The sequence below is a fragment of the Chionomys nivalis genome, chromosome 1 (assembly GCF_950005125.1).
Source record: "Chionomys nivalis chromosome 1, mChiNiv1.1, whole genome shotgun sequence".
Classification (NCBI taxonomy): domain Eukaryota; kingdom Metazoa; phylum Chordata; class Mammalia; order Rodentia; family Cricetidae; genus Chionomys; species Chionomys nivalis.
In genome coordinates, this window is record NC_080086.1 from 178,892,409 (window position 1) to 179,036,587 (window position 144,179).

Sequence of the window (144,179 nt, forward strand, 5' to 3'; positions counted from 1 at the left end):
GTGCTTCTTCAACAATAGGATCTCACCATATAATAATGATGGGTAGCTAGGAGCAATGGCTATTGCACGTGCTGTTTTGGAGACCTCTGTGGTCTCCCTGACTTATTGAGAAGTATTCCCATGCCTGGCGCTGAAATTTTTATTTGATAACTCACTTCTTCTGGAATCAGCATTGTCCACACACACAGGGTACCTTAGTTCAAATGTTTTTAAAATTATATATTGAAATTCACCTTTTATCTAGTAGATTTCATAAAGCTTTTTATATACCCTCACTTTTGATTAACTGTCTCCCTACCCCCACCTTCCCCCCACCATCATCCTCGATTGAACCTTTAATCTCTATCCTTTCACTCATCCTCATGTAGCATATTTTCTACAGCTTCCTCCAATTCTATTTCTAATTGGATTGTGAAATCATTGTTTTTTTAATATATATTTTTCATACCCCTGCCATTAGGTTAGTTCTCTACCATGCCACATAATGTCCCCTATTCTTCCTTGATCCTCCCCTACAGAGAAAATTCTAAGAATAATTAGGACAGTAGATGAACCTACAAGAAGACAAATTTCAGCTTATTGTCAATGAAAACATAAGATGAACGGAGAGGAAAAGAGTTTTTAAAATCTGGAAGGAGGAATGAGCCATCTGTCATTAGAGGAATCCAGCAGTGTGTTGAGAAGGAACAGGTTTGTTTTTTTTTTTTTCGAGACAGGGTTTCTCTGTGGTTTTTGGAGCCTGTCCTGGAACTAGCTCTTGTAGACCAGGCTGGTCTCGAACTCACAGAGATCCGCCTGCCTCTGCCTCCCGAGTGCTGGGATTAAAGGCGTGCGCCACCACCGCCCGGCTCTAGGAACAGGTTTTGATATACATATTTCCTTAGGACTTAGAAAAAATTTCCAAACCAAAAAAACTATGTTTTTAAAAATGTCCAGGAAATGATATTAATATGAGACATTTACTTGAGAATTTATAATGAGTTATTATAGAGGAATTATTATGCAAATAACAAGTCATAATTAATTGCCCCCCAATAGCACTTGTCTTATCTCTACTCAACTAGAGGATTCCTTGCCTGTCAAGTTGGTCTTTCACTTTGAAAGAGATAGTATCTTGTGAATAAGAAAAGGCACTTACTAGAAAGACTTTACTTAGTCCCATTTTATTAGTTGCTAAGGTAGTCTATGTTCTGTTGATTTAACAAGATCCCTGAGGCTGGTGACTCTTTATAGAAGTTACAGTAGGACACTCTTTGGAGATGCAGAAGTTCAAGAATATAAAACCATTTTGGTTTGGCTTCTGATGAGCCCCATGTGATGGAAGATAAGTTAACATGCATAGGAGACAAGTCACATGAACACAGAGAGGTAAGACATGCTGGTGTACTTGACAACAAATAAGTCTCATGGTCAGTATTCCAGTCAGAAGAGATTAGATTCTGGCAGGACCCCATCCTGTCCTGGGAATGCTAACCTAGTCTCTTAAGGAGGACTTTATATGTGAGTAGTTCTCATAACTTAACTGACTCTTGTTGATTTCTACCTGTTAAACATCTTGTCACCACCTCTCAATATCGTTAAATTGGGGACTAAACGTCCACATTTGAACTATTGGGGGTACGCACTAATCCAAAGACACAGATGCCTAGTTCCCTTTCAAATATCCCAGAGCTCACACTGGTCTTTTAACACTATTGTTTGTGCATTCAGGTAAAAAATATATACTCGGCTGGATCCTCAGGACTTTTCAGCTATAATGAATGGTATAATGGTATAATCACACCGTGATATAAGTCAAGAAGAAAATGTTCTGAAATTTTATCTTTGTAAGTCTATGATGAAAGAAGAGGAATTTGCCACCAAACCAAATAATAAAAGAATCCAAGTGGTGAAGAACAGAGAATGCTGTAACTATGCCAACAGAAAATTACTGCAGAAGGGCAGCCTGGCCAGCTTCCATCTTCATGTTAATAGCATATTGTCAAATATTCTACACTTAGGTAAAAAATAATTTTTGAAAGCGATCGGTCAGCTTGACTGCAAGGCAGACTGTGTCAAGGCCATTTGCTACACTTAAAATCACCATTAGGAACCTTAACATTTTGTTTTCATCATCATCAAGGATAGGGAATGTTTCAAAGGAACAATATTTTTGGCAGTCAAATAGGGGAATTTTTTTCCTTCTTTCCTAAGAGAAATAAACAAACACATTTGACTGAGAGCAATAATGATTTTGTAGCCGAACTGAGCGTGTCTTGGATGGGGACAGGGATGTTTTGGCCTCACTCATTTCTTTAAACAAGTATATCTAGTTTTCCTCAAGAGTTGGCGCTGACTGAATCCCTATATCTGCATGAATGGAATCTTCTGACTTCACAGGAGGGGTGATGGCTTGGATAAGCTCAAGTTGTATGGTGGATCTAAGTAATCGATTGCTAAGAGTCTTCAGTTTCCTTTGATGAATGCACTAAACTTGTATCAATGCTCTAAAACATTACAGACTTTATTTGCTTCCTCATCCATGTGCAAATGCAATAAACATTGCATTCAGGAGTCCTGGGTTTGCATCTGAATACACTAGCAGCTTTCATTAAAACTGATACACTGACCACCGAGACTGTTGTAATGTGAATATTATACCAGGTATCTAGGGAAAAAAGTAAGACCACAGTGTGCAAAAGGCAGGAGTGCTATCCTTGCACTTCTTAGGGTAGCTTTACTCTCTTTTCCTCTTTAATCTTTTACTTGTTTTTCTAAACAATTTGGATAATACGTTGTTCATTAATTTATTTCTTCATTCCTATATCAGATAATTATAAATGTCTATTCTATGAAAAATGCCCACTTAAAAATATTCATAAAGAACCTATGCTCTACTCTTCCTCACAGATAGCTAATCAGACTACACACACACACACACACACACACACAACTTCAGCATTGAAAAGATAAAGCCAACTACCTGGGGCTGTGAGATCATGAATCCATGAAAACCAATTACTGCCACTTTACCAGGTCACCGTAATTCCTAAATACATTCCAAAACTTCTTATAGTCATAGATATGTGTAGCTCTCATTACCCCTCACCCAGAGAAATTCTCTTTAAAGCAAACCAAGACCGTTACAGAAAACTACAGTGGGTCATAATACAGTGATACGTGGACCTGTGGAGACCAGCTCCAGTGGATACAACCACAACATAAGGCCTGCGTTGAAGGCACAGGGAATATCATGGAAGGAGGGGTTAAAAAAGTCTAAGAGCCAGAGAACCAGGCTGTGAGATTGTGTCTACTTCCTCTACAAAACTATAGATAACTAATGACTACTGAGAGAGTGAGAATTAGTCTTTTCCAGAGATGAAGTTCCTAATTCATTATTCAGCACACAGTGGTCAACCCTAAATTATATACACACAGGCCACATTGAATAAACTCAGCATTTATGTATTTGTGTGTGTATATGTCAGATTAATAATCAAAAAGAGGTAGTCAATTTGAGAGGAAAAGAAGGAGAGGGCATGTAATGGGTTGGAAGAAAAGAGAAAGGAGGAAGTGATGTAATTTCATTTTAATCAATTTTTGTAAAAGAAAAAAGTTAATTGAAGAAACAATAGGCAGATTTTATATAAAATGTCTGTCCATAATAAATAGAAGAAAACACACTAAACCATAAATAGTAACTATTTTTTTCAGCTATTTAATGAAAGGATTTAATATAGATTATATTGGGGGTCACTTTACCTCATAGAATATAATCAACTTTAGAAACATGACCTATTGTAAAACATTCAGATTAGCAAGCAAATAACATCTTCTGTATTGTATGACTTTAGTTCTACCAATGACATTGATTCTTCAAACTACAGCTTCATCTGTTGGCATTATTAGCTAACAGCGCTTTGGGTTTACTCTGTAGGTAATAATTAATTGCATTTATTTACAAATCATAATGCCAGTGACTCTAGAGAGAAAATAGGACACTCTATAAAGAACACATTCATCTAATTTTATTTAATATTCAAATCTCTGGGCATATGAGCTAACGTGCATTTCTTATTACCCCTTTAGAATGAGCATTAATGCTCCAGAATGCACTCTCTTCTTCCCTTCCTCCATTTTTATCATCTCTGAATTTCTCACTTCTAACATCCAGTGGTACCAAAATAAAAATGAGGTAAGAGGTGGTTCAGAAGAAACATTTTCTCAAGTTAGCAGAGGAAGTGGCCAGTCCTGTGTTGGCCCTGGTGCTAAGACAGACTAGTCACTGAGTCTGTCTGAAGAATTTCTCTTTTGGAATTTGCTTCTCTTCTCGGTTCATAGAAGCCCAGGTCCTTGCCTCTCAGGACACAGTTCAATCTTTATCCTCTTGGTCAGTTATTTACTTCATGATTATTAAGGTAGTGGTTAATGAATGATGCCAACTTAAGCATTTGGGGAACTTATATTTAAATCTATAGTCTACTTGGTTGACAAATAATTTATCTTTCATTTTAGGAAATGGGATGTGGGCCTAGAAATTTGCCAACTATTTTTTATTTATTAAAAATTTCCACCTCCTTCCATTCTCCCATTTCCCTCCCACTCCCTCCAATCTCCCTCTCCCTCCCTCTCCAGTCCTAAGAGCAGTCAGGGTTCCCTGCCCTGTGCGAAGTTAGTTTTGAAGCAAGAAGACAACTCTATTGTCTGTGTTGCCTAGGCTGGGCTTGAACTCAAAATTCTCCTATTTCAGTCCTCCCAAGAGTTGGAGCAAGTAATTATCAGCCATGTAACATCACTGTCTATGTTTTGGTTTTGTCAAGAGGATTTGGTTCAACTTAGAGCTTTGATGCATTAACCCAAAGTAATTGAAATTAGTAAAACATGCCAAGGTAAATGCCAGGACTACTAGATGGTGGTAAGGGGAAAATGTCTTGTCTTAATAGCTTGTAAAATGCTTGGAGATTGGCTCACATATTAAGACTTCCTTTTCCCCTTGCGATGTCTAAAAGCTTTGAAATTTATAAAGATGTTTGGAATATATAAATAGACATCTCAGCTGGTGAGATGGCTCAGCAGGTAAAGGCACCTGGTACTGAGCACAGTGATTTAAGTTCAGTCTTTGGTATCCACATATCCAAAAAAGAGATCTGGTGTCTGCATTTGTCCCCTGATCCTTATACATGTTCCATGATGTATATGTGTTTGTACAGTCATACACACACAAAATAAATAAATTTTAAAAATAAATAAAAATATTAACACCCATCAAGAATGACATTCAGTTTTGGGGCTAGTGGAAGCTTAGGAACAAATGAATTCCAGGAGAAATCTTAGTTTTCAATTCCCTGAACAAAATTCTCAATTGAAACTGACTAAAATTGATAGGCATTCTATACTCTGAAAGTTCAAAGAATTAATACAGCAGCATGACTGAATGAAGCAGATGCTGATTCACTAAGAATACAAGCCTTTTGACTTTTGGTGTGTTTTCCCCTCCTTTGCAAGTGTACATTAGCATACACTTAAAAAAAACTTAGAAGCCTTTGAAATGCCATGTATCTTTTGAAACATGAACACTCTACTGATCGACACCTTACTATATAAGCAATGTGCCTATCTGGCTTCATTTGATTACAAGCACAGGTAAGCACAGAGATGACTACCCACAGAGTATGTACTTATACGCAGAACTTTAGTAGAGACAAGAGAGGCAAATGAACACCTCCCACTCAAAAAATTAGTAGTCTTACTGAGGATTTAAGATTCATATGCATTAGTAAAATAGTGAATGGCGTAGTTATTCTACTTCAGGGACATGAAAGAGATTTAAATCAATATTTCCAAATATTAAATCAATGATTCTCAAATTTTAGGGCGCATAAATATAGTGATGAGGCGAGCAGGCCTGCTTTTCGTCCCACCCGGTTCCTGCACGGCTAGCTTAGCCCCAGAAATAATTACACTGAAACTGTGTTCATTTAAACACTGCCTGGCCCATTAGATCTAGCCTCTTATTAGCTAACTCTCACATCTTGACTAACCCATATCTAATAATCTGTATGCCACCATGAGGTCGTGGCTTACCGGCATGAGTCTAGCCAGCATCCATCTCAGGAAGGGGAATCATGGTGTCTTCCTGACTGTGCTTTCTTCCTCCCAGAATTCTATTCTGTCTATTCCACCCACCTAAAAGCTGACCTATCAAAAGGCCAAAGCAGTTTCTTTATTAACCAATGAAAGTAACACATAGACAGATGACCCTCCTACATCACATAAAATTACATACAAAGCTAAATAAGCATGAAGAGTGTCAAGACTCATTTTGGTTCAATGCTACAGTTATTTGCATTTATGTCAAGTGCTCCAGGATACATGGATGCATTTGGCCTAAGAGGCTTCCTGGGATGGACTTGTGAAGATGGACTTGTGAAGATGGACTCATGAAGTTGGGCACAGATTAGAGTCATCATTATAGAGAAGCAAAATGAAAGTGAATTAGTAAGATCAAATTTGAAGTAAAGAAGGAATGCATATTCATAGCAGGAAAGGCTCCAAGAAAGGCACATATTTGAAAATGAATGTGTCATAAGGAAAAGACAACCAGAAAACAGGTTTGAGGGAAACTCACTTCCTCTCTGTTCCCACTGATTGTCTGCACCACTCAAGTGTGATGGGCAATCAAACTCCTTAAACCAGATGGGGAAGGGGCTTCTTCATCTGTGTTCAAACCTTTCATCTCACTTGTGTTATCCATAATGCCCAAGAGTAAATGACAAAGGTATAATCCTTAGGCTTACCAACCCATATGCAAAGTCTCTATTTGTTTGTGAGCTGAATAAAGAGACAATATTGTAGATATTGGGTATAGTTTAAAAAAGAAGAAGAAAGCATTTCCTTAGGTGTCAGAAAGGGTTCGATTCAAGTTATTACTATACCACTTAATTCCTGGCACATTTAATCTGACCTCCTTGATTCTGAGTTTCCACAAAACACAGATGATAATAATAATAACAGCAAATAACAATACAGATGTTCATGACTGTATTTGTGTATGTTCTTGCTACTAGAGAGTGAACCTGGAGTCTCATGCTTACTCGGCAAGGACTCTACCACTGAGTTACTGTCCTACACCAATCCCCCTTTTTGCTTTTAAATACACAGACAGGGTCTCACTATATTTTCTTAAGCTCACTTTGTAGCTTAGAATGTACTTGAACTTACAATCTTCCTCCCTGAGTCTCTTGAGTAATTATATTTATAGGCCAGCATCACCTGCCTGGATTGTATTAGGTTTTGGAAATTAAACAGGGTAGAAACTACAAAATCCCTGGAGCATAGTAGAATATGGTGTACAAGACAGTAGTATTAGTCGTTTATTTTTATATTTGAACAGAATGTGTTTTAAAATAACTAATGTTCACCTGATGTTACAATTTAATTTCTATACAACACAATTACTGTGTGTTAAAATAACACAACTGTAGTATGTTACAGAAGTTTAGGTTTCTCTGCTTAAAAATGAGGCAAACTAACACAGGAAACTAACTTGTCTTTGACTTTAAAGTGATTAACACCAGGGCACAATTTGCATTCTCTTAAGATACATTCTTTAGAAGCTCCTAAATTCTTGACTATTCATTCATTGGAAACTCCCGAGTGACATTGGTCACCTACTAATCCTTTGAGTTGACTGGAAATTACTTTGTCAGATCTTTTCTGTCTGTGACAGCTAGAGAACATAGCTGAGCATTAGGGGAATGGCTGTATCGTAGACATGAAGCTAAGGGTGGATGTTCTGTAACTATGGGCTAAAACTTCTTGTGTGGACGCCCACCAAAGGCCTGTCTAGCTGTAGCTTCAGGCCTCAGAATGAGGGTCCTGAGAAACTTCCTATGGGGAAAGACTGTCCCTGGAAGAGAGTAGAGGCACAGAGAAGCACCAAATGCTCTTCTTAGCCTCCTTGTCACTGAAGCGTCACCTCTCCTAATACTGCCTAGGCCCTCATTTCTGTCAGATGACACACAAATGCCACTTCATTTTTTGATATCATTTCACAAGTCATATCCTCTGAGATGAGACAGTGAAGTTCACATGCTCATACCAGGTGGCCTAAGAAAATCAGAGTAAAGGTTTTCCTTTAAATATTCAAAAAAAGGAAAAGCATGTGATAAACTAGTCAGGGCCTTCATGGGAAAAATAAGTATAATCCTGAGCAACTTAGCTGCTTTAATCTGTTCTTAATGTTCTTTATTATTGCTACTTTGTGGGTTGTCACAATTGTATGACTATCATCATTCAGATGGCAATCACCCTTTCTTTCATCTGTGAAATTTTTTGATATCGTACACTATTCTTATTCAGAACATTTTTTTTATTTACTTGTCTAGTTTTCTTGAATCACCTTCTGTGTAATTTGGCTGAAAATATATCATTTTAGAGGGGAAATTTTCTTATTTACATTATTAATACAGGGATTGTTACTGAAAATAATTTTTTGCCTTGACAGAAAAATAAAACAGAGTAAACACCACTATGGAATTAGAAGTCTGATCTAAATAATAACCATATGTTATATAAGAGTGAAGTCTGTGTCAAGAGAAAGCCACGATAAATTACAGGAATTCTGGGTAAGTGCTTTGCTGATGTCTGGGGCTGAGTGCACAGTTGCTTAGTTGAACCTTAGTGGCTAATAAATTTACAATTTAAAGCACACCAGACAATCCCTAGTCATCTCCTCTATTCTATGTTGTAACGGTTTTCGTCATGCACACATGGAGGCCCTCGCACACATACATACGTGCACACACATATCTTGAAGGACCCCAGTGAATTATCTCTGTGCAGCTCCCTTGGCAACTATGCAGCTAATATTAGGGCAATAATATCAATTCAAAGCCATAACTGTCTTAAATGTGAGGGTTTCTAGAAGGTTAATCTTTGTTTCTTACCAAAAAGTGGTATTAGGATCTCTAAGAGACATGGATTATCTTGCGTTCAAAGTGAAAGGAAAAATTGTTATCACTGTTTTAGAATGCTGACTGGGTACATGACCTGGGAAGCCCCAGGAAACCTTGTCAGCACCTAACACCCTTTCTTTTACTCACTCCCCCGTGCTGAAATCCCTGCTGTTGGAGTTGCTGTTTCACCTTAGACACGAGTACGCTTTCTTAGGCAGGGCTCTGGAGATCTGGAGACAGTCTACGGAGGGATCTCAAGGGTGGCAGCTCCAGCTAGGAGAAGCCAGGAGTCATCCAAAGGGGCAGCGGGGATTGAGAATGGACGCTCTCGGTTAACGTTATGATCTTACCTTCCCCTGGTCGCTCCAGGCTACAGTCCAGTTACTGTGTGCTAAGAAAGAGAAAAGGAACTAGTATTGCCTTTTACAAATCACATAAGCAAATGGTCTTTGAGTCCTCAAGCACTCTTGGGCTTATCTCTCTGTTTTAATTGTGATAGTAAAGCAATAAAAATGAGTTTTAATTTTAACTAACACTGCTCAGTCTGAGGCAGTAAGTCAAGATGATCAGGTAGAAAATTATTAATCCAAGCTGGTTATTTAACATCTGCCTGGGGGTGAAGAGGACACTGTTGAAGGTACCTGCTCAGGACAATGAAACTCCTCAATTATGTTTTGGTCTATCGCCGCTTTCTCCTTGTGATTCTCTGTGTTCTCCTCTTATTGCCACTCCCTCTCGTTGTCCGCACCAAGGTAAGTAAGCCTGGAGCTGAGACTGGCACATTTATTGAGCTATTTAGGTTGTTCTTCAATATTGATGACGGTCTGGTTAAAAACTGAATGAACGGTAATAGTTTATGTTTCGCTTTGTATTATATTTCGTCTATTTTCTTTGTTTTCAATAGTTAATCTTATTTGCTTCTCGGCATTATTAACTGGAACAATTAAGTATAGCAATCAACAGGAATTGTTTTCCACTTGTCAACTAGATGAAAGGAAAAACAAAAGAAACACAGCCCTTTAGAGCTTATCTTTCAAGTTATCAACCAATGAGGAGCATCGTGGATAACATTCCCTTCCCCTGAGAATAAGCAATCATAAATCTCTGTATAAAAGACTATTAGGGATGTCTATTCTTGTGACACTGTGACATGATGCTCTTGTCATCTGCAAATGTGCTGTGTTGTATTCATAGTTATTCCAGGATACAGGAGGCCCGTGGGCTGCGGGTTAGACAGCCCTGGGAAGAACAATTGGCAGCACAGGGTCTAGAGTCAGCCGCAAAACTTCCCAGAAATTTAATTTCCTCCTAGAATAGAGACATCAAAATTGTGAAGTTGTTTTCCAGGTTAATCAGAAAATGTAATAAATCATCGTACCATGCTTTGATATTTCAGATTTTAGTGTACTTACTTCGGTGTGTTTATGAATATCTTTTGGCTTGCTTTTGAAAAGAACCAGTCTATTAAATCCAGAATATTAAACTCAGTGAGTTTCCCATGTTTTGGTGACGTGAACTGAACTAGCAAACAGTGAGCAGAGTGCCTTCTCTGTGCCAGGTACAAGTGCAGTTTGGTGGTAGGAGAACAGGTGCTCAAGAGAGAATCTCTGCTTGAGATGCCGTATTTAGCGCTTGCAAGCTGTGTGACCTGAACCACTTACATAACCTCCCTGTGCTTCTGTTTGCTCATAAGAGTGGGATCAAAGCAGGCTTGTTGTGAGGATAAAATGAACAGGAAGCAAGGGCCTCCCAGTCTCCTTTCCTGTGTGGCCTGGACAGCTAGCGCGATTCTTACCTCCTCTGATGTGCAGTCCCTCCACTCAGTGGAAGAGAGCCTACCCGATGCTCTTTTCTCATGGATACTGTTGGATTAATAAAATGAAATAAGTAACTGTTACACAATAAACACTCCAGTTCCTCTCACAAATCTTAGCCCCCTACCAAGAAATCTCTAAAGAAGTTTATATGCAGTAATAGAGTGTTTTATATTTAGCCGAGGCCCTCTCTACCTGCAAAGTCACCAGAGGAAGGTGTGGGTGTGATCTGCCAGGCAAGATCTTTCGACTGCAGCTCCCTACACTTGATTTCCACCCCTGAGACTAGGCAGCTGTGTGACCCCAGTGGACAAACCGGACAACAGAATTGACTCACACATACAGGGCTCTAATTTAGCTCCTCCCCATCACGTCTGCAAGTCTGTCATTCTATCTAGTGTGAATAATAACCTCTTCTAAGCCCCCTGGTCTTATGAATTTCCTGATGTGTGAGAATCTTCTCATGGGCACATTTTGATTCACACAGGGTGCTTGCCATACTTGAACATTTCTGCCTTAGTCTCAACATCGGGTTTTACTTATTGTAGAGAACACAGGAAATTAAACTAAAGTCAATTTCATGCCATGGCCGCACATCTGTACTGCTCCTCTGATGTACAGATGAATCTCACTCTAATTACCAACCGTAATTTTAGAGAAAATAAATATAAGCCCACTGAGAAAGAAAACAAATCCATAAATAAAAAGCTATAGTGTGAATTCATGGTTTACTAACTGGAAAGTACATTATTGCTGAGAAATGTACTCATTGATTTTTCTTTTCCAAACATGGAATGATAAGAGTATATTACATCTATGCATTAGTCCAAGTACACTGTGTGCCAAGCGAGGAGCCCCAAAGCACGCTGTCCTTGTGTGTGTGTTCCTCTGTGTTCCTTCTCATCAACTCGTTTGTTAAAATTCATTTAAAGTTAATGGGAAAATTTTTCCTCACACAAAAGCAGAATTTTATTTTTTGACTATTTTGAATAGATATTTTATTATTAACCAACTTCTACCTAAACATACCTAAAAGAGCATTATTTTAACTCTTGAAATGAAAGCAGGCAAGAGGTAGGAGACTTGACAGAGGCTTACACTGACAAGAATGTGAATTGATTTACTGGTAACATTTTTGTTACTGAAGTAAAGGAGCCTGCATTTGGAGAGATACAGCAGTAAGGTAACAGAAAAATTCAAGCAAAACAAAGCCCACATTTATCTTTAAAAACACAATGGATGGCAGTGACACAGAACCAAGAAGCAATGAATATTGGCTGATATTTTAATTCTTCTACTGATTACTGGTGCTTTTAGGCACTGGCCTTGCCTCCTACCTTGACTCTGTTTACAGCAGAGCAAGTGTCATCAACAAAGGGACCCTCAGAGAATTTTTAAGCAACCTTAAGAGGGAAGGAGAAAGGACATTTCTGCAGAGCATTCCTCCGGTCCAGGCATTCTGCCAAATGCTTTGCTCAAATCATTATATTTAACCTTCTAACAAACCAACAGACGATGGCTGACATGCCAGAGCTCTCGTTTTACATCTGAAGGAATCCGTGCTCAGATGCTGAATGCAACAAAAGCCGAGAAGCTTGTTTTGAACATGGGTTTTTTGTCAAAACTCAGAATTCAAGTGTTAGCAGGTGTTTTGGACTCTTCTCAATTTTGTGTTTTTGAAGGTTTATTCCCTGTGGATTGTTAATCATTTATCAACAGCTCAGGCGGTTCTAAACATGATAATGCCTTCAATAAGTCAAAGAGCAAAGGAGGTTTATCCTAACCATTTCCTTAATTAACATTATGCCTTTAGAGGCTTCAGATAGAAGAATGGCATTGATCCCCAGTAGCGGGGAAAGGTCTTTTGAGAAATGAAGCAATGAACTAGGTGTGCGCCATGTCCTAATGTCCCAGAGTCCCAGCTGTATCACATGGTTACATCTGCTTGTCAGGTTATGGTGACTCTTTCCCTTCCAGGGTTCACTATGACTCATCCCATTGGGTTGGTATCTTCATGCCATCTTGTTGAGTGAGAACTCGAGCCCATGTTTTTCAAAGCTTTGATTGGAAAGGTAGTTTATAAGGAAGAAGATTGTGCCTTATACCTAAAGCTTCTGGATATAGGCTAAACAGAAGACCAGATTTATTTCTTACCAATTGGCTATTACTCTTCTTCATTCACTCAAAATTACAGAGTAAAAATAGAAAGAAGAACTAGTAAAGAGCTTGTCATGATCTGGTTGCTCGTGTTTCTAAACAACATTCATCTGAGTCCTTTGACTGACCAGTAATTTTATTTATTTTATTTTTTTTTTAATTTTTTTTTACTTTTCCATTCAAAAATTTACACTTCCGCCGGGCAGTGGTGGCGCACGCCTTTAATCTCAGTACTTGGGAGGCAGAGGCAGGCGGATCTCTGTGAGTTCTAGACCAGCCTGGTCTACAAGAGCTAGTTCCAGGACAGGCTCCAAAACCACAGAGAAACCCTGTCTCGAAAAACCAAAAACCAAAAAAAAAAAAAAAAAAAAAAAAAAAATTACACTTCCTCCCCTCCTCCAATTGCCCTCCCTTTTCCCCACTCACCCTCCTCCCTCCATCTCTCTCCTTAAGAGAGGACAGGAAACCCTGCCCTGTGGGAAGTCCAAGCCCTCCCTGCTACATCCAGGCCTAGGAAGCTGTGCATCCAAATAGACTAGGGTCCCAAAAAGCCAGTACATGCAGTAGAAATAAGTCCCAATGCTTTTATCAATGGCTTCTCAGTCAACCCCCATTGTCAGCCACATTCAGAGAGTCCTGTTTGATCACTTGCTCTTTCAGTCCCTGTCCAGCTGGCCTTGGTGAGCTCCCATTAGATCAGTCCCACTGTCTCAGTGGCTGGACCAACCCCTAGCAGTCCTGACTTCCTTGTTTGTTTTCTTCCTCCTTCTGTTCTTCAACTGGACCTTGGGAGCTCAGTCCAATGCTCTGATGAGGGTCTTTGTCTCTATCTCCATCCGTCGCCGGACAAAAATTCTATGGTGATAGTCGAGATAATCATCAGTGTGATAGTGGGGCAAGGACAGTTCAGGCACCCTCTCCTCTGCTGCCCAAGGACCTAGCTGGGGACATCCCCATGGACACCTGGGATCCCCTCTAGAGCCAAGTCTCTTGCCAACCCTAAAATGGCTCCCTTAAGGTAGATATCTTCTTCCCTGCTCCTTTATCTGTCCTTCCTCCATCTCTACCCTCCCACTCCCCCAAGCTCTCCCTAGTCTTTCCCTTCTCCCTTCTCTCTCCCCCTCTCCCCTACCCCCACCCGCACCCCTACCTCTACCCCCATGCTCCCAACTTTTGCCTGGCAATCTTAATCCCTTCCAATTTCCAGGAGGATCTATATGTATCCTTTTTTGGGGGGGTTCACCCTGTTATTTGGCTTCTCTAGGTTTGTGAAACTATAGGCTTAATGTCCTTTGTTTATGGCTAGAGTCCACTAATGAGTGAGTACATACCATATTCATCTTTTTGGGTTTGGGTTTCCTCACTCAGGATAGTATTTTCTATTTCCATCCATTTGTGTGTAAAACTCAAGATGTTATTTTTTTTTTTAATACTGAATAGTACTCTAATGTGTATATATTCCACACTTTCTTTATCCATTCTCCCATTGAAGGGCATCTAGGTTGTTTCCAGGTTCAGGCTATTACAAATAATGCTGCTATGAACATAGTTGAACAAGTGCTTTTGTTGTATGATAGGGCATCTCTTGGGTATACTCCCAAGAGTGGTATTGCTAGATCCTGTGGTAGATTGATTCCCAATTTCCTGAGAAACAGCCACACTGATTTCCAAAGTAGTTGCACAAGTTTGCATTCCCACCAGCAATAGGCTATCATTGGTGGTTTTTAATTTAGCCATTCTGACAGGTGTAAGATGGTATCTCAAAGTTGTTTTGATTTACATTTCCCTGATGCTAAAGAGGTTGAGCATGACCTTAAGTGTCTTTTGGCCATTTGAACTTCTTCTGTTGAGAATTCTCTGTTCAGTTCAGTACCCCATTTTTAAAATTTGGTTAATTAGAATTTTAATGTCTAGTTTCTTGAATTCTTTATATATTTTGGAGATCAGATCTTTGTCTGATGAGGGGTTGGTGAAAATCCTCTCCCATTCAGTAGGATGCCTTTTTGTCTTAATGAAAGTGTCCTTTACATTACAGAAGCTTCTCAGTTCCAGGAGGTCCCATTTATTCAGTGTTGCTCTTGTCTGTGCAACTGGGGTTATATGTAGGAAGTGGTCTCCTATGCCCATGTGTTGCAGACTATTTCCCACTTTTTCTTCTATCAGGTTCAGTGTGCTGTCCAGTAATTTTAATTACAAGTGAATCTCTGCATCTCTATTGTTTCCATAATGGTGAGAAGTTCAATTCCAATGTATTTCTGTGAGTGCTCCTTCAATAAATTATATCTTCTTATGAATCTGAAGTACCAGAAACATTTTTAAATTCTCACCTAAACACAAAGGTTTCTTCCCCAATTAGTAGTTACTTCTCAGTAAACAAACTTCTAATGCAACTGCTATTTATTTGAATTAAATAGTCACAGTGAATCTTTTTCTCATTTTAGAGGAGAAATGCCATAACTATTCCCATACAGAAGTCTGTTAGTACTGACCTAGGCAGTGTGCCACAGTTTCACTTATATTCTCCATGTAACTGTATTCATTTATGACTATTTCTAGAACTTTGCTAATTTTAATCTTTTCAGTATGTGTTCAGTTTTATTTTCATTCTTATTTTTACAGGGTTTTGGCTTTTCTTGGTATTACTATTTATGAAACAAGTGACAACAAACAAAAAGATTAAAAGGAAGCCTGGCTAAAAACATAGCTCAATCAATGCAGTGTTTGATATCATCCATGAAATCCTGAACTCAAGGCTCAGCACTGTGTATACAAGGTGTGGTAGTCCATACCTATAATCCCAGCCTTTGAGAAGTAGAGACAGGAGGACCAGAGGTCAAGGTTAAGATCAGTTTGAGCTTCTCTAGCTGCTGTCTCTATAGATATGCGAATAGATAAACAAGCCCAGATGGTTTCAGAAGCAGTAGGAAAAACCTGAGCAATCATATATTATTTTGTTAGGGGCATTTCTCCGAAGTATGCCTCACTCCATCTAGCTGATGCACTGACTAGGAACCTTTTTCACAATAAAGAAACAGGGAAACAATTGTATGGGTACTGAGAAACATTTACAAGGTGATGAATTGTAAAATGCTGGTCACATTTCAGTTTTCTTTTTGGGTACTTTTGTTTGGGGTTTTTTTTTGGGGGGGGGAGATTTTACAGCAAGATAAAATCAAAGAAAGAAGAGAGTGGGAGAGTCATGATACAATACTAGTCCCACCCGGACCTGTGTGGCCTCTGGGATGCTTTCCCCTCTGTCACTCTTCCATTCCTGAGTATGTTGTCTTACCATCTAGATTTCCCTCTTTCTGCCCATCTTCCTCCCATTCTCCAGTTTCATTGTATTTTCCTTGAGAGGACAATTTTCATCCTTATTTTTCTTTTTTTAAATTTTTATTTATTTTTATTACTATTAGTTAATTAAAAATTTCCACCTCCTCCCATCCTCCCATTTCCTTCCCGCTCCCCCCATCCTCCTTCCCCTCCCTCTCCAGTCCAAAGAGCAGTTGGGGTTTCCTGCCCTGTGGGAAGTCCAAGGTCCTCTCCGCTCCATCCAGGACTAGGAAGGTGAGCATCCAAATAGGCTAGGCTCCCATAAAGTCATTACATGCAGTAGGATCAAAACTCATTGCCATTGTCCTTGGTTTCTCAGTCAGCCCTCCTTGTCAGCCACGTTCAGGAGTCCGGTTTGATCACATGCTCCATCATCCAGCTGGCCTTGGTGAGCTCCCATTAGATCAGCCCCACTGTCTCAGTCCTTCTTCCATAAGACTTACCTGAGTACTGACTTAAAAATATAAGCTGGATACAGCCAAGGATCTTTTCATCCTAATGACCATTCATACCTATCTTTCACAGTCACTATGTGCAGTCCCTAGAGTACCAATGGATATTCCTGCCCCTTTCCCTTTGTGCATGCTGCAATCTCTTCCTGGAATGCTCTTCCCCTTTTTCCTGCCCTCTTTGAGAAGACAGGCTCAGACTGGTGCAGATTGAGAATCATTATGACTACTCTTGTTTTAATCATAGCTGTGTTGGCCCCGTTGTAGTGTGTCTTCCGTGTGGCAGTTCCCTTTCCTCTACAGACTGTAAATGCTCTAGGAGAACCATGCAGATTGCTAATCTGTGTCCTCTAGCCTCAAATGCAGGACTTGTCACATAGATAGTACATGACAATGTTGAGAGAGCTGATAAATTTTCTCATGAGGCAAAAGGATTTGAGATTTAAGTTATATCTAATAAGAGAAATCAGATTCACACTTTTTCCATGAGCTATAAGGTGAAAGATGTTGATGGGAGGAGAGAGCTTCTAACATGGAGGAAAAAGTAGTGAAGAGACAGATCAAAACATGGATAAAACAGGAAGATTCCTGGGCATTATGTTTTTTAATTTTTAAATTAACGTGCAATGTATTAGAAACACTATGGCATTTTCTTCTATTAAAATACACTTTGTTAGGAAACAATATTGTCACTGAATAGTGTTTCTATCAGATCTTGACAAGATAGGCTCATTTTTTTTTTTTTTTTTTTTTGGTTTTTCGAGACAGGGTTTCTCTGTGGTTTTGGAGCCTATCCTGGAACTAGCTCTTGTAGACCAGGCTGGTCTCGAACTCACAGAGATCCGCCTGCCTCTGCCTCCCGAGTGCTGGGATTAAAGGCGTGCGCCACCACCGCCCGGCAAGATAGGCTCATTTTGAATTAAGCCATTGTTTCCACATTTAAAACCACGCAAGTGTTCATTGAGATGCAGCTTCTCTGGGCCTGTAATTGTTGCTTGCAACAGAACCCATGATGGAGTCTTAAGGTGTCAAGAAATACAGGTCAGTTGTTTTAAGCTCCTGAGACATATGAATACTGACCATAGTTTAGCCTTTCCTGTCTTCCTTTACTTAGATAATTTTGATAACTTTTCTAAGAGATTTTAAAATGCTACCCTCGGCCCATTTCCTCATCTTTAATGTGAAGAGGATTCTCTTCATAAAAAGTTTCAAGTGTTTTCTGTAGATTAGCTGCTGTAGGTTCACCTCAGATTCTTTTGTAAAAATCTCAGCTTCTGGGCATCATTAGCAAAATTGTTGGGTGATTCTGATAGTAATTTTTGGATTGCATCCTATTGCATAGAATGCAGAACTTTGGTTATTTCCAATTCAGTGGCGTTGGGGTTGGGTGAGAAGAAAGTTATGTCTTTAGGGTGTTCTCTAGGTATCGAGGGTGGATGTAAAGGGGAATTTAAAAATATTCCTGGTGTGGCATAGTGGGACCTCTAATTACAGGTCTCTGCTATCCATTTTAAGTCTAAAATGTAACAAGAGACGCTTACTATTTTTTCTTCACTCTATAGTCGAGCTCCATACTTTCCATCTTCTAAGACAGGGATCTTTTAAAGTATATTAAGTTTTTGATTAATATGGATTGAGCTTTGAGCTACAGCCACTGCTGTGGGACAGGTGTGTCAGAAACCATGCAAAGCTTCTTCAAGCGTTGCCAGTAAGAACGCTTTCTTTGTAGCACACAAACTCAGGATGCATGATTCCCCTCCCTTTGTAATTGCTTTGTGTTCTCTTTGGGAAACCAGTTGTCATGACTGAGACCTTGGAGGGTCTGTATTCCTCAAGCTCTGATGGAAGGAGAGAAACTCTCTTTCCCACATTAAGGACACTGCCATCAGCCAAAGTACTCCCCAGTTATCAGTATGTGTCATTTAAAAAGAGAAGGAATGAAAAAAAGATATTTTAAAAGAGAATGTATATTTCATTCTCATCTGGAGCCATCATTGAAAAGAGAACCAAAGTGAAATTTTTAAACCTAGTAGCCACATTTCGCAAGATAACATGACAGAACTTTGTGAAAGGGGAAAAATGCAAATTGCAATGTCATCCCTGCATTGCCTTGGCTGCTCTTAGCTGCAGTGAATGAGACAAAATAGGGCTAAGATGCTCTTAAATCGGGACTGAGAACATGGGAGAACATCAGCTGTGGGGACCTCACTTCTGCAGATAAATATTTTGGTCATAATTCTTTTGCTTAGAGAGATGAGAACTCTGGGGGAAAATGGAAAGACATAATCTCAGCTTGGGGACAGTCACAGTCTCTGGGGCCAAACTAGAAGAAGAGAGGAAAAAAAAGAGGGACAAGGTAAAGTGGCAGAGATTCCTATGCTAAGGGACCTTGTACGAGAATGGACAACAACTGTTTTGTGTAAGCATCAAAATAAATCATTAAGCATAATAGTAGAATGACTATAGAGGACCCATGGTCAAGAGTTTCCACAAATAATACTAGAGTCAGATCTAGGTCAACACCAGGAAACTAAGGGCTGAAGAGATATTGTGAAACCCATGAAGGACAAGGAGAGTAAGACCGACCATTGCTTCTAGTACACGGGAAGCAGGCACTGCCAGTTCCCCAGGCCAGGAAGAACCACACATCAGCTCCCTTATTTAGTCAAACATCCCATTTGGGTCATACTTAGTAGAATTAGTACTCTTAGATGACAGGATCTTGTTTAAGGACTAATGGAGACCAAAAGTGAAACTCCTATGGTGGGAATATAAATATAGAAAGAGAAAGCACAGAAATAAAGCAATTATAAAGTTCTTTTTGTCTGTGTGACTAGGGCTGACCACTGGGTACTTCTTTTTGTCTGTGTGACTAGGGCTGACCACTGGGTACTGGAAACCAATTTGAGGGCTCTTCCACAGGGAAGACTCTTCCTTCTGTTTTCTGCATTCCTTAGTTGCCTACAAATCTTTGTCTAGGGTTGAAGCACCATGATCTTTCCCACTTCTCATGTAAACATGTCTATTGTCATCATGCTTGTTCAGATACTGATTAGACAGCCTTATTGATGAGACTTCATGGATGTAGCTTCTTTGACTTTTCTACAAGAGAAAAATGTCATAGCAAACTTTCTGTTTCTCTGAATCTTACAATCTTTCCACCCTTTCTGCTATGATCCCCAAGCCTTAGGCGCAGGAATTGTACTGTAGATGGATTGCAGGTAGTATTGATATATTCAGGAATATAACAGTATGTTTATAAGTGCAACAAAAATTAAAGAAATAGAGGCCATTAAGTTGAGTGATAACAAAGTATTATGAAGGAAGTATGTGGAGAGTATTGGAGGGAATAATGTGAAGGAGAAAAAGACTGAAATTATATTTTAATTAAAAATATTAAAAGTATATAAATAAATAGAACAATTCCTACTCATAATACATTTGAAAAAATCAAAATTGAAAGCATTGCAATAAAGAAGACTGCAGAAATCAATAGACAGGTGACCACATCCTAACTGCAATAATTAGGAATTCAGCAAAACGATACATATACGAAGAGAGATATTTTTAAAAATAGAAATACAAAGCATGGCATATCAATTTAAGGTAGGATTGATCTCCTCCCTTTGTAGTAAGGTGGGGCAAGGAAACCCAGTATGAGGAATAGGCTCCCAAAAGCCAGTCAAAGCATTAGGGACAGATCCTGCTCCCACCGCTAGGGGTTCCACAAGTAGACCAAGCTACACAACCAAGGCACATATGTAGAGGGCCTAGGCTGATCCCATGCAGGCTCCCTGGCCTGGTCAGTTCAGGCAAGTTATCTTAGCTAGGGTCATCATTGTAGATTTGTGGAAATTTCCCTTGCATCAGGTTTCTAGCTAACCCCAACTCGATATGCCATTTTTTTAAACATCTATGGGAGGCCTGCCCCTTTCTTAACAGCAAAAGAGGAGGGATGAATTGGAGATCAGTGATGGGGGGAATGGAAGAAGAAGACAGAGGGCAAACTACCATTGGAATGTATAATAACTGAATAAATTTAATACAAAAGTTAATTGTAGGAGAAACCAACCTACCAAAATTAAACCTATTTCATGAAAAAAAAATTGCCAACTCTTTTCATTTACTATTTCAGACTACATTTAACTGTAAGCAACTGATGGGAACTATGAAGAATGAAAGTAAAAAAAAAAGAGAGAGAACGCATGTGCTACAAATGTAAAAATAAAATAGAAGTAGCAGTAAGAATGGATGACTGTTAAGAATCCTAGGTAGGTATGATAGACATGAATAAAGGTAGTCCTAGAAATTGAAAACAACAAAAACAAATAAAAAATCATAATGGGTGTTGGGGGTTTTGAGTTGTCCTAGGTAACCAATTTCCCTAGGGAAATGTCTGTGCTTTGGTTGAATTCAGTTCTCATCAAAGATGAATCTTACATATCAACTATTGCAAGCAATTTACTGTGACAACATCACACACAGTAACATGAATAGCAAGAGCATGACAATGTCGTGGTTCAGATTCAGCCAGGAGGTGCACTGATTAGGAAGACTATTTTTTTCTTATGCCTAAGTACGCTGGGGTACTTTGGCAGGTGTTTCTTTTATAAAGGGAACTTATGACATTCTTAGGGTGAGTTTGTTTTTCTATTCTGTGTTGTGTTTGCCTTGTGGCCCGAAAATCCCTTTGCTCCTTTACAGAAATATTGGTAGCAAAATATGAGGTAACAATAGCCCTACAAGACATTTGAATTGACCTCATGTCCATCATTAATTTTAGATTTTTTTCAAGATATACTACATTCTACATTCTGACTTTAAGGGGTCCATATTCCAGTCTGCCGGCACTTGAAAACATACCCCAGTGGTCTGTCAAATATTAAGGACTAGATATTGGAAAGTGAGAACACCTTGCTCCAAGGGCTGTGAATGAGAGTGTTGAATGTCCTGGGGGTCATGAGGTCAATCAGGAGAACAAATCAAGGGACAGACAGGCTTCTTGGGTTAGGCAACTTTGCTCTAGGTTTCTTAAGTATTTGACAAGAATCATCTACCCACCAACAGGAGGAAAATCTCAAGGAACAAAATCCTTCCAGAATGTCAAAGGAGAGCTAAGAATAATAGTATTATCTAAAACTATGACCCCCAACAGTCAGTAAAAGGGCAATGAAGATTTCTAAAGCTTTGGATGTCAACTGTATCAGGTAGCGCATTTATTTTAGCATGGTTATTTTGGCTTCCAAGAGTTATCATTTTCTTTTTCTATTTTTTTATTGTTTATTTATTTATTAAAGATTTCTGCCTTCTCCCTGCCACCACCTCCCATTTCCCTCACCCTCCCCCATCAAGTCCCCCTCCCTCATAATCCCTAAGAGTAATCCGGGTTCCCTGCCCTGTGGGAAGTCCAGGGACCACCCACCTCCATCCAGGTCTAGTAAGGTGAGCATGCAAACTGCCTAGGCTCCCACAAAGCCAGTACGTGCAGTAGGATCAAAAACCCATTGCCATTGTTCTTGAGTTCTCAGTAGTCCTCATTGTCCATTATGTTCAGCAAGTCCGGTTTTATCCCATGCTTTTTCAGACCCAGGCCAGCTGGCCTTGGTGAGTTCCTGATAGAACATCCCCATTGTCTCAGTGTGTGGGTGCACCCCTCGTGGTCCTGAGTTCCTTGCTCATGCTCTGTCTCCTGCTCTTGATTTGGACCTTGAGATTTCAGTCCGGTGCTCCAATGTGGGTCTTTGTCTCTGTCTCCTTTCATCGCCTAAATGTTTTTCTTTGGGTTCACCTTCTTAATTAGCTTCTCTAGGACCACGCATAATAGGCTCAACATCCCCTATTCATGGCTAGAAACCAAATATGAGTGAGTACATTCCATGTTCCTCTTTTTGGGTCTGGCTCACCTCACTCAGGATAGTGTTTTCTATTTCTGTCCATTTGCCTGCAAAATTCAAGAAGTCATTGTTTTTTTACTGCTGAGTAGTACTCTAATATGTATATATTCCATAGTTTCTTCATCCATTCTTCCATTGAAGGGCATCTAGGTTGTTTCCAGGTTCTGGCTATTACAAACAATGCTGCTATGAACGTAGTTGAGCATATTCTTCTGTTGTATGATAGGGCATTTCTTGGGTATATTCCCAAGAGTGGTATTGCTGGGTCCAGGGGTAGGTGGATCCCGAAATTCCTGAGAAACCGCCACACTGTTTTCCAAAGTGGTTGCACAAGTTTGCATTCCCACCAGCAATGGATGAGTGTACCCCTTTCTCCACAACCTCTCCAGCAAAGGCTATCATTGGTGTTTTTTATTTTAGCCATTCTGACAGGTGTAAGATGGTATCTTAAAGTTGTCTTGATTTGCATTTCCCTGATCGCTAGGGAAGTTGAGCATGACCTTAAATGTCTTTTGGCCATTCGAACTTCTGTTGAGAATTCTCTGTTCAGCTCAGTGCCCCATTTTTTAATTGGGTCGATTAGCCCTTTACGGTCTACTTTCTTTAGTTCTCTATATATTTTGGAGATCAGACCTTTGTCTGTTGTGGGGTTGGTGAAAATCTTCTCCCAGTCAGTGGGTTGCCTTTTTGTCTTAGTGACAGTGTCCTTTGCTTTACAGAAGCTTCTCAGTCTCAGGAGGTCCCATTTATTCAATGATGCCCTTAATGTCTGTGCTGCTAGGGTTGTATGTAGAAAGTGTTCTCCTGTGCCCATGTGTTGTAGAGTACTTCCCACTTTCTCTTCTATCAGGTTCAGTGTGTTCGGACTGATATTGAGGTCTTTAATCCATTTGGACTTGAGTTTTGAGCATGATGATAGATATGGATCTATTTTCATTCTTCTACAGGCTGACATCCAGTTTTGCCAGCTTTGAGTTATCTTTTTCTGATATAAGAAACATCTACTTATGTCAGATATTAAGGTCTCCCTAATGGTCACGACAATTGCCCCACCAGACTTCTATCAAGAGGAAGTAGAAGAGAAAGGGCCTGGAACACTGGTTACAGACATGTGAGGGAATTCAAGAAGGGGCAAGGTGACTCTGGGTTGGTTAAATGGGAATTGCTAGAAACAGACCATCATGATCATTCATTTGGTTAGCCCAAATGTTGAGCTGTGGGTCCAATAAGAGGATGCTCAGGAAGCCATAGCGAAGGTTCCAATCTGAATTTGAGCATCTTCTAGTCCAGGGTATCATAATCTAGTGTTAGCAAGAGAGGAGTGGGTACCATACACAGAACAATTTTTGGGGGGCTAAACTACATAACTGTCAGGGAGAGCAAAGTGGGTACATTATCTAGATATGTAGTCAGAGGAAAAGAGAGTTAAACTCAGTCGTGGATACAAAACAGGCACCTGTGGTGAAGAAAGATCGGTTAACAGGCAATAAGCAATTGTGTGGGTTAAGACATGGGTTGAGTGTGACTTTCTGGGGCCCATATGTTGAAAGGTTGGCCCCAATGTGAGGACATTGAGAAGTGAAAACACTTTTAAGAAGTGGAGACTGGTAGTTGAGAATAACAAGGGTAAAGTCATCTTGAAGTACTTTTGGTTCTGTGGAACTCTTAGTTCCCATGAGAGTAAGTTATAGGAAAGAACCAGTCTGGGCTCTCCCTAACCTTTGGTTTATATGAACTTCCCCCACTGTGGTACCAAGCATCAAAGGATAATCATAGTCTTCTAAAGTAGACCACCAGTCTTGGGTATTCCATTATAACAGTGGAAAACAGAATGTCACATGGGGTGTGGACCACTGGGAGAAGTACATGAAGACCTAGCATGAAAATATGATTCTAATTCTTATTTTTCAGGTAAAGTTCAGCCTATTAAAGTAAGTTTGAGAAAAATAAAGTTTTACCAATATAGGTCAGAAACCTTACTGAAAAACCATAGAAATTAAGAAGAATGATAATATTGTAAGAAACAACTTGGAAAAGCATCAATAAGGCAGGGAGTTGGGATTTTTTACATTGTCATACTACAACAATACTATAAATTAGTATGACCATCTTTCTAGGAAATAGAAATACCTAATAAAGTTTAAATGAGCTTTTCCACCTGGAAATTTTGCTACTTGCTTTCTGTTCTAGGGTTGAAAATCTTTTTCCTATATCCGTATGAAGCTTAGGTAGAAAGATGTTCACAGCCATATAGTATTGAAAAATTAGGGAGAGTTAGAAAGCTGTATGCCCAAATACTAATATATTCTTTAACAGGAAAATTTGATCTACTTAAAACGAATTTGACAATAGTTATACTATGCTAGCATATATGCCTTTGCAATATAAATGCTCAATGAAAAAGTCACAAAATGATATACAGATAAAGCATTATTTAATTTTAAAAGTGCATGTTTGGACTTGGGAGATGGCACTATAGGTGTAATGTTCACTGCACAAGTGTGAGTCTCTGTGTTTGGGCCTCCAGCACTCATGAGAAAGCCAGGTGTGGTGGTGTGTTTCTATAATTCCTGTGCCGGGAGGTGGAGACAGGAGGATGCCATGGCTCACTGGTCAGCCAGGTTAGCCAAAATGCCGAGCTCAGGGTTCACTAAGAGACTGTCAAGAAAGAGGGAAGAGAAGTAGTTAAGAAAGACATTCTAACATGAACCTTTGACCCTACACCTGTTTGCACAGGCAGGTGTACTCATACACAAATCTGCACAAATGCAGACACTACACACAAAGAAAAGAAAAGATAGTTATTAAAATGTTAACGGTCTTGTGGGGTAGTGATGTATGCCTTTAATACCAGCACTTGGGATACAAAGGTATAGGTTCTGTGTGAGCTCAGTGTCGGTCTAGTCTACAAAGCAAGTTCCAGGACAGCCAGAGCTGTTACACAGGGAAACCCTGTCTTTAAAAACCAAAGAAAATGAAGAGGAGAAGGAGGAGGAGCAGAAGGAAATATTAATGATTTCTATATAGCAAAATCACACAAACACTGAAAGAAAGTGACAAACCTCATGCCAGGCTGGGGCAAATCTGGGGGATAAGTACAGGGAAGAATACAGAGGAGCCACACTGACTAGTTTTTCACAGAAATGTTTTACATTTAAAAAAATTAAGTTAATGCAACAAAGTTCACACTTGTTCACTATGATAAATAACCATATCTGTTATGTATTTTTTAACTGTCCTAAATATTTTAGAAATTTGAAGGCTCTTTGAAAACAGATTGCTCCAAGGTTTTAGCACCTTGATGTTTTTACTGTAAAGGAACAGTGTCTTCCCAGAACACTTCCGTCACCCTTAGTGGGAGAGAACCTTCCTGCCATAGGAAAAGGTAGAGGCAGCCAAGAGTGGGTAGGAAAGGTGCACAGGCAAGCATCCTAGGCTACCGGACAGGGCATCATCTCCGTGTGATCTAACGGGATGCCTGATGAGTATATAATAAACAGTCTCCTCTCCCTGAATGAGTGTCTTATTTTCTGAGATAAACTATATATATTTTTAGGGAAAATAGGGTATCTAGAGACTTTTGAACAACTAAGTGGCATTTTTAGTCCTGAGGAAATTCATGAATATTTCTTATCTTCCTTTTTCTTCCTCCCCTTCTTCTTTTCTTTCCTGTTCCACCTTCATTTTGCTCACTTCATATATAGCATTTCAAAAAAGGTACCATGGATCTTGAAAACGTTTTGCAATGTCTGTGATAGTCATAATTCCAAGACCAATAGTTCTTTTCTTCCTGTGTTTTCTGTCACAATACATAGAACAAGATAAAAATAGCACTACTCTGACTTCTGTCTCTCTGATCAAGAATTTATAATACTAAACGACTTGTCTAACTCTGGAACAAAATTTGAATTAAAATGTATGCTTGCCATGGTTGCAGTTTATATAACAACACCAAAAGTATTGCAAGCATCTACTAGACTTCGAAGGGTGGGCTTGAGATGGGGAAAATAATTCCCTCACACTACTTGAACAAGGGTGACTCTGTGTGTTCCCTCCTTGTCTAGAATTTCAGTTTCATTCAGGCATGGAAAATTCCTACAAATTATGGCAAATTATCTAACAGAGACAACAGAAACATTGCATAATTATATGTGAATTACTCACATGGAAAAACTGATGTTCAAATGTTGTTGGGGAAACTCCATGAAGGGGATATGATTTTGACTGCACATTGCAGGATTGTCAGACTTTCCAAATAGCTTAGAAATCCAGGGATTTAACTGGCAGTAGGATATTCCCTGCAAGCAAGATTCTGGAGCAAGTGATAAATATAAGAAGAATAGACTGAGTGATCATATACCTAATAGCTTTTCAATCTTTACCCTAAACAACAACAATAAAAATCACTTGGTTCTATGTCTCCAGAATAAAAAAGATACATTAATTTGAAGCGTAGGGGAGGGATGAAGAAAAGTAGGGGACAGAGAGAGAATCTGAGGGCACCTTGCAGAATTTCGTTCTTTCCTTTCACAGCGTGGGCTCCAGAAATCAACTCAGTCTTTGGGCTAAGTCACCCCATCGGCACTATGCCTTTCTAGTTATACGCTAGTAGTTCTGGTTTTGGTTTTTGTTGTTGTTGTTGTTGTTCTTTTTTTGTTCAAAGTGAGAATTGTGCTAGAGAGGAGCTGAGAGTCCTCACATCAGTAAGGACTCTCAGCTCCTTCTCTAGCACCATGTCTGTCTTCATCCTGCCTCGCTTCCCACCAGGATCCTTCAGACAGAGTGCTTTTGTGTGAATGAGAACCTTCAGGAAAGCTTGAGGAAGTGACTGCTGGAAGTCTGCAGAATCCAGCTCTTGAGGGACTTCCATCACTGACCCAGTATACTTCTTTGAGAACTTTCAGCAAAAGCCAAGGGAAGAATACAGATGCATTGTTTAAGTTTAGAGATGATGGGTAAAATGTGAGTGGCTTCCTGACTCTTTCCCCCATAGACAGATGATGGGTAGTTATCTAGAACTTTTAAGAATTTTAAGTCACTACAGTCTAGAGTACCTTGTCCAATGGCAAAGGAAAGTGAACCACAGAGAGGTAGATTTACTTTTATTAGATCTCTATTAAAAAGTGCAAAGAAAGTGGTCCAATTAATTTTAATAACATTTTGATGAACCTATTTAAATATTCCATAATAATAAAGCTACTAGTAGCAAAAAATAAATCACTTGGTTACTTTGAAAATTCTGGTCTTGTTTCAGTATATCCAGGAACAGGCCAACATCCTACATTTCTTGCAAGTTCCCAGGTGATCCATGATTCAATGATCCAACAATCCATTATCCAACATTGCTGGTCCATGGATTATATGGGATATAAGCAGAGAAAGACAATGAGTAAATACAAAAACTCGGGAAAGCCAGAAGAGGAGGGAAGGGTTTGCAATTAGACATTGACACAAATACTAACTTAGCAGGTGAGCAGGGCATGGGGAGGTGCTGTGCAGAGGGAGAAAGCAGGTGTCATTCTCTAAGGAATACATTCTCTTTGTTTTTGGAGAACTATGTCACAACACGATAGTAATGTTACCCAGTCTCTCACTTTTTAAAAACGTAAATTTACTGTATTTTAACATAGAATCTACTGGTTTATAAATCTTGAGCCTAAGTTTTACATATACACAAATTTTCACATATATAAATAGTCAAGTATTGTGAGTTTACCAAACTGAATTTGCCTGTTAGAATTTCAACTACTTCAGATCTTTAAATAAGGTAAAGAGTCCTGAATCTGAACAGAAGTGGGTATCAAAAAGCCCACTGGGAGGCCCTGAGGCTTACTGGGAGACAACCTGGGAAACAGAAATGCTGAGTCTGATGCAAAGTGAGAGGCAGGGATCAGATCCACACATCAAGAGGGTCTCAAAAGGAGACTGTCTGTTTTGAGACAGTCTTTCTGTGTAGACCAGACTAGTTTCAGTCTCGGGTAGTCTTCCTTAGTTCCCCAAAACTAAGACTAAGGGTATGTGCTACCATGTCTGGCTCAATAAGAGTCTTTGCAGATAAAGAATTAATGTCAAGAAGTATGGCGCCGGGCGGTGGTGGCGCACGCCTTTAATCCCAGCACTCGGGAGGCAGAGGCAGGCGGATCTCTGTGAGTTCGAGACCAGCCTGGTCTACAGAGCTAGTTCCAGGACAGGCTCCAAAACCACAGAGAAGCCCTGTCTCAAAAAATCCAAAAAAAAAAAAAAAAAAAAAAAAAAAGAAGTATGGGAATAAGTCTGGTTGTAGAGGAAAGATGATTGAATACAAGTTGAAAATTTTGAATTATTATAAAAAAAACAACTAAAAGGTGCTTACTTGATAAAGTCACAGTTGCATTAGTTAAAATATGAAAATCTCTCAGGAAATGTAACCATTCAGAAAGTGAAATTTTGCTGGTTGTTCCGTTACCAAAACTATCCCATCTGAGCAGATTAGGACTGTTAGGGAAAAATTTCAAGCGCACGGTAGAGGTTAGAGGTGGTGACCAGAACTCACCAGTCTCATTTGGCTTTTTCTTTTATTTTTCTGGTGCAGAGTGCTATATGTAGTTGCTGTAGAGTGTTTTCAGGGTGTACGGGCCTTTAATCTTAGCTTTATGAAAGAGAATGAGGAAATCAAGCTGCCTTCTTAGAAGATGGTCTGGTCTTGGAACAAGCTTGTCTCTAATGGACTTTGGTGGAGGCAGAGGGGCAGAGCTGAGGCTTAGTGTAAGAACAGTAAACAGCACTAGGAAACTGGTTGGCCATAACTCAGGAGCATATGATAGCCAAGGGGCCCATGCTGTCTTCTTGTAAGTACGGCAGGAAGCATAAGGTTGTAAGGAAAAATTTTGGGGCCATCTATGGGTTATCGTTAAAACAAAATACACAGTCGTCCCTATACACTGGCATTTTAAACTAAACTAGTGCCTACAGAATCTCTCTAGAGCTGTTTAGAAGGATTCAGTCAAGGCTCCGCTTTATTTTGCTGTTTTATTGTTTGTCAAGACTACAGGGGCAGACTCTGTGAAAACCGTCAACATCAAAACACCTTTATTCTTTTTCCTTTAAAAAGATAACACAATGAAGATGCGGCAGAGTCTGGGCTTATTAAGACTCTCTTAGATTCACTGAAAGAGAAAGGATGCTGGGAAGCCAATGCCCAGCCCAAAGGATTCAGCCTGATGTTGGTGAATCATAACGAGGGAAGCTGGATATTGTGCAGACCTAAAGAAAAGACCTCATCAAAACCCTAGCACACAGTCTCTCTCGGTAAATTTCCAATGCAACCTAGAGTTCTCAGACAGCAAACAGCACAAGAACAAGAAGCAGCAATACAGTGGATGACAACATTTATTGATTGTTTGGCACGTTTCAAGTGATTCCATACCAAATTATTTAGGTTACAATGGTTGTAAATTTCACCACTTCCTTTTAGTGCCCTAAGACAGAAACCTGGTTTCCAGCTAAGCAAAGCAACAGATTTCATTAAGATTAAGATTCCCTTTGATCCTCCTTGTGCTGTCCACAGCAACTCAGCTGCCTTCCTCAAAAAGCCAGTTTTTCGTAAGCACATGAACCTGCACCCCCAGATTCACGCACTTAGAAGCTGAATTCAGGTTCATCTGAGTCACCTGTCTCATCACTGTGCTTGCTCTGAGATACACTCCAGGAAGTCTTTGCTTCTAGGTTGATTTCCCACTTTTGGTTAGAAAATATGAATGCAGTTCCCATCCAAACATATGCAGCTAAAAGAGAAAAGTAACTCAATTAACAGAAAGGTATATCATGAAGAAATGTCTCCAGTCTGCCTAGTTCTGCTTTCCAACAACACTCCGAGTACATTTGAGATGCCAAATGAGAGCAAACACAGACATTCATGTGCACTAATTAATTTGAGCAAAGAAAATTGATTCTAAGATATTCTTTTCAGAGGGAAATATGAAAAAAAGGACGGAAAACTTTCCAGGTTTCCAGTTTCATGTTTATTAACTTCTGCTCCAAAGCCCTTAAAAACAACTATGTGGTGGTAACCAAACAACAGAGACATTTCCACAACCTCCCTCTCTCAGTTGCATCCAGCAAATGTGCTAATTATTTGAAGGGTGATTTCTGGGGCTCATTTGATTTTTCACCTGATGTCTTGTCTTGATTCTTTGCAGGAAGCAGAATGTGCCTACGTCCTCTTTGTTGTGGCCATCTTTTGGGTCACAGAAGCCTTACCCCTGTCAGTCACAGCTCTACTGCCTGGCTTAATGTTTCCCATGTTTGGGATCATGTCTTCCACACATGTAAGTTCTCCTTCAAATGTCTTCAGAATTTGATTGCTTGTTGTGTGTGGTGACATCGTTTGAGAAACGTTGCCTTTAAAAGGAGCCATGATCCTAAGGTAAGGGCTCTTCATAAGTGCCCCCAAATTATCTAAGTGCTCCCTCTCTGAGATTCTGCGTGCTTTTCTACTTTTGGGGGCAAACAGGGCAGAACTTGAGTCATAAATGTCTGTAGAAGAAACTGTGCCCATCTTTTCTTGCTGACACTTTTACCTGTTGTCTCTTTCCCAACAAAATGGGCCATCCATTTACATCCCGAATAGTCTCAGACTAGTCCTCAAAATTTGAACTGACAGCACACACACAAAAGGAGGAAACACTTTCTGCTTTTAATGAAGAAAACCTTCCCTGTCTTCTTTTCTGGAAACCTGGTATTTCAGAAGATAAAGCCAAATTAACTTTCTCATGTGTATCTCTATTTTGTTCTTGCTGGGAGGAGTTTATTCATGCTGAGAGCTGGTTTTTTTTTTTTTTTTTTTTTTTTTTTTTACCTTTATGCACTCTAAGGGTGTCCATCTAAAGGAAATAGATTCAGTTTTTGCTTAAATACACAAAACACCCTGAAAGCAAAGCACTTATCTCCATTTAGTCTCTAGGCAGCAGACAGTACAGTTGCCTAAATTAGAGTACCAACATTCATTGGAAGGAGTTCAAGTTCAACCCAGTCAGTACCATCTACCTTTTCTTTCATCTTCTGCTTTGGTCCAGTGCTATTGTCTGGATACTCATATATCTTTAGTGTGAACAGTCTTAGTTAAGTTCTTCCTATGAGACAAGTTGTTCCTACTTCGTTTTCACATCGTTCTTCCCCATGTTGGATCCAAAATCATTTTGTACTTATGACCCTGTTTGTTCCTCTTTTCATACTGGGTTTCTACATTCATCCTGACTTTGCGTCCCTTCTTTCTTATTATGATTGGTTCAGAGGTGAGTGTGGCAAGGGTTATCCTTCAATTCCTCTTACTTCTAGGCTGAGGTTCAGCTTCTGAGGAATCTGAGACCCAAAATCTAAGTTTCTGAAATGGTCTAACATGCTGATGGGTAGGTATGACCAATCAGGCACAGAAAACATGATGTGGTAGATAATGGTTGTCGTACCACTGTGCATGTTCAGAAATCTTTATTCTTAAAGGTGTCATCATCACCAACCCTATGGTCTGAGAGGTGGAAAGAGACCTGGGACAACTCTCACCTAGGGCAGGCATCTCCTGCATTTAAGTCCTATAAATGAGAATACTCCATGTCTTTTTGATTGTAGGTTTTCAGTAACTCACAGAGGGGGCAATTTTGATTTCCAAAAACTCAGTTTTATTTAAACCAAGTCTGATATTCAATTATATTGAGCCATGCAATTTTTACCTCACAACTGTTCTGCAAATACAAATCATCTTTCTTTTGCACACAGCATTTTTTTGGATGTTACAATTAATGTAATCCCTACCTCCAGTCTTTATGATCTCTATACCATAACTCCTCTCTTCAAACCCAACACCTCCAATGCTATCACTGCTACCATCCTATCTTCTTTTCTCATCCCAGAATTATCTCTAGTTTGTCAACATTACTGAAAATTAGACCAGTTAATTAATTAGCTATGTTTTTTGTTGTGGTGGTAAAGAATCCTGAAATGAGCAAATTAAGGAAGGAATAATGTGCTTGGCTCACAGTTTGGGTGTAGAGTCAATCATTCTGGGGAAATGTTGACAGCAGGAATTTAACATAGCTGGTAATATTATATCTGTAGTCAGGAAGTAGAGAGCAATGAATGCTACTGTTCAGCACAATTTCTCCTTTGTATTCCATCCAGGATAGAAGTCCATAGAGTGGTGTAGCCTTTCTGCCTCCATGAGCTCAATCTAAATAATCCATCTCACATATGCCTAGAGGCTGACCTAATCTAGATAATCCATCTCACGTATGCCTAGAGGCTGACCTAATCTAGATAGTCCATCTCCATATGCCTAGAGGCTGACCTAATCTAGATAATCCATCTCACGTATGCCTAGAGGCTGACCTAATCTAGAAAATCCATCTCACGTATGCCTAGAGGCTGATCTAATCAAGATAATCCATCTCACATATGCCTAGAGGCTGACCTAATCTAGAAAATCCATCTCACGTATGCCTAGAGGCTAATCTAATCTAGATAATTCATCTCAGGCATGCCTAGAGGCTGATCTAATCTAGATAATCCATCTCAGGCATGCCTAGAGGCTGATCTAATCTAGATAATCCATCTCACATATGCCTAGAGGCTGACCTAATCTAGATAATCCATCTCAGGCATGCCTAGAGGCTGATATAATCTAGATAATCCATCTCACATATGCCTAGAGGATTACCTAATCTAGATAATCCATCTACATATACCTAGAGGCTGACCTAATCTAGATAATCCATCTCAGGCATGCCTAGAGGCTGATCTAATCAAGATAATCCGTCTCACATATGCCTAGAGGGTGACCTAATCTAGAAAATTTCTTATTGGAATCTCCAAAGGCTTGTATACCAGATGAATCTAGATCTCATCAAATTAACAATACTAACTATCGTAAACATTAAATCTGCTACAAAGTAACTACTCAATAAATAATTAATGTAGATAGTAGACTGACAAAAACAGACCATTTTAGAAATAGCTGGAGTATTGCAAAAGCAAATAAATGAACCATTTATATTCTGGTCTGATGTGTTTCAGTCTTTTGAAATGCATACAGTACTTCTTTGAGTCCCTTTGCCTAGTAAGTGGAATTGGAGTTTACAGGAAGTCAAAGACCTTAGGACTTTTAGTGGTGATATATAAATGGCAACTGTAATTTTGTTTTCTGGACACCCAGACCCAAATATCCCATAAAACTATGTTAATTATAGCACTGTTTGGCCGGCATATTCCTAGCTAGCTCTTACATCTAAAATTAACCCATTTATATTAATCTGTTTACTATCACAATGTTGTGGCTTACTGGTAAGGTTCTGGCATCATTTTCCTTTGGCAACTATATGGCATATTTCTGACTCCGCCTTCTTTCCCCCTGCATTCATTTAGTTTTGCTGCCTAAATCAATTCTGCCATACCATAGGCCAAAGCTGCTTCTTTATTAACCAATGGTTTATAGCACACAAAGGGGAATCCCATATCATCTTCCCTTTTCTGTGTAAATAAAAAGGAAGGTTTAAAATTTAACATAGTATAATTACATGTAATAAAACAGGTATCAAGCAAGAATTACAGTTACAATATTTTTTGTGAGTCTATTGTTTTATATCTAATTTATCTTTTATCATTAACTAAGGAAAACTATAAGTATAACTATCTGTCTTCAACTCCATCAAAGACCCCAGAAAGATATACTATTACCTAAGTAAATAGGAAATGCATTATAAGCAACTTCAAAACTCTAGAATTGACAAAGACATCTTGCTACCTGGACAGTCACCCAAAGTTCTTCTGTAATGTTGTGGGCGTCCATCTTCAGTCTACAGGCCCATAGTTTCCAGCAGACTTTTCTCCATGAAGCAGGAAATTTGAAAGACTGCTTTGAGTTTATTGGCAATTTGTCATTCACTTTCTTCTGTGTCCTGAAAATGTCATTCAGACTCTTTCATGAAGCAGAAATCCTGAAAGACTATCTCACATTCTTTAGGCAAGTTCAGCAGTCATTTTACTGTGGGTCCTGAATGACCAGTTCATACAGCATATTAAGCAGTTCAGGCAAGAGCAGTTTCTTGCACAAATGACTAGCAAACTCTATAGAGAGCTTCTTTGATTCCCATCATCCTCTTGAAATAATTGGTGCAGACATGTTTCACTGTCTAGAAAAGTCTAAGTTCTTGAAACCTTTCAAATATCATATTCTGTTGGTCTTTGAAGTGTTGAAGATTATCTGTCTAACTGAAATGTATATCTGTCTATCTAGAAAACCTAACTAATATGATTACAAGTTTGAATATTACAGATGACTATCTATTAATCCATAATATTAAATTATACATTGCATTTTAAATGAGCTGTATAAACATAATAACTTAAATAAGAGTAGAAATATACATATAACAAAATTGACCTTAAATTTGTATCAATAAACAAAAGTTCATACTAATGTTAAATATTCATCTTGTGATCTTTTTTCCACAATGGACGATTAAACTTCAAAAAGTAAATGTCTGACTTGACATACATCCAAAGCTTGTATGGACACGGTTACAAATTTAGTAAAAAAAGATGTGAGTTGAGTAGTTGATATGTATCCTACATATGTGTATGATCTTTATCATGTATCTTAATTATTCCTTTTTATCAACTGTAAGTGAAACATGAAGCGATAAGTCAAGCTGTACAATCAAATAAAATATGTAAAATAATTTTCAAATGCTGTTATAACACCTATGAATTTTTATATCAACACTTTTGAGAGTACTACCTGTCATTGTGACCCATATTATGAGTTTCAAATATCAAATCTAACGTTGAGTAGATGAAGATCTTCATTCAACTGGAAAGCCCTAAGAATGTCCTTTATTGGCCACCATAGTTACAGTCTTACCTACTTTAAGGCCAGTGCTGGATATTCAAACTTTGCTATGCCCATTACTGTAATTGAAAGCTACCAACAACTATTGAATTTTTATACTGTTTGAATTATACCTAAATATCTAAATAGCTGTGTGTGATAAATTTGATCTATAACATATTAATATTGGTATTGTTGAAATTACATTTATAAATAAAATACATAAGAAAAATCTATGCATATACAGATTTTATTTACTTAGTCATTCAATAAATATTTATGTGGTGGAGCCTGCAAGACACTTGGAAAACATTAATAAATAAAACTTGGAAAAAATTTTATGAATAAAAATAGAGAAAAATTACCTTTTTTTTTAGGGGAATGGAGAGAGTAAATAATATATTTGATAAATAGATGAGTTGAATAGTTTGCTAGAAATGTAATTGATAGACCTTAATGTTTAATGTGCTTGTTATATAAACTCAAGGATATAAGTTTGGAACCCAGCACCCACACAAAAAGCCAGATGCAGCAGCATAAGCCTATAATGTCAACTCCAGGGAGGTAGGAGATAGGAGGTGCATGGTGGGAAGCCAATCTACACAATTTCTGAGCCAAAAATTCAGTGAGAGAACCTGTCTCAGAAAATAAGGTAGAGAGTGATAAATATACAGATATCCTCTTCTTGACTCCATATATGCAGGCTTAAGTACAGGCACTTGCATACATGGGTACACACACATGGATACATCATGCACACATACACATACTCACACACAAGAAATGCAATTGATAATACAGATAAATGCAAAAAGTTAGTGAAAATCAGAAGGAGTAGCAATTTTAGATAGTATTGTTTAATCTAATAGGAATTTGTTTCCAAGGTAGAACAACCTATGTATCTGAACAAAGAGTTACTGGAGATAAGGAAGTTATGCATTTGCATATTGATAAATGCCCAATGAAGGGAGAAACACCCGGTACAAAGGCCTCAAGTCAGGCCAGTATACTGTAGTAAAAGAAATAAATGTGATATCAACTATGGGGTCAGGGAGTCAAAATGGTAAGATTTGGGCTGGCCATGGTCAAAGGTCACAGTACGCTTTTACCAGTTGAGGAAGTAGAAACTTAATGGAGAATTTTGAGTAAAAAAAGTAACACTTTTAACCTGACAATGATTTTCAAAGAATAATTTGAGCTATTGTATTGAGAACCTAAGCAGAAAGGAGACAGGCAAGCTACTGCAAGCAAGATGGAGACCATGGTAACTCAGAACAGAGCTGTGACACACACACACACACACACACACACACACACACACACACTGGCTATCTTGTTAATGAAATTTGAAAGAAAAGACAACTGACTTCCTCTACTTATTAAATATGACATACAGTTGAAAGAAGAGATTCAAGGATACATCCTAGGTTTTTGATCTGTCAAGTAGAGAAATGGAATTGCATCCCATGACAGTGGAGTTATTATGGGAGAAGCAGGTTGGCTGTGGAGAAGGACTGAAATATGGGATTCAGTGCTGGATGTTTACATGCAAAATGCCTATTGGGTACCTAAGCGAAGATGTTGAGAATGGATGTGTGTGGTAGGAGCGGCAGGCTGCTTCCCTCCCCCCTCCCCCGCCCTGCTCCTGGCCAACAGCTATCTTCATACCAGAAATAATAACACGGAAGCTGTATTCTTTTCAACAGTGCTTGGCCCATTTCTATTAATGTGTGTAGCACCACAAGGTGGTGACTTACCAGGAAGATTCTAGCCTACGTCCATCTTGGGTGGGAGCTTCATCGCATCTGCCCTGGGAGGAGTGGCATGGCATCTGATCTCACTTCCCTTCTTCCCAGCATTCTGTTCTGTCTACTCCACCCACCTAAGGGCTGGCCTATCAAATGGCCCAAGGCAGTTTCTTTATTAACCAATGAAATCTACAGATTGATATATGACCTTCCCACATCAGATGTGGATGCAGCTCAAAAGTTCAGGGTTCATGAGACATGGGCTCATCTGGGGTTATTAGTTACCTGACAGTCGTCTGCATATAGATGTTTTTTAAAGTCTCTGACATCAGATCATATAGGGGAGTAAAGGCAGAAAATTGAAGCAGAGTCGTGGAAAACCAGAAAGGCTGCAAATGAAGGAAATGCTTCAAGGATGAAGCAGTGACCAGGCTATCAAATTTGCTGCTAAGTCAGTAAATATGAAGACCAGAAAATTTATCATTGTGTTTAGAAAACAGCATAAATAAATATTTTAAGATGAAATATATAGTCATATTAATTTTAACCAACAAGGCACATTTTTAAGAAGCATTTTTATTTAGCTAACAGTCAATGTGAAGAACTACTTTTTATGACTTTTTATTGATTTGTGCAAGGGTTCCTCAGTTGATAAATTATATGTGTAGGCAGGAACCCAGGTGTTCTGATTGAAAAATTCCATATTTTTAGATGAAATCCTATTTGCGGGCAGCAATGCAGCTATCTTGATCTTGTAAGTAGACTTTAAATCTCATGAATTTTACTTGACATATCCATTTTTCTCGCCAAATAGTTATATTTATCAGTGTCATTTCTAAGGTACCAAAACTTCCTTTATCTATCTATCTATCTATCTATCTATCTATCTATCTATCTATCTATCTGATCATGTATCCAATGCTAGCCTCAAAATTAATATGTAGCCAAGGATGACCAGAACGTTTTTCTTATCCTCCTACGTTTACCTTCTGAGTGCAAATCTGAGATTATAGACATGCACCAGGCTATGGTTTATTTGATGCTGATATTAAAACCCAGGACTTTGTGTATTCCCAGGGATCTGTGTATGCTAGGAAAGTAATCTACCAGAAGAGGAGCACATCCTGATTTCTTCAGAGCATTTTTTTTGCTATTATTTCCTGAACAGTTAATCTGTACACAATGCTCTTTCTTAAGTCTATCTGATCATTATGAAAAACTAGAACCTAGGCTCTACATTAGCAAACAAAGAATATGGACCTCAAACCAGGCGGTGGTGGCACACACCTTTAATCCCAGCACTCAGGAGGAAGAGGCAGGCAGATCGCTGTGAGTTCGAGGCCAGCCTGGTCTACAAGAGCTAGTTCCAGGACAGGAACCAAAAACCTACAGAGAAACCCTGTCTCGAAAAATCAAAAAAAAAAAAAAAAAAAAAAAAAAAAAAAGGATATGGGCCTCCTTCTTTTAAGTTTAATCTCTAAATTAAATCATACTTTGCTGGTAAAGGACTGGTAATCTATACACCTGAGGGCAGATCCATCTTGGTACCTAATTTTCAAACTGAAGTTTAACAACAACGCTGGCCATTTATTTATATATTATCATTGGCTCTTGCATGTCACCAACAAAGTTGAATAATTGTATAGAGACCTTATAACACCAAAAATATAGAAAATTTACTATCTATCTTTTTAAAAGCATGATAGTCCCTCAAGAAACTAAATAGGTTACAAGAATATCTTGCTGCACGTGGTGATGCATACAATTAACACCGGCACTCCAGAGGCAGAGCCAGGTGGATAATTGTGAGTTTGAGGTCAGATTGGTATACACACAGAATGCCAGGACAGCCAGGGCTACATACAGACCCTTCTCAGGGTCCCCTCATAACCATAAAAGGAATATCTTACAGTCCTGAACTTATTCTGGTGCTTAATCACTTATTAATGCAGTATTTTGCCCCTCATTTTCGGGGCATATATTCCAAGATGCCCAGAAATTGCACCCAAACTGTTAGCAGTACTGAACCCCACATGGACTATGAATTTTTCCCATGTGATCTTCAGTGCTCTCACGTAGTTCCAGAGTTAATCTGGCCTTTTGTATTTTATGTCCTGCTGTCTTCTTTTGCTTGAGATCCACTGGTAATTAAAATAAGAATTACTTAACATTAAGTACTTTGGTACCATAGTTATCAATCTGATAACCAAAAAGGTTACTAATGACTAACTTAGAGGTTACATACCACATGGAATACATGAGAGATTAGGTAGAGTGACATGTTGGTATGGATAAAGAAAGATCATGTGAGATTTTATTATGTAACTTTGAGCAGAATATAATTTTAAATTTACAAATTATTTATTCGGCTTCTAAAAAATATAACAATAGTCTCTTATCTGGGACCTTACAAACAATTGAAATCTAATTGTTCATGGTTCTGAAGGCTGAGAACTACAGGATCAAAATACCAGTAGAGTGTCTGGATAGATGGTTTAGCAGCAAAGAGCATTTGTTGCTCTCATAGAGGATCAGAGTATGGTTCCCTGAACTGGCATTGGCTTACTCACAATTGCCTGTAAACCCTGTCCTAGGGGATCCAATATCCTCTTCCAGCTTCCATAGGATTTACACACACACACACACACACACACACACACACACACACAAAGTAAAAACATCAATAGATTTGGTGTCTGTTAAGTCTTAACTTTCTTCCCTGTAGATGTTGCCTTGATGTTTTACTTGCGGTGAAGGAGCAAGAAGCTCATGCTATCCGTTTATAAGAAGGTAGAGCCAATATTATGTTCATTTTATAGTCTAATATATACAGTTTTGGAATCAACAGTATTATGCCAGAGCAGTCACAGAGTTATTTCCATAAGCCAAACTCAAAAAGAGGTTAGAGTACCTTTCAAAATTCGAGTATCAGGTCTTGCAGGATGACTTCCCATATTTCTGGAAAAAGGAGGTCACTTACTCTGAAAGTTAATTATGCCTTGAAGAAGTATCCCACATATACCCCTGACACTGTCTTGCCTTCTCTGCCAACTTGTTTCTTTTCATTTAATAACTTACAAGATTCCTGAACCTAGGGACTTGGTAATTAAAAAAAATCTATTAAACATAAACCATATGTGCTATGTACATACTAAGTTCAAAACTACCTGATCAATATAATTCATTCTATCTTCAAAATTATCTGGTCTGTGAAGGGGAGATTAAGCGAAAAAAATCAATATAATAGGCACTGATTTTTGTAATAACATGGAGAAATACCATGCAGTCCAACTTAGGGTCCCAGAGAAGGAGTCTTTGGAGATTTACCGTCCATTTTAATCCATGAAAGAAAATTAGGAGTTTGGAAGAAATGCAGAAAGGCTATTCCATCTTAAATTGAAAGCAAATACCAAATTATTTTTGTGTTTGTGGAAATCTATAAACAGAAAGCAGTTGGATGAGGTGGTCAAAGATTGAACTGAGGTGATGAGGTGAAACTGAAGTTAGATGGGTTAGGTATGACAAGTGACAAATAAAGGATTTGGTCTCAGATACCACAGAATGAACTGAAAGGTCACAGAAAGGTTAATAATGTGACTAGATTCATACTGTAGAAAAGCGAGTAATGTAGGATATATATACATAAATTTTAAAAAAAGAAAATACATTTCTATAACCCGATACTGGAAGGCTTATTTATATCACGAAGGATAATATTAAAAGGGATGAATGTCTATTGAACTCACTTGTCTTGAATAAAGTAGAAAATTGTCAGAAAATTGTACTTGAAATTTTAGTCAGCATTAGAGAAATGTAGTTGTACACTAATAACAGAATTCATGCTGACTGGATATTATTTCTTGCTTGTTTGCTTTATTTATTTATGTAAGACAGGACTTCTCTTCATAGCCTTCGCTGTTCTGGAACTTGCTCTGTAGCCCGGGCTGGCCTCAAACTCACAGAGTTCTTCTTTTATCTTTTATCTGCCTCCCGAGTGCTTAAATTAAAAGTGTGTGCCACAAAAAAAAAGTGAGTAATGGTGGTTTAGAGTGGGTTATAAAAAGAAAGGTGGGGACCTTAATTAAGGTAATTATTTGTGCTAGAGAAGACTCGATGCATTTATAAATATAGAAAATATAAAAGGAACAGGACACATATATCAGAAATGAAAAGGGGATCACAGATAACTCTGGAATTTGACTTAGGCAACAGTCTAGATGTCATTTCATTCTTCCTGAGACAGGGAATAAGAGGAAGACATTGTAGGATATTTGGGTTGAGAAAATGGGTGTCATTTTGAGTTATTGTGCTTTTAGATGTTTGTGGAAATGAAAGTGTCCATTGGTTTCATATTCTGGAGCCTGGACTTCTCTATCAGGATACAAAGAGCATAGGTTTGTACTTACTACTCATTCAGCAAGTATGAAGTTGATTTCTACTATATTAGATAGTGTGTATGTTAGTCATGCAGAGATAGGAATTATCTCTCTAGAATTTTCCATTAGATATATGAAACAAGAGCACACATGAAGTTTCCAGAGTAAATGTAAATTGTGAGAACAGATTTAAAACATTTCAAAGTAGGCAAGAAAAAATTTTCTCAAAGAGCAGGGAACAAGCTCCTGAGGAAAAAGGTTGTTCACAAGTATAGACACACTAGAAAATCAATAAAACAGTTATTGCCAAGTAATGACATAGAGTTAGCTGGCTAGAAGGTTTTGAACAGAATAAACACATTTGGAAGGGTAGGAGCATAGAAATAATTTCCTTCCCTTCCTCTTTAATTTATTTAATACTATTTCCTGAGTTTCTACTTTGTGTCAGGACATACGATGATCTTAAAAACATCAAGTTTCTGAAGCCACAGGACATGTGGTGTCAGGGGTAAGACAGAGAGCATGGCATTATGAAAGCAGTTGCAAGACACGGTAAAGAAAAGAAGCACAATGGGTCAGAAAGATAGCAGGACCTACTTAAATCCCCGATGTTTCACGATTGAAGAAGTTCTCTTGGGGAAGAACCCATCAGACAGCTCCTTCATTTTGTCTCAGAGGAGAGCTTCTTCAGCTCTTCCAATGCTTGTCATTTCTTTATGTGGTGAAACTGAATTCTTCTCTTCTAGTTTTTTATAAAAAGATGTAATCAATTGTTGAACTCTAGTTAACGTATTGTGCCTTAGAATATTTGAGCATAGACCTCTATTCTACTAGTTCTTGGTAGTCGCCCTCTAAACTTCCTTCTTTCCACTCGCCATTGTAACTTCTACTGGACAGCATTCTCTCTTAGTTTCCACCTATGAAAACTCACATATTTTGTCTCCCTGTGCTCGACTTAATTCCTTTAACCCACTTTCCGTGCGCTCATGTGGCCAAAGACTGCATATTCTCTGTTTCCTTAACACTTTAGGATGGACGGCAAATATATTTTTAAGGTTACAGTAATAAACAAAATAATATTATTATACTTATTACCCAATTACTATCAAAAATAAATAACAAACACTTAGAATACATTTAAAAAGTCATTGTTTCACAAACATTGTACAGGTTTCTGCTTGTCTGCTTCCAGTTTCAAGGGATAGTATCAGCTTTTTTATTTTACTGAAGTCAGGCCAGTTATAAATGATCATATAATTCAAAACAGCAAAATCACCACCAGAACTCATTTTCTTTTCTCTTTGTCCTCCATGGCATTAGAATAGTTTGGGTCTATCCCTCTCCTTCTGTTTTGCCAGGCATTTGTGAGGATATTTTCTCGGCCAATCCCCTCCTTTCATCACAGCTTTGTGATTTGATTTTATAAAGGATTTCCTAATGTCAGTTCTCCTAAATTTCAGTTGCATGAGATACTTTCTTCTAGCATGTTTCAAGTGAATTTTTTAAAAGTAAAGAAATTCTGAAAACGGGCAGTATGCTGGGCCACTTTTTGAAAAAGAAGATAAATGATCATTTAAAGGCTTTATAGAGGCCTGTGGGGGAAATCTAGTACTTTAAGAGTTGAGATTTTAACTTGATTGAACACAATTCTCATGGAGTGGAGAGATTTGCATTTAACATATTGGAAAGTTTTTGGAATTATTCTGGCAAATGGTTGCTCAAAGTGTCTGGGCACTGTTTCTCTCTGAGTGATATTAAGTTAAAGTGGTTTAAAATGATGGCCTTTGGGTAAGAATTTTTTTTAAAAAAAAATGTAATAAAAGATTTTCAAGATGAAGTCATTCAAATATGAAAGAAGATTATAGTTCTCAGAAAAGAGGCCGTGATAAAGATGTGTATTTTGGTTGGGGAGGATGAAGATTGAATGGCAGAAGTCATAAACCCAGCACAGATGCTTGACAAAAACCCAGAAAAGCTGAGCCATATGATGGCCACCATGCCTCTTTTGGTTTTAATCTCCACCTGTTGTATACTTTGGGGAAATTTTAATGTTTGTACAATTTGAGGATATTGGATTGAAGGAAAATTTCTTATTAATCATTTATGCCTTCTTCAAGGAGTACTGCTTCTAAGCTTTCTAGTAAAGTCCTGAGCATAGCACCTCTCCTTTGGAAGATAGTCCCCTTAGGAAAATATCCTTATCTACTTGAATTTTTAGTTTTTTTTTTAATTTTTATTGAGCTCTACATTTTTTTCTGGTCCCTTGCCTACCTCTCCCCTCCCCATCAACCCTTTCTCAAGGTCCCCATGCTCCCAATTTACTCAGGAGAACTTGTCTTTTTCTACTACCCATGTAGATTAGATCTATGTAGGTCTCTCTTAAAGTCCTCATTGTTGTCTAGGTCCTATGGAGGTTGTGACACTCGTAACGAAGCCAGAAGTCTCTTTATAAGGCTAGAGGATAGTCTTGAAACATCTGCACTGTACTCACTCAGGAACAAGAGAACCAAAACAAAGTAGACTTAAAGGTCTACAAGATTTGGTGGCCACAGATCAGATTACAAATCTCTTCCTACTATACATTCAGGTAATTACGTGACATATACAGCAACAAAGTTACCTCTGCCTTACACAGGAGCATACATTTAGGGACAAAGAATGATGAAGAAAAATGACAAAAGAATGAGGTGCCAGCCGGACTGAGCTCCCAAGGTTATAATGAGGAGCAAAAGGAGAGAAAACATGAACAAGGAAGTCAGGACCATGAGGGGTGCACCCAACCACTGAGACAGTGGGGCCGATCTATTGGGAGCTCACCATGGCCAGCTGGACTGCTACTGAAAAAACATGGGATAAAACCGGACTCTCTGAATGTGGCGGACAATGAGAGCTGATGAGAGGCCAAGGAGAATGGCACGGGAACTTTCATCTGGCGATGGATCGAGAGAGAGACAGAGACCCAATTTGGAGCAACGGTCTGAGCTCTTAAGGTCCAAATGAGGAGCAGAAGGAGGGAGAACATGAGCAAGGAAATCAGGACCACGAGGCGTGCACCCACCCACTGTGACAGTGGAACTGATCTATTGGGAGCTCTCCAAGGCCAGCTGGACTGGGACTGAATAAGCATGGGTTGAACCTGGACTCTCTGAACATGGCGGACAATGAAGGCTGATGAGAAGCCAAGGACAATGGCACTAGGTTTCGATCCTAATACATGAACTGGCTTTGTGGGAGCTTAGCCTGTTTGGATGCTCACCTTCCTGGACCTAGATAGAAGTGGGAGGACCTTGGTCTTCCTGTAGGGCAGGGAATTTGGACTGCTCTTCAGTATCGAGAGGGAGGGGGAATGGACTGGGGGGAGGAGAAGAGGAGTGGGGATAGGGGGAGGGGAGCGGGGGGAGGGGGCAATATGTGGGAGGAGGGGGAGGGAAATGGGAAACGGGGAGCAGTTGGAAATTTTAATTAAAAAAGAATAAAAAAAAAAGAAAGAATGAGGTGCCAGGACCTCCCTTTCTTAGAAAAGTTAGCTCATGCAGAGCCACGGTGGTGTCTTACGACCAAGGATTAGACTTATAAAGAAATTCAATAAAGATATAAAATGCAAAACATTATATTATGGCAGAAACTGAGTAATAACTGAAGCACTTTTGGCCTAAGATTTTTCTTGGGCACTTTGACTATCAAGAGTTACTAATACACTTTTTGGTACATGGCCATCTGCCCTGGCTGGCTTGGAGATTTTCTTTGGTCTAGTGTCTTTGAAGCCACAAACCTATCAGTCTGGGAACAGACTGTCATGTGCCTCTAGATTCTTTTTTTTTTCTTTTTCTTTTTATTACTATTATTACAAAATTTCACCTCTTCACCTCCTCCCATTTCCCTCCCCCTCCCCTTAATCTCCCTCCCCCTTCTGCTCCAGTCCAAAGAACAATCAGGGTTCCCTGCCCTGTGAGGTTTTTCAAAACAGGGTTTCACTGTAGTTTTAGAGCCTGCCCTGGAACTAGCTCTTGTAGACCAGGCTGGCCTCGAACTCACAGAGATCCGCCTGCCTCTGCCTCTTGAGTGCTGGGATTAAAGGTGTGCAGTACCACCACCCGGAATGCCTCTAGATTCTTAAAAATTGTTTTATGGGGATGTTGAGTAAAAATGATTGTAAAAGATAACTCTGTTCTGTCACAGCTTATTAATGACAACTATATTTATGACCCCAGATGTTCAAGAGTAAGTTAAACACATGTCCGGAAACAAAAATGATATGATCTATGCTTTGGAACAACTTGAATCTATTCCTGCCTACTGAACTCTGTATAAATAAAGAAGCACTCTAACTGCTAGTTAGTCAGGCTATAAGAGTCTCTCAACTATCCTGCCTGGCTCATCCATCTTTTGTCAGCTTCTTATCTCCTCTTTGGGACCCGGCCACCACGCTGGCTGAACCCTGGCAGGTGGGATTGATGTGAAATTTTCTGACATTTAAGTCATTGGCACTCCACCATATTTTTAAAGTAACATCAGTTCATAGATATAGAAATTATAGCATATGACCACTTATATGAAGTGACTCATATTTAAAAATCTAGTGTCCCTGTGTATGCATATTTCCCTGCATGCTTTTAATAGCTGTATTTCTGAATAAAACCATAGACCATATTTAAATTTGTAGTCACACACATTTACATGTTCTTTGACCCAATACAAAATTACATAGTTCAAGGTCACAATTAAGAGTGGTAACCTATGAGTGTCTTTGTTGTACATCATTCTTTAATCAAGATATGTAATCGTGGGTTTAACTGCAATTTCAGGTGGCCTCTTCTTATTTCAAAGATTTTCACTTGCTGTTAATTGGAGTCATCTGTTTAGCAACATCAATAGAAAAATGGAATTTGCACAAGAGGATTGCTCTGAGGATGGTGATGATGGTGGGTGTGAATCCAGCCTGGTGAGTACCTTGTTGACTTCATCCATACTATATCCTAAGCAGACCATTTTGTGTACAGCAAACCACAAAACAGTAATGCAGAAAATGGCTTGGGTAGCAGGGTGACTGTGAAAATATGAAAAGGATATGAAGTATGCTTGAGGGGTAGGAAGGAAAAAAATAACTTTTCTTTCACCGCAGGTCAAATTTCAGGGAGACTGGAACAAATAACCACAACTCTCACCTTTAATGCATCATTGGAGTCAAAGATTAGAGGAGCCTTGAACCTCAAAGGAGGAGGCTGATATCTGCAGAGTAGATTTCAATCCCACTTTGTTTATTTGCCTGATTACACATTCAAAACTCATCCAAGAGCATCCTTTATCAACAGGCAGGATGTTATGAGCCAAAGACAAAGGCATTACTGACAGAATACAAATCTGTGCAGAGAAATTTCAAGGTGAACACATTTTTCTTTTCAAATCAAGTGTTGCAAAGTGAAACAATCAATTGAAATTTTTCTTCTATATGTGAAATTACTCATTTGACTGATTTCCCTTCACTGAAATGTTTTTTATTCCATTAAATTAATTGGCTATTTGGGTTCTACTCCACCTCTTGTTATAAACACGAACATCAGTTAAAGAACATTTTCAGTGTCATAATCATTTGCATAATGTTTTGCTTTAAAGCCTTAGGTGGTTTTTGCCCTTCTTATCATTTTTTTAGAAAATAAGAAAAAAATGACTTCTGTTGCATAATTTCTTCAAGGGCATAGCAGAGTATCTGTTTACTCCTGTGGAGTGTATTTCTCTGCTAAAATACTATGTGTGTATATTCATGCACACTTCTCTGTGTATATATGACACATATGAGACAATGTATTTGACAAAGTACATTGCTTGGAATATTTAGTATGCAAATATATTTCTTTATAATGTATTTATTATGTACATACACTAGAAAAGCGTCTTCCTCTTGGGAATCATATAAATCTTGTCTATCTGGTCATTAGTCCAGGAGAGGGGATAGCATACTGCACAGTAAGGGAAGACTCCTGTCTGTTACATCACTGTATGGCTCTTTGGTCTAAGGCATTTCCACCAGCAGAAGCTTTACCTGTTGCTAATATTATTTAATGTGAAAGATCTATAATTATATAGATATCTATTGAAAGCTTCCTTTTTTAAAATTAAGATTTACTTCTTGTTCAAACAAATTTCTAAGATGTTTTATGTTGTTCCACACATGGAAAATATTCCCCATACTCGAGTCTGAAACATGGTATAGAGTTGCCTATATGGATCTATTTTTTGAAAAGATTCTATAATTGATACTTCATAGAAATATCTGCTTATGGATTACTTGGGTGGTCTCCTATCAGATCAAACTTTCCCCCAAGTGTGTTTTGAAATTTTATAAAAATGGTTTAAGTTCCAAAGTCTTAAATTTGTTATTTTAAGGATAAATTACTCTGGTTATAAGAGGAGACAAGTAGTAAATCTAATTCCTGACAGCAGAAAGAAATGCTAGGTTCTAGAGAGTATAAATAATAGAATCTATAGAAAATTCTGAAACTTCAATTTATAGAGCGATTGTAACCATTATCTCCACCCACTATATATTGAACCAGAAGAGTGAATGAGTAAACTGGAGATTTATAAATATTAATCCTGTTCCTGGTTCTGTTTGGTGCACATACTAACAAACAGAGAAGGGGCCAAAGGATGAAATTAAGGCAAGGGACTCTCAGAAGTTGGTTGCACTTTCATCTTACTTGTGTCTAAAGACAAATAGCTGTTCATTTAAAAGTACTCAAATATTAAGGTAACACTGCAAGCTATTTTTCTATATGCCAATTTGCAGTTAAATGTAAATGCAATGACTCATCTGGTTTTAGAAAGAATGCTCCCCTAGAACCCTTAAAGGGATATATAGGTTAATAACTCTACTCTTAGATGTTTTACTTTGATTCTACCTGTCTGTAAAACTACACTCAGATTTCTCCATCTGGACAGAAACTTAATCTTCTGTGTTATCAAACACATAGTTCCCAATCTGTAAACAATGTCCTTTACAGTTGAATATAGAGAGTTACGTGTGCTAGACAGCACAACTCCACACTAAAGACCCTCTCATTTCAGGCTGACGTTGGGGTTCATGAGCAGTACTGCCTTCTTATCTATGTGGCTTAGCAACACCTCTACTGCTGCCATGGTGATGCCCATCGTGGAGGCTGTGGCGCAGCAGATCATCAGTGCTGAAGCAGAGGCCGAGGCCACTCAGATGACTTATTTCAATGAATCTGCAGCCCATGGACTGGAAGTTGATGGTATCATGTATTGATATGGCCACAGTGGGGTCTGGTCATTTAGGCAGTAGGCATAAATTCAAGAATCCTGGGTTATATTTTGAATTAAGTATGCATAAATGCTTGAGATTCATTCAGCCTCACTATTTTTGTAGTCCCCAGTATCTATCAAAATGAATTCTACAAATATTTCACTTTAAATTAACTGCCAAATAAATTCTCTGGCATAAAAAGGAAGGATGCCTTTGTACCCTCCAGTCAATTCAACAGAAGACTCTCTTGTCCTTATCAGTAGACATCCAGCTTACTTTCCTTTTACCTGAATGGCTTTCCTGCATAAATTATAGATCGATAATTCTATATCCTATTTGGGTGCAATACAGCATTAATTCCAACACTGATATTTCCTACTCTGATGAACTGCTCTGATTGCAATGGAAGATGTTGCAGGATATTTCTGCTTATAAAAGAAGAATGCTATTTTGGTGTAAGGTGAATTTGTTTACTTTTAATAATGCTTCCATCTTCTAAGGAATACATACACATACATATACACCTGCACAATACACATATGCAGACCCAATAATAACTCTTTATTTAAATGGTGTTTCTTTCACTTAATATTTTACAGAAACTGTTATTGGACAAGAAACAAATGAGAGAAAAGAGAAAACAACACCAGTTCTAGGGTAAAGACTATTGATATTTTGATAAGGATTTTCCAAATTAGATTTTAATGAAATTACAAACTGAATCAATTTATGTTTCAGAAGCAGTAATGACGCAGGGAAAGTTTCAAGCAAGATGGAGACAGAAAAGGTATATTACATTTGATTCCTTCTAAATACTTGTACATAAATTACATTAGAACTGCGATTAGATACAAAACTATTATATACAATTACTTTGTATGACTAAGTCCGGTTGTGATCCAATGGTTTGATAACCCTCTTTGGATAGACATCCAGATAAAAATTATTTTAGGATCTATAAATCTACATCATTACTTTTTTCCTTTTACTAGAATCTCAGTTGGCAATTATCCACTAAGTTTAGAGAAACACAGTTCTGCTTGTAGAATATTGTCTCAGTTCTTACTAAATCCTGTTGACCTGTTATGCTGGTTTTCATTAACATCATCTCCATTTCTTCAAGACTTAAAACACCTTTTTCTGTATAATTACAAGTGACCTTGTAATTTTAGTTCTCCTGTTGCCACTAAAAATTCAGTGTGGAATTCATGCATTGTTTCTGTCAAATACAGGCAAAGGAGTGGTAGTTAAAGAGAGGAAGGAGAACTTAGTGAATGGCGCCACATGATTTGTTTCCTTAGAATAAATCCATATAAAACACTATACTACATTGGACCAGCAGCCCAATTTTTCAAGATTGCTAATTGTAGTCCTACTTAATAAGTCCTACAATAACCATGGCATTAAGAAGAGGAGAGCAAAGCATATATTCCCTCGTTGGGTTGTGTGATACATTAACATGCAACTTAATGGGAAGAGGAAAATTATTGTGGTTCATAGGAATTTCAAAGAGAGAATAAGTTCTATGGAAAGAGAAAATAAATGCAAAGCAAGGTTTAAACCATTAGCTATGTCTACCTGAAACTTTTTATGAGAAAAGGGTCATATATACTTATAAAAATGATGTTATCTTTGAGGATAGAACTATTCCTTATAAAATATTAAAAATTAATGGTGAGATAGGTGTGTTATAGAAACGTAACATTGGAAAATGAACTTTGCATATGCTCATGAAAACTAGCAAGTCTAAACAGAAAGAATAAAGTATGTACACTCATGAAAAGTAACAAGTCTAAACAGAAGGAATAAAAAATGTACACATAGCCAGGAACTTGCTTGGAGATATCTTTAGCAAGCAAGATTTTTGGCACCATGCCTACATTTTTAATTCAAATTTACCTGCTATCAGTTGTGTCCTGGGCCTTGTAGGGGGAGATGTCATAAAACAGACTGCTCTTTATTATAAGCATTTTAGAATCTAGTGATTATAAAACAACAAACAGACGCAGAAAAGCTACAGCAGAATTTACCCAGAGTTCAACCCTCCCAAAAAGAAGCACAATTAGTTTAATATGGGTATGCAATGGAGAAGGAGTAGGAGGTAAAGATGTTTGAGTCCTGGCGGAATGACAGTCTTCATGAGAAGAGTGTAAATTCCTAGTCTTTAAGAATAGTTGTATTTTATTCTAATTTTGACCCCAGCCTATCCCACAACCTGAAACATGGTAGGTAATAAACATTCGCCAATTCAGGAATGAGTGACTACGAAACGAGAAAATAAAAAAGACAGGCTAATCAGAGAGCATATTCGTTAAAAGCACAGCACAGTCGAACTCCCAGCACAGGTACTAGAGATGAGTGAAATACAAGGGGCAGTTCTTTGAGCCGACAGTGGAGTTGGAATGCGTTGTCTGAAGATAATGTTGTGAAAGGCAATGGGTGTGGACCCTACTGTTTTCGGATTAATAAGACTCTGGAAATGGGAAATTTATAGAAAATGTCTCCACTGTTCTAAACTGAGGGTAGACTGGAATATGGTACATTGAGATGGGAAACACAGAGTGAGGAAACCTTACCCTTGGAAAAAGTAAAACAGTTGGAGGCATACTGTAAGCAATAAAGATTGATATCGGCATTTAGGAAAGAGAAAAAAATGTTAAGTTCTGATTCTAAGGGCTCCTCAGATTTTAATACTTTAAAATTCAGCTATCATGGAAATAAGTGGGTTTTTTTTGTTTTTGCTGTAGAATAGGCTTTTTAGAAAAGAGAACAAACATTACTTTGTATATACAGAGTATATTTTTATTTAGTCATTGAGATTTTCACACATTTATGTAAAGCATTTTGATGGTATTGACTGTCACTTCCCCTTATTTCTCCCAAACTCTCAGCCAAAACCTGTCTCTTAACCATTTTCTTATCCCTCCCCCTTTTTAAAAATAAACCATGGAGTCAAATTAGTGAGGCCTATAAGCACGCGTGTAGGGCCACCCAGTGGATCTGGAGCTACACTGAAGAAAACGCTCCCTTTCTAGCAAGGAACAACTGTCAAGGATTCCTCATGTAGGGGTTGACTTCATGAGCTCCTCCCCCAACTATTCTGGAGTTTTTACTTGGTTGATCCAGTGCAAATCTTACATAAGCAGCTATAGCTACTGTGAGCATCCGAGTTCTTGGCTCTGTTACATCCACAAAATGATTTGGCGATAGCCTTCCCTAACCTCTGGCTCTTCCTTGATGTTCCTTGAGCCTTAGGGAAGGAAGGCATGATAAATATTCCACAATTAGAGATGAACATTTTATAGTCACTTAAGCTCTGTCTTTTGAGCAGCTGTGAGTCTCTGTATTAATTGTGGTCCCACTTCCGGGGTGGGGGCTTTGATGAGATCTGAGAAGTGCATTCATTTATGGGTATTTAAAAGGTAGTTTGATACCGTGTCGATTTAGCAAAATAATAATAGTAAGTTCTTTCTTGTAGCCCGTAAACTGCCCAGCCAGGCTGGTTTGGGTTCACATATCAGTTCTGTTGTATGAAGTGGGCTTTAAATTACACTAAAAAGTGGTTTGTTATTCCTGTAATATACACACCACTCAATTCAATGAGCATATGCTGTCAAACTTGGTCATTAATATAGCTAACAGGGTTTATATTTGGGTGAGACTTGATGATTTTTCTCCCCCACAAGCCTGGAGAGCACCTCTTACCACAATGAAAACCTCCCATGTCATGATCAGCTTGGTTTCTCCAGGTTCTGTGCCTAGCTGTATGGTATCTTCAGAAATAGGCTCTTACCTTCAAGTTCTGTTGAGTAACCAGGAGCAATGACAATAGGGTGCATTATTTTGAAGTTCTATGACATGCCTCTGATCAACAAATCAATGAGAGCCACACATGGCACTGGGTTCTTTATTTGATAACCTCTTGTGTCTTGGAGAGCACTATTCGCCTGTGTAGGGCAACTCTAAACCCTTTTTAAGACTTACTTTTATTATGTTTAATCTTGCATATGTGTGTTTCTCTTTTATGTATATGGGTATGTACGCGTGAGTGCAGGGGCCCTGAGGAGGCTAGGACATGGTGTCAGATCTCCTGGAGTTGGAGTTGCAGGCAGATATAAGGTGCCAGAAGTGGTTTTAGGGAAGTGCATTGGGTCCTCTGCAAGAGCAATGTGTGTTCTTAATTGCTAAGCTATCTCTCCAGTGTCCATACACACACACACACACACACACGGTTTATAAAATAATAGGTTTCCTTATGACTCTTTCAAAACCCCTTAGTGTTAATGTTCCCTTTCTCACCCTCTTGTCGCTCTTACCCTCCCACCTCCTCTCCACTTTATCCACAGCCTCCCAATTTTTCCATTTTTTGCCTTTATACCACATGAGCTCTACTGCTCCCCGCTTAAAAAACTCTCCCTAACCCGCCCCCCCCCCATTAGCCCTTCTTAGTTTCCTGGCTTCTACAGGCACTCAAAAATAAAATCTACAAATGTAAAATGATTTTGATTCTTAGCAAATATAGCTCTCTCTTTTCAAGAATAAACAAGTCATGTGGTTTATATAGCGATTATAAAGAACTGCAGCTGTTCTTCATCAGGCTTACATTAGACAATTTCACACTGACTGACTATATGGAAAAATATATACCTAATTTATCTAGTTATGAAATAGAAGGCATATTTGAGTTCATAATATTTTGTTTGTCTGCACTGTTCTTCAAGTAGATAGGGTGTTCTATTGATTAAAATAAACCTGGTATAGTTTGACAATGCATTTTATCTACAAGCCATAAAAGATAAAAATATTACTGGAGATGTGATTACAAGGGACTGGAGAATGGTCGATATTTAGTGTTCCTTGAGTCTCAAGAACCGGTCTAACAGTGCCCACATCTAAGGGGCACTTTCCTATGCTGCATACCTAGCAAGGGGAGAATTTTTTTCCCACCAGGCACTCCTCTCACTATAGAGCAAGGTCTAAGCATTAACAGGTATCCTCCTGATGCCAGGAATTAAAGTGATAGGTAAGTAGCTGGGCCATAAATTCCACACTACTCTGTAAAAACACCTGTAACATTTATAGAGAAAGGAACTGGAAAAAGAAATGGTGAGCACAAAGAACCCTGAAATACGTGGGTGATGATATCTCTCGGGTTCCACATTACAGATAGAAAACCAGACATCCCTTGTAGGATTTTCATGAGAAATGAATTCTAGGCCTCCGAAAATGAAATCGCAATCAGCATAGGAAGCAACCACCAGTTCTTTGGCCTCCTCAGTGAGCATTAGCATTATTCGAATAGACAGCTCAGAGTTTTATTCTCTCATAATCTCTCAACCTTCAGGCATCTTTGGATGAACAAAATTGGAAAATTGGTATGTTTTTATGAAAAACTGAGATAATTGTTTTTTATTCATTTAATATAACTTGTTGTTCCTCAAAGGTAAAAAAGTTTAAGAGAAAAATATCCTTGAACAAATTGGATCAAGCTTTTAATTTGGTGTTGTTTAGTCTGGGGGTGAAAATTCTTATGACTGAGAATTAAATTATAGAAGACAACACTTCTTAGTTCTTGCCAAGAATTCAAAGTCTGGTAAGCGTAGTAATAAATAGAGTTCTTGACATTAGGAATGAAGCCCATTAGTTCTGCAAGGCAAGGCAAGAGCAATTTAGACACCTGGCCCCAGACTAATTATTAAATTGGTATTTTAACTTAAATAGCAGTGGCTCTATAGATGTAAGCTTCTTCTACATTACTCTTCCCCAACCCTTGACCAGGTGAAATTCAGTCACCGGGAAACTACAGTACTTGTTGTGTAATGCTCAGTTCTTTTTTTTTTTCTCATTTTTTTTTATTCTTTTTTAATTAAAATTTCCAACTGCTCCCCGTTTCCCATTTCCCTCCCCCTCCTCCCACATATTGCCCCCTCCCCCCGCTCCCCTCCCCCTATCCCCACTCCTCTTCTCCTCCCCCCAGTCCATTCCCCCTCCCTCTCGATACTGAAGAGCAGTCCAAATTCCCTGCCCTACAGGAAGACCAAGGTCCTCCCACTTCTATCTAGGTCCAGGAAGGTGAGCATCCAAACAGGCTAAGCTCCCACAAAGCCAGTTCATGTATTAGGATCGAAACCTAGTGCCATTGTCCTTGGCTTCTCATCAGCCTTCATTGTCCGCCATGTTCAGAGAGTCCAGTTTCAACCCATGCTTATTCAGTCCCAGTCCAGCTGGCCTTGGAGAGCTCCCAATAGATCAGTTCCACTGTCACAGTGGGTGGGTGCACGCCTCGTGGTCCTGATTTCCTTGCTCATGTTCTCCCTCCTTCTGCTCCTCATTTGGACCTTAAGAGCTCAGACCGTTGCTCCAAATTGGGTCTCTGTTTCTCTCTCGATCCATCGCCAGATGAAAGTTCCCATGCCATTCTTCTTGGCCTCTCGTCGGCTCTCATTGTCCGCCACATTCAGAGAGTCCGGTTTTATCCCATGTTTTTTCAGTAGCAGTCCAGCTGGCCTTGGTGAGCTCCCAATAGATCGGCCCCACTGTCTCAGTGGTTGGGTGCACCCCTCATGGTCCTGACTTCCTTGTTCATGTTCTCTCTCCTTCTGCTCCTCATTATAACCTTGGGAGCTCAGTCCCGTGCTCCAGTGTGGGTCTCTGTCTCTATCTCCATCCATCGCTAGATGAAGGTTCTATGGCGATATGCAAGTAATTCTCAGTTCTTATTTGACTTCAACTTAGAGGTCTTCTTTCACTTCTGCAAATCTCATGACTGAGAGATAACATTTACAGAAGAGCTGAGTATGGAGAAGGGGATAACCATACATTCTCCGGGAACTGCTTCCACCATTTAGGAGCTCACTTTAGATTTCTAAAAATCTGAGTAAATTGGGAGCATGGGGGCCTTGGGAGAGGGTTGAAGGGGAAGGGGGGAGGCAGGAAGGGGAGCATAGAAAAATGTAGAGCTCAATAAAAATCAATTAAAAAAAAAAAACTTAACCAAAGTTGGAGTTCCATATCCTACGGTGGCTATACTTCATTGTATTTCAGTAAAATATTTTATTATTAATTATATATTTTCCTAGTAAACTTTTTAGTTTATGTACTGCAAAAATATTATTGAGCAGAGAACATAAGCTCAGCCACACTGAAAGCATTTGCAAGTTAGTCTAACCCACCAGAAACAAAAAGCGTCTGTGTGTCTTCCTTGGTTCTCAATTTGCTTTCTTTTTTAAAATATATTTTGAGTATTTTGCAACTTATACATACATATATAGAGAGTCATTGATGGACCTATTCACTAAGCTTTAAACTATATTTTATAACCTCATTTTCTGTACTAATATTTCAAAGCTTTCTAAAAAGTCATCATTGTTTAATAAACTTACTTGTGTCCTGTTTTAATAACTTTAGTTTCTGGTGCCTTCGTTGGCCCCTTCCTGACCATTTTTGCTTTCTGGTCTGTCTCATGCTGCTAACTATTTTCTTGTGTGTTTCATGCTTCCAAGTGTTGAAATGTTAATTTTCCTTGAAATCTCCACAGGGAAAAAAATCTGAGTTCAGAGTTGCAGCTGCCTACAGGAGTTTTCAATCATAGTACCATATTTCCTGCAACATACAAGTAATGACCATTTGTGCTATGAAGTGCTTATGATAGGAAATTTCAGGATATTTTGTAGTTTTCTGTAGGATTAGTTGACACTTCCTTCTCTCTGCAAAGGTTATATTCATTGTGAATGTTTTCCTATACTCATCCCCCCACATAGCTGGCCTTGGACATTATCTTCCATTCCAAATTCCCTTTGTATCAAGATAAATGAAATCTCTTGAGCAAAGTCAGACATGATTCTCCCTTATATTAAACTCACTTGCACTTTACAGTTAATACAGATTTCTTCTTTCATGCAGTTTCATGAGATATTTTTTCAAAATGATGTTTAATGTTTTTAATTTAAAATTGTTTAACCAGGAGTTTGATTTGTTGTGAAACTAAATAGACAATACGCTATTATCTATCTATTATTTCAGGCATTTCACTGCTATAGGAAGAATATCTTGTCTCTAGATCTCATATGTTTTTCTGTTAACTAGAAAACTGTAAAGGAAGCTTCCAAATACTTAGCATTTAACATAATTCAAATTTGTACCTTGTAGCATGCAAATCATGATTTTTTTTAAAAAAAAAAACCTGCTGAAAAATAGCATATTTTTAACATTGAGTAGCCTCCATGGCCTGAATGTTAAATTTTGAAAACTGTTCTGTACCTCTCCCTATTGCTTTGTAAACTGGTATTTACATTCACAACCTGAACCATAGTCCTTTAGTAACTTCAGAGCACGGAAACCCTATTTCAAGGATTGTTCTCGATCATTTCATTTTTATTGAAACCCTGAGTTCTCCAGGCTACCTCTGACTAGATCTGGAACAGATCTCCATGCAGTGTTCACCCTAAGAGTTGGGGCATGAACCCTCCCTTGTTTTTGATTCGGCTCACTTGTTTATTAATTACATGCAGAAACCATTTCCTTACAGAAATTATTTCAAGCCATAAGCACCTTATGGAAAGTCAAGCTTAATTAAAGCTAAATAACAGTATCTGTTACCCATTGAACCGAGCCCATGGAAACTCAATGTGCAAACAGAATGAGGCCCAGTGTTTTCGTACCTCTGTGCCTTTGAACGTCCACTCTCACTCTCCTTCATTAGTTATATCATCTGCTGACATATGGGGCATAAAGGCCCCACAGTTAACCTGTTGATTCATTAACAGTAAAGAGTTATTCATTAAAACAACAGCAAGTAAGGGATTGCCCTGAGGCTGTGCATATAGTTAGAACAAACTCTACCACCGAACTATATCCCCAACGTAATTTTCTCTTTTACTTTTATTCAAGACATGGTCTCACTAATTTTCCCAGATTGTCCTTGAACTCATTATTGTAATCAGAGACTACCTGCCTCACCCTTCTAGGTAGATAGCTATCTTTGCAGTCACTCTGTATAATAGAGACCTTCCTGCTTCAGCCTTCTAGCTAGATAATATTATAGTCCTATACTATATTTGTTGTTGTTGTTTCAATAGAAATATATGCATCAGAGTTTCATTGAAATGACATGTTAGACAGGTCAGTTTACCCCAACTCTATTTGAATCTTCATTAAATTAAGAATAAGTAGAATTTTAAGCCATAATTATAATCAATTTTGTAATTATAAAGGCAAGGGAAAAAAGAAAAATAATTCCAGAAGCTGGAATCCTGATGAATGGGTGGAAAAGACTTGGTTATCTGTGGGCATTGAATTGAAAATCAATACTAAAGAAAACCAGTAGCTAAATTTAAATAGTGCATTCTTCAAAATATCTATGTCAAAAGGGGAGAGGGCTGACAAACTTTGCTTCTGAAGCCATTAAATCTCCAAATGTTTTCCTCAAATCCACTTAGACAGCTGTTCCTCCATCAAGGAGAAGTGTTATCTTTGGAATGGCAGCACAGGCAATCAAGAAAATTTTTAGAGATGTCTCTGAGTCCGGGGGGGCGGAGCGGGCAGAGATCCCAATGCAACTAAGGGCACCAACTAAATGTTCATGCCCTGTGTACAGGGAACCTGTAGCTCCAATGCCCTCCAGGAGAGAGGGCAGTTGAGACCTGCTTTCTATGCTGGAACAAGCATCCCACTCTAATGCCCTCCAGGTGTCAACAGACAGCAGTCCACAAAGGTCTTCCCTGGGGAATGCAATCAGTACAACAGAATAAACAACAGCATCCTGACTTAAAGTTTCTGAGAGAAGGCCTGTCAGAGAAGTTCCGAGCCAAGAGCGAGTCCCACAGCACACACACAGAGCTTCTGAGCAGTGTTTCACTGCTTTAAATATGAACAGGCAACCCCAAATTCCTAGATGTCTGAAGAAAGCCTGAGGCATGAAGAAGAAGTTCCAAACAAACAACAAAATCAGCTATGTGCAGGAAAACAGTCAATGCAAGGAGAGGAAAATATGAGAAAGGAAAACATCATTATGTTTAGAGAGGTCAAGGAAGGAACTGCATTTATAAAATCTAAACAGCATTCTAGAGAAGAGAAAGGGGATACAAGAAATATAAAGTAAAGAAATATACAATGTAAATAAGTGTATGAAGTATAAATAAAATGTGAAGGTTTCAGAATATACTGTAAAGGGAAAATACAGATGGTGAAATATGGAGAAAAAGACGGAAGAAAGTAATGAGGAACTCAGGTAAAGGGTAGATAACAAAGAGGAGTAGAACTTTGAGAAATCCAAGAGTATTTCCACGCTGGAAGAATGGAACATTTATCATTAAAGTCCTTCTGATGGCAGCCCAGAAAGTGAGCAGACCTCACAGATCTCATTTGAAATCTGAGAACTAAGAATACCATGGGTAGAAAGAGTACACTCCACGTTTCCAACTTTCAGAAAAGCAAAGGGAATGGGGACTGATTCCTTTTAAAAGACTTAAAAAATATGGATAGCTGAATACTTCTCTCTATTTACCAGAATATTAAAGACAATAGAAAACCAAATTGTGCCTTCAAAATTCTAAGTTATGCTTGCACCATATCCCATCAATATCAATGCCCAGCAAAAACAGCAGTGAAGTAGGAGTTATCTAGTTCACTCTTTGGAATTCTAAGGGAAATGACCAGATGAAGATGTCCTGGCAGATATCATACCTAGATAATAACACTGGAGACTATTTGATGTGTTTAAAGTAGCCTAGCATTTGATTGCAATGGGAGAAAATCTACAGAAGGGAATAGTCAGAACTGAGAGGTTTTTCCACAAAATCCTGAACAAGAGAGTGGTATATATAATTTTATAAATTCTATTATCTGCTTCTGTCTATCCATGTATCTATTCCTATCCAGGTTTTTCATATTCACTGAAACACTGAATTCTATCCTAATCCAAATTATGTTATTATAATGTTAAGATCATGGAAGGATATAAAGTCTAGGTGTGTTGAGGGAAAAAAGTTGGCAGGGGGATGTTAAATGCTGCCTAAGTGGAATATAAAAATTATGTTGCAATGCCTATATCTGAGAAAGCAGGATATGTCCCGAGCTGGAACTGGTGGTGCAGGCATGCATTTACAGCTACTTGGGAGAATGATGCAGGAGAATTTCCAGCTCGAGGACTGTCTGGGTGGGCTACAGAGTGAATTCAAGGTTAGTCTAAGGGGCTTAGTGTGACCTTATCTCTAAACAGAGAAGTAAAAAGCTCAGAGATGCACATGCAATGTTCTAGGTTCACTCTCTAGTGCAAAAAAGAATTGACAGTATGTGGATACTAAGGCGGGTACACATATACACAATAAGATCTGCAAGATTGTAAGCTAGCTGTTGGCAAGCTAAAACTGCATAGCAAGAACTAACAGCCTTCATAATCATCGTTTTATAGTGATTGGAATATAAACAGAAGCCCTGATGTGTTCATAGTGTATTCAGGTCATTCCAGTGAACAAATCTGTGGGGTCTCTAGAGACTATTGGTTGGCTGTTGGTAATTCATATGCACAATTTCAACATTCAAAGTTGGAAGTGTGCATCTTGCTCCTGGTATCTACCATCATTGCCACCAGGAGGCATCGCAAAATGATACCTAGGTCTGGGGTTTCTGATTCATCTTTGATTATGCCTCAGATTTCTGCATTTGGTCGTGACTGAATTGGAACTATTTCAGTTACTCAGAAGATCTGGAAAAACACTAGCAAGGTCTTAGATGTCGTATCTCCATGTGTTAACTAAAGCACTACTGTATGGCAGGTATTGGAATTGGGTCAAACTCTTAGAAGTAGGTTTAAAACCTTACATAAATAAGAAACCCATTGGAAGGCAGTGTAGTGAAGAAATCACTAAGAGGGAGCTAGGTTTCAGGAGCTGTGACTTCAGTTCTGTGGGGAATGGCTGTCACATTTAAGGCTTATTTTATTATCTGAAACAAATGATGTTTGTTCCATGTCAAATATACATATCTGTCTGCTCTAGTGGCCTATGACCAATTTACATGTTAAAAAACCCTTATAAGTGCTGAGGATACAAAATATATCAACAAGGCAGCAGATACTATAATTACATGATCAAGAAATACTATTATTAATATTTTGGCATATTTTTTAGCATTATTTCTAGTCACCTATGTACATGTGTGTATACTTTTGTGTTTGAGAACATGTATCAACCTGTCTACATTATTTCACAGAAGTCTCCTTCATCTTATTACATAAGCACTCTCTCATTGTAACATAACCATGACACAAGAGTCTTCCTGGCCACTTCATAACTCATATTTCCAGATGCTTCACATTTTATTTTAATCCTCCTTTTCTTTGAAATTCTTATATCCATATTCTCCTTTCCCAACACCTGACTCAGTAGAAAACAAACATACAACACTCACCAAAAGCCTCCACTATGAAGCCACAGAGTGATGATTTTCTCATCTTTTATTTGCAAACACATGTGTCCTCTTGGGCGGGGTCTAACTGTCTATTTCAAGTGATTCAATTCAGCTTCTTATTGCTCTGGTGCCAAACACTTAATTCTAGATTCAAGTTATTGTCTTAAGAGGACATCGAAGATGAATTTGTTATAAAGCTTTCTTCTTTATATAATTTCTGGATTAGCAATTGGCTCTCCTTGCTTCAGTGTAACGGGTTGATTTCAGTTTCCCATGCCCAATACTTTTGTAAATCTCAGGTTCATGTTCACTAGGATGGGAAAAATGTGTATCTCCCATTCTACACCAAAAACATTCTTTAAACCCTTAATGGGTGTGATCAGTTAGTGATTATGTTTACTTATTGTGAAATTTGAATTGACCTTAAACTTTTCTGCCTGTCTAAATCCATTGTATCTACACAAATATCGGTTAATGTGCTCACACTGGAATTAATGCTGCTTTTACATTCTCTATTTTAAAAAAAAAGACTGTGGCATCTCAGTATGAAATTATTTTTATTACAGACCTGCCAAGGCATTTCAATGATTATGTTTATATGCAAATATTTGAAGTTCATCTTCCATATAAAAATCTGTATTTTTATTTGCTTTTAAATCTGAAAGCTTTAACATCAGTGGGGAGCAATACATAAACACATTTTCAAAACTCTGCACCTATTAGTTTTAAAATGTCCAAATTATACACCACTTCCTGGGTTGTTAAATGTCTTTTTATAGTAAAAATATTTTATATATAAGCCATACATTTCAGGTTTCACTTAGGTTCACTAATGAATTTTTAATAAAGTTTGCAATATTTTAAATACCTTTTGGGTAACTTTTAAATAGAAAAAAATCACAAGGAAGAATACAAATCATTTCCATATAGAAAATACAAGGCAAATAGTCTTTATAAATTTCTTTCTTTTGGGTGAAGAGTAGATACCTATGGGGGATGACCTTTAAATTAATTAAAAAGTAATGGTAAATTATAGTCCATAGTACCAGACCCTGCCATTTCCACATCCATGATGACTTTTAGAGAGAAGTCATTTTTTCTTATCATGAGTTTGTTAAAGGCCTTACCCTGTCAATATCGCAGCTAGCATGCTTATCTGTATGGAATACCAATGCACCTTGTTGTGCTTGGTGGGTGGGAGTACATTTTGTGGAAGGCATTTTATAAAATATTGTAAAGGTTCTTTACAAAATGAACTGCAGAACTAACCTATGATCCATCAATACTATTTCTGGGCACATATCAAAAAGAAATGCAATCAAAGTTATGGATAATATCTAGTCCCCATTATTCATTGTAGCACTATTACAATAGCCAAGATACATGGATAAATGTACTTTTTAAAAATGTTCTTGGGTACCAAGATAACCTGTGGATGCACTGATAGCAATTCTTAGCTATTTAGGATGTGTCTGATATACTACAGATGTAAAAATATTCTTACATATTAAAATATATATGGATACAGCACAATACATAACAAGTGCTAATATAGTTCCTAGATTTATTTGAAGATTGAAGCATAAAGAATAAATGTAAAATCATCAAAGGTTGAACCATGGAGTCTCAAAGATATTACTAAATCAACCCAGGCCAGAGATAACATAAGATGACATTATGGCTTTGGTTATGGAGGAATCTAAACACATTTGCAGCACTTTAAGTAAAAGGAAATAAATGGAATAAGTGAGCAGAGTAAAAGAATACTTAAAGAAGCACAAATAACACAGAATAAGAGTTGCAGCTCTGGACTTTAAAGCAAAACAATAATTTTATTACCCAGCATTGCCACGTTTAGGCACTGACTCTTGGTAATTTATTTAGCCTCTCTGTGTCTTATGTCTTCATCTGTAACTTGGTTTAATACTGCCCATGTCTCTAAGATACAAAATTTACATGGATAGAATGTAGTTCAGGAAATCCTTAACTGTATAGTGTGTAAAGGTGATACTGAGCAGAAGCAAGTTGGATGTGACTAGCTCCTGCCCCTGTGACTTCCCTCCCTGCCAGGCTGGACAGCAACCTAGAATTGTAAGCTGAGTTAAGTTTACAATTGTAAGCTTTTTTCTTTTTCTTTTTTCTTTTTTTTTTCCTGTATTTTTGTCAGGATATTTTCTCACAAAGCAGAAATGAAACTAGGACCAATATTTTGGATAAAATGGAGAGACCAAATCGGACAGAATCATTAAATGAAAACACTAAATAACTACTTCAGAATAAAATCAAAAGCATAGAAAAGAATATACAACTTATATCATGGAGAGAGAGAGAGAGAGAGAGAGAGAGAGAGAGAGAGAGAGAGAGAGAGGGAGGGAGGGAGGGAGGGAGGGAGGGAGGGAGGGAGGGAGGGAGGGAGGGAGAGAGAGAGAGAGAGAGAGAGAGAGAGAGAGAGAGAGAGAGAGAGAGAGAGCACATGCGTGCATGTATAGCCATGCAGGATATTTTGGAAGCTGTAGTGAGGCACTTACTGACCATGTACCATCAATAACATCAGGAAACTATAGGAATCTTTGGAAGTTATAATGAGAAGGAAGAGATGAGGGAAGAGTTGGCTTAGAAACTGAAGAGAAGCATTAAGGAATGATTGAAATTATCTTTGTGAAGTATTTCAATGTTTTATTTAAATGTTTATTTTATTGTTACAGTTCTATGAACAAGAAGGTATTATGTTATTAGTCAGCCCAGGCTACTATAACAAAACACAACAAAATCCCATTAACCACACTTTAAGTGTAGGATTCAGGTCTGGCAGGTTTAGGGGGACTGGTAAAGACTGCTTCCTGGACACAAACATGGCTACCTCCCTGCATTTCCACTTGGTGGAGAGAAATCTTAATGCCTTCTTTTAAAGGGGCTTTGATCTCACCTCATGGCGTTAACTCTAATTACCTACCAAAGGTTCCATCTTCAAACACCATCATGTATATGACACTGGAAAGTTGTTGCACATTTATTGTATAAGAAATGTTGTTCTGACCACAAGTAGAGCTGTTTTCATGATGTATTTTCTTATTAACAGAACAGAGTCACAGGAGTAGCTTATCGGTCAAAGAGGGACCACATGATGTGTAAACTCATGTGTTTATCTATTACTTACTCTTCAACCATTGGTGGGCTGACAACAATCACTGGTACCTCCACCAACCTGATCTTCTCTGAGCACTTCAATACGTAAGTAAAATCAGATTGGTGGTTTAACAAGTGGGCAGCAAACAAACCAAAGAAGTTGTTCTTACCTGACTAATCAAATCCAGGGACTGAACTGTTATTTGGGAGTAACATATTGTCGCTTCTTATGAGAATGTCTCTAGATCTAGAAACCTTCCTCTGGACTGAGGATGAAATATGCAGGATCTAGTAAATTAATATCTACTTGAAATTTCATTATGATAATCTAAGATCAGATCATGATTTTATTCTGCCAACATCACCAATAGCAGGCTTATTATGTATGGGGTGTAGCAGAACTCCCAACTGAGTCTCTTACCAGAGAGGGAAAATTTGTTTCATTGTAACTAATTCAATAATGTGACAATGAGTGGGCATGCAAATGCAGTGTTGCATGAGATGGTTTATGAAGAGATTGGCTACTGAGCATTTGCACTTAAATGGTGAACTGTGAACACAGGCTCTAATTGCAAGAGGCTGAAGTTGGCAACTCCAAAAATATCTGAAGCATTAGGTAGCTACCAAAGATGAAAGTACCAGAATATCCTAGGGAAATGTAAATAATTAAATTTACAGTTGTGAGACCAGAATTTTATAAAAATTGAGAAATCTGCAATTTCAACCATGGTACCGTTTTAGTTAAAACTTCTACAACTTTGCTTCCCTACTTTATAAAATTTAACCCAAAATAATATTTCTAAGATGTAATTCTTCATATGTAAAATAGTCATATTTTGTAAAAGTACTATGAGAATTAAATGTGTAAATAATGCTAAAATGTGTTGCATTGTGTAAAGCTGTTGGAGCAGCCATTAGAAATACATGCTTTTGTTTGAACTCAGAAAGAAGGTTTATTTCAAGTATTAGAGGTACATTTTATATCTGCTGGAGTACTAGGAAGATGTATGGCATTTAAGAAGGCCAAGAAGAGGAGATAGACATTTCTCATGAAAGATAGGGCTCAGAATCATAGAATTCATTACACTCTAAGAGGCAGAACCCCAGGCTCTTTGGACCTTCTCAAATTATTTGTAAAATGTTTTTCATACAAAGTTTCTCCAACAAATCCAACCCTAAGAATGTCCAAAGAGAAGCATCCTATGTACAAAGAACAATGATGTAGAAGTTCGGGCTCAGCACTGAATACCTTTGTGTGCATTTAATGTTTCTGTGGATACACATCTATTTTAATTTATTTATTTTAATATAAATATATATTTATGCTATTTTATGATTTTAAGAACAATATTGATAATGTTTTCCCCTTTCTCTATTCTTCCAAGAGCTTTCTCATCTTCCCATCTTCCTATTCTCTTTCTTTCTCTCTCCCCTAAACAAGACGAAAATTAAAATCAAAACAAATTAGCACATGAAAAAACAAATTAAAAGTCTTAAAAAAATATGGAGTACCTTCTCCATTGTTTAGCTATACCTGGACATGGGGTCTACTCTGAAATGTGATTGATATACACAATCACATTGGAGAAAGCTGAATTTCCCCTTTCCCATAGATATCCATTGCAAATAGCTTCTTGGTTAAAATGGAGCTTTGTGTCCACTTCCCATTCTAGTGATGCTTCATAGGTTCAACAATCACTTAGGAGGAAATATCTGAAAGGTTCTTGATTCATAAGTGGAGGACATCTGAAAATCAGTGTGGAAGGGCTGTATCTGTGAACACCCAAATTCAGAACTGGAATTGCACCTGAGTCATTTCTGCAAGCTAGAATTATACCCATGGTTAAGAAAAGAGATCCCACGTCTCAACCAGCTCTTCAGAATCTTCTTCCTAATGTTGAGACCCAATTACTACTGTTAGTGGCAGAGGACTGCAGTTAAGTATAGGATAGTTAATGAAACCACATTCTACAGTTGAATCCATGCAGACTTTGCCCCTAACCTTCATGGTCCTGTGTAGTATATCAACCAGTTTTTAAAAATTACTATTTTTTCATCTTTTTCTTGATTGTTTGCATGCACTAATCTATTTGTCGTACCAGGTCAAGAGCATTTTAAAGAATTTGAACAAAAGTTTCAAACTATTTTCATGAATCTAATGTCCCTGATCATAAAATTTGACTAAAATTTCCTTTAAATTTAAAAAATGCTTAAAATACACCCTGAAAGGAAGTGTTTGCCTTCAACATTTTGCCTTTGCACTAATAATATATTGAAAGAGTGATTATAAAATCAGATTCACCATTTGATAGAAATACTGTTATAAAAGAGAAAATATATGTCATTTTATAAGTTTTATATTATTAAATAAAATAGATACTTAATGAGCTTTTCCTTGAATACCCCTTTGCAAAATACAGTAGTATCATAAAACCACGATAGGACAATGTTGATTCAAAATGATTGAAAAAATATCAGAAGCTTAAAGCTCTCTAACATATACTTTTTTTTTTTACATATTTAGAGCTAGAGAGATATTCTGCTTTATTTAGAAATTTACTAAGACAATACAAGCTCATCTTCCTACGGCTTGCTGTTGTTTTGAAGAATGATGAATTTGCAATTTTTTTCTTCCAAATGCTAAAGACTACAAAGGAACTTGACTATCAGCAGTTTCTGTCACTGATATTTAAAGTAAGGTCCATATCCCAAATGCACTATTGAAAGGAAAATATTATATAACCTGTTCTGAATTCTTTTCCAGCTATTTACCTGCCTATTTATCTTCTATTTACTATATCTACCAATAAATCCATATGTCATTTTTATAGATAGGGTTGAGAGATAATAATAGAACATCACAAATAAATACTCTAGTACCCTCTAAAGGAGTCCTTCTGCTATATGCTACAAAACATTTGCTAGTGGAAATCTGACATGATTCAGAAAGATATTCAAGGCAAACACTATGTACAGTAATAAAATTAGTACAAATAACTCATAAATCAATGGAGCAATGTCTACAACATATTTTCTAAGGACTGGGGTAGTATCCATTCTCTACGTAGTTTAGAGTATCAGTGGGCTCTCAGGTTGGCATTCTAGGAGTCTGTGGAAAGGAAACCAATTAGGAGTGCATTGCTAACATGATGACAAATGATGAAAGGCTACTTCTGAGATGTTAGAATTTAAATCTAAGACACTAGACGACCAGAAGGTCATTATAATTAATTTTGAGAGTTTCAGGTTAAAGAGGGGTTAAAGCAACTGTGGTATCTCAGTGGTTCCAAGAACTTCTATAAAAGAAAAGGCAGATTCACTGGAAAAATTAACACACTTAATTGGGACAGGCTAACATGTCTTACTAAGTACCTAACCACAAGAAGATCTTTAGCAGATTTTGAAAGCTTATTCACCTAAGGTAATTATAGGTCAAATAGCATATCTTTAAGAGCAGAGCTTAAATACTTGAACATAGAATTTTTAAAAATTGTCGGAAAAATACTAAGGAAAAGTTAAAAGAATACCAATAGGAAATGCTGCCCATAAAGAGGGTGAAGGATGTTAATTAAAATAGAAGAATCAGAAGTACTCAGAAGTAATCAGAAGTACTCGGTGTTCTGATAGCCAAAACTGAAGTCCACTTTCAGAGGAAAAGGTGAAATAGGGGCTCCTGAAGGGAGAAAAGGGCAAGAAGATGGCTGAGGAAGGACACAGTTCCTCTTGATGTTCTAAAAGAGAGTGGGCTGAGTGGAGCAGTGAATGGTGTACACATTTAGACTGATGAAGAGTGGAGGAAGTCCACAGTGGGGAGAAGACACAAAATTGACATTATTCACATTTGAAAAAGGCAAGAATAAATTTGGGCCTGGTCAAAACTCAGGGGGAATTCTTTTAGAACAAAGGTAAGATTTCATTCTGCTTTTCACAACTGAGATAAATAAAAAGTCTTGGAAAAGGGAGGCTGAATGGAGAAGTAAGGAGGAGAGAGCTTCTTAACAAGCATTGCTGGAGACCAGCTGTAGCAAGATATGTATGGAGTCCATAAGCACTGATAGTTCTTAAGGCTCATCCTAACAACTGAATAATGTTTACATCAAGATATACTTGTGAGAAGAAATGTATTATTGAGAATAGTTATTATTTTTGTAGTAGTAGGGGAGGTTTTTATGCACTGTTGCCACAAAATAAATGACAGCTGTCAGTCAAGAAAGAGCTATAGCAAAAGAAAATGGGATGTTATCCCAGGTAAAATGACATAGTTTGATAATTATAAAACTACATTATTAAGATTTTAAGTTTTAACTGTAAAATTATGGGCATAGAAAGTATCTTGGAAGGAATGCTTACGTTAAGATCATCACAGTCATTCTTCTTAACTGTGTGCCCAGTCGTTACAGCAGTCCCCTTATCTACACGAGACAGGCTCCAAAAATCTCAATGGAAATCTACGCCTATTGATAGAATCGAACCATAATGTGGCACTGGTTACATATATAGTACTGAATTTGTAAAGTAGTCACTGTAAGATATTTTTACAATACCCATCAAAACTTAGAAGAGCAACAGACTGTAATGGAGGTTATAAAACATAGCTACTTTCTTTCTTGAAAGAGTCAAGGCAAGTATGAATATTTTTAGATGATGGTTGATGGCTGATAGCTGCTCTACAAAAATTGAAACTGTGGCCAACCGGTGGACTATTTTAAGGTTCGTGGAGCCAGAGGATAGTAAAAAAAAAATCCTTTTGTGACTGGATGGTGGTGGCACATGCCTTTAACCCCAGTACTGGGTGGCAGAGGCAAGTGTATCTTTGTGAGTTTGAGATCAGCCTGGGCTACAAAGCAATTTCCAGGACAGGCCTCAAAGCCACACAGAGAGACCCTGTCTCAAAAATAAATAAATAAAATATGAAATGAAATGAAGGAAATGCATTTGTTCTTGCCTTGGTTTCAAAGCCTATCTGGCTACCTTATTGTCTTTGCTACTCCCAGATGAAGAAAATAAATTTATTTTCTCCCAACACATTACTAATTCCAAACAACTACCATGGCTTTCACTTTGGAAATGAGCAGTATAAATCTCTTAGAAACTAATTCCCTGACATGTACCAAAGAGGAAATGTGGGGACCAGTAAAATGCCTAAGCAGGTAAAGGTGTTGCCATCAAAATGGGCAAGCCGAATTTAATTCTTGGAATCTAGATTATAGAAGGTAAAAACCAACTGCTATAGGCTGTTCAATGACCTCCATATTTGTTCTGTGACATGAACATACAGATACACAAAAAAACCCCACACCCATCATACACAAATGCATAATCATTTTTTTTTAATTAAGAAATGTAGACATCAAAGACTGGATCATATGTCAGTTCAGATTTTAGTCCTGTCATATATCAGCTTAACTTCTTTCAAGATCAGGCTTTTATCTAAACAGGGGAAATATTAGTTTATTAGCATAAGATTAAAGTGCACAGCATGTGTGGCTCTTCATAGGGCCTGGGGATGGCAGCATTGTCAACTGCTCCACTTTGTAGCCACCTTGCTCTTCTGTTGTTCTTTGAGAATCCCACATGTCTGGCTTTGATCATATCCACACTCCTTTTTCCGTCTTCCCCATGTCTACGTGCCACTTTCTTGCCCTCTCATCCTGGTGTCCTTCATGTTTTTCCATATCAAGGCCAGTTTGTGCTACCCAGATATTCTTGGATGTATGTCTCCCACTGAAGCATGGTCAACTTTTCAGGGGCTATGCTCCTAGGGAAAATCGACCCTTCCCTCCCAGCAGCTGACAGTTTGCAATTGCTCCCCAGCTAGAGACAGAACTTCACGCCCACTGCCCCTTCCTGCTGGGATTTAGTCTGCTTGGACTTGCCCAGGTCTTGTGCATGCTGTCACACTGCTGTGCGCTCATATGCGCTGCTTGTTCTTGCTGTTAGGAGTTGTGCCTGGCTCCTGAAAACAAAAAGCAGTCAACACTTTCAGACTTCTGTTAAAAATAAGTATCTCTCAGAGTCCTCAAATCCAAACTGAGAATCAGCTTAGCCTTGCACAATTAAAAAAGTTCTAAACCAAAAGGATTATAATAAAAACAGATTATAATCAGTATAGACACCAACTCATTATGACTGTTAATGATCCAGATCTTCAACATGACTGTAGATTTCCATATCTACATCCTTTCTTTTGAGGCTGTTTCTGTGCATTTTTCATTGATATTAAAGTTAATTTATCGTGTTCATAGTTGGTCATAAGAAACACAATAACAATGCTATCTTATTCACTTGGAAATACACATGCTTTATGTCCAAGCATATCTGTTTTAGGTGAAAAAATTGTAGCTGTTTTAAATGTCCTTAGAATAAAAAAAATTTTATGCTAGTTTATGGGTATTTTATGACATACATAAAACTTTCTAATTTTAGATGAAACCTGTAGTTGAAGACACAGTGGGTTAGTGATAAACAGTTTTCTTTGTTTTAAATTGAAACTTCTCCTGGGTTGAAAATTCTACTTGACTTCACAATCTATGACCTTAAGTAATACACTTTGTCCCTAAGACTTAGGTCTTTTACCTGTGAAATGGAAGTGCCATCCTCAGGGGATTTCATTAGAATTCAAAGTTCTTAGCCTACTTGCTCATCCTTGCACCTTTTCCTGACCTCTTCAATCAAGGTGAGCCTAAGCATGCACTGAGATACAGTTTCACACCCGAATCTCTGTTTCATTCCTGCCTGATCATCCTTCCCTGGCATAGAATCCCACCGATGCACTAATGGCTTCCCATTTTATATCTGCATCTCTGCCCTTTCCTCTTAACCCTGGACTCATGTCCATAAAGGTCTATCAAAGATCACTTGGAAAACTAAAGGGCATATCAAGTCATTCTGAATCACCTGTTCCCCAGTCAGGCCGTCCTTTAGACTTCACCATCTTCATATGTGGCACATTTTCTTTATATCTATGAAAGAATTCTTATGCTCATGGATTTGTAGGGTTGCTATTATGAAAATAGCAATCCTGCCAAAAGCAATCTGTTCGTTCATATATTTCTCATGAAAATTCTAATGCAACTATTCTCAAAATTTCTTCTTTGAAAATCTTAAAATTCATAAGGAATCACAAAAGACACCAGACATGCAAAACAGTCCTGAACAACAACAACAAAACATTGCTGGAGATATACCATACCTTACCTCAAGCTATACTACAGAGTCATAGTAATAAAAAGCAGCATGGAGGTGGCGCAAGAGACACATTGGTCAGCTGAATAGTGGCATACAACTGAGGACCCAGAAATAAGTCTATATATGTACAACCACCTGATTCTTGACAAAGACACCAACAATACACATTAGAGAAAAGACAGTTCCTTTAAAATTTTAAAAATATATAATTATGTCAGTTTCTCCATTCCCTTTTTCCCTCCAAACCTTCTCAGACACCCCCTCAAATTTATGGCCTCTATTTCTTTAATTATATATGCATAATATATAATAATTATATTAATAAAAAATAATATATAAACACATTGCTAAATATATAAATACCACCTGTTCAGTCAATATAATGTTACTTGTATGCATATTATTTCAGGGCTGACCATGTATTGGATAACCAATTGGAGGCTCTTCCCTGGAAAAGACATTTTAGTGGCATGCATACCTTGGAGGTAACCAATAGCTCTCTACTTGGACTCAAGGCCCACTCTGCAAGAGGGGAGTCATGCATGGTACTGCAAACTTATCCAGCTACTCAGGGTTAGTGAAGTTATACTCTTGGAAAAGAATCTGCAAAGGCTAATTTACCAAGCCCCCATAATTCCTAACTATATTTTCAATATTTATTCTCATATCCACAGGCAAAACACCACTTTCCACAAGTACTGCGGGGAAAATTGGATATTGTTTGATATTCAGACAAATGAGATTTGATCATAATCTCTTACTCTGTATCCATTTATTTAAGAATATCAATTTGTAAATGGATAAAGCCTGTTGCTTTCTTTTTATCTTTATCACCACCAACTAAAACTTTAAATTGACACATTAAAAAATTCTTTATATTTACAGGATGCTAAATTATGCTCCAACACATAGTTTCCAGGTTCAAATTATTCACTATTATGTCTTTTATGATTAGCTATAGTAAAATTGTAGCAAATTACAGGGTTTCATTCCTTAGTGGCTGAATACCACTTCATTTGTATATCTGCCATATTCCCTTCACTCATCACTAGCTGACAGTTTGATCACATCTCATGGCAATTAAAAAAAAAACAAAAAGTACAATAAACATGGTATTTGTAATTTTTTTTTCTACTAACTTTGCTCCTTTTGGATATATGTCCACTAGTGAGACAACGAGATCACATAGAAGTTGCATTTTCAAGAGACTTAGAGGCCTGTATTGTGCATTCTGTCATTTCCATTGCTACCAACAGTGAGTAAGGGCTCCGTTTGCTCCACATCCTGGTCAACACTTACCTTCTGTCTTTCATCCTTGCTAACTCAGTTTTACCTTAAACATCATTTCTCTCATTGCACTATATAAATATTCTCCCTTTCCCAACTATTTTTATTTCATTATTCTGCTTGATTTTCTATTCTATTGCCAGATTTTCCATTTATTATCTGTTTGTCATATTTTAGTATGAATTTCTTAAGAACTTGTACCTTATTATGCTCATTTATCTTTATATCACCAAAACAAGGAAAACGCCCACCGCTAATACTCATATTTAACATAGCGATATGTTCCATAGTTTGGGGTAAAAATAAAAGGATGTTATCAGGACTGAATTTTTTAGCACAATTCATGATAAAAAATATGGATAGTTATTTTGGATATAAATTTTCATTTATTAAATTATATAATAAGAAGAGCCATGGGAAATTAATGCCAATGGAAAATAATTCTTTTTTAATATTTATTTATTTATTATGTATACAATATTCTGTCTGTGTGTATGTATGTCTGCAGGCCAGAAGAGGGCACCTTATTACAGATGGTTGTGAGCCACCATGTGGTTGCCGGGAATTAAACTCAGGACCTTTGGAAGAGCAGGCAATGCTCTTAACTACTGAGCCATCTCTCCAGCCCAAATAATTCTTTTTATAGCATACTATTTGGCATATTCATTCTAGGTATGCATTACAGTAATATTTATAGGGCCATATTCCTGTATAGTTATTTATAGCCTTCTTTACTACTCAAGAAAAGAAATAACCACACAGATTTAGTTTTTCAGGGTTCTGTTGTTTTTCCTAAATGAACTTTCCTCCAAGGCAAAACTTCTGAAAAGTTTTTTTTCAATCAAATATGCTCTCTAGAAGTCTATCCTGTGGGAGCGGGAAGCAATGCAGCCTGATTTCACGGTGTTATAAAATGGTAAAAGTAAAGTGAGGCTTTGGGGACATTGCTCTGATTCTAATCCATATCATGCATCCAAGTATAAAAGGGCTGGACAGAAAAACAAATGTCATTCTGCAACCCATGTGTAATACGACTAATGGAACGTTGAGCTTAAGTGTGTCCTCACCCATGTTTAATATGACTGATGGAACACTCAGCGTGAGTACATCCTCACATGCTTTATTTTCCAATTAAAAGCAGCAGAACCTCCTGGACATGGTAAAACATTTTCTTTTCATCTAGTTCTATATATTTTTAGACATTTTAAAAATTATCATTTGCCAGTTTCTATTTATGTAACTATAAACCAATCCTTGACTGTCTTCCAGGTAGATAAAAATATCATTTATTATTAAGCTGATAATGCTAGCTCCAGAGGTCAGGAGATTCAAGAGTTTTTATAAGTTCAAATAAAACTATAGAAAAAAAATTACAAGTCTAAATTTGTGAGCAGCTAATTATTGTGTGGAAAAAAAGTATAGATTTATTAAAAGTCATGGGAGCAGCACAAGCAAGGTGCCTCTGAGTCTTTACATTACTAAGAAGCTGTCTTCAAGAAAAAAAAATTAACGTATGTAACTTTACTACGTACATGTAATATAAGGCATTTCATTTATATATAATTTAATTTTTCACGTAATATATTTTGATCATGCTTTCCCTCTCCCAACTTCTCCCAGATCCTTCCCACCTCCTTACCTGTCTGACTTCAAGTTCTCTCTCTGTGTCAAAACTAAGGGAAAAATCAAAATAAACAAACAAAAAATCCAATGAGACAAAAGAATGCCCAAAGAAAACAAAAAGGCCACAGAAAGCAAAACTAAAATGTGGAGTCTTTGTATTGGCCAACTGCTCCTGGGCTCGATGCCTCCCTGTGGTGTGGGTGATATGCCCAATGGTAGTACATAGGAAAAAACTGACTTTCCCTTTCCCAGCAGGAATCAATTGCATATAACTTCTTAGTTCATGATGGGACTCCATGTCCACCCCAAACAGAATGACCAAGATCAAAATTTTTATGAATTATATTCTTTTAATGAAAATATATTTTTCCCTCCCCAGGTCTTCTCAGTTCTTCCAAATCCACACCCTTTCTGTCTCTCATGGGCATCTAAGGAATAAAGACAAAATAAGATAAAACAAAAAGAAACAAAATAAGACAAACAAACAAATAGAGGAAAAAAAGAGTCAAAGAAAAAGCATGAAGAGCACACAGGTTTGCATACACAGGAATGCCATAAAAAGACAAAACTGGAGGCCATAATACACATGCAAAGTACCTATAAGGTTTTAAAAGAAAAAAAGAAAAGCAAAATCTCCAATGCAGTGCTATGAGACAAAGACCCTCCAAAGATGCCTTTGAATTTGTTTTATGTTGGTTAGCTATTGGTGGGGTTGACCTTTAAGAGTGGTTCATTTTTTCAGTGAGAATCCCTTGGAGAAAACTAAATTTTCATTAACTAGTAGTTATTAATTGGAGCTGGATTCTATGTTAGGGACAGGAGTGCGTGCTTGTCCATTTCCCCTCTCAACTCTTAAGTCCTATCAGGTACAGACCCATGTTGGTACCCTGGTTATGCTGCCTCAATCTCTCTGAGTTCATTGTCAGTGGTGCTATGTTTCAAAAACCTTGTTTCCTTGGTGTCCTCCATTCCTTCTGGCTCTTACACTCCTTCTGGCAAAGGGTCCCACGGGAACCCACAAACAACCCAGGGTACCACCAAAGCTTTTGGTTGCTCTCCACAAATTGATAGTATTGCCCCATTGTTGAAGACTACATCTACACAATTCATTGAACACAGAGAATTTGAACTGGCGCCTACATAGAGTCTTCACCCCTATCCCTAGCGTTCATGCTACTGGAAGGTACTCTGCATTCTATAAGAGGAGAAAGGTAAACACTAACACAGCTACAAATCCTTCAGTATACAGTGATAACCTATACTCAAGATGAGCTGGTACAATAGTGGCACAAATTTTGTGGGCACAGCCAATGAAGATTTGATTTGATTTAAGGCCCATGCCATGAGATGGAACAGATAGATACTTGACACTCTCGGGTAGCCACAAACCCAACAGTAGATAACCCAGGGACCTAGAATAAAATAAAATACTATGGTTCTACTAAAGGAACATAGAAATAAAATGACTCCTACCCACATTCTGCTATATTCATAGATTAGTGCTTTGCTCAGTCATCATCTGAGAAACTTCTGCAGCAGGTGGGAACAAATACAGAGACTCACAAATAGACAATTTTCAGAAAGCTTTAAAAGGGATGTCTCCATCAAAATTTCTATGAATTTAAAAAAGTTATGGCCTTACTATGTAACCCAGACTAGCCTAAAACTTGAAATCTTCTATTGCAGACTCTCGAGTGTTAACTTACAAGGTGCCTCTAGGCCTGGGTATACAATTTTCTTAAGTAACAAAATGCAGTCTGTTAAGTAACAAAATGCAGTATGAAATGTTATCCGACTTTTCCTGAAGAGATCTGAACAAATGCCTACTCACCTCAAATATAGTACCCAGAACAGGTCAATCATAAACTATTCTATTAAGTTCAACTTGGAGAAACATACTGGAGTTCCTTATAGGAATTTGGATCGCTCAATGACAGCTGCACCACTAAAAAGCTCACTATCATAACTGACGACTCTGAAATGCTATAACCCCAGAGATCTCTGCTGGTTTTGCATGCAGCTCATTGGGTCCCAGAACCTCTTCCTGCCAATTGTTTTCTGATTATAACCCTGCAGAGTGGCTTTGTGGTTTAGTTTCAGTTTCCTGAACTTGTGTGATTTGTTGACACTCAAAGTCTCATGAACTCCACTCTTCTCTCCAGGAAGCTATGCTTCAATTTAGGGAAAATTGCTATGCAACAAATGGTAGCAAAAATTGAAAATCCTTATTTTTCACAAAGCTTTCTGTATTTTGTCATTTGAAAAAGCACTAAAAACAGGTTTTCAATTTTTTGTATATATTTAGATTTCTAACTTTCTTTTTTATCACTTGAAGAACAAATTAATTAATACCAATTATTTTTCAAACTTCCAGTTGTTTCTCTGTAGTTATAAAATGATTGCGATATGATGATTTATTTAGTATTTAAGCTATATTTTAAAGTAATAAATACAAGGTCACCAAATAAAAATGTTTGTTATCTTAGCATGTTTAATTGTTGATGTTTTGTTATTATGTTAATTTGAAAGTAAAATATCTAGAAGATAAAGAAAAATAAGATGTTTTACACAAAATGCTTTCATCTGGTCCAGAGTTGTCTCATTAGACTGAGTCCAAAGTTAGATAGAATGCCTTCGTATATCACCAAGATGTATCATGTTTTTGGTAAACACAAAACAAACAACCTGAAAAACACTGGAGGAGACAGTCTGAGCAGAGCCTAAGTTCTTCACAGGTATGAGGATACCTACTCATCTGGTTAGTCTTTGCTCATTCCTAGTTTGATGATTTGAACAACAACAATGAAGCACAACCCCTTGTGCACACTTATTTATTTTGTATTGGATGAATATGAGCTACCGTGATGGGTGTTTTTCACAAGTATTTCATGAGAGATTGATTAAAAAGAATAAACATTAAAAATGACCCTCCTACTTTGGTTGGGTGTAGCATAATTATATAGTTACAGAAGGGGGGCTGGATATAAAATGAATGTTAGTTAGAGCACAAGAATGATGTAGACTGTTGCTTTTTTCCTCAGACTACCAGCAAGGACTCATCATGTTCTCTCCTCCCTAACCCGTTTTCCTCTTTTATGTAGACGCTACCCTGAGTGTCGTTGCCTCAACTTCGGAACCTGGTTTTTGTTATCCTTCCCAGTTGCTGTCATCCTTCTACTCTTGTCCTGGATCTGGCTTCAATGGCTTTTCTTAGGATTCAAGTAAGTAGGCATTTTACTTTGATGTGATAAAGGTACCTATGACCCATGCTTTAACTTTATTTCCAGTGCTCGTTCTCCCCTGTGTAGTCAGAGGTTGCTCATTCGTTGCCGGCTGCCCAGACCTGTTGACAGAGGTTTCTTTCCCACCTGGACCCGCAGCCATTCCATCCCAAAGAAACACACAGAGGTCTACATTAATCATAAACTAGTTGGTCTAGTAGCTCAGGCTTCTTATTAGTTCTTATAACTTACATTTGCCTATAATTCTTACCTGTGTTAGCCATGTGGCTTGGTACCTTTCATCAGCAAGGCATTCTCATCTTGCTTCCTCTGCATCTGGCTTCCTCTGTGAGAACTGCAGACTGACTCTTTCCTCTTCCCAGAATTTTCCTTTTCTTGTCACCCCATCTCTACTTCCTGCCTAGCTACTGGCCAGTCAGCATTTATTAAAATACAAGTGACAGTGACCGGGTACTGACCATTGCCCCACAGCACTCCCTCCTTTTTTTCAAAACAAGAACTCTAAATCAAATCTCCTTTGTTTAACTTTTCTCCTGATCATTATCCATAACAACTTGTAAACAACATTCTAAACAAAGGTAAACATCCATAATCCATTTTTGGGGGGAATGTAGGCATAGTTTTCCAGGCTACTTCCTGCTGATTGAGAAGTGCTGATAATCTTATGGGGACCTAAAGAAAATTTTGAATTATGATCAAGTCTGGAATGGAATATTCTGTGAGGCTTGATCATCTCAGCCACAGTCTTGAAACCATTCTGGATGCAGAACTCAAAGGAAAATCCAACAGAGGTCTTCTAAAAATATTGGATTATCTGGACCATCTGCTCCTATTAGAATTCTTCAGGGCATCTTCCTTAATCAAACCTGATTTTTCTTAGCCCAGAATGAATCCACAGCCTCTCATTTCCTGCAGAAACAAAAGCAAAAACTTTTCTCCAAAGTAACATACCTTTTGACTTAAATTTTGAAGTCAAGGCATTTTCAAAATATGTTGGTTTAATTCAGAAACACTTATAACCAAATATCTTTTAGCAGCTTTTGATCCTTCCTCAGCCATCCGACAATTTAAAGAGAACCCAATAACATACAGTATTCAGACTCTGTGTATTTTTCATCACTATGTGGCTTTAATTTAATCTCTACTTCTTTTAATTTTATGTTTAATTTTTGACTTTTTCAGACAGGGTTTCTCTGTGTATCTTTAGCTGTCCTGGAACTTATTCTGTAGACCAGGCTATCCTTGAACTCACAGAGATCTACCTGCCTCTACCTCCCAAGTGCTGGGATTAAAGGTGTGTACCATCACACCTTGAACTCACAGAGATCCACCTGCTTCTGCTTCCCAAGTGTTGGTATTAAAGGTATGTGCTACCACACCCAACTACTCTCTTTTTCCTTTTTTTGTTTTAAGGACTTTATCCTTTTTCTTTTCTCTCACAAGCCTACATATATTTTTTAACACACTATATACAATTTAGAAGTTTTCTTCGACTTTAATCTATCTTTACTGTATATCTCCTTTTTTCTGACCACATAAGTCTTTAATTTGCTAAGTGATATAGTTAGGATTAAAGCCGTGGGTTTGACAGCTGGATCCATCCCATTCCTTAGCTTTCTGGAGGTCTAACGTCATGGCAGAGTTACTGGTGGGAGCCATGTTTATTGCTATAACTCTATGGAGTTTAAAAGTTCATGACACCAACAAAAAGCATGCTGCCAGCAATTCATAAACACCATTTAAGTGTTTGGTGGCAGGGTCTCTTAAAAGAGCTGCAAGGTTTCACAGTTAAAGCTGAGTCAGGAAGCCTGTCTTAAATGAGACATGCTTGCCTATAGCAAAGAGAGGCCACCTGAGAAAGTGCTACCATCAATAAGCCATGTTTTACTCTGTTATTTTGTGTCTAGAATTGCTTCCCAAGCTCTCTCAGGTTTTCTTGGGATGCAGCTGTCCACATTTGTTGATAGAGGTTTCTGTCCCACCCAGACCCGCAGCCATTCCATCCCAAAGAAACACGCAGAGGCCTACATTAATCATAAACTTGTTGCCCTAGTAACTCAGATTTCTTATTAACTCTTTTTAAATTATTTATTGTGTATACAGTATTCATTCAGCCTGCATGTATTCCTGCAGGCCAGAAAAGATGCCAGATCTCATTACAGATGGTTGTAAGCCACCATGTAGTTGCTGGGAATTGAACACAGGACCTCTGGAAAAGCAGCCAGTGCTCTTAACCACTGAGCCATCTCTCCAGCCCCTTCTTATTAACTCTTATAACTTACATTTGCCCATAATTCTTACCTGTGTTAGCCATGTGGCTTGGCACCTTTCATCAGCAAGGCATTCTCATCTTGCTTCCTCTGCATCTGGCTTCCTTTGTGAGAACTGCAGACTGACTCCTCTTCCCATAATTCTCCTGTTCTTGTTGCCCTGCCTCTACTTCCTGACTGGTTGCCCTGCCTATACTCCTGCCTGGTACTGACCATTCAGCATTTTATTAAAATACAAATGACAGGATACAAACTATTGTCCTACAGCACAGACCCTAAATAATCAAATAGAAACTGTATTATTGGGGGCTGGAGAGATGGCTCAGAGGTTAAGAGCATTGCCTGCTCTTCCAAAGGTCCTGAGTTCAATTCCCAGCAACCACATGGTGGCTCACAACCATCTGTAACGAGGTCTGGTGCCCTCTTCTGGCATGCAGGCATACACACAGACAGAATATTGTATACATAATAAATAAATAAATATTTAAAAAAAAAAGAAACTGTATTATTACAACATTGCTTGGCCTATTAGCTCATGTTTCTTATTGACTAGCTCTTATATCTTAAATTAACCCATTTCCATTAATCAGTGCATCACCTTGTGGTTGTGGTCAACCAGTAAGGTTTTGTCTGGTGCCGTCTGTCTTCTGGCTACATTGCTTCTCCCTGACTCTACCTTTCTCCCAGCATTCAGTTTAGCTTCTGTATATCTCTATTCTTCCCTTCCATAGGTCCAAGCAGTTTCTTTATTCATTAGCCAATAAAAGCAACACATATACAGAAGGATTTCCCATACCATCCCTATGCTTTGCACACAGTATTTCCACATTTTCACACTCAAAATGTTAAGATATATGAGCTCATTAGGATAGGCTGGAATAATTTAAACAATGTTAGCATTGGAAGAGTCTATAAAATACCTATCCAGTTGAGTTCCCTTTGAATCTCAAACCAGTGATACAGTTACTGCTCAGAGAGGCATATGGAACTGATTACATTGTGATCCCCATCCAACTATCACAGGAAAGTTGTGAGAAGCCATGTCCTCTGCTTATTTTAAGAGAAATGCCCAAAGATTATCAAGATAATTTCAACTATCAACGTGCAGGATTCCCTGCTTCATGATAGCTCTGGAGTTGATTAACACCTTCAAATTGTAAAGTAAAATAGAATCTGAGTAGATTCTCTGTGGAGAGCTGTTGGACTAGTGATTAGAAGTAAGGTATCTTTCTCACTGTTCTGTTACTGTGAAGGACACCATGACCACTAGAAATCTTATAAAAGAAAGCATTTGATTGGGTGCTTGCTAAAGTTAGTTCATTACCAACATGGTGAGAAACATGGCGACATGTGTGGTGATAGACAAGTAGCTAAGAGTTATATCCTGATCTGTAGGCCAAGAGAGAAAAAGAGAGAGCGGAGAAGGGATAGGGAGAGAGGAAGGGGAAAAGGGGGAAGGAGAAGGAGAGAGAGACTGGGCCCAGGATCGACTTTTGAAATCTCAAAGCCCACCCCTAGTGACAAATTTCCTCCAACAAAAATCACACCTCCTAATCCTTATAACCCTTTCAAAGAGTTCTATTCCCTGGCAACTAAGTCTTCAAAGATATGAGCCTATAGGGGCTGTGGTAGTTTGAATGCAATTGGCCCCCATAAGCTCATATGGAATGGCATCATTAGGAGGTGTGGCTTTGTTGGAATAGGTATGGCCTTGTTGGAGGAAGTATGTCACTGTGGAGTTGGGCTTTGAGGTTAAATGTCCTCAAGATATGGCCCAATATCAGAGTCCCATTGCCTATTGCCTTCTGATCAATATGTAGCCAGCTACCATGTCTTCCTGCACGGATGTTCCCTGCCTTGATGATAATGGAATAAACCTCTGAAGTGTAAGCTGCCACTTCAAATAATAGTTTCATTCTAAGCGTTGCTGTGGTCATAGTGTCTCTTCACAGCTATAGAAACCCAAAAGACAGGGGCCATTATAATTCAAAGCACCACAAGAGGTAACAGCAGCTTCTCAAGGGACAAATAAGCAATTTCTACAAGTCCTGCCATGATCAGTCTCAGCACCTTTAAACAGCAGGATTTACCCCATACATTCCATAAGGTCACTTCCAGCATCATGATGTCAACATTTAAGGGTCCAAATTACAGCAATGGAAGTAAGACATACTGATCAATAAAGAACCACAAATGCCACTAAAATGTCAAATTCTGAATTCGAGGGAATTTCAGAATTGCTTTTCGAGGATTGAAGCAGGTAGTTTGGCAAGCACTCAGTAGTCATATGACTGAGATGACAGCCGCCATGAAAACCACAAAGAGCTTATCCACACAATCTCAAATTCAGCCTGCACTTTCAACTCTGAATATTCTATTAGGAAGTAGATATATCACAATCATGAAAATATTTTTCCTGAATAATGAAATTTTTAAAAATTTATCATGATAGCTTAATTTAAATAATCTCAAGGACCTATGAACCAAGCAGGATGCTGTTCTCTAAGACAGATAAGGTGAACTCAGTTATTAGGACTTTTTTTGAAAAATGACAGAGTAGGGTAGGGTGCAGTGTCTTAGCTATGGCCATAGTTTCCAGGTCTAGCAAGGTAATGGTCAACATTTTCCTCTCTCAACATTTTTCATCTTATTGTTCCTTCCTAACTGCCCAATTGTGCTACTAGTTGGAAGATGGGGCTGATGGTTTTTAAAAACGCTCTATCCAGATTGTCAGAGCAGCATGTGGCAGTCCTCCTGCTGAAGAAAATGTGTGCAATGTCACTGACTTCAGCAGGTGGCCTTCAGTGTGACAGGCCAGCTGCATACTAAACTCTCCTCCCTGGAAATTCAAGCTTTGGAGGAGATGGTTTAGTTGCACAGGTAGCAAGATTGAAAGCAGGAGAACAATCCCAGCCAGCGGATGTGGACATTAGCCAGCGACTATAGCCCAGTGCTGTTTTCTTTCTTTGTTGTTACTTTTAATGATTTTAAACAAGCACACGTGCCACCTCCATTATTATTTTAATACAGCATATCACGGAAAATAAAAAAAATTAAAAAGATAAAGAGCAGAAGTACTAGAATATGCTCCCAATGAGGAACCAAAAAAATCCCTATGAAATGCAATCATTGGGCAACGTCCATAAATCATCATCAGTGCTGTATTTAAATAGTTCTCTTGCTGTCACTACTTGTTAGACATGGCAGTTTCACGTTCCAGTTAATTTTTCAGCATCCTCTCAGTTTTACAGGGTGCATATCTCTAAGGGCTCTAGATTGACAAACAGAAATTAGCTGCCACTGCCCTGGCCGGCTACTATACATTCTCATTAGTGTTCTGGCTGTTAGCACAGTTAACTCCTCACTCACGATAAACAACTCCAACATGCGAGAAGCTCATCCATCCTCTGCATTTATTTCCAAGAAGAGGCGGACACATCCTCACATGCTTCATCAGTTCCTTTGTCCCATATGAACCTTCATTTGAAGCAAAGGAAATTTGGCTTGACCTAACTGTCCATTGTCTGCATCCAATGGGATAGACACATGCAGTGTAGAGGGCAGGAAAGAGTTTCTAAGGAAAAGTTTGATCTTTGACTATTATTTTCGCTTCTATAGATAGTTCTCAGGGTGGTCCTCCGATTTGTGTCTTGGAATAAGAGTATTTATGTTGTGACTTGGGACCAATATTTGAGATTGGCATTAGAAGCTTAATTGAAATAAAATTTTCACCAGCCCTTCTCTGTTCATAAATAAAACAATAATCAACTAATTATGTCAGAGGTCATTGTGTTGGCATGAGGGTGACTGTGAATGTTTAGGACGTATCACAGAAATGCTGTTTACCCAGGCACTTGAGAGGCAGAGACAGACAGATCTCTGTGAGCTGAAGGCCAGCCTGGTCTACATAATGAGTTCCTGAACAGCCAAAACTCTATAGAGAGACCCTGTATTAAAGAAACAAACAGACAACAACTAAAAGAATCAAGGAAATTCTACTCCTTCAAAAAGAAAGCCTGGAACAATGTTTTAGAGCAGAGTTGTATGACCAAGCACAAACCGTGTCTATGTTAGTGATTACTTTCTCACTGTCCCATCTCCTTTTCACTCTGTCCTAAACTATAACTTTACAGAAGACTGCTTCTGTGTTTATTCCTCACACATAAGGTTCTAACTGAGCCACTCACTGTCATTCCAAGGGACAATCCCCAGGAACCTATTTTCCCATCTGATTCTTCCTCCAGAGGTATTCTTAAAAAAAAGAAAGAAAGAAAGAAAGAAAACAAAATTACGTCTAGAGTAATGCCCCACAAAAACTGGTCAAAGTTTAAAAAACCTAGACTAACTTCCATAGGCACAGTACGTAGCAACCAAGATGACCAATAAATAATACATTTTAATGTAACATCATTATCAAGCATAGAGTACATATTTATAACTATCATTGTATAAGGACTGATGAAGGTGAGTGGCACATGGAAATATGTGTGTGGTACAAAAAGATCTTTAAAAGGGAGTAGTCAGGCTGATGTCATGGAAAGCAATGCAAAAATTAGACATCTAGAAGTGAGCAAGCCAGGCAGTACAGAGAAGGGAATAGTCAAGGAAAGAATCAGAGACACAGGCGCAGGGCATGGATTCCTAATGTCAGCAGACAGTCACGTTTATAAAGCCTTCCCTGAAGTTCTTCCATAAGGAAGGGTGGTAGTGAAATAATTTCCTTAACTCTAAAGCTTTCTTGTCTTTTTCAGCTTCAAGGAGATGTTCAAATGTGGCAAAATCAAAACACCCAAAGAAAAAGCATGTGCCGAGGTGATCAAGCAAGAATATGAAAAACTGGGGCCAATTAAGTAAGATATGCATGAGTAACACACACACACACACACACACACACACACACACCGTATACATGGAAACACACAGATAAACACAAGCAGTTAATGTAAAGAAAATATCACTTACTTGCCAGCAAGGAAGTCCTAAGTCTTGACTAAGACCACAGACCTACCAAGCTCAGTGACTTCAAGTTACTAAGTCACTAAAATGAAATCCATACCACTGCCCAATTAAAATTTGCTAGATAGAAAAAAACATAAACAAAATTCAGAGAAGCTGAGGAGAAAGGGCCTTTTCTAAGAGCCCCGGCACTCTCCAAGTAAGAGCACATCATGTTCCCACAGTAGCCATCAGCAGTTCTCACAAATGTTGACTGCAGCGTGTTTTCTACAGATATCAAGAAATCGTGACCTTGGTAATCTTCGTCGTGATGGCCTTGCTATGGTTCAGTCGGGATCCTGGGTTTGTTACTGGCTGGTCGGCCCTGTTTTCAGAGTAAGTATTCACGTGTCAGCCCTTCCTGTTCGGTGCTGTGTCGCTGCTAACTAACTGTTGAAAAACTGCAGTGAGGTGCTTTGGTCATTTCTTTGGAAAAAAAAAATATTTTTATGCCTAGTCTCCTGTGGTGAGGTGTTATGTATCAGGTAAGAAAGCAAAAAGGATGGCCGTTATCCTCTATAAAAATTAGGGTCCATTAGACATGCAGCTACTACCTCAGGACGAAGTTAGACATTTGAGCTGCATTTGACCAGGATCTAGGGTGATAGCAGAGTTGCGAGAGCTGTACCGCCCCACTTTGCTCGGGAACCTTCTATTTATTCTGGACAAATCACTGCACGCTCCCACTTCCTCTACCGGGAAGATGGAAATTGCAGTAGCGCAGAGAATACTCCTGTTTTTGTTTTCTTTTCTAGTAAAAGTGCTAAATAGATATTGCGTGAAACAAATGCTACACAGTGTGTTCTCTCTTGGTTTATTTTTGACCAATACACTCTGGTTCTTACATCTAAAGGAGTTTCATCTTGCGCTTCCGGTCTCACATCCCCAGCAAGAACTCACATAGTTTGCGAGCACAAATTGAAACTGAGTCAGACGTAATTTGGCCTGATGGAAGAGAAAAACACCACCTTCCCTCAGCCTGACTTTTCTGTTTCCACAGGCATTAGCAATAATTTTTTTAAGGCCCAAAGGATGAATGCAGATGTCTTATGACCACCTTGCCTCAAGCAGTTCATGAGACAGGATAGTTTAAAAGATCAGGTTGATGTTCTTGATTTCTTTAGACAAAGAACTTCTCATTTTTAAGAAGGCCAAATTAAAAGCCTCATCTATTTATTTAAAACAAGCTATTGTTTAATAGAAGAATGGTACTTTGTATTTTTCTAATAGGTTATAGAGCAAAATAAATAACTCCAGCTCCCTTTAAAATCAACACCAACTATTATAAAGTTTCTCTCTCTTTCTCTTTCAGTAATGTACTGAGAACTAGATGGAATAGTAGCAAATAACAGTAAATAAAACGTAGGAGAAAGTAGCATATTCAGTACAATCAGATCTAATTTTTCTTCCTTATAGCGGGAAACATAATTTAGGAGATGCTTTTCGTTTGTGTCAGGAAAACAGTGTGTGCTATGAGCAGGGGCTTCTCCTCTCGCCCAGCCTTGTGAGAGACAGCAGTAGGAAAGGAAACAGGGCTTGAAAGAGGACAGAGCTCGACAGTAGAAATAAAACAAGCACAAGGCAAATAAAATCTGTATAGGCTTAATTCTTGATAGTGTTGCAATAACCCAGTTCCTACTGAATCAAAATTCAAAGTAATAATGAAAAATTATATTTAAAATGTTTTACGAAAATGTTTGTCAACCTTTATACCTTAATTTGTCTAAAGTATGCATTCTGTAAAATGCGTGTGCTGTGTGCAGGTTTTAGGCAGCAACAATTTCTAAAGCTGGTATGATATATTAAGATCTATTGCTACCACCCAATGTTTTCATTCCATCTGCTTGAATCTGGACACATTTCAATATGTCTTTTCATATAAAACAAAATCCAGTTACATGACACCTGGCTCAGTCTGGCAAAAGCTTAGCCAAAAATTGTAACTAAAATAGAATAATAAGGGAACAATATATTTATAAGGATTGGTCAGGTTTTTAGAAAGTTATGCCACTCTAGTCTTTCTGTCAACAAGGAAAGAAAGTCAGCCTGCATTGAAGATGCATTTTTAAAAAGAAATATATCAAATTGAGAAAAATAATGTACTTCCTTGATTATTTAGATTTTTCACATAAACTGCAAAAGTATAGACTCTTGTTAAAAAAAATAAGTCGATTGAGATGTAAGATAGAAAAACAAGACTGATGACGCTCGTGTTTCTTCAGTTGCAAAAGTGCGTGTAGTTGATACTGCTGACTTCTAAGGCTGTATTCTAATTGTTTGTGTCTGTTTTATTTGTATAATGTCCAGGTGCCTCTTAACTGTGGAGGCTTCCGGGAACCTGTCTTTTTGCTAGAATGGTCTGGCAATTCTTAGCCCCATCTGTTCCCAAATTATTCTTAATTTGTACAGGGATCATTTGTGAGCATCTCGTAAGTCATTCTGGTCATTAATCTTCTTAAGTTTCTAGAGCGCAAAGCATCAAATGGGTTGATTTCCTTTGGATGTATGGTTAGTATCCACTGTAGAAGCAGGTGTTTCATCCTAGAAACCAGATCAATTTGCTTTCACAGTTTATAGAGGAGTTTGAGGGGACACTAGCAACAGTATATCTCACTAAATTCAATAGAATGACATTATAAATCAATTACATGGGGCTTTGCCAAACTCCAGCAACTGTTTAAGCCTCAATTCTCTGACATTATAATAAAAAGCAGTATTTCAGAGAAGAAATGGCTTAACAAATCTGAAAGTTTACCCGGAAATTTTGCTCTGTTGGTCTGATAAGGTATCATCTGGTTATTCAGTATTGGCAATATGAGAATGTATTGAATTATTAGGAATGCATTCTGAAATGACTGGTCCTTAAAAGTTACATCACTTCATTGGGAAACTACGTTTTAGAACAGACTGTGTAGATTAAACGATCTATATTTATTTTCATTTCTATTTAAGTGTTATTAAAATAATTCATTCATATCTTATCTCATATAAGTCCTTCATACTATTTTAATGAACATGTTTGTTTATATTTTTTTAGGCACTCTGGTTATGTTACAGATTCAACTGTTGCGTTAGTTGCCGGAATACTTTTCTTTCTAATTCCAGCTAAGAAATTGACAAAAACTACATCTTCAGGAGAAATTGGTTGAGTATCATTTCTTTTTTTTTTTTCAAAGAAAAAAAGCTATCTTTTTTCATCCAGTTCCTGCTCCCTCTCCTGCTCCCATTCCCTCCACGCATCCCCCCACCCCAACCCTATCTACACTTCAGAGAGGACAAGGCACATTGCTTTGGGGAAGTCCAAGGCTCTCCCTATTATATCTAGGCTGAGCAAGATATCCATCCAAAGAGAATAGGTTCCAAAAACGCCAGTACAAACAGTAGGGATAAATCCTGGTGCCACTGCCAGTAACCCCGCGGTCTGCCCCAGCCATACAACTGTCACTCACATTCAAAGGGTCTAGTTTGTTCCTATGTTTGATCTTTCCCTATCTGGCCAGAGCTGGTGAGCTCCTATTAGCTCAGGTGAACTGTTTAAGTGTCCCCATCATGGTCTCGACCTCTTCGCTCATATTCTCACTCCTCCCACTCTTCAGTGGACATTGGAAGCTCAATCCAGTGTTCTACTGCTGGTCTCTGCCTGCTTCCATTAGTTGCTGGATGAAGGTCCTATGGTGACATTTAAGATATTCATCAATCTGATTACAGGGCAAGTCAAGCTCGGGCACCCTCTCCACTATTGCTTAGGGTCTTAACTGGGGTCATGCTTGTGGATTCCTGGGGATTTCTCTAGTGCCATGCTACTTACTAGCCCCATAATGGCTCCCTCAATCAAAATATCTCTTTCCTTGCTCTCATCTCTGTCCTTCCTCCATCTCAACTATCCTGCTCACTCAAGTTCTTTTCCCCCTCCCCATCTCCTCTCATCTTCCCCTTTTGCCCTCCCTACTCCTCCCCCCCCCCCATGCTCATTGCTGGTGGAAATGCGAACTTGTATAACCACTTTGGAAATCAGTATGGCAGTTTCTCAGAAAATTGGGAATCAACCTACCTCAGGATCCAGCAATACCACTCTTGGGCATATACTCAAAACATGCTCAATCATACTATAAGGGCATTTGTTCAACTGTGTTTATAGCAGCATTATTTGTAATAGCCAGAACCCTAGATGCCCTTCAACCAAAGAATGGGTACAAAAATGTGACACATTCACACATTAGAGTGCTGCTCAGTGGTAAAAAAAAAAAAAAAAAAAAAAAAAAAACAATGACATCTTGAAATTTGCATGCAAATGGATAGAACTAGAAAAAAAAAAAAAAAAAAAAACATCCTGAGTGAGGTAACCCAGACCCAGAAAGATGAAGATGGTATGTACTCACTCATAAGAGAACACTAGATATAAACAAAGGATATTGAGCCAATAGTTCATGATCTTAGAGAAGCTAAGTGACAAGGTGAACCTTAAGAAAAAACATACATATCCACCAGGAAAGGGGACATAGATGAGTATCATTTCTAACAATAAATTTATAGAACATCTTTTGAAGAAATTAAAATTCCATAAGCTTCAGTTAGTACATAGAATATTAAAAATGGCCATGTCAATCTAACCTCTATCTTCGCTTATCTCACACCCTGCACCCCCTATTCAGTCAGCATTTATCTCCACCAACAGGCAGACTCTCTAGAGTTTGCAGAAATGAAAAATCTATTTCCTTTTATACCCAGGTTCCAGCTATTCTTGAGGGATATCGCCTCCCCTGCCAAAATCAGAATACTGACTAACAAGGAAAGAAGAATGAATGATGAGACCTCAGTAATAATTTTGAGGACCTAGAGGAGGACATGTTTCATGAGAAAGATTATTTATAGTTACATAGAAAGTCCTTGAAGAAAGGAAAACAAGCCCCTTATAGGCATAGCCTGAGTTCACAATTGGAAAAGGTGCTGAGTTAGAACAATCACTGTATTCACAACACATGGTCAGAGAAGTGCACAAATCTGCAGGAGCATGCATTCTCCTATATGCACTTCTTACACATGATTCGCTCCTGCCTGTGCTTTATGTTTACATTAGTTTTCAGGAGCTGCATGTTTACATGCATACATAGGGCAAATGGGTTTTAATAGTTTGGAAGCACGGTTTCATGTTGGTTGCTGATGTGAGTAGCCTACCGACAGAACAATATAAAGAAGTCTTATTTGCCTTATAATCTTGGGGTATAGATATCAAGGCAGGAACTTCACTCACATCTCATCCATAGTCAAGAGCAAAAAGAAACAAATACATCTATGATTTTGAAGCCTCCTCTAGTCTTATAAAATCCAGGGGTCATCTCATAAAATGGTATGACCCACAGTTGACTGGGCTCTCCCACATCAATGGACAGTTAAAACAGTCCCCCACAGACATACCCAAAGGCCAAGCCAATCAAGATAATTCTTCATTGAACTCCCTTCTCTGTCATGCCCATTTGACAGAATTCAATGCACTCTCCTATAGCAGAGTAAAAATATGAGCCCATGAAAGAATGGCATTACTAATGACAAAATCATAATAATTTTTCTAAATGTAATTCAAATATTATCAGAAGAATTTTTCCAAAACACTTCCTCAGAATTTCTTAAAGTATTTTTTCTGTGTCTGAGCATTCCCTTGCACATGTGTGTGTGTGCACTCTTTGGATCCCTTGTGCCTGCAGAGGCTGGAAAATAGTGTCAGATTGGAACTGGAGTGACAGACAGTTGGGAGCCACCACATAGGTGCTAGGAATTGAACCCATGTCCTCTGGAAGAGCAGCCAAGAATAGTCTGGTTAAGGTCAGTGCAAACTCAAAGTTGAGGCCTGATATTGTAAACTTCTTGTAACATCACTATTCAGGATACTGATAAAATTATTGTATATTCTTGTGTTCAACAATATTTAACTGTAGGGGTTTTTGTTTTGCAGTTGCTTTTGATTTCTCTCCCCTGATTACTTGGAAAGAATTCCAATCATTCATGCCGTGGGACATAGCCATTCTCGTTGGTGGCGGCTTTGCCCTGGCAGACGGCTGTCAGGTAATGCTCAGTGTGTATGAGATTAAACAGTTAACTAGGTGGTTGAAAAGAAGAACACAGGCACATTCAAGCTTTGGGCATAGTCCCCTTTATCCTCTCATTTTAATAATGCAGAATTCAATAGCCATGCAGTATCCCACAGAGATGAGGTGAGTTCATAGTTCAAGAACTTTTACAGGCTGTAAGCATAAACAATAATGTCACAAGGTCTCAGAATGCCAAAGAAAATAGTGCAAAAAAGATTAAAATACTTAATCCATGATATTATACTTGAAGAGTAGCTTAGTAGGAGGAAAAACTTAGATTCAAAAATGTGGTTCCTAATTGGACATGTTTATTTGTTTGCTTGCTTACATTTTTATGTCATTTCATATAGAATTTGTGCAATTCTTTAGTTTCAATTCAATAACCCATCATTCTATCATTGTCAAATAAGGAGATGAAAAATAATGCCATAAATAAATTTATCTTGTGAATGAATTCCAGAATATTTAATGTGGCAATTTCTGGTATATAATGTCCACTGTCAGGAAGAAATGAAAACATCATGAGTTAGACAGATGGCCATTTCATTGATCTATCCACCAACTGACACAAAGCAAGCTCTTATCCCTTCTAATTGCCCTGTCATTGTAGGTTTCCTAGAAGAAAATTATCTTCTCTAAAATTTTTTGAGCATATTTACATACTAACAAGATCAAATGTACTCAGTAGGTTGTATATATGTGTGTGTATATATTCAGAAAAATAATATACATGAATAACATATATTATATATAATGTATATATAGTATATAATTGAAGAAGAGACTATGCATTTAGCAGGGGAGACATGGAAGAGATTTTTTGAGGGAATCTTGAGAGTGGTGTAGATACAGTGTCAGTATATGAAACTCTGAATTTTTGTTTTGAAAAAGCAAAGAATATTTCTATCTTTCTGTCTGACTATACACCAGTCACTCATAGCCTTCTATTAAATACTCAGCTCTGATTTACATCTATTTCCAAACTCAGTCACAAACAGGAGGTTGGCAAAGGAGGAATTGTGACAAGTCCCTTGACTTCTTAGAAGTCATATATTTATTTATTTTAATTTGCAGTACAAAGTGCTATTGTTTCTTCTTGATAGGAGAATACTGTTTACTCCTAATTTTCTTACTAGTTCCGGCATTGGTTTTAGATTCGGACCTTTTCAGCAATAAGGGTTAGTAATTACTGTAAGTCTTAGAAACCATCTCAACTCAGAGAGCCTTTTGCCAAATTGCTTTAGGCTTAGATATGCCCAGATAAAAATGGTAGAAGTTTAAGACAATAACAATTTTCTTTTCTACTATTTCAGCAGTAATGAGATCTGCATTCTCAGAATAATAACTGCCATCTTTATGTCTGCTGATCTGAACTGTGAGGAAAGCAGAATCAGAAAGTCTGGCATTCATAAGAATGTTGCTCTTCTCTGCTCAGAATATGTCTAAACTGGACTCTAGACACTCAAAGTGGCTTTGAAAGCATCGACCAGACCCTAGAACAGCAAAATCTGAGGAAATGAAAAGGTGTGGATTTAGTCTGATGCACATGGCTCTCTCAGTGGAAGAATTAGGAAATCACAGAGGGAGAAATAATTCATTATAAAGATCCTAGTACCTGGAATCTGTATTCTGCAAGAATTTCCAGAAAAACTACTCCTAAGTAATCAAACTGAAGTCAAAAGCTTCTCACAAAAAAAGTCCATACAAAATTGTGACCCTAAAAATTAGTTTTACAAAATACTAGGAGACAACTTGAAAAACTTTTATTCAAAGTTATAATTTGTCTGACAAATGTCTCAAGCAACAGAATATTTCTACTTTAAAAAATAACCAAAAAATAAAAAAGAACCATGAGGTAGCAATTATGTGCTATTTACCTCATGCTGTGTCCTTTCTCTTAAATGCCCCTGATTTGATTTAAGATGATGGATGTCTCACAAAGTGATAAACACTGTCTAACTCTTCCCAGTGAATAATTTCTCTTTGTTGTTGGTTTTTTACACATTACTCAAATGCTTTTTCTAAGATAACTGTGAGAGATTAAATACTGTTTTCTCAAATATTCCTAAGTTCCCAAGAACATAAGAAATAATGACAAAAAGTACTAACAGTCTTTAAAGATAAAAATTTTATAACACAGTCAATAACATATAAAAGATATTCAAAACCATGCAAGATAGTGGGAAAATGTTGTATGAGTAATGGTTTTGTGAAAGTAGTTGAACTATGTAGGTCAGAAAATCGAAGGGTCCTCAAGAAATTAGATGATTTAATGTTAAGATCCTGAAAGGGAGAAAAAATTGGAAGCAACGGATAATACTGTAAGCATGAAAGAAGCCAGGGCTGGATATTAAAATGGTTTTAAAAGCTTCAAAGGTTATGCAATTTCTTCAACTACTATTCCCATTCGTGAAGGGCCACACGGTCTTTAGGAAATTGTTTCATTTTGTAGCAATGTTGAAGCATGGTCTCCATCAATAATCTTTTGTTTGTTACCAAGAGCTTTAAATCACCATTTAATAGTCTCTTTAAATAAAAATGAATAGGTAGTCAAGAGCCAACAGATAGTTGGGAGAAGCCCCATTTATAATAGCCAACGGAAGAAAAATAAAATGAAATAAGGAAACAAAAAGAAATAGAACAAGGAAAAAGTGCAGAGAATAAACAAAGCAATAAATTCTTTAAATTTTATCATTGGTGCCTGAAAGGGATGTCAGAAAGATATAAAAAGTAAAAGAAAATACTGTTTAAAAAAACAATCATAAAATAATTCTCTCAAATTTAGAATTATGGTATCAACTTTATATTTAAAAGTCAGCAATGTTCTTTAAACATTAAACAACATAAAATCTAACATATGTCAGAAATACAACAAAAGGCTAAAAGACAATAAACACTAAAAAGAGTTGATTGTCCAGTACCAAATGGTCCACCCTCAACATATACACATAAGCAACATTAACACTCTCAGTAGCTTGAGTTTGTGTATACACGTATGTGTGTACCTATATGAATATATATGTGTGTGTATGTGCATGTGTGTAGGTACACAGATATATATATATATATGCATATATATGCATTTATGTATGTGAGTCTGTATTTGTGTGTGTATAACAATAATAAAGAAAAGGGGGAATGAATGAATTTGAGAGAGTAGAAGGCATTAGAAAAATTGCAAAGAGAAGAGAGGGGGAAATGATTCAACTATACTTTAATCAAAAATAAAGTAAAATTGTGAAAAGATAAGAAAGCTAGAGCATTAGTCTACAAACTCCTCAAGACTCTGTTTAGAAAAAGAAAAGAGTAGAAAGGAAAGAGATCTTTATTAATGACACGAGGAATGTCTCAGAAGTAAAGTCTCTGAGATTCTTGGCTAAAGGAACTATGAAAAAGGTTCATGCTAGAGGGATTGATGTAGAATCTACATTGTAGATCTCATAATCTTGAGTTGGAGATAGAGTCATAATGAATTCCAGAATGGATCACAAACACTTGCTGGGTCCCTCTCACATCTCAATCAGAACAAGGTAAAACACATCTTCACTCACCTTCTAGGATTCTATGCCCTTATGCTTTAGTTTTTATACTTCTAACTGTTACATTCAGTATTCATACCCATATATATATATATATATATATATATATATATATATATATATATATATATATAAAGCTAATATCCATTCTCATAATGGCTCACTAGATAAAATGCTTCCTCTATAAGCTTGGGAAACAGAGGTCAAATCCCCAGGAACTCGTGTAAATGGTAGGTGGGTGTGGTGACCCTCTGTAATTCTAGAGCAAGCTAAATAGATAGATTGGTCATATCAGTGGACTCTGGATTCAATTGAGAGAACCAGGCTCCACATATAGCATAAATAGCAGTCAAGATTCTTGGCATCAACTTCAGGCTTACACACACACACACACACACACAGAGACATGTGCCCACATGCATATAAACATACACAATACAATCATGCACTTACACAAACATACACATGATAAAATACAAATAAAATAGTTAATTCTGTATATGAATCAAAACAATAAACAATAAAACTTATATCTAGAGCCCATGTTTGTGATGCTTGTATTTACTTTGGAATTGAATTTACTGCTTATAATCAAAGTTTTTTCTGATGCATAGCCTAGATTTTTATAAGTCTAATATCACAAAAGGTAGACTTTCGATTTAGGGGAGAAATCAGAATAATAAACCTATAATCCGAGTGCAGGCAATATTTTGGACTGCATGAAATGAAACAAAGATCAATATTCAATAAGTTTAAAGAACCCCACAGAAAGACACAGAAAATAAATTGATAGTTTAACATTGCTGAGTGATTTTGATGATTTCACAACTAGAATTTCCAAAAATCAGAACTAGAAAAATAGTGTGAAAAGAAATAAAATAATTTTCAGACGTATAAATACTCTGCAAATGTACTTTCTGTCCTATGATCTCCTCACATTTGAAAGGATGTTTTGTTGCTCCAAATAAGCGGAATGAAGGAGAGGGTTCCCACAAAGCAGAGTGGTGAGACAAGAGGGGAACTTAAGTAGGTCCAACATTAATCTAGTCCAGATGGAGCAGGAAAAGGGTCTGTCTATTCCAGAACAGATATCTTGAGGGAACACGAACAAAGCAAATCCACTTACTTCACGTGTTTATTTGCTTGTTGGATAGGTCTCCAGATAGTTTGAAGAGCATGATGAATTAGTGATAGGTACTTAGAAAACTAAGCAATCAGAATAATGTTTTCTTTGGAAAACAAAGTAAATATAATCTTAGATGGTTAAGTGGCTCACAAAGTAAATATAATCTTAGATGGCTAAGTGGCTCATCAATGAACAATATTTATATAATTATAACATTAATCTTTAAATATTGTTTTAACCAAAGTATAGCAATGTTTTGAGGAATTAAGGTTCAGAAAACATATGTATGATGAATGGCATAAGAAAACACAATCCTTAGGCAACATATTAGGAAATCAATAAATAATGTTTCCAGTTGAAATTTAAGAAAAAGCTTAATTAGAATGTTATTTTGAAAGATACCTATACTAATACTAAATATCGGTGTAAACAGCTAATAACAGTTGACAATTCTTGCCTCTGGAAGATACAGCTTAGGAGAAGGGGAAGGAGCCTGCAGGCTTCCCTTTTCTTAAAGCTCTATGGTCTATCATGACTTATCAAGACATTTAGATATTTTGATTACATAAAATTAATGTTTATTAGAGGAAAGCATAGAGAGAGAATTTAAACTTCTTAAAGCATGACTATAGTATTGAAATAATTCTGAAAACTTGTTCATATCAAACATATCTATATCAAAAAACAAAAATATGGGAAATGATATTTCAGAAACAAACTCAGTAAATACTGTGTGTGTGTGTGTGTATGTGAATGGTGTGATTAAATTGAGTTTCATTAAAATGAATCATGTGAAGTGGGCAGTTGTGTAGCTTGGTCTGTTTGTGAGCCTCCTAGGACTTGAATCAGGGCCTGTCTATAACACTTTGCCTGGATTTGGGGAACCTATTCCTTATCCTGGGTTGCCTCTCCCAGCATCAATGCAAACTGAGGAGCTTAGTCCTACCTCAGCTTGTTGTGCCATGCTTTGTGGATACCTAAGAGTGGCTTGCCCCTTGCTGAACAGAAACAGAGGACAAGTGGATGGGTGGGGGTAGAGGGGAGGCAGAAGGAGGAGACAGAAGGAGGGGAGGGAGGGAAACTGTGGTTGGGATGTAAAATTAATGGAAAAATAATTGATAAAAATTAATTATGTGAATAATAAATACTGCAAATTTGTTTTTTAGGCATCAGGACTATCTGCCTGGATAGGAAGCAAATTATCTCCTTTAGGTTCATTACCAATTTGGCTAATAATTCTAATATCTTCTTTGATTGTCACGAGCTTGACAGAGGTAGCCAGCAATCCAGCTACCATCACCATTCTTTTCCCAATATTGTCTCCTTTGGTGAGTACTGCGCTTATGTTGTTTTCTTCTAGAGTAGGTTTTCTTGTCATTTTGACTGTGAGTTTTCATCCTGTGGTATAGTTTCTTTTGGCCCAAATGAACCTTCTGTAAGCAACTTACATGGTCTTTATCTGCACCAGGTGATGTTTACTCAAGGGAACTATATTTCACATTCAAGTAGGATAATCTTTAGTAAATAATTTACCTTTTCTCTGCACAGTTTTTTGTTTTGTTCTGTTTTCATTTGCAAATATATGAAACTATTCTGGATCCAGGGCAGCCATAAGATGATTCAATAGTTCTAGGCACTTTGAAATATCACCTTTCAGAACAGTGTTCCTAAATTTCTGAGAAGTTCTTCCTACAAGTGATGTACAGACGAATGAGAAGATAGTCTTAACCTTGAGGCCTAAATTTCTTAGACAGTTCTTGAGACAATGTGTTAAAAGGGGGAGGAAGACCCCTTTTCCACACTCCATAGCAAGTACATGAGATAACTTTGCGTGAAATGTTTTTCTGATTCAGGTGGGTGATGTTGGTGAAAAGAAAGCACTTTAAATTAAGAACTGTTTTAAAGAAACAGCAAAGATTGTCTTTCTGAAAATGATTCCCAGCCACTCCACAGAGTTATTTGCTCATATACTTGAGCTGCTACTAAAAAAGAAAATATAGATTGTTTATAGATTGCCTATTGGCAAGAAATCACAAACAACATATCATCTCAGCTTTCTGATTTCTGATTTTATTTCATGAAAAAAAACATCAGAAAATTATGCGAAGAGTTCCAGATAATAACCATTCTCCCTAAGTAATGATCACGAGAGAATTTTAAATTTCTCACAGAAGTGATTGAGTAAATAGTACACTGAAAATCTCCAGAGCCACAGGCACCCAGGCCTTCCCAAGACTTTCTTGGTTGTTAGCTGCATGCTCGACAATTTCTTTGGTGTCTCTGACCTCAGTGACATCATCTATTATTTTGAGCTATATTAGTCACCTTATACTTTTCTAAAATGTTTAAGAATATACAAGATATTATTATATAGTATATTATGTGTATGTATGTAACACTATTACATAATAAATATATTTGGTTTTATGAGGTTTCTGAGATAAGTGATACTTTACTTTCGAAATAAATTATAATATAAGGTTTAAATACATAACAATAAAAATAAGAGTCACTTTAAAATACTCTGAAAAGTTTTAAATTATGCATAATTTTATGATTTTAGGTTTCAACTTCATTTTACAACTTTGTTCATTTTCATGTTTGGTGTCCACCCTCAGCATTTTAATTCCGCTCTCCTTTGGCTTTTCCCACAGGCTGAAGCCATTCATGTGAACCCTCTTCACATTTTACTGCCTTCTACACTCTGTACATCATTTGCATTCCTTCTGCCAGTTGCAAATCCACCCAATGCTATTGTTTTTTCATATGGCCACTTGAAAGTCATTGACATGGTAAGTTAGCAGCTATAAGAACATAATGTCACCCAATAGACGCCTCTACCTGATGGGCCAAATAAGTGCTACCCTTGCACTCAAATCAACCCTGATAAAATCAGAGTTTGAAGTCTGTTTTTAAAACTGTGGGTACGAATGGTCATAGGATTATTTTCAAGAAGTGGGCATGCCATTAGAATTTATGGTCACGAATAGAGATGTGAAATGCATGAGCATTGGTCTGGGAAAAGGAAAAGAACACGGAATTTCTTAACATGACTCCTTAAACCTATACCAAGATTAGGATCAAACCTAAGGCAAAAAAGAAACAGGAACACTACTGTTCTATATCACAAATGTTTAGGCAACATTTGGTCTGATGAAGACATTGCTCAGTACCTGAGGAAAAGTACCTTTCTTGGAGATCTTGTAGATCTCTTTCTGGAGGATCTCTGTGAGAAACAAAGAAAAATTTAAGAGGTAGAACACACACTTTGTTTCCAAATACAAAAATAGTGGTAGCTGAGAACCAATTTGAGAATATTCCAGTCTTAACCTAATCTCTATCATCAATTTCCAACCCAACCCAAAGGAAAATATAGTCAAAATGAATTCTGTGAGTTTGCTCCATCTGTGGAGTTACAAGGTGAGTTCCTGTTCTTTTCTCCCACCCCAATGCTGTCCCTGCACAGCATTAGAGTAAAATAAAACCTCTAGAAATATTTCTATACGCAAGGCACATAACATCTTGTTGCAAAATACAATATGTTTAACATAAAATATCACAAATATGTACGTGTGTGAATATAAAAAAATATGGAATGAATGAGTGGCTTTTATGGGTAGAGAAAAGGATATCCAAAATAATCATGCTAAATATTTCCCTTTTGCTTTGAAAAGCCATGTTTTAATGCAAAGAATTCAGGAACAGGCAGTCTCTGTGAGGTGACCAACGACAACTACTTTAGGCTTTGTAGGCCATAGAGTTTCTGCCACAATTACCCTCCTCCACTATTGTATCATATAACCAGTCGATGATATTCTATAAACAAATGAGCAACGATATGGTCTAGGGAAAAATCAAATGGTAGTAACAAAAAACAATTTAAGAGCAACAGCTGACAGTCTCTAATATGTAAAAAAATATTTTGAGATTATTCAACAGACACACTAGAATTCCTATGTAAGAGTTTCAAAAAATAGCAACACTAAGAAAGAGGAATAGAAGTGGCATTACAAAATTTCAATTAAAAAATACTCTCATGGGAAACCAGTAATGCTAAGTGATCCTGAAAAGTACAGTTATTACATGGTATTCTTGAAAACTATTCTTTCATAAATAAGATCATCAATCACCAATTATAATTTAACATACAAGGGCAGATTGACTGACATATATTCCAGAGAGAGGCCTCTCTGGTACTGTCAAAATAATAGTTAGGGACAGATTCTCATTTGATATAAAAGGGAGAATATCACCAGTTGATGATAATCATGACTTATATAGGTCATTAAGGGTGTATGTAAATCAGGTTTATGCTTGTGTGATACAATGCTGAAATCGTTGTGGAATTTTTTTTCACCGGGAGACTGACATGTATGCATTTTTCCTGTTCTAGGTTAAAGCTGGACTTGGAGTAAATATTTTGGGTGTTGCTGTGGTGATGCTGGGCATGTTCACCTGGATCGAATCTATGTTTAACCTCCATGAGTACCCTGCCTGGGCTCCCAACTTTGTTAATCAGACCATGCCATGACAAGCACAAAATTTCTACCTACTTCATTGTGACTTTGGGACTTGCTAGGAATTCATTGTAGGATGTAACTGTATATAATTGACACATATCAATCAATGATATAGTCACTGCAGTCCTAGTACATGTCTCACACTCGCTGTCATAGAGTCTATATGTCTTTTGAAGTACAACCAAAGAGCATCTACACACCTACATCTGGAAACCCATGGTTGAAATTGCGTTGGCAGATCCTACACACTCTTTCTCCATAAAAATGATGCTAGCACCTTCAACGAAGTTAGGCCATTTTCCACATCTTAAACTTGGAGTTAAGTATAACGTTTCAAACATTAATTTATTATTTGAAAATCTTCTTATGAAACTAAAAGCAGAAAATAAAGTATAAAAGTAAATGTGATACTTGAATAAATGATTTCTATAGTGCTTCTCAAGGGAATTTGCTAAAGAATCAAGCCACGGTCACTGGTGTAATAAAAGTAAAAGGTGTATTTATTTATTTATTGAAAGTCCAGCTGCATTATTACTAAGGTATAGACAAAACAAATTGAAATTAAAATAGTTATAAATACCAAAATCCATGAATTCATTTGATAGTAGAAAATTTATAATGATTAATTTTATGTGTCCATATAAACAGGCTATCATTTTATTCATCTGTGAATTCCATGCTGAGCAATGCATTTTGAGGAGTTATGAATAAATGAGTTGTGATTTGCAGCATTTTACAGTACAGTTAGAAAAGCTGTGCATTAAAGCTGTTAACACATCTGTGCAATGTATGATGTCTGCATCTGTCACCACAGAATCACAGGATTTGGATTCTTCCATGCTTAGTCTCGCAGAGGAAAAAACTAAAAAGCCCCCAGTTTCACAAATCCTGGGTCGACACAAAGATTACAGATTTTGAAGAACATAACCAGAAGTGTAGGGATTTCTCTCTAGTACTCTAATAACTTTGCTTAACTTACTTTGTAGGGCCCTGTAACCACTGTTGTTACAGATGAAAACTCTTCATTTGGGTTAGCAGATGTCCAGTAGGTGACCATAGCAGGACAAAAGCATTTAAAATCCCTTCTTTGTATTGTTTCTCTCACTTTTTTCTAAGTAAATTTATTTTATTTTAAAAAGTGTTTGTTTTAGAGAACAATATATGAAAAATGAGTTGTAATTTTAAAATATTACTATATATAGAAGTAAATCACATAATTCTATTGTGTCAATACTGAAATAAGAAAGATGGAAGTAAATATAGAATAAAAAACTAAAAAGATGTACTTGACAGAAAAGAAAAACTACTTATGATTACTGGAAAAAGAAAACCAGTCTTCAAGCATACAGACAAACAAGAAATAAGATTAAAAGAGAGAGAGAGAGAGATCTTTGGTATTCCAAAGCTGGCCTAAAAAAATAAAATTATCAAAACCAAAATAATCTGCCCATTTAAGAAAAGATTGACATTAGAGCATGGAATTTTCCTGCTAAAAATGAAATGGAGGTCAAAAATAAACTTTTGTTTTTATTCCTCATTTATGCATTCCTTGATGTTAAAGACTTGGTTTGGAATTTTTTTTTTATTTTTTGGTTTTTCGAGATTATAAAATTATTCTTGAAATTAAGCATCAAAAGTGTTCTAAAAATTATGATATATCTTTTTTACTTTTTAATCATTTAAATGATTTTTAAATTTAAATATATTTTGATCTTATTTTTCCTCTCCCTAAAGTTCATCCGGATACTCTCCACTTCCCTACAACTTTAAGTTCTTTCTCAGGAAACAAAAAACCAATACAACTAAAGTCCCTAAAACTAAGGAAAAAAATAACACTACCCAAGAAGCAAAGCAAACTACCTCCCAAACTGTAACCAAACAGAAGCAGGCACAAACAACTAACTGTGGCTTTCATTTTATGTTTGTCAGCTGCTCCTGAACAGGAGGCCTGTCCTAGAGGGGTTAACCCAGAGCCACTGCACTAGAGAAAACTGATTTTCCCCCTCCCAAAAGATATAAGTGACAGTTTCATTGTTAGCCATTACACTAGTGACTAGGTTTTCATTCATTCATTAATTCTCTCATTCATTTTTTTTGAAAAATATAACACAATAAATATAATAAGATAAAACAAAAACTATTCATTGAAGTTGAACAAGAGAAACCAAGAAAAGGAAAAGAACTCGAGAGCAGGTGCAAGAATAAGAAACTCACTCATTTACACACTCGGGAATCACTAAAAACGCTAACCTGGAAGCTTACATGTGTACACAGAGGACCTGGTGCAGCCTCGTGCAGCCCCTGTGCATGTTGCTTCAGTCTCTGTAAGTTTATATGAATTTTGATCATGTTGATTTAGAGGGCCGTGTTTTTCTTGGTGTCCTCCGTCCTTTCCGCTTCCATAGAATGCCCTGAGCTCTGACGGGGAAGGATTTGATGGATTTTATTCAGGGCTGGGTGTTTCATAGTTTCTTACCCTCTGTGTTGTACGTGGATGTGGGCCTCTATGCATGTCCCCATCTGTTACAGAAGGAAGCTTCTCTGATGGTGGTCGAACAAGGCTCCGATCTACAAGTACAGCAGAGTATCATCAGCAGTCATATTATCACTTCTTTTTTTCTGTTTTTAGATGAGTACTATTTGGTTTTATCCTAGGTCTCTGTGTTATTTAGTCTCAGGTTACCCAAGTAGCGTCAGGTATATCTTCTAAAATAATGTACAATGAATCGTCTGTTATTACATGTGGTTATTAGTCAATGGAAGTTAGTCATCTTTTCAAATAAAAAGTCATGCTTTTTAATCTTAAAATATAATCCCACTGCTTTGTGAAAATCAACTATGTTCAATTAATTCATATATTCCTTTATTATTTTCCCTATCATATGTCACACTTTTATTTATGATCTGGAATATAGATTAAATTCTGCTCACTACTTGTCATTTAATTTATCACTGATAAATTATATTATATGTTAGGTACATTTTTATTATGAAAAACTAAAATGAATTTTCCAATTATTATGAATAAGTTTTGGTCTCAAGAAAATGATATCAACATTTCAGCTTGAATAATTTTAATGTATTACTTCCAGCAGCTGCCATTTGAGTACAAGAATGGTAATACTTAGCCCAAAATTGTTTAATTGAGCCATCCTGTTTTCTTGCCACATCTTTATGTTTGGTTGATATATCAGAACTGACGAATTCATTTCACATTAATCCCTTTTATATCAAAGTTCTCAAGCTTTTTAAATCTGAGGATTGCATGCTGTCTTTGAAATTTCTAAAAGACACTCTTAAACAGATGATCAAACACGTCTTCGACCTCCCACTCTGTAACAGATAGTATTTTTGCCATTATCTTGAGCATCACTTAAAGGTTAACTAGAAATCACTGTCACTTTAAATTTGAGCATCTTACTTAGGATCAGATCTTGTCTGGATAATAGTAGCAATTTCACTAACTGCTCCTTCACTGTTCACGTAAGTACATTGAAGGCTTTGCTGGCATATGTATGTCTTTCACATGCCCCAGTTGCTGCTGTGCAGGGCAGTGTCTCCAGGATCCAGACTTCCTTTTATAGCAAGTGTGTGAAGTCCTCCCCTTCTTGGTTTCCATGTCTTTGTTCCTCTTAAAGGTAGAGAAATTGACTTTCAACAAGTGCTACTAATTAACATTATTGTACACAGTTGACAAAACAATATCATGGCATGTTGTTTGTGTCTTGACATGCTTTCTCTATGTAAAAGACTGTTGCATTTATTTCTATATCTCTGCCTCACGTAAATATTTGGAAAGAACCTTTGTAATAACTAGTCCAAGTACAGAGAATAAGTTACTATGGAGTGCTTGGCCATATATATGACTTGTTTACCACACTCCTGTATCCCAAGCTCAGGGAATATCACTGAAGAAGAGTAGAAAGAGTGTAGGAACAGAGAGGGCTGCGGTTAACTAGATCAAGAGAGTCAAATTCCAACATCTTTCAGGGAGGGCTTACAAGGCCCTACCCCTAGCTGAAGACTTAATAACAGTTGATAGATGCTGAAGGAGGGAGTTAGTTTTCTTCGGCAATGTTATCCATAGTAGATCGCTCATGCCCTAGTAGATGCTCCTATACCCATTCACATATGGATAGCACTTAATTCAGCCTTACTGAATTAAGAAGAAGAGGAGGAGCAGGAGAAGGGGGAGCAGGAGGAGGAAAACAGGAATGAGAAAGAGGAAGAAGATGAGAAGAAGAACAAGAAGAAAAAGAGGATGGGGGAGGGAGGGGAAATGGAGATGAATTTGGGAGAGGAACATGAATAGTGGGGTCTAGGAGAATTAGACATGGATAATGAGTGTTGATGATAAAAGCGTGGTGTATTAGTATATGAATTTCTCAAAGAATAAATAGAAATAGTATATCAATAAAAAGAACCTTTGTGGTGATATTTTCATCCCAAAACTCTATTGATTTCTTTGATGAGTAACTCTAATGTGTATTTGTGTATGCATTTTACCAAATTAATTTGCCAAAGTAATTTACCAAATTAAATGTTTTTTTCCCACTTATTTTTTGGTAGGAGATGGATGCTAGGAAAGAAACAGTAAACCCAAGAGAAATGAGCCAATTTTATTCTTGGAACATAGCCTAAAAAAGAAAAATAGCTAAAAACTGTTACTCCAGATCAGCACTAGCAATATTACACACAAACAAACCACGAAAGCTTACAAAAATGCTCTAGATAAGTTTTGGGAAGGCAACTATAGAAAGTATGGTCACTTTTGTGGTGGTAACCCACATTAGTTCAGTTGTCACTAGAAAGAGAAAACAGGCAGAAATTAAAAGGAGTTTTTGAAATATGTGGTCTTCAGCCATCTAAGAAGTCTGCAGAACCTCCTGTCTCTTTTTCATCCTCAGCACTGGGGTTACGGGACATATGACCATGACCAGCACTGGGGTTATGGGACATATGACCATGCCCAGCACTGGGGTTATGGGAACATATGACCATGCCCAGCACTGGGGTTATAGAACATATAACCATGCTCAGCACTGGAGTTACAGTACACGTGATCGCGCCCTGCTTTCCACATGGGTGCTATGGGTTGAACTCATGCTCCCACAGCAAGCACTCCAATCCAGACAGTGCAGGCAGCTTTTAGTGGCTGAGATTGGTCCTCAACTAAAAACTCATCTAGAAGTTTGCCCTACAGTGACATGAAACTGAACTCTACTAACAGCCAGTATGTGAAAGTTACTGATGTTACCCCTCAAGATTTTGTTTTGGCCATCATTTCCACAGAACTTCTAATTATGACTGGTGTCATTTTTAGCCACTAAATTTACAGTAATGTGTACGGTAGCAATAGTAAACAAATACAATAGGCAACATGAGACTGTAAACCATACTAGAGAGAAGATGTGTCAAATAGAACTTTTAGAAGTAGGAAGTATTGGCAGGTGGATCTCTGGGTGGGAGTTCGAGGCCAGCCTGGTCTACAAGAGCTAGTTCCGGGACAGGCACCAAAAGCTACAGAGAAACCCTGTCTCGGGGAAAAAAAAAAAAAAAAAAAAAAAAAAAAAAAAAAAAAAAAAAAGAGGTTAGGTAACACATTTTACAAACCAAAAGGGTGAACTGGAGGACAAGCTCAAAACATGCAAAATGTATAGCACCAGGATAAAATATAGAACTCTGAAAGGGAGATTTATTAGCTGCTGCTTGCTGGCACAGAAATGTATCTAAATGACTATAGAAAAGTTTCTTTGGCTCAGGTTGAAGGTGTAGTCCACCATGGTAGGAAGGCATGACAACTGGAACATGGTGCAGCTGTTCACTCTGCAAACACAGTCAGAAAGCTAAAAGAAGTGCATGGTGGTGCTCCACGCACAATCTCCTTTCTATTTCATTTAGGATTCTGGTCCATGAGAAACAATACTACCCACATTCAGGGTGAGTCCTTTCTTCAGTTAAACCTTTCTCAAAATCTTTGCAGAAATATCCAGGAGTATGTTTCAAAGCAACTCTAAGTCCCTTCAAGTCAACTAGAAAGACTAGTCACCACAAGAGAGTTAAGAAAAATCAAGTTAAACTGAGAAATATGTCTTTAATCAGAATAGCAGTAAATAACACAAGAGAGAGGGATGAGACCTGGTGGCACATACCTGTAATCTTAGCACTTGGGAGGCTGAGAAAGGAGGATCAGAAGTTCAAAACTAATCTGAGGGATACAATCAGTCCTATTTTACATAGAGGGGGATGGGCCAGGACTATAATTTAAAAAGAGTGATTGCCAAACATGCAGAAGATCCAAAACAATGGACTATAAATCCAGAATTAAATGTTTCAATAACTAAAGACAAAAAGAGAACTCAAACCAACAAAACTGACCTTAACTTCAAATGCTCACTAAAGGTCTTCTAAAGGATATATCAAGCAATATAAAAAAAATTAGAAGAAGTATTCATTACCTAATGTGGAATAATGAGTAAAAACTGTCAAACGTCTTTATAAAAAAATAAATCTAGAAACAGGAAAATTATAATGTATAAGTTCAAAGGACAATGGATTAATCTAATTGTTGCTTTTTTTTCAGAGGAGTAGAAATAGTACAAAGTATTGGTAGCTGTTCATTTAGAGCTAACACTTTTAAGGAAGCTATGCTAACCTATGGGCATGACTCAAAGAAGAGCCTCTTGAATGAAAAACATCTCCCATAGGTTCAGGAGTTTTAATACTTGGCCCCAGTTGTTGGTGTTGTTTGGGGAGGTAGTGGTCAAGAGGTGGACTTGTTCTACATGTTTATAGACCAAATGACAGTAAAAAAAAAAATAAATAAAGGCTTGCGGCTCATCTACCCTATTTCTGATGTCCCAGTTCACTACATTAGAACCTAGTTCTTTAGAAATCCATTGTAGAATAAAGACCAGCAGCTCTTGAAGAAATCTCTAGGACTCCAGCACCAGACTGGAAGTGCAGAGACATCTGTTTTTTTGGGCTGAACACTTACTGGATTCTTGGTCTGTCTGTTGGAAGACAGTCACTACTGAACTATTAGGCTCACACACTGGAAGCTACTCTAATAAATTCCCTCTTGTACATTTTCATTCTATTCCTTTGGAGAACCATGAATAATAGAAGAGATAATTTTGACAAAGGCAGGTAGATGTGTTGTATGTCTGTTTCAGGGAGAGAGTTTTACACCTCCCCCCCACACACACACAATGAGAAAGAGAGAGAGAGAGAGAGAGAGAGAGAGAGAGAGAGAGAGAGAGAGAACCAATAAGACAAAGAATGCCCAAACTAACTATATGAGACCAAAATACCATTGAGAATTTTTTTTTGTGTTGAACTACTCCTGGTCATGAGATCTACCCTGAAGTGTGGTTAATATATCCAATGAGACCCCTTTAGAGAAGTCTAATTTTTCTTTTGCAGATGGGTAGCAATGGAAAGATAACTTCCTGGTTAGGGGTGGGAGCCAGTGTTCCTTTTCCTCTCTTGGCACTGAGAAGGCTTTCTTCCTTAGCATTCAAACTTATAATTTTCTTATAAGAAGTATTTTCATCTCTTGCTTTTTCTATTATATTTTGTGTTCCCTTTGTGCAAGCTAGGTTGTTTCAAAATTTTTTCATTATTTCTTATTTTAAAAAATTTCCTTGAGAAGGAACTTGAATGTTATTTTCTTTGTTTTTCCTATGAGGAATTTATTAAGACAAATCAGTTTGTTTGTTTATTCCTCAGTCATTTTCTCTCTATCAAAATTATTCAAATATTTATTTTACACAATTTCCAATGTTTTTCTTTAGAATCAATGATTGTTTTTGTTTTGTCTTATCTGATGCTAACTCTATTTAATTTCACATATAGTCACATTAATCTCTAGGAAGCTGATTTGGCCTTAGAGTATTACTCAGATTATACAGTGTTTGCCTAATATGCATGGAGCTCTGGGTTCCACACCAAGCAGTGGATAAAATAGATGTGATCGTACACACTTACAACACTAGCACTAAGGAGATGGAGGTAGGAGGATCAGAAGTCAGAGTTGTCTGTGGATAAATAATGAATTTGAGGCCTGCCTGAGATAAAGGAGACAATGTCTAAAAGGAAGCAAAAAGGAAAGAAAAATTGCCTTTGGCTTTTACTCCATATTTCCCAGGTGCTCATCAAACTCTTCTGTATTCTGCCTTCTTCACTATGTATAAATAGGGTATATGATTGCTCTATGTCTTGTCAAGAATCTGTGTCATCTCAGAACAATCCTTTCAAATGTTTTTTCTCTGATTTGAGTCACATGGTTTTTTTTGTTTTGTTTTCTGTCTTGATATTTGTTTTATAATTGAACCTTAGGCATTGTTAATTCTATTACCTTTGTTACTGTACATTTTTATACCAAAATGTTTTTGGTTATCATTCTTGACCTTTTAATGTTATTTGAGAAAGTCTGATCTTGAGATTTGTTTCTAAGATTTGTTGGTTTATTAGTTCCTTTATTTTTTTCAAATTTCATACTTGAGCTCATAGTATTTACATGATTTTCACCCTTTTGCTCTCCTATCGCTAACTTCTCCTGCCTCCAACTGAGATTCCTGACATTTTTGGTATTAATGTATAACTATCTAGAGCAGTGGGGTTCAAGCTTTGGAAGGCTGTGACCCTTAAATATAGTTCCTCATGACCCCTGTCATAAAATTATTTTTTTCTGCTTCATAACTATAATTTTGCTACTGTTATTAATCATAATGTAAATAACTATGTTTTCTGGTGTTCTTAAGTTACTCTTGTGAAAGAGTTGTTCTACCCCAAAAGGGGTCATGACCCACAGGTTGAGAAACACTGATACACACACACACACACACACAAACACACACCTTACTAAATTTGTTTAGTATTGTTCATATATACTTGGGGCTGACCACTTAAGATTATTGAATAACCTATCAGGGTTCTTTTTTTCTGGAGAAAACTGATTATCCCTCTCCTACCAGCCACTGATTGCCTATAGTTCCTTATCTAGAAATGAAGTATTGTTAGATAGCCATATTTGTTGTGAGTTCATGGGCAAAGATTCCCTGTATTGTCTAGAACGGACTACACCATGGCAAATGTCTTGGTACCCTGGCTCTTAAGTCTTTTTAATATTCCCTGAGTTTGAGGCAGAGGACTTGTACTGTAGTTGTACCAAATGGGTTGTGTACCCCGCAGCCACTTATTCTCTGAATTTTGACTAGCTGCAGATCTGTGCTGTAACCCATCCGCTACAGAAAGAAGCTCCTTTGGTGGGCATTGAGAGTGACATGACACTTACATGAAAGTGTGTATCACTGCAGCCAACATTCCTGCGGCTTAAAGATGCATTTTGGCTCCGTTTCAAAGAACTCATACTATGAATATTGGCCCAATGTGCTTGGGCAGAACACCCCTGATATGAGCGTGTTTGCTGGAGTAGAGCTACTCACTTCATGACCACCCCAACCAGAAATCCTTGAGAACTTAGAGAAGCAAGGAACATCATACCTATGAGGACCAACCCCTAGTGACCTCCTTCTTTCAACTGGGTCCCACTTCCTTACGTTTCCATATCATATCAAACTAGAACCATTTGCTAGACACCAGGAGTTCAGATCATTAGTTTGCGGTAACAATTTGTATTCAACACATAACAAGTAAGCTTGATTTAACTTTGGATAGATTCTCTTCTGATGCAATGCATAAGCATTGCAGCTGAGTATTGTGTGTGTCTGATGCTCCATGAGCTTAGAAGTTTTCCACTCTGATGGCAAACTATTTACAGTCCTGCATGAGGCCCGAAAATTTGCCTCACTTGGATTTTTTATGGTGATCATTGTTCAGTAGATTTTATGGGAACGGGGTGCTTATTAATTCTGGTGATCTCATTTATGGTCTGGGTCTGTGCATTTTTCTCTTCTGTGATTCTCTGTTTTGCAATCTTTCATAACCTCAAGCTCACATCTCCACAGGGAACAGTGGTATCCGGATGAGTTCCCTTAGATTGAACTTCTTCCTAAAACTTATCTCCATAGAATAATCTAGAACCATTATAACATTTATTCCTATGTGTCAAAAGTTGCCTGAAGTTCAAACTCTGAAAATATTATTTCATATAATTTGTTTTGCTTTCTAATTGTTTCAGACAGAAGAGTAAATTTTGTTCCTAATGTTATATCCTAGCAAATACAGAATGAAGTTCCTAGAACAGATAAATTCAATTATGACTCTTTTTATTTTTCCTAGGAAGCTTGGAATTGGGACAAACTGAGTTAATGGGTTAATTATGGAATCTCCTATTATAAATGCTGGTGTGTAATAAAGCCCTTAAGTAAAAGAATAAACTCTGCTGAAAATCATTATGGTGGCAATGGAAAGTGGGAAAGATGACTTTATGAGTTGAAATGTGAACCTTGTTTAGTCTGAGATGTGTTTAACACCTATCAGAAAATATTAGGAGGGACTATCTATAAATACTTAAATGTGGAATGAGAACAGTTGCTGTGGAACAACAGTCTTATACCCTGTAAAGATTTGTCACTTGTATTGTTTTAATAAAATGCTGATTGACCAGTAGCCAGGCAGGTATTATAGACAGGACAACCAGAACAGGAGAATTCTAGGAAGAGGAATAACTCAGTTTGTAATTGTCAGGTAGACCAAGAGAAAGCAAGATGAGAATGACTCATTGATAAAAAGTACCAAGCCACGTGGCTAGCAAAGACAAAAAGTTATGAGTTAATGTGCGATATAAGAGTTAATAAGAATCCTGTGCTAATAGGCCAACTAGTTTATAGTTAACATAGGCCTCTGTGTGTTTCTTTGATACTGAACTGCGAGACCAGGCAGGACCGAAACCTGTGTCAACAAACAGTGATGACATAAACATTTTAAATTTCAAATACAGTGTTTCTATAGGGTGGAGTGAGTATGCCTTTTGTGTTTTCTCAACAGCATTATTCATTACAGTTACTTAATACTTTTTATGCTTGTATATTTTATTTATTGATTACCCATATTTATTAAAGTACACAGTATACAAGAAGCTACATGTGGAATGTGGTAAGGTTGGGTGTGCACATTCAATTGTGTCATCATCATTATAATCCAGGTAATAACCACACCCATCATATCTAAGTCTTCTTGTGTCCCAATTATCTATTGCTGCTGGTGTTGTTTTGCTGCTTTCGATGTCCTGATCTCAAACAGGAAAGGAATTTTTCTCTGGACAGCACAGCATTAGAGGATACTGAGAGCTGTGTGTCTTGACCTCAGGGGAAACTTCTAGGTTTCTCGGGGATGTTTTCATCCTCCTTCAGTTTGAACTGACTCATGGCTTATTTTCATACTTAGAACAGGGCTCAAATCTATCAGTAAATCCAGGACTTGACTGTCTTTGATATAGTTCTGTTGCTGTGACAAAACAGGATGACTAAGGCGACTCTAACAAAAGAAAGCATTTAACTTGGCATTTGATTACAGTTTTAGAAGTTAGTCTATGATTATTATGGTAGGAACAAGATACCCATGGCACTGGAGCAGTACCTGAGAGGCTTATATTGTCATTGCCAGGCATCAGAAAGACAGAGAAAGGTACTTGACCTGGCAAGGGCTATAAAATCCTCAAACTCCATCACAGAGACTCATCTCCTCCACCAAGCCACACCTCTTAATCCTTCCCAAACATTTCCACTAACTCTGGACTAAACATTCAAACATATAAGCCTATGGAGTCATCCTCATTCCTTGACATTCTATTATATTGCAACTCTACTCATAATTACATGTCAAGTTTCATGCTAAATATTTATTATGGATTAAACTCATATTAAAAGTTATATTTACGCCGGGCGGTGGTGGCGCACGCCTTTAATCCCAGCACTCGGGAGGCAGAGGCAGGAGGATCTCTGTGAGTTCGAGACCAGCCTGGTCTACAAGAGCTAGTTCCAGGACAGGCTCCAAAAACCACAGAGAAACCTTGTCTCGAAAAACCAAAAAAAAAAAAAAAAAAAAAAAAGTTATATTTACAAAAGCTAGTGTTACTTATGTTTACTTTTTATTTTTCTTAATTCAAGAGCTTTGGCTTTTTTTCATGTGTCAATTGGTATTGAAGACCTGACAGTCAGTTCTTCTATTCAGTTGGACCACTTGTGTTTTTCTGTAGTGGCATCCCATCTGGTGAAAAAAGAAACTTCTTTGATCAGGAGTGAGAAATATGCCTATCTGTGAATACAAAGATAAACATTTAGAATGCATGTAGAGATTACACTTGTTCATAAAAGTAACATTAGTAAGTTCTCCTTTAGGATCTATGACTTCACCAACCACAGGTTCCATATGATGTATATATGTATGATGCATGACATCATCAGTAAAGTACCTGTTGAGCAATAAGACATGCACCTGTAACTCAACACCTGCCAGACAGAGCTTGATTAGTCATTAAAACTCATTGTCTTACCAGAATAACCAACTTGATAAGATACAAGTTCACTGAGACAACCCGTCACAACAAGAGAAGGTGTAGAACAAGGGAGAGAGTTGTGTGGGAGAAACTGGAGGAAGAAAAGGGAAGGCAAAATGATTATGTTCTAATTTTGAGTGGATAAAATAAAAAGATAATGTTGAAACAAGAAATTAACATGTCTAAAATCTATTCCACATACACTTATATATCATATATACCTCCACACATACATACAAACACAAACCCAACACACACAGAATAGCATTAACCAAGTACTTGGTGAAACATAAGCCAGTGGTCAAGAAAGAGTATTGTTTTTACTACAAAACTCATAAAAATAGTATGTAGATCTTAAGAAAATATGTAGAAAGCAAAGATGATAAGTGTACATGCAAGTGCTTGTTGCTATATTATACTGTTAACACTTTCTACAACATGCTCTAAATCTAGGTTCCAAATACTACACTACACATAGTGAAAGAATGACTCAGTAGCAACTTACACACAAGCCAAAATAAACTTTAGGTTCTTGAGTGTCAACAGATAGCCATAAATTAATAGTACATAAACTCTAGGAGTGCATAGTTACATATGTACAATGATCAAGACTATATGCAGTTATATATATATATTCACGCATATGTGTGTGCAGATAATAGAAGGCTCAGAAACAGTCACATAAAAATGCATCTTGCTAATTTTTTTGAAAATAGATTCTGTTTGCATACAATACATCCAGACTACAGTTTCCCTTCCCTCCATTTCTCCCAGCATACCCCACCTTCCCTCATTCCCAAATCCCCTCTTCCTCTGTTTCCCTTCAGAAGGGAGCAGGACTCCAAGAGACAGCAGCCAAACATAACAAAACAAGATATAATACCACAAAGCAAAAGCCCTTTTATCAAGGCTGACATGGAAACCAAATAGGAGGAAAAAAGTCCTAAGAGCAAGTAAAGGAGTCAGAGACACACCTGCTATTACTGTTAGGAGGCCCAAAAGAACAGCAAGCTAATAGACATAAGACACACGCAGAGGCCTGCCTAGGCCTCACTGATTTTTTTATGAAGTTCTGAGTATAATTCAATGCAGGAATAATGATCTTTTTCATCACATAGTCCCAGAACATGTAAGTATCTATATGCCACAAAAATAAAAGAAAAAGAAAACTTCATGTCTTATATCTTAGGTAAAAATGACTCAAAATGTATCATGGGTCTAAATGTAAAGTAGAAGATTATACAACTATGAGAAAAGCTCAGAAGAAAGTCATCGGGAACTGTGATTACTGAGGACCTTACAGGCTTTATGTTAAATGCTAGTCTTCTGCCTGCAAATCATTTCATTTTTCATCAAAATGAAAAAGTTGCCCTCATCAAAAGAGTTCACTGAAAAAATAAAAATATAAAAGTGAAAAAACTATTCCCAAAACAAATGTTTGACAAAAATCTTTGTCTAAAATACGTATCAAAGTCTTAAAACTCAATAAGCAATCAATGCAACATAAAATGACAAAAAACTATGAACAGACATTTCACAGAGGAGGAAATACAGATGTCACCTAAACTCACAAAAAGATACTTAACATAGGAGCCAGGGCACTCTGCTTAGTGTCAGGTCTCCTGCCTAACGTGTACAGGCCCTGAGTTTGACCCCAGCCCTGCAAAGCAACTCAAAGAATTTAAAATATATATCATGCCATCAACCATAATGAATTAAAATTATGAGCTATTGCTACTCACTTGCTGCAATAGCTACCAGAAAGAAGAATGGAAACATCATGGGCAGATGAGGAGAAACTCAATCATTCAGACAACACTGTTAAGAATGTAATAGCTACAGCCAGAGTGGGAAACAGAAGCATTCTGATCGCAAAACTGCCATATGACATGCAATTATAGTCTTAGAAAGGAAAATTTATTCTCAACCAAAAACCTGCATTTGAATGTTTGTAGATACTTATTAGTAAATATACAAAAATTAGAAGTCTGGATTCTCAAAACATATCAAGTCATAAATTATAGGCCACGTGCCTGCATTCTCACCAAGTTCTCGTACTATGTCAGGTGCAGCTGAGTTCACAAAGTGTTTCTGTCCACAACATTGACTGGAATTGTCTAAAGCATCTTCAGTGTTTTTACTGCTTGTGTTATTGATGGAATAATGTTTAGGGGAGGAACTATGAATATTCTTGTATCATTATTGTAGGAGCCAACCATGATAAGCTAAATATGAACAGATCACCCAAAAGAAGTTCTTTATTTCCAACAATTACCACCTGCCAGAGCAGGTCTCAGTCATGGATAAGTTTAAAAGAGGCCTGAATCTCAGTAGTTTACCCTGAAGCAATATCTGTTTGCAGGAAGGACCATAAGCTAAGATTACCTGAGCACCACCCAAGAACAGACCATCCAAAGGAAATGTCTAACATTCCAACCCCTGTAGATAGGATCACCTGCCAGCACACACTAACCAGGACACCCATAGACAAATGTCAGCCAATCAGGGGTCCTGAACCTCAGAAACCCCTCACCTCCACCTTTACTACTATAAAAACCCAACTCTAACAGAGCTCAGGGCTCTCTGCTCATTCCAATACGTTGAACATGCGGAGAGACCGAGTTTGCAAACTTGCATAGAATAAAGGCTCTTTGCTTTTACATTACGGGATTCATTCTCCTCATTAGTTTTGGGGGCAGATTTGGGCATAACAGTTACAATGTCTCTCACTACAATTGCAAACGATCAAAAAAAAAAAAAAAAAAAGACTGAAGATGGAGGTCTGGAAAGAAAATGTAATGTTTTAGGTGGAGATCGCAGCTTGCTAACAGGCTTACAGGTACTTCCCAGCCATTGTTGAAACTTGGGTTAGCTGGAAGGACAGACTTGATACACTGAGCATGTAGGAATGACCCTCTTCCTCCTTTTTTCTTCTCCGACTTCCAGGCTTCTCAATCCATCTGGTTTTCATTCCTATTGTCAGAACGACTGATGGAGTGCCTCTTTAACACACTCAGCTCATCAGTGTGTTAATTGATAGATGCATCGCACCGTAATTACACCTTCTCAGAGAACGTTCACACTGTTCAATTTTATTACAGTCTGATGAAGTACTCTCCAGGAGATAAAGTGGCAGCATATGAGACATCAAAGTACACACTCCCAGTATATTTCCATGTCTTTTTTATGAAGAGATGTCAATCTGTATATTGGGATTTTTTCAAAAAATATTTGTTGACATTTTCTAATCCCTCTCTATTCTCTTGGGGGAAAACTGATGACTTAATTGTGCTGTCATTCTTTCAGTTATTCCAGATTCTTGTCAGTGTATGTTCAAGACTTTTTAAAAGAATTGGAAGATTCAGAAATTTCCAGTCACTCAGGGACTGATTCAATTCACTGTGCAAAGCATTATTAAAAATCAAAAGTCTATAATGGGCTGTAAGTTTTCTCTGATAATCCTTTTTTTTATTTCTTCATAAAAATGTACTTGCATAATAAATATTCCTATCGCATTAAGGAAAGAGTATATGAAAATTGACAGTGATATTTGGGAGGAGAAGCTATCCTGTGGTTTTCTTAATATGAGTTCATAAATACCTTTGGTTATGAAAACTAATGCTCAGCTGATTCTAAAGAAAGTATGAGTCAGGCACTGTCTGGAAGGCTTAAGTGGAGGTAAGAGTACCTCAGAATGGAAGTGATGGTGGCAAGAAATGTCTTAAAATTATGTAGGATGAAGGCTTTGGTGCAATATTATCTAACATTATACTACATTAGGTAATTTGCTAGAGTATGGTTATCTAATTTAATAGTAGGGAGAAATTTTAAAGTTCTAAGAGCCTAGGTTTTGTGTAAAAAATGCTCAGGTCTGAATATTTCTGCTGCATTAACTTTGGTTCAGATATTTAATTTTGAAAACCATTTTCCCACTGTGGAAAATGTTGTAAGGCTAATGCACAGCTCCTCATGGCTCCTGATTTAATCCTAATTTATGTGTCCAATTTTTCATTTAAAATTTTAATTTTGAAGAGTGCTCATTATGATTTATAAGATGTGCTTTTGCCTGCATGGAACATATTTTTGTACAAGAGGAGGACTGAAGGTTCAGCACCTTCTTTAATCCTCCTGGTGACTTGCTTTTTCAGGTTCTTGGTTTTATTTTGTCGTGTTTGCTTGTCAAACATCATTTACAATTAGGTGTTTATTTTTATTCATCACATGGTTTCATTGTATAATATGCATTGGTTTCAAATTAATAAACATATTCATCAACATCCATGCAGGAGTTATGTTCCCAAACTTATTCATTGTTGGCTGAAAGTTTTTGTTGAGTGTCTCTATCTCTTCTGGGCTCATCCACCACTAGCCACGGTTTTAACGGCGGTTTTACTCACTGTTCTATGAAGCCAACTATTTCAGATTATACTTGAATGTAGAGCCTACTGTGAATGTTTTTCTGCATCTTACTGATTTATCCTAGCATAATGTTCTCTGGTTTCATCAGTGTTATTTCAAAGTGCCTCAAATTCCTTCCTTTTCATATATAAATGGTATTTGTTTATCAGTAGATATGTAGGTTATTTCTATATAATAGCTATCATAAATTATGTTGTCAAAAATATAAGCATGCATATATTTCTTATAGAGAGTCCAACTTCATGTTCTATAGATATACAGAAATGGAATTGCTAGATCACATGGGCAGTCTATTTTTTTTTAAAAGAACTTCAGTGATCTTTCTGTATATTGTACATTCCCACTAGAGGAGACTTTCATTTCCCCTGTAGCTTCACTACTTGCTACTTTTGTCTTTCTGATAGTGGGCATCCCAACAAGGATCAAGTGAGACCTCACTGAGGTTCCAATTTACATGTCTCAGATAATCAATAATATTGAGTTTCTTTTCATTTACCTGTAGGCCACTTGTATAGATTTCTTGGAAGTATGTCAACTCATTTCATTTTTAAAAAATTATTCCATACATTGTTTTCTTTTTATTATTATTATTTTCCTTTAAAAATGTAACCACCACATTATTCCTTTCTCTATCTCCTCTTTGCTACCCCTCACATGTCCACTCCCACTCCAAATACCATGATCTCCCCTTATTTAACCACTATTGTTTTATACACACATGCACTTGCACGCACATACATGTAAAAGACAAATTACATAATCTGCTGAGTCCATTCATTGTTGCTGCATGTTTCTAGAACTAACCACATAGTATAGGATAACCAATCAGGGGTTCCTCTCTCAGAGGTTGCTAATTGCCAGTAGCTCACCCAGAGCTGGATAAGTTACAATGCCAACTGTTGTGGAAATTGTTTAGGTCCTGCCTAGGAAGCCATGAAGTTGAGCTTTCATAGGTATTGTCAGATAACATGGTCTCACAGCAAACTTTCTGGCTCTTTCAATCTTTCCTCTCCCTCTTCCATGGTATTCCCTCAGCACTAGGTGAAGGAGTTGTGTTGTAGATGTATCAACAGGGGCTAAGCTCCCCATTGGTGGAGGATGATTGCCTATATTCTGTCAATTATGCTTTAAATAAATGCTGACTGGCCAATAGCTAGGCAAGAAGTATAGGTGGGACAACTAGACAGGAAGTGAAGGTGGGTCAATGAGAATAGGAGAATTCTGTGAAAAAGGAATCCCATTCTCCCCAGTCCTGTCCCAACCACAGAAGAAAGAAGATGTGATATGAATAGCACTGTCTCTATTTCCAGTGTGACAAGTGAGATATGCCATCTCACTATGGAGTTCTCCAAAGGGCAGCTTTTAAAATCATCCAGATAGATTTTGTTCACCCTAACTGGCAGGTCATAAATAAACGTTGACTTTAAAAATGTGGGGAAACAAGTAAAGGAAAAGCAATTGACATTAAATATAATACAGTACACTAAGTGTGCTTCCATATGACCACAGGTGTCTTCACTGCACGTCCTTGATTACATTGATACAATGACCGGAGTTTGATGGAGGAAGGTCATCTGTCTATCTGTTGTTTTCATTGGTTAATTAATAAAGAAACTGCTTGGCCTGATAGGTCAGAATGTAGGTGGGTGGAGTAGACAGAACAGAATGCTGGGAAGAAGGGAAGTGAGGCAGTCACCATGATTCTTTAACCAGAGATGGATGAAGGCTAGAATCTTTCCTGGTAAGCCACCACCTTGTGGTGATACACAGATTATTAGAAATAGGTTAATCAAGATGTGAGAGTTAACCAGTAAGAGGCTAGAGCTAATGGGCCAGACAGTGTTTAAATGAATACAGTTTCCGTGTAATTATTTCGGGGCATAAGCTAGCCAGGCGGCCGGGAGCCGGGTGGGACAAAAAGCAGGCCTGCTTGCCTCATCACTACAGGAGTTATTCCTTCTAGTACCTTATGATTAAAACCTACAAAATAATGAAAGTGTCAATAAAGAAAAACAAGTAATGCAATGGCCCAGGGTAGAGGTATGATAGAAACAATGAGGCCAAAGCCATAGAGCGAAGACATGGAAACAATGATTTAGCTCAGGGGTCTGGCATCTAACTGACTTGATTTTAAATACTGTATCTAGATAAAAATTTCACTTCATAGTATTTTAAAACCATCTAGTAGATATGAATTCCTTTGATATTTAGATGGTATGGGAGAATTGTCTGTATTCTGTCAATCATGTTATAAATAAACGCTGATTGGCCAGGCAGGAAATATAGGTGGGAAAACCAGACAGGAAATAGAAATGATTAATGAGAACAGGAGAATTCTGGGAAGGAGGAAGTTGATTCCTCCCACTCCTGCCTAGATCACCGAAACAGCAGGATGTGATCTGCCCCACTGAAAAAAGGGTACTGAGCCATGCGGCTAACATAGATCAGAAAAATGTGTTAATCAAGATGTGAGAGTTAGCCAGTGAGAGGCTAGAGCTAATGGGCCAATCAGCTTTATAACTTACAAAGATCTTTGTGTGATTTTCTTTGTGGCTAAACAGTTGTGGGGTACAGGGTGGGACAGAAACCCCAACAACAAACAGTACCCTCCATGTTACATTTAGAAGTTAAAATTACAAAATACCTCAAAAATGTGGAAAATAGCAATGTCAAGCTATCTACTATCCTATGAGCCCACCATGCATAAAATGTATTTTAAATCTCCCCCTAATAAATATTCTATACAGCAATTGAAACCCCCCAATTCATTATGATCAACTGTTTTGCTAGAGGTAAACACTATTTTGAATTTTAAATATACTATTTCCATCTATCCGTATTTTACCACTTTTCTCACATTTGTAAATATGTATAAATATCACAAGATATCACCTGGTTAACTAGTAGAGTTTTTATCTATATATTGTGAACAGTAATGTATAGACATTTCTATTTGCCTCTCTCCTTGCCATCATTTATTGTTAGACATTTGAATTCTTAGGTGTTCTCTTAGAAAATGAAATGCTTTAACATTTCCTTGATTTCCCTAAGATTGAACATTTTCCATATAATTATTAGTTTTTCAGAGTTTAATATATTTTGAATTGTGAATACAAACTCATATATTGACTTTTATACTATTTGTTTTATTTCTTTGTGTTGATTCTTTAGATGAATTTTATTCTGTTGTCTGTCAGGAGGGGGTTCTCTACATTTTCAAAGTAGATTTATTTGAGCCAATAATTTAATATTCATTTTTTTCTTATTAAGAATGTACCCCTTTTAAACCCTATCAATAAATTTGAACATCTTATTTAAGAGATATCTTCTTTCCCCATAGTCATAAAGCTGTTTCAATATTTTCTAAAAATGTTTATATATGAAATTAGAATGTACTTTTTCTTCTTCTTGTCCCTGTTCAGTTCATTGTAAAGACTATGGCATTATTATATGTCAAGTGTTTTCCCATTTTTGTAAATAGAAAAACAAACATACAAAAGTGATATTAGACCTCTGTTCCTACTTTTTTCTGCTATCTCAGATTATTATATTGGATTGATTGTCTTTCATCTAAGGATTTATATAAACTTATTGAATAAATAGAGTTTTTCCTTTAAGCATTTTCCAATATATGTTCTCAATCATCAACAAAACTAGAGAAACTTTATGAAACATTCCTACATCCATACCTATTCTATTATTCTATTAACATTTTACTCTGTCTGATTTTCCATATATATGGTCATTTGTTCATTGTCTAATATTTAGTAAGATGTTATTAAATCTAAATTCTTACGAATAAATGTTAAAAATCATTTTTTCATTATTTCACCTTAGTTTTAATTTTCCAGAAAAGTTGTGATGATGATCTTTGCCATACTAGAGAGCTACCATGTTCTTGTCTTATATCTTCAATTTTACAGAAATGGATTGACCATAGTCTAGTTCACAAACCAAGTTGCATCAAATAACAAATCAAGTTTAGACATGCCTTCTAACTGAAGTGAAATAAACTAACATTGACTAAGACAGAAGTTGGCACACGGAGTGGGGAAGTGTTATGAAAGATCTATCTATGTTTCTTGTTGGCAGAATATAGACTGTGGGATTTTGGATTAGGAAAACAGTTGAATGCTGTAAATAGGGCTTAATGGACCATATTGTAGGAACATAAAAGACAGTGGTGCTGAGAGCAATGTAGATTGTGACAGCCTGGCTCAAGAGCTTTTAGAGTGGCATACAGACTGTTCTTGTGCTAATTTGGCAAGGAATGTAGCTGCTTTCTGTCCTTGTCAAAAAAAAAAATCTGCCCGAAGCTAAATTGACAAGCTTTAGATTAGTGTCATTAGCAGGGGAAATGTCAACACAGCCTAGTATTGACTTAGTAGTATAGTTCTTCATGGACACTCTTATGCAGGTCCATAATGAAAAGGAGCAAGCTGAACAAGGAAAAATACAAAATGTACAATTTGAGGAGAAAAAGTCACAGAAAGTTAAATGAAACTAAGTCTAGTGTTCAAGGAGATTAATAGTTTAAAGAAAAGGCTGATGCTAGAAAAAATAATGAGAGGAGTGACCTCAGGGCAAGACCCTATTCAGCTAAGTTTCCAAGTTGTGAAAAGAAATTAAAGAAAATCTTAAACAGTGAAAGAAACTATCAACAAGAGAAAGCTGATACAAATATAATTGAAGGAGGGGCCCAGTTTCAGTTCCACAAAGCAGAAAAACTTGGCAGCTTTGACCACAAGCTTCTGGCTTCAGAATCAAGGGTATGGAATCAGCCCAAGAGAGAGACATTTATTGCAGTCAACAAAGTTGAAAGGGGTTGAAGTTCCAAAGAGGGCTTTTACATCAGATGTATAGATATAGAGATTGGAGTTTGCCCGGGCAGTTTTCAGTCTTACTTTGGTCTAGTATTTCCTCATTATGATCCCTTTCCTCCCTTATGGAATAGTAATATAAAGTCTGTGACATTGTATGTTGGATGTATGTGATCTGTTGTTTCATTTTTAATTTACAAGGTGTTAAAATTAAGAAACTGCCATGAGTATCAGATGAGACTATAAACTTTGGGCTTCTAAACAGTGTTGAAACTGGCATACACTACTGAAACCTTTGAAAATGGACTGAATGCAGATTTGCATTTTGTTATGTCTATAAGCCTATTGGGAAAAGAAATGAAAAGGGGCGGTTTGAATAAGAATGGAGAGATGGCTCAGAGGTTAAGAGCATTACCTGCTCTTCCAAAGGTCCTGAGTTCAATTCCCAGCAACCACATGGTGGCTCACAACCATCTGTAATAAAGTCTGGTGCCCTCTTCTGGCCTGCAGGCATACACACAACAGAATATTGTATACATAATAAATAAATAAATAAATAAATAAATAAATAAATAAATAAATAAATAGAATGGTCCCCATAGGCTCATATTTTTGAATACTTAGGAAGTGGCACTATTTAAAAAGATTAGAATGTGTGGCTTTGTTAGAGTAGGTATGGCCTAGATGGAATAGGTGTGGTCTTGTTGGAGAAAAGTGTCACTGGGGAGTGGACTTTGAGGTTTCAAAAGCCTATGTCAGTCTCAGTGTCTCTCTTTTTCGATGCCTATGTGTCTGCAAGTAGAACTCTCAGCTACTTCTACATCACTATGTCTGCTACATGTTACCATGCCCTCTACCATGGTGACAATAGACTAAAACTCTGAAACTCTAAGCAAGCCCTAATTAAATGTTTCCTTTATAAGAATTGTCATGATCATGCTGCCTCTTCACAACAATATAACAGTGTCTGAGACACTACCAGTTAATGGAAGAAAGATATTTCAAAGTATGCTTACATGTTTAGAGATTAAAAGCATTAATAGTAAACTTTAATCTGCATGTGTTTACTTATGATTAGTTCTTAGTTCATGTTTTCTCAGTTACTTGCTGCTAATTTTATCTGTGTTCATAACATTTGAGTATTTGAGTATTTGCAGTATGTACTTTTCTTTTATATTATGTTAATCCAACCTTCATTTTATGTCCTTTTATACTATGCTAAAGTATTATTCCCATAGGTACTATGCTGGTCCTATCAGCATGTGGCTGATGTTATCCCCAAGAGAACAATGCTTTCCTACCAACCTCTCCCACTGTGGAATTCCACATAGGTTTCAATGAGATCACTATACACAATATGTCTTCCCTAACTTGTTTCATCATGTCTAAAAACTGTCGCCCATCTGTTCTTGCTGTGAATTGCTGAATGTCACTGATTTTTATTACTTGGATTTGTTCCTTCCCAGAATTCTCCTTGGTCCTGACTCCCAAGAGTGGTGCTTCAGCAACTGGCCACTCAGGCTGATGGCTTTGTGTTTCTGTACTGTATGTCTGCACTGCAGAAGACTACTTTCCTTCTCTAACTAGATGTGTTTTTCTATAGTTTATTTCCCCTGTTAGTCAGAACCAGTAATGTGAAGACTTATGCCATTTGACTGTATACCATTTGATTTTCCTAGAGACAAAAATTCACCTATACCAGAAAGGGCACCAACAACAAATCAAAAAAATATGATTCTACTCAAGGTTAACTTCATGAAAACAATAAGTTTAACTGTAGCTATGAACACGGGAGTGGGTGAAGGGTTATTTACAGGAATTTGGGCAAAATGTGAACTGCCGTTACACTGAAAAAACCTTTCTATCCGCAACTTTAAACTCTTCTTTGGTCCATATACATTGTGCCTTCTCCTTAGTAACCATTCATGGCCTCTAAATCTCTGGAGAGGGATAGAAGCCTTGAAAGACTCCCTCAACTCCTTAGTGGGAAGTTAACAAGTTCAGTCCAGTCTTCTGTAGGTCCTCATGGTGTAAGCAGAGATATTAATAGTTCAAAAGATTAATGTGCCGGGCGGTGGTGGCACACGCCTTTAATCCCAGCACTCCGGAGGCAGAGGCAGGCGGATCTCTGTGAGTTCAAAGCCAGCCTGGTCTACAAGAGCTAGTTCCAGGACAGGAACCAAAAGCTAAGGAGAAACCCTGTCTCGAAAATCAAAAAAAAAAAAAAGATTAATGTCCATGTCATGTCCATTGGGGATAGCACTCCCCAAAGTTGTACTTACACTTTCTCCATTTTATTGCTTGCAATATGTAAAACAAATATGTTTTGGGGAGATTTATGTGTATTTATTTACACAGATTGTATATTTTACTTCAAAGTAACATTTTAACCTTCTTTCTTCATATACACTTGAAGTTTGTTTCAATGATGCGTTTAAAGTGAAAAAATTAATTTAGTTCAGATTCAAGATTAGCAAGGTTAATAACAAACAGGTTCTCAGCATTTCCTCTTGCCCTCTATGTTAAGATTAAATTAAGATTGCTACAATACATTAAATTTGCATAATTTCAGCTACTATTTGCATAGTCTATGGAAAATATGCTAAGATATCTGAATGTAATTTATAATTTGGCTTTTAATACACTTATTCTTTTTCTATTAACTCTATAAATTCTTAGATGATCGTTGCAGTTTATTTTGTTATTTTCCTTCTTTGTTCACTGGGTGGCATTTATAAAAGTTATATTCGCTGCTTTTGCATATTTATTGGCTACTTTTTCTAATGTTTAAATAGCTTAGAGGAAAGCACACACACAGTTTTTATACAGTCTATGGAAACAGAATTTTTATTACGTTTTATTGCCAAATGGGATTTCCAATAGGCTGTTGTTTACAGACGTTGGCAACTGTTCACTCAAGCTTTCTTTTGTGGCTCTGTGATGCAGCCATAGGTCACAGGACCCATTCATTCAGCTTCTCATGGTCTTTTGACCCAAACTGCTTTAGCCTGTCCTTGGTCTTCTCTGATGAGCAATTTTTTTCCCTAATCACTCTATACGCACATGTAAGTATTTACCTTACTTTTAGTCTCTTAGCTTACAGTGGTGAATGCAGGATCTTTTCTTCCAACTGTTATTCAGGCAGAGAAGGAAATCAACAAGAAATAGAGGCTTCAATGTGTATTGAAATCCTGTGTGCTAGGAGATTTTGATTTCTGTACCATGTTTGTTCAAAATGGAGCACAAATTTGCTTTTCAATGAAAGCTTCCTTTCCTCTGTCCGTTCAGCTCAGATAAGAATGTGTAGAAGTGACCTTCTTGATAGAGTGGTATATTTGTTTGTAATGGGTTTATTCTGCACGTAGTAGGTTACTTAGCAACATACCTGTCCTTTACCTTCTCAATGCCAGGAGTAACTCCCTCTAATTCTGACAACAAAAATAGACCTGAGCCTCCAGTTGTCTCCTCAAGGACCAAAATAACTTCCAGATTGGAATAACTGATATGTGCCATATTTAATTGAATATACAATGCATCTAATTACATTTATACCTCCAACTGATCCAATATACAGAAAATACAGAAAGATGGTGATCATATAATAAAATGTTTTAAAGTTTATATTTTAATTGAATAGTGTATTTTTAAATATTAATCAGACTTGTAAATGTAAATAATTCTAACATGAAAATAATGTTAACAGGACCTGAATATATCATCATAGCCACCTGGGCAAAGCAGTTTCCTGTTAGGCATTTTTATTTTACAACTGAAATGCACTTATCTTATTCAGCAATTCTGAAATGATTATTAAGTTCTAGAGACTGCACAAAGCAAGAGACACACACAAAAAAATACCGTACTATCTTCAGGCAAAATGCACAGCAAATAGTTTTCCTAAACATACAAACTTCATAAAGTTTAAGAATATAATCATAGCAGCAAAAACAGGTAATATTATTTTGCTAAACTACTGCCCACTTTTGAATATTTCCCCTCAAAAATGAAATTTATATGATTTTGAGGTCATCCTTGTCACAAAAAGTATTCTAAACATCCATGACAACATACAGTGGATTTCTGTTTTTGTTACTGCAATGTACCAAAAGACAAAGAATAACCATCCCCTCTGACTTTTTCTTATTCAAACACAATTATTTTAAATGATCGGGTTAGATATTTTAGACTGCAGTCTTTTTAACTATATTCAATGATTTTTGATGTTTTTAATGTATTTTTCTTTAATTGATATTATTATTTTTAATATTACTATTTTTCATTCAATGTATTTTAATGATAATCTTTCTCCTAATTCCTCTCAGATCCCCCCCCTTCCACCCTACGAACCTAACTGCATATGCCCCCTCTCAGAATAACAACAAACAATGAAAAACCCAAGTCTCCCAAAACAGTAGAATTAAAAACACTAAAACAAAGGAAAAAATGTGTGTATGCCTGTGTACAAAAAAACATGGAGTCTATTTTGTGTTGGCCAACTACTTCCAAGCATGGGGCCTGCATTAGAGTGTGATTAATATAATCATATACTCATTAGAGAAAACTGATTTTCCCTTTTCCAAAAGATATTATTTGCAAACAGCTTCTTGACTAAGACTGCGGTTTTGTATCTAGTTCTCCTCTTTTTTGCTGGGATTTTGTCTGATTTGGACTTGTGCAGGTCTTATATGTGCTGTCCTAGTCACTGTGAATTTCTGTGTGTACCAGTTCTGTTGTATCTAGAAGATGGAGTTTCTTTGCAGTCATCTACCACCTCTGACTCATAAAATCTTTCCACTTCCTCTTCTGTATAGATCCCTGAACCCCCAGGATACGTTCATATTCCATGTAGGGTCGATTGCTTTGAAGTCTCTCATTCTGCATGTCCAGTTGTAGGTTTCTGTGATAATTACAATCTTCTGCAAGAAGATTATCTAATGAATAGAAACCAAGCGCTGAAGATTTAAAAGTCTGTTACTCTCATTCTTTAAGGAAGTGGATACTTTTCTCATTTGGGCAATCTGATGGCTAGGTAATCAGTGTTTTATGACTTCTGTTTGTATCAGGATATTTTCTAAGCACAAGAACTGACTTAGTGAAAGCAACGAAGACCTGACTATGTAAATCTGAAAACAGATGATCACACATGCCTGCTCGCAAGGACTCTGGGAATGAGAAAGCAATGCCTTTGGGTCAAATCCACAAATGGAGACTGCCGGTTTGATTTCCATGTGTCCTAACAAACACACTTACCTTCATTTGCTTCCTTATCAGAACTCTCAAATGTTAGGGCTGTTGTGTTTAGTGTAATGTCCTTTTTCATTGCTCTGGTTTCCCATTCCTGTGTCTGCATTCCACTGCCTTAGTTAATATGAAAACCAATCAGAAGAACCATTTTATTCTACAAGTTTCATTCAAAAGTATTTATTATTCTTATGTTTTCCCCTCCCTTATATATTTTTTTTATTTCAGCCTATTTTAAAAGAAACAATTGCTTAAAAAAAAGGATTCTTCATTTTCTTTTAATATTTTCCTTTAGCCTAACCTGTAGGTGTCCTTTCTGGTGGTCAATATCCCTCTAATTTAATGGCTCTAGAAAAAGAGGTGTTTTGTTTATGTCTGTAGCGTCTGTTTATATCTGGAGACATTTTCATTGTCATATCTGGAGGGAAAGAAGCCCCAAGCAGGGAAAGAGAGCAGGAATGATACTGGACATACCACAGTGCGAAAGACAGCCCACAAGAACCTTACTCACCTCGAAAGTGGAAGGTAAGGAGCCCTGCACCTCATCGCAGTGCAGGGAAATACACATCCCATTGATGTGTGTGTACACATGAGTACCTGTATGTTCACACGGGCGCACTGCGTAGCCATCAGTGTCCAGTTAGCTACTTCCCATCTCAGTGTTGTTAACCTGAGGTTTTTCTTAAAAAAAAAAATATTAATTTTACATACCAGTCACAGTTCCCTCTCCCATCCCTTCCCCCTCTCCCCCCCCATTCCCATCAATACCTCCAAAATGTAAGGTCTACAAAGCCTGGTAGATTCAGTTGAGGCAGTACCCGGCCTCTCCTCCCTGCATCAGGGCTGAGCAAGGCATCCCACCATAGGGAATGTGCTAAAAAAAAGAGAGAGAGAGAGAAAAAAAAAGCCAGTTCATGCACCAGGGATAAATCCTGATCCCAACTGAGATTTTAATAGCAACTTACTAGCATTACAATTTTGATCTTAGCCTTGTGCCCTAGAAATAGACAATAATTTGACTAAATTGTTAAGTCATTCAGAACCCCCAGAGTATTCTTTGTGGGGTACTTGTGGGGGAAGGTTCTTTCTTAAAGTCTTTGCTTCAACAATTATGTAATGGTTGACAGCTTTTATTGTTGTTGTTGTTGTTTTCTTTTGCTTATAAGTCATGAATAACTTTTTCTAGACAGCAATGCACTTCCTACTTTTTAACATATTACTGATTTCTAAGCACCTAATTCTAAAGCATAGAGAAGAATTCACCTTCATATTCATTTTACCAGTTGATTTGGGAGATGGATGTCTTTCCCCGCTAGAAACAGAGCCTAAGGAAAGCCTTATAACACTGTAATGGCTTAATGGTGTAGAACCACCTGACAACTCATTTTTGGGGAGGAATTTGCCAGTCCCAACAGGATGTCATTAGGTCTTAGACTCACTATCTAGCAGTGAACAGTTCTGCATTACTTCTCACTTCTTTTTTTTTTTTTTTTTTTTTAACTAAAATCACTGACTTTTAAGGAATTACAAGGCAGGGTGTGGCTTGCAAGTACATGCTGATGGCACAAGGGCAAATCCAGCCTCTTTGGTCAGACCTAGTGGTTATGCTTATGTAAATAAATGGTTTATTTATTATGTCTCAACGATATTCACAAAGACAGACAGATTGACATACCCTCCTTTAAGTGTGGTTATTATGCAGTTCCAAGAAGCTGGTTGGCTTTTCTTTGTTATTGTCCCTATTCACAGATCCCTTGTCTGTGCTGTAAGTACCATAAGGGTGCAGAGATAAATTCTACCGACCCATCCTCAGGGCGGCAAGCCATAGTGAGGTAGGCCCATATGAAAAGTCTTGGTTATAGAAATTTGAGTGGAAATAGCAAGTGTGTCCTCTAGACTTGAATAGGAAAAAAAATCTATGTAATTCCCCAGTCCTTTCCTCCCTTCTTACTGCTTTGTGTGTAGTATCAGTTCCTCCCTTAACCAAGACCCTTGAGTGACTCTGACATGTCCCACTGTGAACATAAAATATGTTACTTAAACAAGCCTATAATGCAATGCTGGAATTCATGTTAATGTCACTACCACAGCATAACTTTGTTTATCTGACTGATATATAATACAATTCTTCCTTGCTGGTGCTGGGAGAAAAGAAATGTCAATTGTAACTCTATTTTTATGAAGCAGAACCTTTCACTGTAAAATTAATAATTGGAATTCATAATTAATGCATATAAATTCTACCATTAAGACTACCATTACTTTCTGATACTCTGCATGGATCAAAATGTATTTAAGTCAGTTTGTATGTACATAGATTATCTAAGTCATTTGTTTCCTAATCACTATAGTTTATAAAAATTATAAATGATTATTATATGCAGTCTGAACTGGCCATTTTTTTGTAGTCAGGCAAGACTTCCAGTGCTGGGACTGGGTTACATTTTATTGGTCAAGGACGTCCCATGGAGGTCCCTTACCAACCCAGGCTGATGCTAGGACCCAAAACTGACAGTTGTCAAGACATCTTCAACTCAGCTCACTGAACACTGAGAGATCGATCTGGTCCAGGTTTGGAACCTTCACCCCTATACTCTAGTCTCTTTGACAATAGATGGTGCACTGTAGGCTATGGAAAACAAAACCTGGTCACCAACACAGCCACAAAACCCTCAGCCTAAATCTGTCCTGCCTACAAGTGTGTTAGGGCAATGAGGACACAGAACATGTGGAAGTGGTCAACTAATGTTTGGTTGAACTTGAGGCCCATACTACAAAAGGGAGCCATGCCCCTACACTGCCTGGATGACCAGGCACCAGTGCCTGGATAGCCCAGAGACCTACGGTAGAGCCAATGACAAATGAGAAAAAAAAATCAAAGAAATAGTACCTAATGATATTCTTCTGTACTCATAGAATGATACCTTGTCAATTCATCATCAGAGAGGCTTCCTCCAGCCTCAGATGGGTACAGATGTAGACACCCACAACTAGAAATCATGCAGAGAGAGAGAGTCTAAATTGGAGGTCTCATCAGGTCCCATCCTTCAGAGATCTGAAAACTCCAAGGAAGATGGGAAGGAAAGATTGTAGGAATCAGAAGGGATGAAAAACACAAAGAGAACATGGTCCACCATATCAACAAAGCAGGGCTCACATGGGCTCACATAGACTGAAATGCCAAGCATAGGGCTTGCATGGGTTTGCATCAGGTCCTCTGTATGGTACGGTCGTTAGCTTGGTGTTCTTATGAGACTCTAATCAGTGCAAGCAGGTATCTCTGGACTATTTTGCCTGCTTTTGAGATTCTTTCCCTCTTATTGGGTTGTCTTGTCCAGCCTCAATACGAGAGCTTTCACCTTGTCTTATTGTATCTTGTTTTGTCCTATTTGGCTGCCATCTCTTGGAGACCTGCTCTTTTCTGAAGAGAAAATGGAGGGAGAGTGTATCTGCAGACTAGGGGAGGTAGGAGGCACCTAGGAAGCGTGGAGGGAGGGGAAATTGTGGTTGGGATATATTGTATGACAGAAGAATCTATTTTTAACTAAAAAAAGGAAAAGCAATTAGGAATGATGACTGTTTACAAGACAATGAGCTTATTGAATATTTAAATACAATCCAGATTTCATGAGATCGTCGAGGACATATACATCCAAGTAATGCCGGTTATATAGCCTTGGATCTGGGAATGTAACATAATGTGATATGAATTGACATTGTGTACCTAATCCCATTTTTCTACTTCATTCCCTGTCATGATGAAATATGGAATTACCCATGATTTCTGTAGTTTCTGGCTAGACATCTTGCCTACATTTCAGGGGAGAAAGTTTTCTGTTTTAAACTTTACATTTTATTTGCATTAAAAAACTCTTATATTTCCAAAACTCTGGCATTAACAGGGACCAGAACTCAGTCATTTGCACAGCCTGAGTAATCCCTCTTCCAAATCTCAGATGAGAAGGGATTTGTCTTCCTGCTGAGAGCAAACTCCAGATCTTTAAAAGTACCAGCTTGTTATGCTGAACAAATCACTAAATCTTCTTTACCATCAATATCCTCAACAGGAAGTGCACTTGTATGTATTTAACTTAAGAGTTCAGTGCTACTTAGTTATTCAAAATTATTTAATTAAATAGATACAAAAATAGATGGTTAGATAGCAAGTGTGAGTTTAGATAAAAATAGTATTGATAAAAAGTTCTCTTCTAAATGGATAACTGATACAAAGATAAAAATATTATCAACAAATGGAGTATTTTTCTTTTTTAAATTTTATTTTTTTATTACAAATAGATTCTTTTTCTCATATAATTATAATCAGAATATAGTTTTTCTTCCCTGTATTCCTCCAAGTTTCTCCCTACCTCTTTTTCCATCCAGATCTACCCCTGATGTGGGATTCCCTTCTGTATTCTGTGAATACCATTGGTTAATAACGAAACTGTCTTGACCCTGTGGTAGGGTAGAAGAAGATGAAGCCATGTAGACAGATGCTGGAACATTACCCAGTAAGACAAGAGCCTCGTGGCAATATACAGATTAATGGAGATGGGTGAAGATAGGAGCTAGCCAGAAATATGCTTAAGCTATTAGCCAAACAGTATTACAAATAATATAGTTTCTGAGCGATTATGTTGGATCTGGGCAGCCAGGAGCAAACAAGTGGCTCTCCTACTACATACTCCCTTTCTGTGTCTTATTAGGAAAGAACAGGCTTCTAGGAGGTAACAACAAAACATAACTAAATAAAATACAACACAATAACATGAAAACAACCATATCAAAGTTGGATAAGACAAGCCAACACAAAAATAAAAGAGCCCCAAGAGAAGGCACAACAATCAGAGATCCTCTTGTTTACACATTCAGGATCCCATGAAAGTATACAACTGAAAACAATAGTGCATATGCAAAGGAACTGGTACACATGTGGGCCCTATGCACGCAGCTTCCAGCTCTGTGGGTTCATATGGGCTTTGCTCAGTTGAACAAATAAAATATTTAAAAGCATTGTGTGTATGTGTGTGTTCGTGTATGTGTGCACATTTGTGTGGGGGTGTGTGAATATTTGTACTGGTGCATATTTATGTAAGTAAATGTCCATGAAGTCAAGCTTAGGTGTTATTCCTTAGGCTGTTCTTTTGTTGCTGGTTCATTGATTATTTTTAAGCAGGGACTCATTATGTAGCCCTGGCTGGTTTAGAACACATTATAAAGACCAAGATAGCCCTAAATTCATAGAGAGCCACCCACTTCTGTCTTTGAGTACTAAGATTCAAAGTTTGTACCACCCAAGCTTTAATCTTTTTATTGCTTTCATTGAGCTATATTTTTCTTCCCCCCCCCCTTTCTTCCTCTCCCCACCCCTTCTACTTCTCCCATAGTCCCTATGCTCCCAATTTACACAGAAGATCTTGTCTTTTTCTACTTTCCATGTAGATTAGATTCATGTATGTCTTTCTTAGGGTCTTCTTTGTTGTCTAGGTTCTCTGGAATTGTGAATTGTAGGCTGTTTTTTTTTATGTCTAAAGCCACTTATGTATGAGTACACATGCAATTTGTCTTTCTGGGTCTGGGTGTACTTCACTCAATATGATGTTTTCTAGATCCATCCATTTGCCCACAAATTTCAAGATGTCATTATTTTTTCTGATGTGTAGTAGTCAATTGTGTAAATGTAATACATTTTTCTTATTCATTCTTCGGTCAAGGAGCATTTAGGTTGTTTCCATATTCTGGCTATGACAAACAATGCTGCTATGAACATAATTGAGCACATGTCCTTGTGGTACAATTGAGCATCCTTTGGATATATACCCAAAAGTGGTAATACTGGGTCTTGACGAAGGTTGTTTTCTATTTTTCTGAGAAATTGCCATACTGAAATCCAAAGCAGCTGTACCAATTTGCAAACCCACCAGCAATGGAGGAGTGTTCCTTTTACCTCTCCAGCATAAGTTGTCATCAGTGATATTGGTCTTGGCCATTCTGATAGGTATAAGATGGAATCTCAAAGTTGTTTTGATTTGCATTTCTCTCATGGCTAAGGATATTGAACATTTCCTTAAGTGTCTTTCAGCCATTTTAGATTCTTCTGTTGAAAGTTCTCTGTTTAGTTCTGTACCCCATTTTTATTGGGTTATTTGTTCTTTTGATGACCAATTTTTTGAGTTCTTTGTATATTTTGGAGGTCGGCCCTCTGTCTGATGTGGGGTTGATGAAGATTTTTTCCCATTCAATAGGCTGTTGTTTTATCTTATTAACCATGTCCTTTGCTTTACAGAAGCTTCTTGGTTTCAGGAGGTTCCATGTATTAATTGTTTCTCTCAGTGTCTATGCTGCTAAGAATTGGTCTCCTGTGCCAATACATTCATTCAATTCAATTCAGTGTGTATTTCTCACTTTCTCTTCTATGAAGTTTAGTGTGGTTGGTTTTATGTTGAGGTCTTTGACCCATTTGGACTTGAGTTTTGTACATGGTGATATTTATGGGTCTATTTTCATTCTTCTACATGTTGACATCCAGTTATACCAGCACCATTTGTTGAATGTGCTTTTTTTTTCATTTGATATTTTTGCCAAAAATCAGGTGTTTGTAGGTGTGTGAATTGATATCTGGGTCTTTAATTCAGTTCCATTGATCCTCCTGTCTATTTTTATGCCAATACCAGGCTGCTAAACTGTTTTTTTTTTTTTTTTAAGATTTGGTTACTCAGTGGCCTGTGCTTTGCTGAGTTAGTCCTGCTGGCCAGTGAGTCCTAGGGATTCTATCATCTCCACATTCTGGGGCAGGAATAAGTATGTGCCACTGTACATGACATTTTAGGTGGGTGCTAGAAATCAAATTCATACAATTATGTTTGTATATTTGTATGGTAGCTAGACTAAGACTTGCTTAATGTCCCTGACTAAAGAAAGAACAAAGGAAACTTTAGTTCTGTGTTCCTGTCCAAGAGTAGACATGCAAGGCCAGTCAGACACTGGAACGGAGGCCTCAGAAGAGTCAAGACTGCAGCTTCTAAAGCCCCAACTCTTCCTCCTGAGCTGTGATTATCAGTCCTTATGCAGCTTTGTCTGAGGGATCTTGTGTTCTCTTTGCCAACGCTCTCTGATGACCTTAGCCATTCTGCCTCTTACAAATAGTACATATGATGCTGTACTTCTTCACAAACTTGCTTAGCATAAATCATCTACTTAGGCAAGGCCTCTTGATCCCAGCTATTTCTCTTGTCTTATTTTTTTTTTTTTTTATTTCTCATTCCTGTTCCTCCCTTGTAACACCCTGCCATTAGGGACCCTTCTTCCTTCTGGTTTAGATGATACAGCATGCACTTTACTGGCTAAACCATCTTCCAGTCAAAAACATAATAATTGTGCTACATGTATGCTCATAATTTGAGTTGATGACAGAAGAATCCATATGAGCCCTGTCAGCTTACAGTGGACTACCCAAAAGTGGACCCTTTTCTGAACAAGAGAGGACTAGGGGCTCCTACTCTCTGCTTCATAGTGTCCCGGAAAAACCTTGCTCACAGCATGCTTGGACTTCCTAGGAAAGTGAGGCTCTGCATTAGGGAGATAACAGAGGATGTTTGACTATCTTTTAAGAGGAATTAGGAGGCTATATTTAGACTTCACCTTTCCGCACTTACCTCTCATGGAACAGACTGCCAGCAGAATATCCACGCCCCAGTGGGGCTCCTGGGGCAAGACTGCCAGCAGAATATCCACGCCCCAGTGGGGCTCCTGGGGCAAATTCTTCTCAACATTATGGATACCTTAGGACTTTTCACCCTGAAGTGGCACAAAGGCTTGTTTAGGATGTGGTATAGCCAAGGTGTTGTTATTACTGTAATGTCTAAACCTTACAACCATGACTTCAAGTCAGATCTCCAAAGAGTGGCTCTCTGCCCAGACCTCAAATCCAACCCCAGCCTTCCCTGTTCTCCCAGAATCCCAAAGCACTTCATCACTGTGACTGATTTTAATATTCTTACAACTTTAGATGCAATTGGAAATTCACTGTTATTTGTGAAGTTGATCTGCAGCTATTAAATTAAAACTCTTTTCATCTCTAAGAAAAAGAAACAATCCAGTCGGATAATGACTAGTTATTAAAACACTACCACTTCTTCAATGTTTTATTTATTTTGCTTGCTGCTGTTCCAAACTGCATATCACTCCTCTGAACACCCACCCCCACCCCCTCATGTCTAACATCTGCATCGTTCTTTTTTTTAAAAAAAATAAAAAAGGGATTATTTTGTGATGTTTTGTAAAATGAAGAGCATTTAAAACTTTTTCAATTAAAATTGTTTAATTATGTATTTCCATGCCTTTTTCAGGCTCATTTTAGTCTTGATTGTTAACTTGTTTGAATCTGAGAGTGAAGGCTCTGAGTAAATCGGATAGAACATCTCTCAGAAGGATGTGCCCATGAAAAAGACCTTCCCTGCAGAGTGAGTGTACCTTCTGCAGCTGGCACAGGCATCAAGAGGTTCCAAAAGGAACGCATTCCCTTTTTGTCTGCTTCCTTCACCCTTTGATGAATCAATTGCACATCAAGTCAATTGCTGCCACTAACAATACTGCTTATTGATACTGGAGTCCAGCTTTTTGAGCCTTCCAATGTGGGATGAAGACTAGAGGCCCGCTGTAATCATCACTGCTTGAGTGCCTTATGGTGACTACTGAAGCATACAGCCTTGTGGGCTGGAGAAGTATTTTTTTAATTAGCCTTTTTGGTATGAAGACAGCTATTATTGAACTACCCAGCCTGTATCGTGTAGGCAAATATAATGTATCTCCTTTTAATATATATATATATATATATATATATATATATATATATTCCTTTAAAGAACCCTGACTAATACTGATAGTTTTACAACAGAAAGGAATCACAAACACCATAAAGTTTCAAAGTATTTGAGATAAAATAACACATTTTTAAAAGTCATTCATAGTTTTATGTGGTGGATTTAAGATTATGAATGTGGTAGCTAATTTTGGTTGTTAACTTGACATACCTGGTAGGAAGGAACAGCAATTGCAAAATTGCTTCCATCAGATTGGTCTATGGACATGTATATGGGGCTCTTCCTTGATTGCTATTTGATATAGGAAAGCCCAGTCCACTATGGGCAGTGACGTCCCTGGGAAAGGGTTATATGAAAGGTAGCTTTACTGGTCTCTGCCTCAGTTCCTGTTTCCAGGCTTGTTGGGGTCTGATGCCCCAACATAAACTACTTTTCCCTCTCTGGACCAGCGTGGAGGTGTGGGAATAATTGAGACACAGTTCACAAGGCAATATCAGAAGGGAGTCTCAGGCTTCGTTTAAATCCTGAAAATCCCCAGCATTTATTATCCGAACACCTTTTATCCCCCAAGCTAGAGGTGGAAGTTCATTAGCATTCTGTTTTGGGGGTAACAGGACTACAAGTCATGTCTGCAGCTTGGTCACTAGCTTGGAATTCACACCTCTTCTCGGGCAATCTACATAATTACAAAAGAAAAGGAGCAACATATCCTGAGTTTTTATTAGGGTAGCAACAGCTTGTCTGGCAGGGTACTTGACTGTGCCGGATACCAACTATGGCCTGAGAACTTGCCTGTCACACCATGTAGAAATATGAACCTACAATCCACTCTCTCTTACTAATTTTAATAAAACCTGTGCTTCTGCAATAGGACAGAACTATCACACCTGGCTTGGGCAAAGACCTCTTTATTTACCAAATTTTTTTTTTGTCTGTGGAACAGGCACTAATATATGTGAGCTCCTCTCTTAGGCATCTGGGAAGAAGGAGCTTCAAACCCGTCATTGACTGTTGATCTCTGTAAAGAAAAGAGATTAGTGGAGAGAGATACTTTTGAGCTCTGTGTCTTGGAGCCATACTTTCTTGTCAGGATAAATTATAATGCTTTATGAATAATCATGCTCCCAAAGGCTATAGTCTCCTATTTAAAGGAGAAGAGAATTGCCTGAGTTGAAAATGTTTGTTTTCCAATTTTGAGCACCTCTTAAATCTTTTACATTGCATCAAAATCTAAAATTCTTAACATATGCATTAACTCCTAACATTTACAGGATGTGTCAAACTTTTCTCAGCAGTTGCAAACAACAACAGGTCAAAATCATAATTTTTAGCATTGTTGGTCAATGCCAACTTTTTCAAATCTCTTTAGGTCAGTACCACGATTCTCGGCATTATTGGTCAATACCAACTTTTCTCATAATCTTATATGCAGTTACAAATATCAGGTCAATACTGGTAAGAGTACAATGACATTGCTGTTATCAAATACCAGTTTCAGTCTCTGAGCAGCTGTTAAATCCTTAGGCTGCCTCTTTCTTAGCTCAAGCAGACTTTAGTCATTATTTATTTTGAGTCTTTTTTTTTCCCTGAGGGGAGAGCTTTGGTCTTAGTTTCAGGTCCAATATTTTAACCAAAATGAGTTCTGTGTCCCTGAAATTAAAACAGTCAAATGTTCAGTCTGCATCTTAGTTCCAAAGGAAACAGGGTTCAAACTGCAGCAAGTTGCAGTCATGGTGGTCAGGTCATCTCAGCAGGGTCTCTTTGTCTGGAATATCTGGAGGCAGAATGGCACCCTGCAGTGTCGATAGGTTCCAAATTAGACATTCCTTTCTGTGGGGGCTGGGAAAGCTGAATTACAGGTTTCTCTTTGACCTTCTCTTATTTTGTATTTCCTGCTGGGCCATTATCAGCTACCAAAGAAACCTCTCTTTACAGCAGATGGAAACCACCCTAGAAAACCACAACTGCACCTAATGCAAAGAACAGATTGCTGGATCCCAGCACCAGAGAATAGATCTTCTTCACAGCTCCTGAATCTTAGGCTCACAGAAGATTATGAAAAGGTTTATAAAGGTTTCCTTTGTTTTTTTTTAACAATATAGTGCAGATTTTTTTTTGTTTCCTTTGGTTTCTTCCATATAAGTTATCTTCCTCCCTGAGAACATTTTGCCCTGTGTGTAATGAGTAAAATATGGCCCTTGCTCTTATTCTCTTAGCATTTTTCAACAGCCTTTTCATCAGTTAGCGATACAGTTTGGATATTAAATACCCACAAGCTCATGTGTTGAGGTGTAGTGCCGAGATTGTGACAATATTGGGAAGTGATTTGGTTATAAAGGTACTGGCTACGTGTGCTATTAGGTGGTGGGCTCAGGAGAGAAAAGTGGTCATCAAAGATCATGCCTATGAAGAGTACATCATGTTTCTCCCTCTCTATGCTTCCAACTGCTGTGAGTTGAGCAGCTCTTCTCCATCACACTCATATGATGGAGGAGGGTCATCTGTCTATGTGTTACTCTCATTGGTTAATTAATAAAGAAAACTGCTTGGCCTGATAGGTCAGAACATAGGGAGGTGGGGAAGACAGAACAGAATGCTGGGAGGAAGAAGCCAGTGAGGCAGACACCATGGAGCCGGCTGCCAGGTCAGACATGCTGAATCTTTCCCAGTAAGCCACCATTTTGTGGTGCTACACAGATTATTAGAAATGGATTAATCAAGATGTGAGAGTTAACCAGTAAGAGGCTAGAAATAATGGGCCAGGCAGTGTTTAAAAGAATACAGTTTCTGTGTAATTATTTTGGGTAAAGCTAGTAGTGCGGGACAAAAAGCAGGCCTGCCCGCAGGTCCTTACTACACTCACACGTCTGTGATGCTCTGTCTCCCACAGCATAAAACCTCTGAAACCATGAGCCAAAGTAGATGTGTTATTCCTCAAGTTGTTTCCTTGGGTAGTTTCCCCAGCAAAGGAAGGCTGACAGTTACTTTTCTACATCTTATCTATGCCAGCATTTAACGATTAGTATTATTAATATTCAGACTTTCTGTTTTAAATAATTAAACCTAGACCTTTAGGTGGATATTAGTACTGAGTACTGAGTTTTCAATGTTGGATGTTGGCAACAGAGACCAGCTGCTAACTACTTCTCAGTGAGTATGCGTGGGGCTTCCTAGGGAATCTGTGTGTGTTTCTTTGATGTTTTGATATATCAGTTATACCTTTAACATAGTTACACATTTTAATACATAGTCTTATTTTCTTGGTCTTTCCAAAGGGAAGCTGGAAAACATAAAACCTGAATTTGCTCACTTCTATTCCAACTTAAGTGGGTGCATTCTAACTTATTTTCTCAATATTTTTACTTTCTTTTTGTTTGAACATAATTTGAATACCCACAATGAAACACCTTTGATTGTTTTATAAAAGTAAACTACAGAGAGAGAGAGAGAGAGAGAGAGAGAGAGATGCATTCTCACACCTATCCTATAGAAACTTGGATGAATCAGTATTTAGTTATTAGCGATTTTTTTTTAACTCTTGGCTTTTATGGGGTACCTTACATATTTCTTAGCATTGTATAGCAGCTAGCACATTTTCAATACTGTTTCAATACAATTTGTATACTGTTAGAAACAGACATTGTTCAGCCTTAGATCACACTGAAGAGACGAAAATAGAAATCTTTCTTAACAAAATTTTCTTGGAAAAACACCTTTTATACAGAGCACATCCCAGTAAAATTGTGACTTTGGTGTTTTTCTCAGGGCAGTATGATTTCTTGAATATCCCACTTTGGCAAATGGCCATGAACCTTAGAACAACCCTCACTTCCCACAGATGCCTGTGAGCCCATCCTGTAGCTTCTCAAACATCCTTATCCTTTTCTCTAACTTGGACATTCACAGGTGGGTCTGAGAGTAGCAACGAGACTCTAAGAACAGAAAGTCAGGCGATTCCCTTTCTCTGGCAGGGGAAATGATAGGATGGAAGACAAAACTTGAGCATACTATTTATTGGAGAAAAAAAAAAGCAGGTGAAATGACCACACCAAATACAGCAGGTGAAATGGCCACACCAAATTCAGCAGGGGAAATGGCCACACAAAACTCTGCAGGGGAAATGGCCACACATAAGACTGTGGGTTCAGTGAAGGGATGAACTGCATACATCACACAAACTGCTGTGCCCCAGGGTATTCCTTGATACCTAGCAGGTACACAAATAGGCGTGAATCACTTTGATGTTTTCTTTTAGTGGTTCACATTCAGCCTGTAGAAACTAACAGGAAAATGTGTTATTGAACAGATTACTTAACGACTACTAGCAATGTCTGGTAAATGAAAATAAAATAAAGGTCTTTAAAGGGAAGAAAATTTTAAAATTCTACTCTCTTTTAAGTGATTTGCTAAGGAGTCTCGATTATACACAGCACTTGAATTTTTAAAACATTTTAATACTCCTCATTCTATATTCAAAGAAATATGAAAATAAGCAGAATGATTCAGTTTTCCCTATTGTGAACTATGAGCTAGAGAGTTGATGCAGCCCAAACTTTTAACCTCAAAATCTCAAGTGTTCTATGTTCAGTTCAGGATTGTCTATTGTTAATTATTAATGACATTTTCTGATATACACTGTGTTTCTGGCTACTCCCCAGAAACACAAATTAAAACTATTGCAAATGATTCAAAGGAAAATAAAACTAAATTAATGCTAGCAAAATAAAACAACTGAAAGTGTAGCTCAGTTTGTCTGATTTGAGACAACTATTTGATCAGCTTCACAATGTTCTTGCCAACCAATTTAAATAAAAGAATAGCCTGAGTTCCTAACATAATATGAAACTTTCTGCTACCATAATGTAAGGAAACAAAAAAGAAATGGCTAAAATTCTTTCTAATAAGATGTTTTGTTTAATCCAAAATGCTGTATAATGTCATCATATATCAGTCCTCTTTTCAACATTGATTTAAATACAGCCCATGTGCTAAGGAGAATAAGAATAGTTCATTTTGACCAACAGCAGGAACTTGGCTTTTAGTTGCCTTCTATTGTGGAAGAAGTTATATGAACAGGCACAGAACAATTGAAGGTTATAAAGCAAGGCATTTACCATATACTTTAGTGGGAACATCAAGTAGGCAGTTTAGAATAGAGCAGGAAAACCTCATTTGTGGGTTTGACGTGCTATCTTACGTCATTAATGGTAGAGTTGGTCCAAGTCAGCTATGGAAATAAATTCTAAGGATTTTACTTAAGTATCACAGGTGTTGGATCAGGCATAAAAGCTGTGAATACATTATTTTTAAGGAAGCTAAAAATAGACAGGCCAAGAGGTTTTGTTCCTCAGACTTCAGTGCTTCTTTTCTCCACAATTACGATGTGCCTATTTTCAACCCGTGTGAAGGATCTTTGGTGCATATTCAAAGCCTTCGGAGAACTCAAAGGCCACAGGTAGCTAATGGCTACCCTTTGCTTAGTACAGACCTGGGCTGTTAAGTATGGCAGAGCCTACCACATATTTAAATATGCATTCCTCCTTGTCTAAGAGGACTCTCCTACAGAAGAAGCACTCTTCTTTAGCAGCTAATAGAACACACTACTTCAGCTCATTGGCCTTCTTGAGTATTTAGGCTCCACTAGGTTTAAGGATTTTTTTAACTATTGTTTTCTACACACTTTCCTTCTACATTTATTCTGGGGACTTTAAATAACTTTTACATCAGATGATTTGATATTGTTGTACACGTCCCAACCCTACTTAAGAACCTTCTGGTTTCGAGCTTTTCTGTCAAGAAAGACTCAATATGCATTATGTTCTGGAAGCTGTGAAAGACTTGACCCCAGTTTTATTCCTCTGTATTTTTTTGATAGAAGGTGTCTCTGACTCTGTTCAACCCTCTCAATCTCATATTAACTTCATGTAGGAAATTCTTCATTTCACATATCATGTTGTTCTCTCTAGAATTTGCATTTAAATAGCTTTTTAAATTAATTGTTTGAAAATTCCATGCAATGCATTTTGAATATGTCTGTCTACTTCAACTCCTTCTCAATCCTTCTGTTCCTTCCCACTGGACTTTGAGATACTGCTGTCTTGTCTTTTTCCCCTATTGAGTTCATTTTAGATTGCACAGCTAGTTTGAAGTTGGGCCTTTCTCTGGTTATGGTCATCTTACCATGAGTTGTATCATTTTACAAACCTGACTCTCCCTCTTCTAGGACCTATCAAATGTCAATGTGTCTATAGCTCCTTAGCCAGTGGTAGGAATACATCCTCCTTACACATGCTCACACTGGGTTTTTGTCTGGCTGGAGCCTGCATGAGTCTTGTTCATGGGGTCACTATTATTGTGAATTCATATTTGCATCTATGCCACAATGTCTGGAAGATACTGTTTCCTTGAAAGCTCTCACAATTTCTGGCTCACAGTCTTTCTGCCCCCTCTTCCACAAAGATCCTTGGGCCTTAGGATACTATAACATGACCTTGCTTGTTGAGTTTTCATTCTCTTTTATTGGGAAAAAAATTAATTAATTTAATACATTTAAATAGATTTTAATATCAATTATACATATTTAAAGACATTTTAATATAAATTTTATGTATTTGTCATAATCAAATATGTTTTTATGTTTTTTGGGGGACAGATAAAGAGGAATTTATAGCTGTTTTATTTGGAAATGTGTCAGGTTTTTCTGTTTTATCCTGCAGTGGCCTATAAGGATATTATAATTACTCCAGATTATGTTATTGTTCTGTGAATTGTATTAAGTTTTCCCTAGTAGAATGATGAATTCAAAGTTTGCTTTTACATATTGAGTGGCATATATGTAAAATTGCTAGAGTGTTTCCTAAGTCTCTTTAATTTGATGGGTCTAAAACTCCAAAGGCTACTTTTGTGATTTCACTTTTTTTTACCTTATAAAATGCTTTCATTCAACATCTAAGTGTTATTAAACCTCAAGAAAGAGCACATCACTCAATATCTCCTAATGACTCAGATAATAAAGCCCATGTGCTCCCAGGGCATCCCCAATCCAAAATACTCCAGGATGTACCAAAAACTGTCAGATTTGGGAGGATTTGGCTATCGAGAGTTTTTAGTTAAAGATACTAAATCAGTAAAGTTTATGAAAGTAACCTAAAATCTGAAAAACAATCTTTTTGGAATCTTAAAAATATCTGGCCCAGGAATTTCTGACCAGTGATAGTCAACCTGTATTATGCCCTTCTTGCTTTGACACATTGGACTCTTCTTTTCCCTTTAACCTTAGCACCTCAATTTTCATTTATTTCTGTCTCCCTAAGGCATTCTTTTATTTTCTTTTCAAAACTGCTAAGTTCACTGATACTTCAAACTTTCTTCACATAAAATATGTCCATAAAAATTCTATGATTGGGTCTCTTCAGATTTCACCTAATATGCTGGTGTCATAGATGTAGCTAAATGGCTCAAGATCATCCAAGAATTCCACCCCAATTTCCTAACAGCAATTATTAGTACCTGGAATTTATACAATTATTTTATGTTACCACAAATTTGAATATAAGAACCATGAGAGGAGGCACTTCTTTTAACTTAGCTCTCTAATTCTTGAAATAGTATCTGAATTAACAAAGTACTTAGTATTTGCTTTTAAAAAAGAATTTTTTAATTTATTTTTCCATTCAAAAATTTACACTTCCTCCCCTCCTCCCACTCCCCTCCCACTCCCCCACTTACCCTCCTCCCTCCTGCTCCCTGCTTGAGAGAGGGCAGGGAACCCTGCCCTGTGGGAAGTCCAAGGCCCTCCCCCCTACATCCATGCCTAGGAAGGTGTGCATCCAAATAGACTAGGGTCCGTAAAAGCTAGTACATGCAGTAGAAACAGGTCCCAGTGCCATTATCAATGGCTTTTCAGTCAGCTCCTATTGTCAGCCACATTCCGAGAGTCAGGTTTGATCACATGCTCGTTCAGTCCTGGTCCATCTGGATTTGGTGAGCTCCCATTAGATCAGGGATGTTGTCTCCGTGGGTGGACCAACCCCTCATGCTCCTGACTTCCTTTCTCATCTTCTCCCTCCTTCTCTTCAACTGGACCTTGGGAGCTCAGTCTATTGCTCTGATGAGGGTCTCTGTCTCTATCTCCATCTGTTGCTGGACGAAGATTCTACAGTGATATTCGAGATAAT

The 144,179-nt window shown here is 37.6% G+C and overlaps 1 protein-coding gene across 1 annotated transcript; it reads left to right on the top strand.

The window, feature by feature from the left end:
* Nucleotides 1-9,589: 9,589 nt before the first annotated feature.
* Nucleotides 9,590-100,248, top strand: Slc13a1 (solute carrier family 13 member 1). Its single transcript, XM_057785151.1, has 15 exons — nucleotides 9,590-9,688; nucleotides 30,761-30,889; nucleotides 46,369-46,505; nucleotides 48,629-48,816; nucleotides 49,427-49,484; nucleotides 49,566-49,614; nucleotides 64,315-64,466; nucleotides 77,561-77,680; nucleotides 84,723-84,821; nucleotides 85,201-85,302; nucleotides 88,004-88,110; nucleotides 90,917-91,026; nucleotides 96,884-97,045; nucleotides 98,372-98,509; nucleotides 100,111-100,248. Exons 1-15 carry the CDS (start codon nucleotides 9,590-9,592, stop codon nucleotides 100,246-100,248), a joined length of 1,788 nt encoding a protein of 595 aa, XP_057641134.1.
* The last annotated feature ends 43,931 nt before the right edge of the window (nucleotides 100,249-144,179 follow it).

Bases quoted from the DNA above. Each gene is read 5' to 3' on its own strand.
- Slc13a1 (XM_057785151.1), top strand. From the start codon at position 9,590: ATGAAACTCCTCAATTATGTTTTGGTCTATCGCCGCTTTCTCCTTGTG. The intron at 77,681-84,722 runs GTAAGTAGGCAT...TGTCTTTTTCAG, and splicing joins TGGCTTTTCTTAGGATTCAA to CTTCAAGGAGATGTTCAAAT. The intron at 91,027-96,883 runs GTAATGCTCAGT...TTTGTTTTTTAG, and splicing joins CCCTGGCAGACGGCTGTCAG to GCATCAGGACTATCTGCCTG.